At 42.8% G+C, this 144,179-nt stretch overlaps 1 protein-coding gene across 4 annotated transcripts; it reads right to left on the bottom strand.

The window, feature by feature from the left end:
* Nucleotides 1-66,034: 66,034 nt before the first annotated feature.
* On the bottom strand, nt 66,035-141,559 carry TTLL7 (tubulin tyrosine ligase like 7). Of its 4 annotated transcripts, none has more exons than XM_048496588.1 (21): nt 141,256-141,468; nt 125,545-125,716; nt 124,940-125,071; nt 122,770-122,891; nt 121,141-121,208; nt 116,066-116,224; nt 113,671-113,887; nt 110,487-110,651; nt 109,048-109,206; nt 105,032-105,126; nt 103,651-103,798; nt 103,481-103,554; nt 101,968-102,103; nt 101,033-101,119; nt 98,204-98,384; nt 89,320-89,591; nt 86,016-86,150; nt 79,205-79,285; nt 76,984-77,144; nt 74,174-74,347; nt 66,035-66,827 (listed from the first exon to the last, which is right to left on the bottom strand). In XM_048496588.1, the coding sequence occupies exons 2-21, from the start codon at nt 125,660-125,662 to the stop codon at nt 66,713-66,715; spliced, it is 2,799 nt and encodes a 932-aa protein (XP_048352545.1). In that variant the 5' UTR covers nt 125,663-125,716; nt 141,256-141,468; the 3' UTR covers nt 66,035-66,712. The 4 variants fall into 4 exon arrangements, with proteins under 4 accessions (XP_048352545.1, XP_048352546.1, XP_048352547.1 ...); XM_048496589.1 differs by having other exon boundaries at nt 89,407-89,591; XM_048496590.1 differs by having other exon boundaries at nt 122,770-122,950; nt 141,256-141,466.
* Between the last annotated feature and the right edge of the window lie 2,620 nt (nt 141,560-144,179).

Genomic DNA, 144,179 nt, shown 5'->3' with positions numbered 1-144,179 from the left:
AGTCAGCACTTTTGCTGCTGCAGCATTCTCTACCAATTGCAGTTCCCAGACATTTTTCAAGGGCAGCCCCACATTAAGCACACTGCAGTAATCTATTCTAGATGTGATCAGGGCATGCACCACACTGACTAGATCTTTCCTGCTCAAGAAAGGCCACAGTTGGCTCACTAGCCAAAGCTGGAAAAAGGTGCTCCTGGTCACTGCTGTCAGCTGCTTATCCAACCAGTGACCAAGGTCCAGCAGCCCCCCACATTACTAACCTTTTTTGGAGGGGGCAACACTATACAGAAGGGCACTTCTGTACCCAAGCCAGTCCTTCCAGTCACCAGGAGCACCTCCACCTTGTCAAGATTAAGTTTAGTCAGGATTAATCTTTAAGAAAAATAGTGTTGCTTACCTGTAACTGTTTGTTCACCTAGTGGCCCTCTGTGCAGGCATACATGAGGGACTGCATTCATGCAGGCCAGCCATGGAGTATTTTAATTAGCTTTACAAGAGCTTTAGCCATATAGCAAGTGCTCCCCTGCCCCAGTCATACTCCTGGGCTAGCTGCTCTTTCTGCACAGGGTCCAGGGGGAGGGGTTAGGGTTAGAGGCAGTTTTTTGCTCACTCAGCTGCCTCAGGGGAAAAAGCCTTGTCCCAGGACAAACCTTCCCCATCATCAGTTCCAGGCCAAAGTGCCTTTCCAAGGCAGGCAGCCAGATCCTGCTTTACCATCGGTGTTAAAGGGGGACAGGCCTGGCAGGAGGAAAACAGCATGTCTCTCATCTAGGTGAGGCAAAACAATCAGAATACTCAGTCAGATGAGACATGTCAGTGCTATAAGAGCAGCAGAACTTAAAGCGTACCATTTCATAAAGACGCAGCAACAGGTTTGCTGAACTAACCCCAAAATAAAAGAAAACAAGAAAATCAAGCCTAACTGGCTAAACTTGAAAGAAATAGCACTATCTAGTACTAGAATAAGACTAACCATAAATAAAGACAATAAGAGTATGAGGTAAAAAAAGAAACTCTGCTAACCAAGCTAACCAGACACATGCTTCAAGCGGCAGTGAACAAAGAACTGGAGGAACAGTGCCCCCCCTCCCTGGGTCATGTGAACCTGGCCAGGAGGAGCAGCTAGCCCAGGAGTGTGACTGGAGAGAGGGGAGCACTTGCTATAAAGCTCTTCAAAGCAAACTAAAACACTCCACTGCTGGCCTGCACAGAGCCCACAATGATTAACTATAGCTACCTCGTGTTTAGCACTTTTGTACCATACCTACAGATCAATCCTGTGCACACTTACTCAGAAGTAAAACTTGGGAAATTCGGGGTGACTGCTGCCTTCTCAAGCAAGTGTAGATAATATTGCAGCCTTACTGAGAATCTCTTTATGAGGATACGCTTTTCACATTTTTTCCTCAATCTATCAAACTGCTCAAAACATTTATAATACGTAAAGTCTCTCTTTTTCTCAAATATTCTTTCTCCAAAGTTCAGTGTGCTAAGTTTGAAGGAATTTTCTGTAACAGAAGATGAATGTGCATAAATGGTACATAAGCACAATCTGTTACATTTGTTAAAACATGGCAGGGAGAGGTGGGATGGGTCCATGAACCGTTTTCTGCATTGGTAGATAGCCAACTAAAGCCTGTATTGAGGATAAAGACAGACAAAATATACAAACATGCATCACAGTTGGACGAGCTCAGCTTTTCAACTCAATGCCAGATGTACATACCAGTGAATCAAATGCTGGATCAGCCATCAACTACCCCCCCACCTAATGCTTCAGAAATGCTTTGCTGAAAGAAAGAAAGAAAGAAAGAAAGAAAGAAAGAAAGAAAGAAAGAAAGAAAGAAAGAAAGAAAGAAAGAAAGAAAGAAAGAAAGAAAGAAAGAAAGAAAGAAAGAAAGAAAGAAAGAAAGAAAGAAAGAAAGAAAGAAAGAAAGAAAGAAAGAGGGAGGCAGGCAGGCAGGCAGGCAGGCAGGCAGGCAGGCAGGCAGGCAGGCAGGCAGGCAGGGAGGGAGGAGTAGCTTGGGATGGGGGAGGGTGGAAAGGTTAGGCATGGGTGGGGGAGGGTGAAAAAGAGTGGTTTGGAGTGGGGGAGAGTGGAAAGGTGAGAATTGGAGTGGGGGAGGAATGGGGAGACTTGAGTTGGGGGAACACCAACAGGAAAGAGCTGCTGGGGAGCAGGAGGGTTTTGGAGGGTCAGTTGAGCAGCATGTGTGAACACGCCACTGGTCCACTGCCCATGAAGGGTGGGCAGGAGGGATCTGGAGGGCTGGCGGAGCAGCAAGCACCAAAGCACCACTGCTCCACCATCTGAGAAGGGATTTGGGGGGTGGGAGCAGGAGGGTTTCAGAGGGCCAGCTGAGTAGCATGTGCCAAGGTGCCACTGGTCATGAAGGACTGTTGGTAGTGGTCAGGAGGATTTTGGAGAGCCGGCAGAGCAGCAAACACCAAGGCACCACTGTTCTACCAGCTGGGAAGAGGTGTTGGAGATGGGGGTCGGGAGGATTTGGAGGGCCCATGGAGCAGTGTACTCCAAGGCACCACTGCTCTGCCAGCTGCAATTGGCTGTTGGGGTGGAGAGGGACTGAGAGGGTTTTTGGCAGGCCAGGAGAGCAGCAGGCACCAAGACTTCACTGCCCTGTTGGCCGGTCTGGGCTGTTGGGGGTTGTGGAAGGGTGGGGGGAACCTGGAGGGCCCAGCAGATTCAGGCTTGCTCCTGGGTTGGTGGAAGGTAGGGGGAAGACTATTGAATGTCGTTCATCAATGTTGCTCATCGTTTGGGTCATGTAAGTCTACTTAGTCCCATAGAGGTTTCTCGGTGGCATGGAGACTGTTTTATTTTTGCAAACCTCCTCGTGCCACCAGGAAGCCTCCCTGGGAGCAACGGCGCACTCCAACTGCAGCTGCCCATCTCACTGCTTGGATGGGGCTGCCCAAGGATCATCTCCTCCCTGATGAACCTGCCAGTCCACTCTGGCCATCCTTAGAGTCCTTGGTTTGGATGTCCCCTCCAACTGAGACTAGATGAGTGGTAACCCAAGAAAGTGCCTTCTAAGTCTTGGTGCCAAAACTTTGGAACTCCCTCCCAAGGGAGATTCCTCTCTCTCCTTCTTTCATTGTCTTCTGGCACTAGGTAAACAAAAATGTTTTGTTTGGCATTCACAACTATTATTGGCTCTCCTCCCTTGTGGTGACATTATGTATGTTTATATGTTTTATTGAATTGTTTAAATGTTGACAGGCAGACAGACAGACAGACAGACAGACAGGCAGGCAGGCAGGCAGGCAGGCAGGCAGGCACACACACACACAGAGAGAGAGAGAGAGAGAGAGAGAGAGATTAAATGCTGTTTTGATGTCTCAATGTGAAATGTTTTTGTGTTTTCATTTTCTCCACCTTGGGGACCCTGGTTAAATGGGAAGGCAACATAGAAATACTTTAAATTAAAAAAAAACTTTTAAACATTCACTATGTCATGGCTTTTCCCTGGAGAGTGATGAGTCCTCTGGGGATGAGCAGAGTCCAGTAAGCCCAGACGAGGTTGGGAACCAACAAGGGCTGTACTTGGAGCAACCAGGGCCCCTGCAGGCTTTACAGGGTGGACAACAGCCAGGTCAAAACCTAGAGCCAGAAGTGCCTGCCGAAGCAGGCTATGCATCCAGCCTTGCTCCAGCTAGACTCAAGCACCTAGCTCACCTGAGTTCATTTGTCAGCTAAGGCAGAGACAGAAAGAGTTTTTGCTGGTTTGCCTGCTAGCTCAGAGATGGCGCCTTCTGCAGCAGGGAGAGACAGAGTCTTCACAGGATGAAGCCTGACACGCTGGAAGAGTCTTTGCTGCAGATGGTGAGACCTTTCTTCGCTCAATAATCACACAACAACGACAGGCTGGAAAAGGAATGGGCCGCAGCCCAGTTTATTAAATATATAATAACACAAACAAAACAGAACTATGTACATTAGAGCTGGGCGGCAAACGGGTCGCACATCACATCCCAAGACCCATGGGACTGACGGGAAGGGAAGCCCCAGAGATAGCACTCCGGCTTCACCCTTCCCGCCCATGCTGGAGTAGAGGCAAAACGGCTAAGCCCATGGCCGCCTGACAGCCCGGCCTCCTCCCGTGCTTGCTGGGGTGTCAGCAATCGCTAAGCTCCATGGCTACCTGATGGCCCGACTCCAACCCCACCTCCCTTGGGGTGTCGGGCAGCTGCCCGGCCTGCCGGCCTGCCAGCCTGCTCACGCATCTCCTCGCCCTACCACAGGGCTAAGCCTGGGAGAGACCCAGCCGGAAGGCTCGCTTTTTTCCCCAGATGTGCTGCAACCCGCTGCAAAACCCTGGCCAGGACTGCGACAGTAAAGGACCACAACCCCCAACCCCTAAACCACAGGGAGGGCGGGTGGGCCACGCCTTGCTGGGTCTCACCGCCGGGAAGGGCGGGACTGAGCGAGGCATCCTTATATACCCTGGCTCCTCCCGCCTTTACGGCTGGGAGCCAATCATTGCACCCGGTTCTGCAGCATGCCGCCAAAACCACGCATGCCCATATTTCGCTCCGTTGCTCACCCCGGCAGCAATGGCTGCCCCCGGTTATTCGGGTGCATCTAATATATCAAGCAGGTTCACAGAATATCCCGGCCTGGACGCAACATGGCACATCACTGCTGCTTGCTTTTTTTGGCTTGTTGATTTTGTGTATTTTGACTCTTGGAATGGACTTCTGACACTGAAACCTGATTCTCAGATTGGACTCAGCTCCCCGCTGTAACATGATATCTCTGCTCGGCAGCAAGCCGGGACACACTACAAATTAACAGCATCCCCAGTCAGATGTCTATGTGGAGGCTGTGGCAATGGGGTCACTGGGTTTGCCCCCAATTTCTGTGCATACAAGAGTCCTGTTTTCAGTCCTGCATACACCCAAGCATGTGTGGGTTCCAGTGCATATAATACAGTCAGATACTGCCAGATCAACACTGGGTTCTATGCAAATGCAAGATGAGAGGTAGGTCCAGTAGGTACAACCTTCATTAGGGCTGGTGATCCCTCCTCACACAGAACAAGGTAGAAGGTTGCATTAAAGCCACCCATCATTGTGTATCTAAATCATTTTTACGGCTTCATGACAAGCTATCACAAACCTGCACATTATTTCCACTTGATTAATAAAACATCCATACAGCAACCCTTGAAGTAATGACAAACAGTAATTTACCACTGTTTTGCCATGAAGGAATAGAAACACAAAATCTATTAGTTAAAAGATACAAATCAAAGAAGCCAGCTGTGCTCTTGCTTTCTCAACTAGAAATAAGAATAAAATATTGATTTAAATAAAAGATATACAATAAGAAGGGACAGGAGAAATCACTGGGTTTTTGTTCCAAAACAAAGGAAGCCAGGGAGTTCATATTTAGCAACTTATGACATGAAATAAGTATTTCTGGATATGCACCATCGCCCCCACATGCTGCAGTTTCAAACTTTGTAAGAAAAACCAAGACTATATAGCTGAAGAGACCCATGAAAAATTCATACGTTTTAATAATTTATATCATTGGACTTCTGACCTTAAAGTCTTGTGTTAAAAATTAAGAACCTCATGGAAATATTATTTCATATCTTTTGAATTTGACCTTAAATGCATAATGGGACTTACAAAAATGAAGCTTGACTTTTGTAATTAGGAAAGGACTGTTTACTGGCCGTAATCACATAAATACATATTATTATCTACATTGAATATGCTACCAAGAACACTAAAATCATGGAATGGGTACCCTTGTGGAAAACTTGGAAGACAAACAAAGTTTTAGTGTGAGATGGGGACTAACAGGTAAAACCAAAGACTAACTAAATAGCATAAAAATGGTTAACTTGCCTTATGATGGACATCAAGAGCTAGTACCAAGGGCCACTAGGACTTGGATCTATGTCTCAAAATTTTCTTTATCAATTTCCCAATTGAGCCCGAGACAAATATTGAGATGATGAACATAAATGGTTTGTTGAAAGGTAAGATAATGGCATGCATTTTTGCTCGAACTGAACAATAAACACCAATTTTCAAGAAAGCTATTTAAACATAGCTCTTGTTAATTAAATGACAAAGCGTAGATAACATGAATCATGCACAGATCCACTTCCTGCATGTTATTACTTTTATTAAGGTTGGGGCCAGGAGCAAATTCTTCAGAATGGTGAACCTTAGTTGAAACTAAATCAGGGTTCTACCATTTTGGATAATTTGCTACAAACCAATCTTTTTCTTTTCTTTCTTCTTTCCATCAGACTTCAGATTGTGAACTACTTATGGAACATTATAAGCAGTGTAAATTCATAATAAAAGCCTATTACTTGCAAACTTCATCAGCAACTACAATCATTGGCTACATTTAAAAAAATATTACTATGAATCACTGGGTATTTGGGGGGCAGAAATTGGGGGTATTAATGTTTAAATAAATTAAATAAATAATTGCTTCACAGCATCCCCTCCTCCAGTGTATGTGAGCTTCTGCCAAGAACTCATTGTAATAGAATTTGCCTTAAAATTGTTGGATTTAAAATCAGTCACAGCTTCCATCAAACACCAGGAATAAGTAGCCATTCCTGTAATATTTTTGTCTTATTTGAGCATTGGAATAGATGTGTCAACTTAACTGCTCTGCCAGATTCAAACATATTTGCTCTCACTGTACAATGACAAGGATGAAATAAAAAAATATTTCATACCTTATGCTAATAACTGTTAAGAAGTGCTTTGGGGAATTAATGCTGGTAATCACTGGCATTCTACATAGAAAATGCCTGTATGCATATTAATCAGGCAGGCAGAACCAGTGTGGTATAGTGGTAAAAGTGCTGGACTAGGACTTGGAAGACCCAAGTTCAAATAGCCCCTCAGTCATGAATCTCATGGGGTCATTATGCCAATCACTCTCTCCAAATCTAACCAATGTTACACCATATGTACCACTCCTAAGAGTAAAGAAAAATGACACAAGCACAAATTCCTACATTATAGATGGCCAACCTGTGGCATGGATGGTGGCTATAGACAGTGGTACTTTGTGGCCTAGCGACATAAAAATGATAAATGGCAACATCACGGTTAGATTTGAATTCCTGCCAGCTTCTCCTACTACTACAGGCAAATTTATACCATGATGAGGGAGGATGGAAGGGATCAAAATACTTCACTGTGCAGTATATGTCACATGCCCATAATTTTGACTTGAATTATAGCAAACATGCAAAAATAGACAGCCAGTGCTATCCTAAATTGGTGACGATGCACACAGGCTCAGGTCAAAACATAATGCAGAATCCTGGCTTTGATCTAGAGCATTTCTTACTGCCCCCTCCTTCTGCAGGTCCAGGCATCCAACCTGGCAGAAATCCTTCCTCTTGCAGAAACCTTCAGCTGTATCCAAGCCACAATTTATTTTTAGCTATTTTTACTGATTTTTTAAAGATCTGGATCCCAGATAATCATACAAATGCTACTTTGCCTCAACAAATTCTGGTTTTGTTACCTTTGTTCTTTCATTGGAGAGTCTGAGATCATTACCTAAACTGAATTACAGGCTGTCATTATTCATGCACCATGTTAAACCATAGTTAAGATCTACTATCCTACCATATTAAAGCCCAGAGTATTTTAGACAACTCACTTTTAAAAGCAGGAACTGATGGATATAGTCAATGAGCATTCAGGATGGCCAGACCTCTGCACTATTCAGGTGGTTATGGACTACACTACTCATCAACCTCTGCTTTGGGAGATGCGGCTGAGCATGTACGACTGAAACACTTCATTCTTCAAGTCATAGGGGCTGCTGGGAATCTTACTGCATTACCTTCTTGGAGGCTCAGAAGTCTGTCCCTTCCACATGGTGATGCACTACAATTCCCATCAGTCCCTGCTACTTGAAGAATTGAAGCTGCCAGTTCTGGAGGTTTGTTTACAAACAGGAGGGGGGTCACTTGCCAACAGATTTACAGTATTGCTGCCACAACATGACTGAACCATGTGCCTTTTCTCCCCCAAAGTGATGCTATTATTATAGACTACATTGCTCTGGAAATATCACTGAAGCCTCTAATTTTCCCCACTGTGAGGGAGTGGGACAGACATGGGGATAGACCTACACTGCAGTCTGCAGATAAAAACTAAATGGCTGAGCACTCAACACTATCTTTGGCCTTTTTATCTATCTTTACCCGTTCTTTTAAACAACCAAGGCTAATGCACATGAACTCAGCAGAAGGAAGGCCACTTTGCCAAGTACCACAAAAGCCTGTGACAACTGCCTCCTCTCCCCTTCCACCTGTTCCCTGCAAAACCTTCCAAGCAGGTTCAAAATCAACACTTCAAATCTTTAACTGCTGCTATCTAGAAATTCTGAATAAAACACATACATACTTTGGCATGTGCAACAGAACCAATGCCAAACCACAAAAGCCTGTGACAACTGCCTTCAAACCCACCCACCCATTCCCTGCAAAACTTTCCCAACAGGTTCAAAAACAACACTTCAGAACTTTAACTGCTGTTATCTGGAAATTCTGAATAAAACATATACATACTTTGGCAAGTGCAACATAACCAATGCCAAACCACAAAGTCTGTGACAACTACCTCCTACCCCCTCCCTCCTGTTCCCTGAAAAACTTTCCGATCACATTCAGAACCAACCCTTAACACCTTTAATGTGGTAGAGGCATTACTTTACTTCAGTACATAATGGCAAATCTAAAAAGGCAGTTAACACCAGCCAAACAAGCTGATGCTAAATGCTACAAAGCCAACTATGACAGAACTAGGCAGCAACAACATTGATGACTGATTTGGAGAGATCCTGGTTCCCTGCTGCACCAGCCACCAACAGTTTTCTAGAGCTGATTGTATTGTTTTGCACAATGGGCTTTGTTGCTAGTAATGAATAAACTAACTTCACAACATGGTTTCAGCCATGTACTTACAGCCTGTATTTAGCGGAGTGTAGGGTGGTGAGAACTGCAAAAGATTGCGAAGAGCTCCAAGCAGACCTTTATAAATAGGTGAGTGGGCTAAGAAATGGCAAATGCAGTTCAATGTAGCAAATTGTAAAGTGATGCGCATAGGGGCAAAAAATCCAAACTTCACATACACACTACAGGGGTCAGTGCTATCAGTCACAGACCAGGAAAGAGTTTTCGGCGTCATAGTTGATAGTTCCACGGGAATGTCAGCTCAATGCATGGAAGCTGTGAAAAAGGCAAACTCTATGCTGGGGATAATTAGGAATTGATAATAAAACTGCAAAGATTGTCATGCCCTTATATAAAGCAGTGGTGCAACCACACTTGGAGTACTGTGTTCAGTTCTGGTCACCACAACTCAAAAAGGATATTGAAGAGATAGAAAAAGTGCAGAGAAAGGCAACCAGGATGATTGAGGGATTGGAGCGCCTTCTTTATGAGGAGAGGCTGCAGCATTTGGGACTCTTGGAGATGTCTCAGGGGAGATATGACTGAAGTTTATAAAATTATGCATGAAGTAGAAAATGTAGACAGAGAGAAATTTTTCTCTCTTTCTCACAATACTAAAACCAGGGGGCATACCTTGAAAATGCTGGAGGGAAGAATTAGGACTAATAAAAGGAAACATTTCTTCATGCAACACGTGATTGGTGTTTGGAATATGCTGCCACAGGCGGTGGTGATGGCCACTAACCCGGATAGCTTTAAAAGGGGCTTGGACAGATTTATGGAGGAGAAGTCGATCTATGGCTACCAATCTTGATCCTCCTTGATCTGAGATTGCAAATGCCTTAGCAGACCAGGAGCTCGGGAGCAGCAGCAGCAGAAGGCCATTGCTTTCACATCCTGCATGTGAGCTCCCAAAGGCATCTAGTGGGCCATTGCAAGTAGCAGAGTGCTGGACTAGATGGACTCTGGTCTGATCCAGCAGGCTCATTCTTATGTTCTTATGGTCCATAATCACACTGTGATTGTTGGAGATGAGGTATCACACCAAAATTTGAAGCTGGTGCTTTAAAAGCTTCGTTATTTTACATTGACAGTTCCTAAAGTTGACCATTGCCCCATGGTTCAGCCACCTCACAGCTCCTCGCCAGTACTAGTTTATACCTTTTCACTATGGCTGTTTTCCCCACCTGGGTTGGTCTCCCAGATCCTCAAGTTTGTACTTTACCTTTTCTGTAGGGTTAAGCCATGAAATAGGGATATGGTTGGGTCAGTTGTGCAAAGATCTTTCTGGATGCTTTTGGGGCCAAAAATGCATATTTCTGAAGCTTCAGGGGGCATGGTACCTTCTTGTCTGCAAAGACTCCAAGGATTTCTGCCCAGAGCCTTTAGCACTTTCCCCTTATCATCTTCAGCTGAGCCTTTTCACCTGGCCACTTTTAGTTCCTATTTCCCTGATGGAGACTTATCTGGTGAATCAAATTAGCTTGTGCACTCCAACACATGCCAGCTGGGTGACCTTGGGCTAGTCACAGTTCTTCTGAGCTCTCTCAGTCCCACCCACCTTTGTTGTGAGGGGAAAAGGGAAAGGAGATTGTAATCCCACTCTGTGGCAGAGTGGGGAATCAAACCCGGTTCTCCAGATTAGAGTGCACCTGCTCTTAACCACTACACCACAAGGGCTCTACACCACTACACCAAGCAGTATAGCCAGTAGTATAGGTGTTGGAACGAGCGACTTCTGCATGCCTGGACACTGTGGGGTGCTGTGTGTCTCTAAGTATGTTGTTGCCTCTCTTGCCTGCCCTCCTTGTCTGGGACAGGATACCATCCACTAACTTCCTTTTTTTCTCCATGCTGCAGTCACACTTCTCTCCTGTCCTTTGTCCTGAGCACATGGACAATGGCTCTCTGCCTCTGTGGACCTTTTCCATAGAAGCAACTCTTACTTCCACTCACGTGATGGCATGTTAGAAAGCCCACTTGTCCTAGGGAAAGTAATTCCTCAGATTAGGGTTTCATTCTATCTATCTCTTACCTGAAACAAAGCTGTGAACTGAAGATACTTGAATAAATGTAATTTTTTTTCCTTTCTCATTTATTTCTTGGGAAGTTTCTATAATTGCACTCACACACAGGACTGGGCTGATCCATAATTAACTAAATCCAACAATAGGCCCTCAGTGAGATCGCAGTTTTTATTGTTATGGATTTCAATGGAAGAATGCAACAAATTATTCAAGAGTTCACATTTAACTGAATTCTACCAACTTTATTTGAGTTAGCTTTAAACTACTCTCTTTTCCCATCAGCTCCACCTTTGCACACAAACTAGATAAGGAAGTTTCCTTCCCTGATGTTCCTGAATAGCAATATCACAAAATTTTGGGTAAGGGAAAGTTCTTCCACATGTTGCTATAGAAAAAGGATGGTCCTTCCCATCAGTTTAAGGTCAGCTAATGATACAACTTAAGTTTGCTCATAGTTGTCTATGAGGAACCAAGACTAAGGAACATGTGTATTTGGAAAAGAAAACACATTTGCAATGGAATGAAGCATATGTACCACATTTAATGCAGCGCAGACTGCATTAGATCAAGCCAAAACTTTCTTTCACATTGAAATAATCATCACTTAAAAGAAAAACTGGAATAGTTATAAAGTTAAAATTGCACAGTCAAAAAGAAAGCTTAATTTCTTTCTATATACGTCTGCCTTCCTATTTTACATCTGCAATAAAAACTGAAATCTTGAAAACCTGGGAATAAGTGGACAATAATACTGGTATTGTTCTCAAACCCTGGACCCTATTTTTTCTAAATGAATTTGAAGCAAAAAGCTGTTTGAACTTGAAGCAAAAAGCTGTATAAGGAGATACAGCAAAATAACTAATGCTTTGGTGTTACCCGACATGGTGGGAAGACTCTCCCTTTTAGTGTAGGGAATAAGCAGGAGCAAACTCTTGGCTTTGCAAAAGGCCGGCAATGCACAACCTTGATTGTCTATGTATAAGAGAATCAGCTTTTCACAGAAGAAACTCACAGGAGAGCAGTGGGGAAGGGGGAAAACAGCACCTGGGGCAAAATGGCACCTGGGCCCTGCCCATGTGTGCCCCCATGGTGCTCCCCGCCCCCGCCCCCCCCCCACTTACCTTAGTTCAGCCAGCTACAAAGAGCAGCTGGCTGAAAAAGGAGACCTTCCCAGGAGACCTTACGAGCCCCAACTCCTGCAGAGGCCTCCCTGGGGGCTCGCAAGATCTCCTGGGAAGTGTAGTTCCCACCAGACTGCTTTTTCAGCTGACTGATCTTTGCGGCCAGCTGAACTGAGGTAAGTGGGGGGGACACGGGGGATGGGAACCACACTTCCCAGGAGACCTTGCAAGCCCAAACTCCTGCAGGGGCCTCCTGGGGGGGTGCTCCAAGCTGCCAGGGCTGGTTAGGTGGGGGAAGGGGGAGGGGTGTGTGGGGCAATTTTCCACCCCCCACATGACCCCAATGGCAGCCCTCCTGCTCTGTTGCAGCTATGAGACTGTAGGAGAGCAAATATAGTTGAACAGTTTTTATTTTAGGATAATAGGGGTACACCAGCACACAATAAAAACAGCAGAACACACAGAGTTCTAGAATATAGACAGTTGTGAAGGAATAGGTCTGGAATAGATAAGGAGTGTAAGGGGTAGGTCAATAAAAGTTATAGTCACCTGGTCTTGGAGCAGAATGGTCTGATGAACAGAACTGAGCCACCCACACTTAGCTCTGGAAGAAAACAGTGCTGTGGAGCAGACAAAGAGAGTTCCAGAGATACTGAACACTGTTTATTGGGAGAGTGGCCTTCTTATAGGGAAAAACGGACCCTCAGAGTTATGCAGAGTAATCCTCAATCTCCCTAGGCAAAGGACAGTTCCTGCCCTTCCTGGGAAGGACAAGGGACATACATCAACCTTAATGGTGGGTCATTGGTCTAATGGGTTGAGACATCAGCCTGATGTTTCCAGGCTCAGGAGTGTCTCTAAGCTAGCTGATGAAATTACAGCTGTGAAACAATGACAATGAAAATAAAGTGGTCATTAAAGGTATTAGAGGAGAAAACAGTACAACACTGGGCAGGTAATCACAATAACACATCCTTTGTCTTCATCGAAGCATATGGTCCAGGGCTGGAGATGGGAACTCTCTCCAGGGCAAGGTTCTTTGTGCTGACTTAATCTGTCAGGAACAGTGTGTGATTACATTATGCAAGTTTCTGTGGAAGGAGACAAGTCCAGACTAAGTTCTTTTTTCTTGTAGGTACATTGAACCAGTGCCCAAAACAGGTCTCCCTATTTTGGCACTGTGCTTCTAGGCACCCCAAGGTTTGGCTGAAGTGGTAGAGATGCCACTGTATTCCAAAACAGAATCCCTTTTGTCCATTATAAGTTGGTTTAGAAACATTAGTAGTTCAGCTCAGAGTATGTTTGCTTGGAAAATATTCCTATTGAGTCCAATGAGACTCTCTTAGATACTTCGATATTTTAGGTCTTGAACTGGAAATGAGAACCCCACAGTTTGAAGCTAGAAATCAACCAGTGCTTCATCTGACTACAGACATTTAGACATTAGATTGTCTTCTGGCACACACAAGAATAGCACAACGTTATTTTCTGTGACTGAAATATGAAACTTCTAGATTGGGCAGGCTTAGTCTAAACCCTAGATGCCTGGCCCTCTTCTCTTGCAAACACTCTTTGCATATCCCAGACATGGTGATTTGGTAGAAATTCTCATCTAAGGGGGTAAGTAGATTGAACTGTGATTACTCTCAATCCAATGTGTAGTTCTTTTGTTAACCACAAAACGCAGAAGTGTACCCACTGGAGTATGGAGTTAATAAGCTTGTTTTAATCATAAAGCCCTAAACAACCCTACATCTATTAAACAGCTTTGGCCTATTGAGGTTGCCTACCTGAGCTTCAAACAAAGGTAACACAAAAATAACAAAGAAATATGCTCCCAGATATTCACACTGAGATATGGAACCTATCTTTTTTTTTTTTGAAGCAGTGCAGATCCTTTCTGTGTGGACCAGTTGTTTGTGTAAGTGGATAAAGCTGTTAATTGGGAGTGAGCAGTTAGTTTTTAGTATACTTTTGCCTTAATTTGGTTTTTGGGACAGTTGGGACAGTTGCTTAACAACTTAACAGCCAAGTACCCATCACTATGACAGTATGTATTTAATTCTCCACAGAAACCCCCAGGGTACATTTAATTTTCCCCAGAAATTGACCTCTGTTTACCAGGGTGGAAAAGGATTATAGTGATAGACACAGTGGGGGTTAGATGAGAAGTTCAACTATGTCTTCCTCGAAATATTAAGAATTCTATATTGTAATTGTGAGAGCAGTTGTTGCCCACACATCAACAGTCTTTGCCAACTGTATTCCTCATGAAACAGAGAAATCAGTGGAAGCCTTTGAATTCTGAGAAAAACAGAAGGCTGATGAGAACTATAAGGGGTTCTGTGCAGGAGAGACTCCATACAGACTCATGTAGGGTTCAGGTGGTGAATGGAGATCTCCCACTATTACAACTGATCTCCAGGTGACTAAAATCAGTTCTCCTGGAGAAAATGGTCATTTAAAAGGTAGATTTTGGCCTTATGCCCCATTGAAGTTTCTTCCCTTCCCAAACCCTGTGCTCCTCAGGCTCCAGCCCCCAAATCATCAGGAATTCATCAACCCAGAGCTGGCAGCCTACTTCTTAGAACAGTGATCTCATAATGTTGAGTTTCCATTGTATGCAAACCCCCTAGAAAGCAGCACACAGCAGTGGAAAATCCAGGATGACAGTCTGAACTGGGAGCTACATGTGTACTTTTGAGCTACAGTACTTTCCCGGTACCTATCAAGCTTTTCAGAAAGTGGGCAGGGTCTTGTAAGGCAGGGCATATTGTTGATTGATTCCATTTGAATGAAATGATTTTTTTTCATGGAAGCATAGCAGCTGCAGCCACTAGAGCAGGGGTCGGGAACCTTTTCCCCACAAAGAGCCATTTGGCTCACCACCAAATTTGGCTCACCACCAAAGAGCCATTTGGCTCACCCCCCACTTCACCCACTTCGGCCCGCTTCCTCTCGGGCCGGGCCTGCCGCCGCCATTTCCTCCCCTCGGGCCACCCCCCCCCCCCCCCCGCGGGCTAGAGATGTGCAGGGCGGGTGAAGAGGGGCCGGTGGCTCGCCTGCCCTCGGGCTTCAGGAGAGCCTCAGCCTCATTGGGCAAGCAAGCAGCGGGCAGGCAGGAGCCAGAGCCTCAAGGGCGCAGCTCCAGCTGGCTAGAGATGCCCGCCCTGCTTCTACTGTTTCTTCTCCCCTCCTCTGTGGGTTGCTTGTTGTTTCCGCCTCTTTTCCTCGGGGCCGGTTTCTCTCTCACCGCCAGGGCGGCTTCTGTGACTTACTGCTCCCCTCCTGCCTCGCTTGGACTCTTTCAGCTTCTGTCTCGGCCGGGTTTCATTCCCACTGCCCGGGCTGCTGCGGCTATCATTGCCCTCCTCCCTCCCTCCCTCCTCCTCCCTCCTCCTCTGTGGGTTTCTGCTCGTTCCTGCCTCTCCTCCATTGTTTTTGCCTGATAAGCAACAGCTGGTGCTGACTTCCGCTTTTGGCAGCCGCAAAATCCCCTCAAGGGCTAGTTAACCCAGTTTTCGGCTGGGAATCCTGGACTGTTTTGGGATTTCTGGGCTGACGGATGGTGCTGGGGCCCCAAACTCGCGCTGCGGGCTGTTGGGCTGGGTCTCCCTCTCCCGGACGCTGGCCGCTGGTTAGAGATGTGCCCGCCTGCTTCCTGCAGGGTAAGAGGGGCCGGGCGCCCGGGCCATGGAGCCGCGAGAACAGCGGGCGGAGAGGCCGCAGATGCTGCCCGCGAGTCATGGGTTCTCACCCCCCTGCACTAGAGGATCAGGAGAACTGAAAAGTATCTAGGTCTATGGGTCCATTCATCCTTCAGGCTTTCCTTCCTTTTGTTCCCCTTTCTCTTTTTTCCTTCTCTCACCCTCCTGAATTTTCCTGCATTTTATTTTATTCCATTTCTACAATTCTTTTGCAAAGTATGGCAATCGTTCTAGGTTTGGTTCTGCCTCTTGCAGCAGCCATTTTGAGGTAACACTAGGTTTGCCAACCATCAGATGGCACTTAAAGATCTCCCGCTATTGCTACTGATCTCCAGGTGAGCAAAATCAGTTCCTCTGGAGGAAATAGCTTATTTGGAGGGTAGCCACTATGGCATTATATTTTGCTGAGGTCGCTCCCATCCCCAAACCCTGCCCTCCCAAATCTCCAGGTATTTCCCAACCCAGAGATAGCAAACCTAGGTGGCTGTTATGATCCCCTCATAAAATTCCAAAGGTGTACATAAACTCAGTAAGCTGAACTACAGGTTACATTTCTGCAACAAAGCAAATAGTACCCTGGAGCCATTTCAGGTCAGGAAAACTATATGGGTAAGGTGACCTAAAGTCTAAGCCTGCTCTTTCCACACACGGTGCCAATTCAAACTGATTGGGTCTGTGAGTTTGGAAAGTGCATAATTTCATAACACATTTCCCCATATGCCCCTGAGGAAAACATAACATGTAGTTAGTCCCACACTGGTGCTCATTCTAGTAACAATTGCGCATCGAATATACAGAAAGAGTCATTCAGAGTGGGACAAGATTGAAGTTCTCAGTTGCTACAGCACCACATTTAGTTTTGTTGGATGGAACGTTCTACCTTCCTTTATACATACTCTATAAATTCTTTTATAGAAGGGCAGTGCTACAAGCTGAAAGTGTTAAGTCTTAATCTTACTTGATTTCCCGTTTGCCCTACTTTGATTATTTTTATCTTATATTGCTGTGTAGGTGGCTGCTTACATAAAGATCATCAGTTCTTAGGAGAAGAAAGGATCATTATAAAATCCTGATGCAAAAGAAATCAGTATTACAGGATTAATGTGTTCAAAACTGTCAGTCATAAATATAAGGGAAATCACAGCAACCAGAGAGGCCAACTCCAGATAGGGAAATTTCTGGAGAGTTGAGGAAGAGGCTGCAGAAAACAGTGTTTGGGGAGAAGAGGGACTTCAATGGGATGTGAAATCGTAGAGTCCACCCTCCAAAAGCAATTTTCTCCAGAGGAACTGATCTCTAGTTTGGAGATCAGTCATAATCTTGTGAGAGCTCCTGTCCCACATGGAGGTTGGCAGCCCACAACTATCCATTTGTCCTGTCATCCCTGACAAAGGTGGAACATGAGATTTGTATCAAAGAAACAACTGTTGGTTTCTCTATGGTGGATTCCACTCAGAATAAATATAACATCTTTAGGACGTTATAAAAAGATCTGTTTGGGCATTTTGAGTTCCCACAGCCCAAAAGTACCGGATCATGCGGCTGATCCGGAGGCTACAACTGGTCCAAAATGCAGCGGCCCGTTTGCTCACAGGGGGCGCCTTCCGCGACCATATTCAACCAATACTGCGTCGTCTGCATTGGCTCCCGGTTGAATTCCGGATCATCTTCAAGGTATGGGTACTTACCTTTAAGGCCTTACGCGGCCTGGGACCCTCATACCTTCGGGACCGTATTACCCCATATGTCCCTACTAGGCCTCTGCGCTCAGCAGAGGCCAATTTGCTGGTAGTCCCTGGCCCCTCAATGATGCGGCTGGCCTCCACGCTGTAAGCCAGGGATCTCTTTACAGCTCCTGGTCTCCCTGCCTGGTGGAACACTCTTCCTCCAGCTGTCCGGGCCCTGTGGGATCTTGGTGAGTTCCGCAGGGCCTGCAAGACGGAGTTGTTCCGCCGGGCTTTTGGAGTGTCCAGCCGCTGATTGAGTGCCCCTTTACCCTCCTGTACTCTGGGCCATACCATCTATAGGCCCCATTCTTTTTCTCCCCTTCTGGGAGAGTCTAATAGGAATTGTTGCGGGCATTGTTGTTGTATTATTTGCTGCATTTTAATCTTAACATTTAAAATCTGTTATGTAATTATAATTTCCTGTTGTTCACCGCCCAGAGCCCTCCGGGGGTTGGGCAGTATATAAGATTAATAAATAAATAAAAATAAAATAAATAAATAAAAGAACACAAGTATTGTCAGCCAAAATAAATCTTTTTTGCTGCTTGCTGCACAGAGCTCTTGTCAGTTTCAAAGTGACAACCGCCATTTTGTGTGCTGCAGCAGATTCTCTGTGAAGATTCCCCATGGAGGTTTCCCCTGCCACACCCCATCCGCCCCCGCCCCGGAACACCCCTCTATGCCCTTGCCCTTGCCATGCCCCCACAGGAGTGCACACACGGTGCATCGTGCACCTCCCCAGTCCCCTTGGTGCTACATCACTGGTGGGAGCTGAAGCCACATTGGAAGTGGAAGTGCTGTGTAAATTAGCATAGATGTCAGCACTGAAGGACTTACCATGGTGGCTGGCCGACACAGCACCCAAACACGGAAGCTGTTTTGGTGGCACAAATGCCCACACCAGAATGGGGGAGGGTGTTGGGGTATTCCCAGGCACCAAGCTGACTTTAGTCAGCTGCCAAAGGACTTTTGGCCCAGGAACACTCCCCCTCACTATGGGCTTTCCCAGGGAAGAAAGGAGTTTTTCCTTCTCCCCCAGTGCCTGCGCTCCCAATTGGCTCTTTAGAGGCAGCACAGTGGTACCGTCACTGCTCTACTGCCTCTCCCCCCTCCTTCCCCCTGCTCACTGCTCTACTGCCTCTCCCCCCTACACCCCCCTGTTGGATTGGGCTCTTAAGGCTGTTGCAAGTTGAAATAGCTATTGTGAAGCACTTTGAACATCACCAAATGCAACAGAACTATGACACTGTTTCAGTGCCTCTGTATCAACTATTGATGGTATTGGAGTCCAATTCTCCTTTGCCCCTGAAGTTCTACACAACATGGTACCCTACTGTTGCACACAGAGGTTGCCCAGTGTTCCCCTTGTGATGCCACACAATGACAATATCCCAGCATCGTTAGGTTGAATTTAGTGCAAAAATTCCACTTGAGTTTGAGCTTTCACAATGCAGAAATGCAAGGAAAAAATCTGGTTTCAGGTCAGGCTATGGGTAGAAGCAGTATTAGCAACCTTAGATAAATCTCCAGCTAAATGTATTCAAGGGCTTTGCCTCTGAGCTGCTCCAACTAATCAGCAGCCTTTGATATGGTGGACCATTTCATCTTATTGAGATGGTTAGAGGTAGAAGTAGAAATTAAGGGATGTGCTTTGAATTGGTTTAAAGTATTCCTTATTGGCAGGATTCCAAGCCCCCAAACTTCTATCATTTTGCAAAATGTACAAAATAGAAATGTTCAGAAGGGCATTGTTATAAAGGTATTAGATTTATGTTATAGCAAATCAACTCAGCAGGTTGCTTCTGTAAGGGATTCTATTGTAGTATGTTGTATTGTTTACTACATGTATCATTTCCTTTCACTGCAATTCAGTGTCTTCTTACCTTCGTGACCCTTTCTTCACCCAGGCATTTGACTAGCCTACCTGGAAGCCCCTCTATAGCTGCTGGTGTGGGGAGTGGGGCTGAGGGTGAAAGACTGGGTTTGGGGTTAATTTTTATGCCATTTTATTGTTTATTGTTTTATTATTTGTGATGTTTTATTGTGATGTTTTTACTGTGATGTTTTAACCTTGGGTAAGTCACCTACACATGTTGGTATGAGGCAGAGTGTAAATATTTCTAAATAAAATGCCAGTACATCTAGGCCTGCTTCATAAACTTCAGCTGGTATGTAAACTCCAGCTGATGCAGTATGCAGCAGTATCCTTATTAGGACCCCATGGCAGATGCACATCCAGCCACCTGCACCAGTCCTAAATGGTCCAGGGCCATCATACCTATGGAATTCCCTCTCCTAGTATATCCCTCTACAGGTGCTGAATTCAGCAAATACAATCTGCTGGTGATCCCTGGCCCAAAATATATCCAGTTGACCTCCACCAGGGTGTTTTATTCCCTTGTCCCAATCTTTTGGAATGCTCTTGTCTAATAAGACCAGGATCCCGTAGAACTTGATGCAATTGTGTAGGCCCGCCAGGCCTGAAAGACAGAGCTGTTCCACCAGGCATATGATTGAGGCAGCAACAGCTCACTATTCAAACAACCTCCCTCTCTTTTTCCATCCCCTCCACCTCTCGCAGCATTATTAACTATAGGGATTATAGTTTTATTCCCTTGTCCCAATCTTTTGGAATGCTCTTGTCTAATAAGACCAGGATCCTGTAGAACTTGATGCAATTGTGTAGGCCCGCCAGGCCTGAAAGACAGAGCTGTTCCACCAGGCATATGATTGAGGCAGCAACAGCTCACTATTCAAACAACCTCCCTCTCTTTTTCCATCCCCTCCACCTCTCGCAGCATTATTAACTATAGGGATTAATTGTTTAATATTAGTCGCCATCTGGGATTCTGTTTCTGTTTTAATCTTTGAATGCTATTGTATTTATTATGTGATGGAAGCTGTCTTGAGGCTGCAAGGGAAAGGGGTGGTATACCAACTGAATAGAACAAAATAATAAATAAACCTTGTAATGTGGAGATGAGAGACTGAAGGGGAGAGCACTCAACATCTCACCTCCTTTACTCAGTAATGTAGGTCAAGGTGATAGCAGCATCTAGTCAACCAATTGCATTTCTGTAGCTATAATGGCATGGGTCCAAGAATCCAGGTGGCTCATGTTCACTAGTGGCAATCCATTGCTTCCAATAGGACTGTATCTCTTTAAGAGATTGCTAAATTACCGACAAAGTTTGTGGACACAAAATCCAAAGCTAAATAAAAGAGCAACATGACTTCCAGTGGCCTTTTAAGATGCCCCCTATCAAAGAGCTTTGGAGGCTTAACAGGGATTAAATATCACAGCCCATCTGTCAGAGTATTATGTAAGCAAACTCTGGGCCTTTTCAACATGTGTGGTCCCCCCAGCAGCATGGGCAGTTTTGAGAGCATTCTAAGTGAATTGCAGCAAGGTTTTTATGAGAGGCTTCCTGAGGTTGAGACCTTGTTGCCTCAGTAAACAGAACTGAGGAATTCTCCCAGCCAAGGAGAGGAACAAGGTGGTGACTTGGAAAGACTGGAGTCTGTGATTTGGAGAGTACTTGCTCATTGCGTAAAAAGCAGATAGTACAGCAGCCACAGAGCTTAGGGGGCGGGGGCTGGGCTAGAAGAGCTCTAACTTTAAAAAAACAGGAGGATCATGAGGGAGTATAAAGAGCTAAGATGCAACATGAAATGGTAATTCACGTTATATTGCAGTAATGTGCTTAAAAGGCTTTATGTCTCTGCTAATCCTCAGAAAGCTTTTGGAGAAAGCAAAAGGCTAAATGATGCTAGTGGATTCCACTACTTCCAGGGCATATATTTTAACTGTTCCCGGCAACAATTCTCGTTGTTTGCAGTAAAGGGCATTGGTGTCATTGGAGGGGCCGGGTGCACTCATTGTGTTATCCTGCTAAGGGCTTGCCAGAACAAAGACAGGTGGCAGCAATGACTTCAGGCACAGCTGACAAGCTGTGGCTTTATTTAAATACTCCTAAGGAAGCAAGCAAGCACCTGCCCTGATATATCACCTGAGACCTTGCAGATTTTGCTGCCTGACTACAGGCTACTTGTTCAGCACAGATAATCCAAGTTCTCAAGCTTCATCGTTTTCACAGAATCAGAGTTATTAAAGGTGAAAGGAACTTGGATGTCAGCCAAGCCCACTTCCTCTCCCCCTCCCCCTTTCCCCTCCTATTGAATTGGCCCCCATTATTCAGTTGATTGTGTGCCTCAAGCAGAGAACAGAACCAAATGGTGAGTGATTGGCACTATGTCACGGAGGTCACAGAATTCATTTAGTACAAATGTACTCTAGTGCACACTGCTCTTAAACAATGGGGAGCTTCATTTTTGTTCATTACCCAAACCAAGTGACACAGCATATTTTGCATAAGTTATTCTGCATCTAGTATTCATGGGGAGGGAATGAGAATATTGCAGGAATTGAAGACGAGCCCCAGGACCACTCAAAAACTTGCAACAATCTGCTGGGTTTTTCCCCCTACCTTCCTCTCAAGCATAACTACAAAGCCTAAATGGCCTGAAACCTGCATTTTTAAGAAATGAAGCTAGGATTCTCAGAAAGGTGAATTCAGTGGCCTGCTATCATGTTAAACACTGGTGTGCAATCACAGCTCACCAACTGCTGTGACAGCGACTGACTGAAGCAAAACAATCAGTGTGCAGGGCAGACTGACCATTAGGTTTAACAACCATAGCTGGCTATTCAGGACGAAAATTTTGAGGGTGGGGACAATCTCTTTAATGCCACACCATCATGCAACATCACTGCTGGTGAACAACAAAATATCATCGCATCTGGACAAAACTCTCAGATTCACTCAAAACTCTGTTATTAAACCATAGTGTTTGCAGTGAATCCTACGGCATCATGCTGACACAATTATGTTCTTATGGTTTTGTGTCTGAAGTGACATTGGTTGTAGGTGCACTGCCAAAGATTCCCTTCTCCCAGCATTTTTGCTCACCAGCCTGTCAAGTAGCAATAGAAAATGGGGTGGTGGGCCAGGATATCTTCCACTGTCGTGGGAGACCTGGCCTCATTAGTGGTCATTGGAAAAACCAGGGTTTCAAGCTAGGTTATATCGCTGGTTAGATTAACACAGTGCTAACTGTGGTTTGTTGTGACATGACTTTGCAAAGCCATGGTTTGAGCAGCATTCCCCTAGCCACAGAGATTTATGGGAGGCAGAGATGAGCCAAGAGGCAGACAACAAGAATAACCAGAAAATGTCAATGCTAGTACAGTCACCTGTCCAATTCATTGCTTATACATAATTTGTATTTGATTTTCAACTCAAACACCGTTCTGAGCGGATTTGAAACTATACATAGACCATAGCAGCCACTACCCAATGTGTTGGTGGAAGGATGAATTACAGATTTTATTTTGTTACTGTATTTATTTGGCTTGGTGAATGTGCTATTCTTTTTCTGCTTTGTTTTAAACTCAGTTGTTTTACATTGTTTTAAATTCTGTGGTAAGCTGCCCTACAGATCCTATGTAGGATGGAAGCATGGGACATAAAGTGCTTCTAGCAATGACAATAAAAGTTTGTTCCCTTGACGTTTTCATGTGTAATTCCCCCCACCCCACAAGTTCCTACAAGTCTGGATCTCCCCCCACCGTTGCCACCCAATGTCTCTGGGGTCAATTCTCCACGGTCAATTAATCACATGATACTCATGCAAAATGTCAAGGATCCTGGAAAAACTCCCCACTGGCTGAGCGACTAACAAGGTTTCATCCAGGTTCTGTCGTTCATTCTCCCCTTTATCCAGCATCTTTGCAGAACGTGGTTGCAAGTACAACTTTTCCAGGAAATGCGTCTTGGTCCCATTTGGAGGGGTGGATCGGGAATCTAATCCGTGTTCAGAATTCCCGCCGTTGAGCATGATGCAAATGTCTTCTAACCAATCAGTTTGCAGAAGGCTGGCACGATGCACGCACAGCCTCCTCTTGGTTTTGATTTTGCTTTTGGTCTCGGTGCGTGCGTGTGCGAGGAAACCAGTAAACTGTTAGAACAGGAGGATAGTAAAATGCTTAAACATTCACTCTTACAAACGAGCAAACTTCACTTTGTTTGCAAGTGACAGGGAGACCTTCATTCTATATCTATGAAGCAAAGTCTATGAAGCAGAGAGTAGCACCCTGTGCCAACCATGCGCTGAACAAGAGTTGCCCTCTGATCAAACTTCACACTACCTAGGCAGAGATAAGCAGTCTGTCCTGATCCCAACAGAATTTTTTTTAAATCTAGGCGCTAATGAGAACATACGGTGCCAATATCACGAGAACACGAGAACACGAGAAAACGTTAACCAACCAAAAACCAGGATGGGAAGTAGATGTTCTCACGTTCTCACGTTATGACGTGATCACATTTTTGCAGGGGGGAAACGGTCCTGCCCCAACACAACATGCCAGCCAATCAGGAGAGACCCGCCATGGCGATCGCTCGGTAGTGCGGATTGTTACATTTCCTGAATGCAAGATAGGCCTAGATGTCTTCAGTGGAAATATGCTGTGGTGGGGAGGTTGAAACCTTGATGAAAAGGTGCAGTTTCTTTTCAAACTTGGTTTGATCTAGATTGAATTTCCCCATGGGGAATTGACCTGGATTGCAAGTCAACCAGGCATGTCAAGGGAGAATGAGCTAGGCAAAGCAATTTGTGGCTGTATTCAGACATCACACCAAGCTGTACATAAACTAGGGCCAAATATCCCTGTTTGAGCAAGAGTTTGGTTTGGCCAAGAAGTTTGCACAGTTCCCAATCCTAAAGCGGGTTTGTCCCACGAGATTTCCCTCATCCCGGGTTTTTCAAAAACCACTAAAATGTTGATCTTTTTCCAAAATCACTTCTGTGCAAAGGCCATGGGAGCAAAAGCGGTTTATTTTTCCCACCTCACCACTTGATCTCCCTGCCTTACATCATGCTCACGCTGTTCCAGCTCTCTCTCGCCACGCACCCCTCACTAACCAAGCTGCAGCCAGCCCAGTCCTGCAGCTCCCGGCTCACGTTCCCAATGGGATCCTGGGAGGGGAGGGGTGGGGAAGCACCTGCCTGGCAGGATTCTCTCATTCTGTGACAGCCCCAAAGACCAGTCAAATGTTATTTGGTATATCGAGGGGGGTTTAGTGTTTCGTGCTGTGGTTTCCTGTACACCTTTAAATGTGGCTGGGGCATAGTGCTCTGCCCAGTATTGGTCAAAGGTTTCTATTTTGTATAGCACAACATGCTTGCTGTGTTGCTCACTGCACTGGCTCCTTTCCAAAGCTAGAGAAAAGGTTTGTGTGTGTCCTGCTTGGTTTTCCCGTGCATTGCCTTTGGGAAGGGTAAGAGCCAATCAGAATGCAGCATGCCGGGATGTTCAAATATGCATGCTGCATCTACGTTGTAAAAAAAAAAATTCCAGGCTCATGTGAAAGAAATTGGAGTATTTCCTCCTGGTCTTAATTTGACTCCTTCACAGAAATGGGCATCCATGCAAAAAGAAAAACCAGGATAAAATAGACTCAGATTTTTAAATACCAAATGTAACCTGGTAGAATTATCGACCTAGAATTGCACACAAACACACTTTATTGCTGTACCCAATGCACTTCCCTTTCTCTTTCTCTCTTTCTCTCTCTCACAGAACTTGATTGAAAACTTCTCAGTTAGATCAAGCTCCAATTTACTGTGAAGCCCAACTGCAGGCAACTTAACAAATAAGAGCTTGTTGGTTTAACCCTGTTAAATCCCTGCTTTGGGGGAGTAAATAAAGTCAGTTCACCCCAATATCTACATGTGGAAGGCACAGAGAACTGGAGTTTCATCAGACTTGGACTTTTTCAAACATGCTGTATGCATGAAGAGTAAGAAGACGGGTGTAGGGGGAGAGAGGGGAGCCTGCGAGCATGTTAATAAAAGGTTTTCGTGTTCATGTGTCTAATTTAATTATTGCTTATTGCAAAATCTGACTGCTACCTTAGTTTCTTCTGTATAATGATTTATAAAGCTGAAGCCACTGGAATTAAACTAGGTGTCCTTTGAGACAAAGCACCTAAATTGTAGGAGTGTCATGGCTGCAACTGCTCTTGAAACACTTGGGCACTGGTGTCCACAAAGTAAAGAATGATGACATGAGCCCCATGCAGAGATCATCTGAAAATACCCATGCAGAGAGGGGAATTAGTATCATGCAGCAAGCATCACCCCCAGTTCCCTTGTATTGATCATTCCCTGTATACAAATCCTATGTCTGTGCACACAAGAAACAATTAAGATGTGGAAATTAGACGCAAGATCAGGCAATGTAGACTCTTTTTTTACCTATGTCCCAGTGTGGTAAGCTGCAATACTGCAGTCAAAGCTCCACATGCCACCTGAGTTTGATTCCACTAGAAGCCAGTTTCAGGTAGACGATTCAAGGTTGACCCAGCCTTCCATCCTTTCAAGGTCAGTAAAATGAGTACTCAGCTTGCTTGAGGTAAGAACATAAGAACATAAGAACATAAGAACTAGCCTGCTGGATCAGACCAGAGTCCATCTAGTCCAGCATTCTGCTACTCGCAGTGGCCCACCAGGTGCCTTTGGGAGCTCACATGCAGGATGTGAAAGCAATGGCCTTCTGCTGCTGCTGCTCCTGAGCACCTGGTCTGCTAAGGCATTAGCAATCTGAGATCAAGGAGGATCAAGATTGGCAGCCATAGATTGACTTCTCCTCCATAAATCTGTCCAAGCCCTTTTTAAAGCTATCCAGGTTAGTGGCCATCACCACCTCCTGTGGCAGCATATTCCAAACACCAATCACACGCTATGAAGAAGTGTTTCCTTTTATTAGTCCCACTTCCCCCCCCCCCCAGCATTTTCAATGAATGCCCCCTGGTTCTAGTATTGTGAGAAAGAGAGAAAAATTTCTCTCTGTCAACATTTTCTACCCCATGCATAATTTTATAGACTTCAATCATATAGTAAAGTGTAGATGACTGGGGAACACAATGGCAAACCATCCCATAAACATAGTTTTCCTAGTAAATGCTGAGATGTGACTTCACCCAGTGGCATAGCACCACCAGGGCAGCGTGTGTGTGTGATGTCCTGGATGGAGCCGCAGTGGGGGCGTTGCCAGGCAATGAAGGGGGCATTCTGGGGGGTTCCGGGGCGGGGGTGGGCAGCACTACGGCAGGGGCGCAGGACGCATGCCTGCCCCGGGCGCAGTTTCCCCTCACTCCACCCCGTCTTCACCCCAAGGATCAGGGACCTTTACCTGTTTAGTCTATGCCCTGCCAATAAGCAAAGGGCAAAGTTAAGTATGCGACTCTGATCCATTTTTCTAGTTGATAAGTCTCTGATTTGCAGATGTCTGCATAGGACAATGATTATTTCTCATACTAACAGGAACTATTTGGTGGAGGAAGTGAGCACAATGTCAGTTTCTTCGTGGTGTGTTCCAGGGTTACACAATGTTGGTAGAGCTGGGTACAATTCAGCCAGAGAGAGCAGCAAGCAGCAATGTTGCTCCAAATTACGACAATTGTTCCTGAGACTCATGCCATTGGCTATCATAGGATTATCACTGCGATCCAAGTGAACAAAAATGTCACTGCAAAATAAGTTCAACACTTTAAAAAGTCTACTGTCCCACTTTATCTGGAAAAATCCATCAACAGATTTTCCTGTTGAAAGGTTGGGAGGGGTTGGGAGGGGCAATGGGGTTTTTTGTGTGGCAAGAACAGCAGCCAGGTTTCAAACATATACATAAACATGTGTCTTAAATGAAATCATAATGAATGAGAAAACATTGAACATTAAAAAATCTGAAAGACAAAAATATGATCCATAAAACATGCATCAGCAGCAGCTATAACCCTAACTAATAATTGCATCACATCCATCAAATTCAGAAGCAGGTAAAATAATAATCTCTAAAAACAGAGAACAGCATGTCCCTGCCTAGGATTGGAAATGGCTGCTAATGAGGACGACTGTAAAATGTGCTTAGATTGCTCTCTCTTGGTGAAAACAGTGTATTGATCCACTCCCTCAGTAGTGGAATGTTATAATGTTAGGTCTTTGTTTCTTTTATATTTCATTCTGCTAATCATACAGGGCATTTAAAAAACTAATAGGGCAATCAAAGTTGCAGTTCCAAAAGGTAAGCTTTCCTTCACCTAACTCTTTCCAATTCAACATTTTTAAAAGCTGGAAAGACTTTCTTTTCTGTGTATTGTCGACTTTCTTTTCTTTTTTAAAGAAGTCTCTAAGCCCATTTTGAGTTTAGGACAGCAGCCAGAAATATGTGCACACACAAATTGGCAGAAGATTCCAGACAAACTGATGCCTCATCTCTTGTGGATGCTAAAGTATTGTTTTATCTTTTATTACTTTTTCCCCCTCAGAAAATCTCCTCCATTATGAATGCCATTTTACAGAAAAGGAGAGAAGGGAATTAAGGATTTTAAATCAGGAGTAGAAAGAAAGAGCTGTGCTACTGCTGAGGCAACAACAAACAGCATGGTGAGTTCTGTAAACAAGAAAAAAATGTGGAAATACAGTGTGTCTAAGATGTGCCACTTAAAGTGTTCTAAACACACTACACACTAAATTGCAGGGTATTTCTCAGCACTAAAGCACTTCCTTCCAACAGACTGTCCTTTGTGCAGGCTTATACATTCAGCACACTTTCTCACTCCTTCACCCAAGACCTCTAGTTCCCTTCCCAGATCTACTGCTCCACATGAATCCTCCATTGGATAGACCTGTGTTCTTCTCAGTTGCTTGAGCTGTTTTGTGTTCTCTGCGTGAAACAGTTTGTGTCAACTTTTGCTGCTCTCTACAAACATTTAAACTATATACAACAGTCACCACAGAACTATACCAGAGTAGCATTGATGGTCTTAGTGAACTAGCTTCAACCAGGATAACTATTCATCATATTCACTATCTGAATTTTAAAAAAATGAAGATCATTTAAGGTACAAATAGGCTCCCAAGTTAATCAAGATAAAAAGTAATGGCCATCCCCTCAATTCACAACTGCTATGAAGTATCACACACCACCAAAAAAGCTCTTCATTCCACCCTCATACCACCATCTAACCCAAACAATGTATGAAAACAAATCGTATGATTTGCCTGGTGGTCCATGGTGTATAGAATCATAAATTTGGAAGAGATCTCAAGGGCCATCAAGTCCAACCTCCTGCAATGCAGGAACACAAAATCACGTGCAGATTGGAATATTTCACCTCCCCATCCCAGGATATTTGGTCCGTGCGGAAAACACCTAAGTGCTGCTGTTTTATGTTTATCATAGATGCAAATGGCCCAATCCAGATAGGGAGGTGACTCCACTTGCAGAGGCAGCACAAGATGTGCTGACACATTTGCCCCTTTGCCAGCGCAAGGGGGATCCATGCCAGCAGAGGGGACAAAGGCACCAGTGGCCAGTTGCCCCTCAGCTCCACAGTGCTGAAAGCTGGAAGTCTAGGCCACCATGGAGCTGTGCTGGCATCCTGATAAGACATTGATATAGGGCAGTGGAAGACCAGGGCGTTACTGGGGTGGAGCTGACGTTAGCTTCTACCCTGGGTTTGTGGATGGTTGTGTCATAGTCCAGGTCCCCCCCAAATCACCAGAAAGTATTCCAAAGGTCTTAATGGACTAAAAGTCCCAAGGCTATATCAATCTTACATTCTAGTAGTGAAGCTGGCACATCTTTGAAAACTTAAATCTAATGACTGGAGCTTTGAAGGAGAAAGTCAGACTTTTCTACAAATCTGTAATGTCCACAGATGTGCAGAAAAATCTGATCTTAAAAAAATACATTGAGGAATTTTAAAAAGCCGAAAATGATAAAAGGAGTGCCTGTAGCTTTAAGCAACAGATGCCCTGGGTAACCTCTGCTAGGCAACCATAGCATTCCAGGATTCACTTTCAGTCAGTAAAAGTCAGGGGGAGTGGGCAAGGCCTTTTCCAATCCTATTTTGAGTTTTGAAAGAGGATTCACTGGGGCCAGGTGATAAGATGGTCAGCTCCAGGCTGGGAAATTTCTGGAGATTTTATAGTGGCATCTGAGGAGGGCAGGGTTTAGTGAGACAAGAGGCCTCAACATAGTATAATGCTATATAGTCCATCCTCCAAAGTAGCCATTTTCTGAATGGTCTCCATGTCCCATATGGAGCTTGGCGACCTAGGCCTGGCATGATTCAACTGGGCTTGTCTGTTTGGTACAGTTCAACACCAGTTACGGTATTATGTGGCTTTGTTTGTCCACATCCTCTGCATCCACAGTGTTCTATGAAACTCAGATTTGTTTCTTGTTGATGATTGCCAAGTCAGTAGGTGTGAACACTCTCTTCCCCTCTTAAAAAAACACACATCAAATGCATGCTCACTAGTTTACTTCCTTTGGTTATTTCCCACTTTTATCCCTATTTGGTATCCAAAGGGCTTTATCACCTCAATCTCCCTTCTTCCTCCTTGTTATCTCAATAACAACCTTGTGAGATAGCTTAAGCTAAGATTATAGGACAGTCCCAAGGTTACCCAGCAAGCTTTGACGGCTGAGTGTGCATTCAGATCTGGCTGTCCTAAGTCTTACACTAACCATAATACCTTGCTTGTTTCTGAACCACAGTTCTGCATTAAGATATCTGGTATTCTCTGCCTGAGCATTTACCCTATGCCTATGGTTACAGCATCAACCCCTAATACAAGGCAGACTCTGTACTCTTATACAGTGGAGCCAAACTAAGTGTTTCTCTCATAGCTCCTTTCAATGAGTAATATTTCCCCAAAGAAGGCTCATGCAACATGAAACATGTTGGGATCTTGAATATATGTATGGTTCAATAAATCTTCTGCACATGTTTAATAATGTGCCCAGCAGTTGTTAGACTCATTCTCATTATGCTTGATTTTAAGCAGCTCTAGTTGACACTATCTACAACACCAGTATATGACTGTTCAGCTGTTTAGTATTCCAGAAGTACATCCTGCCCCAGGACTCACTTGAAGATATTATTCCTCAATGTGACGATGCTAGTGCTTGAAATTTTAAAATGAATTAATTATTACAAATAAATTATGGAGAGAGAGAGAGATTAATTGAGTCATATTTCAGTCAAATGATCTTGCTGAAGCCATGAACACTGACAGCATCATGGGATAATTTAAACAGCACCAAACCTGTGGGGCAGGATCACAGCCATTTTAATTAATTGCTCTGTGTATTTCTTTTTAGACAGACCGTGGAAAGAAATAAAAAAAATAGTGCATTTTGCACTGAAGGGTGTTTGGTACACTGTAATAACAGAAAGAGCTGGAGCAGTTCAAGCCAGAATGGGAGGGGGCGGGCATGAGATGGACCGATGATCTATGAAGATTAAGGTCATTATTTTATAAACAGAAAGAGAAATATGGCCATATCAGCAATACAGAGGGGAAATGATTACTGCACAAAGAATAATCAATGAGAATATAATCTTCTCCACGAGTCACTGGAAAAGAAGCATATGTGAAACATTTTCAAAATTCCAATGTAGGATCAAGCTATATTTTTTTTATTTTAAAATAAAATAAGTGTTAAAACAAAATAATATTGATAAAAATCAGTGAATAACCATTATACATTTCTAGCTAAATCCAGCCATAGGATGGGTTCTATGCACAAAGCCTAAATGGAGGGCAAACATTCCTAAAATAATCCTGATGACCATTAACATTTGTGGCATGATCTAAAGATATTTAGAGACAAAAGATAACAGCATAGGTGAAGACAGAAACACATTCATTTCAAATTGGGGACTCAAAGTGACTCACATAAAAAAGGCAAATATAGGCCTATTACACACCTGCCATTGGATTAAGTGTGCATTCCCTTGGGTTTCAGTCTCACTAACACACATGTTGGGCACTCACCCCACCTCAGATCCCACTGTTTCTAAAACAGTGATCTTTTCACTTCCTTCGCAGTCCTTGCGAATGAGATCTATATCCATTAAAGTAGCTTCTGGTTTTTTCTCCTTCCCATTGTTATGCCCTGTGTGACTATAGTCTGTAATGAAGAACTCAGAACTGTAACATGATATTCTTTATTGCTCTATAGCAGCTCTATTGGCAGATAGGAAACCATTCACAGGTCTGGCTTTACATCACAAGCTGTCCATTGATATACACCTAAGGGTCTCCCCTTTTTCAATGCCAAGTGGGACCCGTTTAAGCAGACTGTACAATGTAATTGGATGTTTACATAATGATGAAGCTTGGTTCCCAGGGCAGAGAGAACAGTGTTATCCTTACCCCAAGCGAATGGAATGCAAACAAGCAGTTTTCCCTTGAAGAGGCCCAGTGTGAGATAAGGAAGTAAGAACAGAGAAGGGCAGGCAGGCACACACACTCACACAGAGAGATACCAAGTTCAGTTCCCAAACTCCTGACAGGAACAGCAGTAAAACAAAGGCTCCCAGATCTCCTGGTAGATGAGAAAAGCAGCAATATGGCAGGACCATCAGGAGCATGACATCCACTTCCCCCACCACCACCACCACCACCACCACCACCAGCAGCAACAGCAGTTCTGCCCTCTGAACATTACCTCTCCCTTATTCTGCTTTGAGATTAAGTAAAAGGGCTTCCTTCCCAGGTCAGGCAACAAAACACCTGAAAAAGAGTGCAGGCTGCCAGGGGTGAGGGAGTGATGGCAGGCAACCTCACCAGAGAACAAGGAACATGAAAGTGGCAGGTGGCCATTTTGGCAGACTGGCTTAGCAGGGAACATTTAACAGCAGGAGAATCCCTTTAAAACAAAAAACTGCAGGAAAAACCCAGCCTGAAGTAAACAGCTGCAGGATAAGTCCTCCATGCATAAAGGGCCATACATCAGTTAGCTACACTTTTCCTAGGTTAATCGAAAATACCTCAATGACTGTGAGCTAAACACTCGGATTCAGCCCACTCAAACACCCAGTGATAGTCAGGGAAAAAATAAACAATGATGGCAATGTGTATATATAATTAGAATACTAGAGCCCCATTACTCTATTAATGCAGTTCCAACAGGATGGTAAGGGTTAATATACACATCCTGAGTCACATGGTTTTTTCATGACCAGTCAAAAGATGCTGGGGACCATTCATAAGTTTCCTGAACATTATTATTTTACCTTCCAGACTGTGGTGCTTTCCAGTCACTCCTCTCCAGATGTGACATCCACCTCACCCCTCAACCATTGGCACTCCTATTATCTTGGTGACACAGATTTTTTTTCTCTACAGATACACATAAGACGTATCCACCATAGTGCACCTGAACATTAGAAGGTCTGCATATTCCTGAGGGTTTCCATAATGTATTGTGAAAGTCCAATCACCTGAATAGTTTGAAGCCTCTGGGAAAACAGCTACAATGGAGTAACAGCCAGGTTTACCAAATAAATGTTTTCATTAGGATCCCTCTTTTTACCCCTTGATATGGAATTGGGAATTAGTCTTCTAGTGTACTGCATTGTCTCAATATGTTCTACTTGGAGAAAGGTAAGAAATTCAGAGAGCTATCATGGAGATCAGCGGCATCCCCATTTGTACTGATGAACCTGTTGCTGCTGCTCATTGTAGTCTGCACAAATTTCAAAGAGGGATGACTGGAGTTCTGTGATGAAGTGCAGGGATGCCTGTGTCACAACTGAAATGCTTTGTCTTGCTATCAAATCAAGTCTCTTCTTTTTAAAGTTTTTCCCTGCTGCACACAGTAGGGGAACTTCACTTCGTTAATGGAAGAAACAGATCTAACAAAAGCTTTTTGCCTTCTTGCTTACAGTTGTATGTCCATTACCACTTTACCACTGGCTAACTGGGAGAACTCACAATGCAAGTGTGCAACAACTGCAGGGGTCACACTTCCACAGCATTATTTAAAACTCATTTTAGTAATCCCTGGAACATCAAACAATTTTTCTAAGCAACCCAAGACAATCAGCCTTAAAAGTGGGACAGCAGGTACTCCGAGAAACTATGGTTGTTCCCTTCAAAGAGTTTTCTTATTAAACATCACTTTCATACTCCTAGTAGATGGTGGTAGAACAGTCCTGCCTAAATGAAGCTTGGGAAGACAGAAAACCTTTGCTTAGTTTTTAAGTCCTATGGACATCAATTCATTGTTATCATTTTGATATGGAGAGTAACTGCACAAGCAGTAACTTATACAGGAAAATATCACTGGATAAGAATTGGATGTATTTTCTCTGGGGAAACAGGGTAGGAATTAATACACCCAGAGCAATGGAACTGCTGCAAATCTTTAACTCACCTTTAATCTCACTGCTGTACAGAAACAACAGCCAAGTGATTATGCCCCAGAGTGATTACACCAGATATTACTGCTGTGATAACATCCATAATAAGTATTTGACATCTGTGTCATCTGCACACTGTAATGTAGCTTGACATAATTGCTTTTCATTTGCTCTGCTTTACCTCTGTCAAGTCACTTTCCCCCCATAAATTCTAAAAAAAAGATTAGCCAGAGATGTAAGCTAACAAGAAATTAAACTTTTGTTACATAGAAAGGCGAATAGCTACTATCTGCATCCTGTGTCAATAGCAAATGTAAATAGAGATGTAGAGCAATGACCCTATGTACAATTGCAGATGAACTGTGGATAGCCAAATGTGGATAGCATGCATACATCTATATTCCCCCATCCCCCCCCCCCCCCGGGGCAACATCACTTTGTAATAGGGTTTGACTCACGCCTAAGCTGTCAACCATTTTTTTGATACTGAAATTTCAGATGAAGAATCCAATTTCTTCAAAGATGGGAGAGAGATGAAATCTATACCTAAATTACAATTTATCCAGTTCCATCTAGTCTCGTACCTGTCTCTGCTTCTTCATCTTGGGTGAGCACCAAATATTGTAAGGCATACTTTTTCATTCAAAGATGCACTGCATCATGAGATTAGCAGTCTTAAAGTTATATAAGCCTGCATGAAAGTGACACATATAGAGAAACAGAAGGAACCAGGATGCTGCCTCTCCTCACACACAATTGTCAGGCCCTGGGAACCAAACTTCATCAGTGCATATAGATATTGCACCATGCAGGCCCTTTCTCCATAATCAAGAATTTGCTTTTTTGAACATTTTGAACAATAATATAAACAGAGTCCACACTCCAAAAGCATCCATTTTCTCCAGAGTAACTATTCTCTGTAGTCTGGGGTTGATTGAACATGAGGTAGCAAAGGAGTCTCAAATATTTTTAAAAAACACTTTCCTTGATTAATTTCCATCTCATTTAAGACCTGGTTATGGGACAAGCCTCAGCAGCCCTAGAGAATGAACTTTGTCTTCAGATAGACAAGAGAAACATTCTCAGGTCACTGGCTTTGATCCAGCTGCATAGCACCCATAGGGCGAAGGGCGCAATACCCTGGGTGCGCCCCAGTGTGGGGGCATGGCTGGGGCATGGAGTGAGCATTCTGGGGGTGATCCAGGGCGTTCCAAGGCGGGGCGGAGGCGGGCAGTGCCACAGCAGGAGCGCAGGGCGCAGGCATGTCCTGGGTGCAGTTCCTCCTCACTCTACCCCTGCTTTGATCTTACAACCATTTTCATCATGATTAACTATTCTATTCTATTAGATCAGCAAAGTGTCACCCTATGCAGAATTATGCAAGCATGTTGTAGAAATGTCAAGGTTAGCTCCTCCACTCTAAATGAAAGGTCTGAGAACATTGTCATTAGCTCAGCTCCCTGGGATGTGCTATATGGAATTTCACAAGGATTGTTACTGGTGTTACTTTGTAGTTAAAGTCTGGGACAGAGATTATATGCAACTACAGTGGTACCTCGGTTATCGTTGACTTCGGTTTTCGTCGGTTTAGGTTTTCGTCGACTTTTTCTGGGCAAAATTTGTCTCTGTGTTCGTCGATGCCTCAGTTTTCGTCCTCAAACACAGAAAAAAAATTGCCCAAAAAAGTCCACGAAAACCGAAACTGACAAAACGTCCATGAAAACCTAAACCGGCTGGGGGGAGTTTCAGCTCGAGGGTAGAGGGAGCTCTCACGGCAGTGACACCCCTGATGTCACTGCCCAAATAAGGAGCCCTCTGCTCTGGTTGGGTTTCCTCAGTCAGTTTGGAGAGGCAGAGGGAGTTTCCTCATTTTGGGCAGTGACTCCCCCTGATGTCACTGCCCAAATAAAGAGCTCCCTCTGCCTCCCAGCTGGGATTTGAGGAAGCCAATTAATCCCTTTGAGGCACTTTTTGGAATGCCTCGAATGGATTAATTGGATTTACATTGATTCGTATGGGAAATGGTGCCTCGGTTGTCGTCGGTTTCGGTTTTCGTCAATTCCTTTCGGACGAATTATCGACAAAAACTGAGGTACCACTGTATAATGGGTTAACCAGTTTAAGAAATTAGGATTACTCCTGGACCCAGGTCCACATTCTTAAAGTAGATGGATGCAGTGGCCAGGATTACTTTTTATGCCATTTGCCTCTTGTTCACAGTTTCCTAGACAATCTCATCTGACCAATTTAATCCATGGTACAGTAAATCTCCATGTTTGACCATTGCAATGTGCTTTTTGCTGAGTTGCTTTTGTGAAAGTCCCAGGAAATCAGTCTCCTACCAGCTATCCAGGATATGAACATATTCGACCAGATCTGAAACTGTTTCACCAGTTGCTGACTGCATTTTGGTCAAAGTTCTAGCAATAGCCTATAGAACCCTTCACATCCTGGGTCCCGCTTTTCTAATCTTCTCCATTTTTCCACTTCCTTGTTTGCCCAGTCAGCCAAAGTCCAGCCAACAGGGACTCCTAATAGTCCCTACTTTTTATCAGACCTGATCACAACATGCAAAGTTTTTTTTTTCTGTACTAGCTTCTATCCTCTTGGATTCATTTCTAGGAATATTTGCAAAACAGGTCTTTGTAGACTGGTTTTTAAATGACCCATGTTCTGCACCCTGCTGAGATGAGCTTTCCTTGAGTTGTTAATGGTCTGTTCCACACAGCTGAAATAAGACATCCTGAGGATGCAAAAAAGGCATCCAGGGAAGGCATTCCACACAGCCTTTTTCTCAAGATGTCCTTAGGATGCCTTTTTTTCTGCTCAAGACTTTTAAAAAGAAAATGCTTCAAAGTGCACCTTTTCCCCCTATGTTGTCTGCAAGGGATCTCCTGTCTGGCTGTGCAGAATGCAGAGCTCAAGAAATGTTTTATGTTTCCTGCAACTGGTCAGTTTCACCCTCTGCTTGCGCCCAACATTTTGTGTGCAGCTGAAGGGATTCTCCCTGCTGCTATTTGCTGAAAGTTGCCCCAGGACATTTGCTCTGCAGGGTCCGATCCTGGGCACCTTTTCAGCCCCAAAAGTACATAGTTGTACTCAGCTGGTCCTGCCAATTCTGGCAATGTATAATTTTTCTTTTTTTAATTTTCGAGGAGCTATCTTCATAGCTATGCAGACATGCATAAGAGAACCTTAGCTGCTTGGAAGACTGGTCTGCTGCCCACTGAAAAGCATTGCGCTGACCTGCCCTCCATTAACCAATTTAGTTTTTCTGTTCAGTAAGAAAAATTAAGACAGCCCACCACTGAATCAGGCCACTGGTCCTCTGAGTCCAGTATATCCACTTTGACTGTCAGCAGCTATCCTAGTCTGGTCCAGGGATGCTTTAACTGGAGATGCAAGACTGAACTTTCCCTATTGGAGAGCAGATTCAATTTGGGAGAAAGCTGTATTCAGTAAATATGTTTGTTGCAAACTAGAGTACATGAGCTTAAGTAGAGCCATTGAATAGATACAACTTAACCTTTTAATTAAAAGTAGGCATTAATATTCAATTTTTCTATTCAACTTTTGTTTCTGTTGATATGGAAACTCCACCATTACCATTGACCTTGACACTCCGATCTTGAGCACATTTGTATAGGAGCAACTTCCACAAAAGTCAGTGGAACTTTCTTTCAAGTATTATTGGAATATTAGTTTCTGTTCTTGATAAGAATTGCTGTTTACTGGTAATTAAAACTTGAAGGGTTTTTCCCCCTTATCTTACCTCTTTAACCCAAGCACATCTGAGCCAAGATTATGTTAAGAAAAACAAGAATTGGCTGAGCTTTACAATTCTTTTGAGGTTTTAATTGCAGTTTTTGTTTTAAATAAGGTACTGCTTATTTTAAGGAGTTCAGAAGAGGTACTCTCAACCCAAATGTTAATCACAAAGTTTTTATACGTGTCTAATAAAGTGCCTGCTGCTTGTTTCATACAATTAAAAATGGTTTACACAGATCTTTCAGGGCTGCTCATTTTTGTGATGAGAAACTCCAGGTTGCAACCCAAGGAATGAGTAAACATCTTGAAAATAACCATGACTGTTTCTCCTAATTTCTTTCCCCTGTCTGCTCCTCCTGACGCACCTTTAGTGGCATTTGCTCGACTGCAGGGGCAGACTGGAAAAGAAACAGGCGGGAGCCAATTCAAATACTTTGTCTCTCACATGGTTGATGTGTTTACAGTTACCGGTAAATACTTTTTTTTTCAGGCTACAAAGTGGCAGCCCTAATGTACTTCACTTGTGTTTATCCCTCTCTTGCTATGGGAACAAAACAAAAGAACAGTCAAAGATGTCCAGGTACCTCATAAAAAACTATTTAGGAAATCCAAGGCAAGACCTGGAATGGCACGATTAAGTGACCAAATGTCTTATTTGCAGTTGTCTTTGGGGCTAATTCACTCCCAAGCCCTTCAGATGATAATATTAACTGTATGGTACTTGCAAGGACTACATAGGCCCCTTTCGCACATGCAGAATAATGAACTTTCAATCTACTTTCAAAATTGTTTGCAAGTTGATTTTGCTATTTCACACAATAAAATCCAGCTGCAAAGTGGATTGGAAGTTCCTTATTCTGCATGTGCGAAAGGGGCCATACATTGCTTAATCATCATATTGCAAAACTGCTTAAAAAACCTGTTTGAAATGCTTAGTGTGAACACAAAAAGCATTCTGCCATAAAACACGCTGCTGAGGAAGGGGGGATGCATTCTCTTGTGATGTGGAGCATATCGGGGGAGCCCTTCGGGGGAGGGCGGTTTATAAACCCAATAAATCATCATCATCATCATCATCATCATCATCATCATCATCATCATCATCCAATCAGTCTCTCTCATACCTTGTTTAATATGGTAGTTTAACCTTTACAAGGAACAGAGAATCTTGTTGCCATTTCTATAAACCATTAATTACACAGGCAATATGCATAAGAGTAACAAATATTTATAATATAGCATAATTTAAAGTTTATATTTAATTTCTCTCACATACACCTCAGTATTAAATTACAATACATTAACATTGGCCATTTACACACTTGGGTTCTGCCCCGCAGCCAGCTTACTTCTCCTTCACCATAGACTTTCCTTCATGCATTGTTCTTTGCCGTTTCCAAAGTCACCATGGGGTAGAGCAGAGAAACTGTGCCATTTCTAAATGTCGGCAAAATGAAACCTTTCTCGTTGCTTCACTTTTCTCCGCAAAGCAAAACAACTAAACAGGAAGCGTAAAACTTTATCCCGGTTTTGTTTCACTTTCCTGCCTTCCCCAGCTCACCCAACAGCAATTTATCCCGCTCTTCTGACCACCATTTCCAAACAATCAGAAGGGCCCTTTTGTGTGTATGTGTGTTTTTAATGCTGCTGGTCTAATGTTGCAGTAAAGGACTGGTCTATTCAGCTATCAAATGCCAGGGGGGGAAAGGGGGGGGAGGCAGCCTTCTCAAATGGCTCTTCTCACCACTATGTCCAAACGATCAGAAGGGTTTTGTTTTTTGTGGATTTTTTAATGCTGCAGATTTAATGTTGGAGCAAAGGACTGGTCAAACAGCTGTAGGGTAAGTAGAGTTATTAGATGCCATGAAAAGGAGGGTGGAGTTTGCAGGAAAACAAGGCATGCAGGATTTAAACTTTTGTCCCTGTTGGGCTAGCAGAACTAGCAGGAGTATTTTAGATAAGAAGAAAGGGACCCCTTTAAAATGCAGTAGTGCAGGCAAAAGGACTATGCTCCTCCCCTATTATTAAGTTTGGTCCTACTGGAGGGAATTCTTGGTTCCATTATCTAGTTCTCCGTTAGCTAGTGCTGATGATTATAAGAGATGCCTTCCTTGCAAATAAAAGCTGTTGTTATGGACCAGTTTGTCTCTGATGAATGGATCTGAGAACTGTGTGAGTGCTCCAGCCCAAGCTCTTGTGTTAACAGAAAGCCACAGGAAAACCCCACCATGAAGCAAACAGGCAAGCAGTCAGTGCACAAAAGCCCATTCATTCACTATCTATCTGTAAGTCTTTCCGCACAGCATATTTATAACAAGTTGCAATAGTTATAAATGAATTCATTTTCCATTTAAAATGATCACAACTCATTATACATTTTTCTGTGCAGAATCTTCTTGTATTTTTAGTAGGGTTGCCATATTTGTTGCAGGAAAACATGAGAGAATCCCATTGCACTGTGAAGACTAACTGATTTATTCCGAAATAACCTTGTATGTACTCAAGTCCACTGTATCAGATGTACAACCAAATTTCATGTATCTTATGAAGTGGACTGTGTAGACCATAAGTGCCTTAACAAAATCTGTACCCTTTTAATCTCTTCATCTTATTTTCCCATTTCTATGCTATACATACCATCTCTCTCAGACTGGAAATTCCCTCTTCAGAAAAGTGTAGCCTTCTTCTCTCTGCAGTAGTCTATAGCATTCAAAACTAGATTTCAATCCCGTTACCCTTTCAGTATGCAAGAAATCTATGCCTAGTTATAAACCATGGAGTCAACAGAGTTTATTGTGCTGGAAACTTCCATGCAACCACAAAAAGCATCACAGAATGGAAAAACACAGAGGCCATTTACACACTTGTGGTCTCCTTTGCTTTGAGTATACATTCTCTTCAAGTTTGATTTTGATTATGCACACATTTTCCTCTCTTTGGAACTTACCATGCTGTCAGATCAGAGAATCGGCACAGTTTCCAAAACCTGTTAAAATGCAACCTTTTCACTCCCTTTGCAGGAAAAGAGAAGAATGTTACTGTGGGTTAAGGTTTCCTCAGGTTTGCTTGCTCCTCCCCATCTTCCCATGTCCACACAACATCAGCATGCAGCCTCCTACATGGAGACTGGACAGAAAGAACAAATGAGTGGCAGGCAAGCAGAATGGCAGATCATCTCAGTTAGGAACACTTTGCATAGAATAATACCTGTGTAAACAAAAAACTGCAGAAAAAAACGCACTGTGAAGCAAACAGCTGTAGGGTAAGTAGCGCATGTATAAATTATCTGAGAAAATAATGGAAATCCAGCTTTTGCAACCCACAACTTGCTAATCAAATTAGAAAAGTGTGAGGAAACAGTCTGCTCCTTTGGGAATACAGACCTTGCTCTAGGAACCCTAGACTTTTCTTGAGAACTACAATGTCAACATCACATTTTCTGTCTACCATTTGTTAGTAGTCTGATAACTTTGGAAGCTGCTTACTTTTCCAGGGTCCATAGACCTGGCCTGAAGCATCTTGCTCTTTTAAACATCCCCATCTTTATGCCCCATTTTACCCAATATCAAACCCAACATTTAGTACAATTTTGGCATTCCCTTTCCTCAGGGTCAAATCTAGGGGGGGGGGGGCAACTGGGGTCCTGATCCAGGTTAGCAAACAGAGGTGGGCAGTAACAGATTATATAAAGAAAACTATACGTATTTGTTCTTTACATAATACGTGGGGGCAGGGGTAGGGAACCTTTAACACTCAAAGAGCCATTTGGACCCGTTTTCCATGGGAAAAGAAAACACTTGGAGCCGCAAATAATTTTTGACATTTAAAATAAAGATAACACTGTATATATTGGGTTTTTTTACCTTTTACTCCGCTCATTCTGAGAAGCACATGGATGCGTCCGCCCTGCTGCCTGCAGGGTGGGCAAGAATCGGGCCAGCGGCTTGGCCTCGCCAGCCACCGGGAAAGCGCCCGCCCCGCTCCAATGGGGCAGGCAAGAGGGGAAGCCCGTGGCACAGCCCAGCCGGCCGCGGGCAGTTGGTGCGCCCGCCTTGCTATCTGCAGGGCGGGCAAGGATGGGGCCAGCGGCTCGGCTCGTGGAGCCGCAGTGCAAGGGCAGAAGAGCCGCATGAGGATCTCGAGCCGCAGGTTCCCTACCCCTGCGTGGGGGGGGGGCATCAATTTGTACTTTTGTCCCCCTTCAAAAAATAGATTGAGTCTGGTCTTCCCTTTTGTACATGGACATGTTTCATGGCCTCTATTAATGAAGACTATTATGAGAAAGTTTCCTGAAGTCACTTTTGGTGTTACATTCTGTGTTAGTTCTTTTACAAGTCAGAAACTGCACACTTCAGGAGCCAGTTTGCATGCATAGATCATGGGAAAGGCCTTTGACATCTGCTAAGTGCTTTTGCTCATTTTTCAGGTCACCTGCTTCAACAGCCTGTCATCCTTGGACTGCAGTCATAAGGAGGCAAGGGGATGGGCACTTGCCCACACTTTTTTTTAAAATGCCCTGTTACAGCAGCAGATGGGATCACTGTTCCTCTGCTTGGAGCTTGGTGTTGCTTCCAATGTCAAGAGAGACATTGTTAGCATTTCCAGTGCTACTAGAGTGCATACGAAATGCATTTTCTTTCCGCCTTTGACCCTTTTAAAGCCACTTTACCCTAGTGTTACCAACTGCTCAGGCTTAGCATTATTGCAGCTCAGCAGAGCCTGACTAGACTTGATTCAAGACATATGTTTCTCCGACATCCATCATGACAGCTTTCATCACAGCCTGCTTGCCTCAGACTGAAGTCTTAAACCCATTCACACCTCCTGCTAAAATGGGGTCTTTTTCAACAGCTTAGCTACCTATATTTGTCACAGCCTCACCAAAGCCATTCAGAGTGACATCACACAGTGACAGCTTTAGAAGGGATTGTGTAGCTTTGAGCTATAGGAGGTAGAGTGACACTCATCCCATAAAGGTATACTTTAGCAGAAGATACCTCTTCAGGAAATGGCAAGTTCTAAAACAGGAACCACTGAAGATTTGCCTACAAAGCTGTTAGACTTTCCCCAACTTGCCTTGTTGTATCCTGATTGTTTGTTCCTAACAGACATTTCTTAAGGCTAGTTTGTCTATAGTGAGTAGCTCCAATAAAAATGGAAAATAAAATTATCTTTGACTGGACCATGTGTACCCATAAGATTACCTTTCCACTGTTTAGCAAATTTTATTAGTAGGGATAGATGGGATTGTCTCTACATTCTACCAGTAATAATAGTTACTGAACAACATACATGTTCAGGACCACCATAGTTGTTTCTTCCCAGCCTCTTGACGAAAGCAGCCTAAGTTATTACTTGGCTCCTGGGACAGGAGATGAAGGGCACACATCTCAGTCTATTATTGCAACAATGCTGTTATCAGGCAAATGTGGAAACAACAGCTCTGCTTGGCTATAGCAGATAGTGTCTTCATTCTAGAAGTCTGCACCTTCCTGTTTGCCAGAGGGTTGAGATGCTACCAGACTAGGAAGGTTCAGAATGCTGAAATTCACGTGTAAGGTGTTGGAAGTAAAACCAGCCCAAAGCACATGGAACCACTGTCTGAAATAATTCAAAGGTCCATAACTCAGATAACATAATTCCACTGAAATGGGAATTAAAGCATCAGAATGGAACACATTCAAGCACATAAGTGGAACATGAAATTTTCTTTCAAAGAATTGAAGCAGTTACAAGAAGCTCAAAAATTCATGTGTATCACATTCTTGTTTTTCTCCAGGAGTTTGAGGCCAGACTACTCACCATGGATTGGAAGGAGACATTGGAACTAGATGCTGCAGAACTGAGCAGTTCCATATCTCATTTTCCCCTGGAAATTCAACTCAACATGTCATACAAGGTAATTCTACCCTGATTTTCCATAGCTATGTCAGCGATAGCATCAGGTACAAAACCTGGCAGTGGGATGATGGCACCAGGACACACAAGAAATATCACTAGCAACTACAGGGGGCATAGATATTGGGCTGCTGGTTTGGGTAGTAGCTCCACATTTGTCATGATGCCTCATTCAAGGAAATCTGAGTCTCCTTTTTTGAAAGATACTTATTGAATATTTAAATGCACATGTAGATTTCAAATATTAGATAAGTGAGTTCATAAGTGGGTTGTAAGACACGTATTGAATGTTTTAAAGTATTTGTAGATTTGAAATCTTTGATGGGTTGACCATCTCGAATGTAAGTACATCCTTCAACACATTCAGGTTGACTTTAACCTGCAAATGCTGCTCTTCTCATCGCACTGGCTGAACAAGCAAGGCTCTAACCAACTCCTAAGCTATAGATAGGGTAGTTTAGATACTAACAGATGAGGTGCATATTGTAAATGTCAATAGGAAAGTAAAATAATTTGACCCCTGGACAAAAGGCCTATGGTATCAATGTAAGTTAAAGCAACTGAATGCTGACAGAATGCAAAATGAGAAATATACCATTGACTAAAAGCAGACTATATTGTAGTCAACATTTTTTAAAAATCTATCCAATTTTGGTGCGTTGAACAATGTTCATAACTAACATCACCATGCTGTCTTAGGATCTTGCAGGCTGTGAAATATCTTGCATCTGCCTACATGTTTAATTAGTAGGCAAGTGGTTTCACTACTAAGAGCAACACAAAAGTTTGTAAAACATTAAGGCGGCTGTGGTACATTATTTTTCTCTAACTGTATTTTATTATTTCATGTATATCTGAATAATTGAAATAAGTTCTCTTTATAAATCTGTCACATGCAAGAGCCTGTCAGGAACTGTGTTAATTACATATGAGTCTGACATTTCAAGCATACTCATAACAACATTTGCATTCTGATTGGAAGCAGGAAGCCCATGGAAATAGAAAATAAATTGGCATTAACTATATCCTCAGCCTCTGACTCCACTATAGACCATTACCTATGAGGTATATAATAGTTGTTCTATAGACTGGTTTACTTCAGAGGATTTGTAACATTTACTTTCCAAGAAGAAAATTACATCTAGTAAGGGCCTCTGCTGATATGACTTCAATATGGGAGCCATTGAACATAAGAACATAAGAACATAAGAACAAGCGAGCTGGATCAGACCAGAGTCCATCTAGTCCAGCTCTCTGCTACTCGCAGTGGCCCACCACGTGCCTTTGGGAGCTCACATGCAGGAGGTGAAAGCAATGGCCTTCTGCAGCTGTTGCTCCCAAGCACCTGGTCTGTTAAGGCATTTGCAATCTCAGATCAAAGAGGATCAAGATTGGTAGCCATAAATCAACTTCTCCATAAATCTGTCCAAGCCCCTTTTAAAGCTATCCAGGTTACTGGCCATCACCACCTCCTGTGGCAGCATATTCCAAACACCAATCACACGTTGCATGAAGAAGTGTTTCCTTTTATTAGTCCTAATTCTTCCCCCCCAGCATTTTCAATGAATGCCCCCTGGTTCTAGTATTGTGAGAAAGAGAAAAATTTCTCTCTGTCAACATTTTCTACCCCATGCATAATTTTATAGACTTCAATCATATCCCCCCTCAGACATCTCCTCTCCAAACTAAAGAGTCCCAAACGCTGCAGCCTCTCCTCATAAGGAAGGTGCTCCAGTCCTCAATCATCCTTGTTGCCCTTTCTCTGCACTTTTTTCTATCTCCTCAATATCCTTTTTTGAGATGCGGCGACCAGAACTGGACACAGTACTCCAAGTGCAGTCGCACCACTGCTTTATATAAGGGCATGACAATCTTTGCAGTTTTATTCTCAATTCCTTTCCTAATGCTCCCCAGCATAGAGTTTGCCTTTTTCACAGCTGCCATGCATTGAGTTGACATCCCCATGGAACTATCAACTAAGACGCCTAAATCCCTTTCCTGGTCTGTGACTGATAGCACTGACCCTTGTAGCTTGTATGTGAAGTTTGGATTTTTTGCCCCTATGTGCATCACTTTGCATTTTGCTACATAGAACTGCATTTGCCATTTCTTAGCCCACTCACCTAATTTATCAAGGTCCGCTTGGAGCTCTTCGCAATCCTTTGTGGTTCTCACCACCCTACATAATTTGGTATCATCTGCAAACTTGGCCACCATGCTACCCACCCCTACTTCCATGTCATTTATGAGTAGGTTAAAGAGCACTGGTCCCAAAACGGATCCTTGGGGGACACCACTCCCGACATCTCTCCATTGTGAGAACTTCCCATTTACACCCACTCTTTGCTTCCTGTTTCTCAACCAGTTTTTAATCCATAGGAGGACTTCCCCTCTTATTCCTTGATTGCTGAGTTTTCTCAATAGTCTCTGGTGAGGAACTTTGTCAAAAGCCTTTTGGAAATCCAAGTAGACAATGTCCACTGATTCCCCCTTATCCACATGCCCGTTTACACCCTCAAAGAACTCTAGTAAGTTTGTAAGACAGGACTTGCCTCTGCAAAAGCCATGCTGACTCTTTCTCAGCAGGTCTTGCTTTTCTACATGTTTTATAATTTTATCTTTAATGATAGATTCTACTAATTTACCAGGAACGGATGTCAAACTGACTGGCCTGTAATTTCTCGGGTCCCCCCTAGATTCTTTCTTAAAAATTGGTGTGACATTGGCCATCTTCCAGTCTTCATGGATAGAGCCTGATTTCAGGGATAAGTTCCATATTAAAGTGAGAAGATCCGCAATTTCATGCTTGAGCTCTTTAAGAACTCTTGGATGAATGCAATCCGGGCCAGGGGATTTGGTAGCATTTAGTTTATCAAAGGCTGCCAGAACTTCTTCCTTGTCTACCACTATCTTCGCTAGTTCCTCGGATTCGCCTCCCAAGAAGCATGGTTCAGGTGCAGGAATGTTCCTCACCTCCTCTTGGGTGAAGACAGATGCAAAGAATTCATTCAGCTTCTCTGCAATCTCCCTGCCATCTTTTAGCACACCCTTTGTTCCTTTGTCATCTAACGGGCCTACCGCTTCCCTAGCTGGCTTCCTACTTTTGATGTACTTGAAGAACTGTTTGCTGTAGATGGTGAGACTCCCTCGCTCAATAAGTACACCACAACGACAGGCTGGAAAGGAATGGGCCGCAGCCCGTTTATTAAACAACAAACATATAAACAAGAACTATTTACATCAGAGCTGGGCGGCAAACGGGTCGCACATCACATCCCAATGAATGGGAAACTGGCGGGAAGGGAAGCCCAGAGATCATACTCCTGAATGCTTCCACACTTCCCGCCCCTGCTGAGGAGACGGGCACCGGCTGAGCCCCAAGGCCGCCCCCAGCCCGTCTTCCTCCCGTGCTTGCTGGGGTGTCGGGCACCGGCTAAGCCCATGGCCGCCTAACGGCCCAACCCAACCCCACTCCCTGGGGTGTCGGGCAGCGGCCCGGCCTGCCGGCCTGCCGGACTGCCCGCCCCACCCCCCGGCCCTCATAGGGCGCAAGCCTGGGAGCCCCAGCCGGAAGGCTCGTTCTCTCCCCAGATGTGCGACACCGTTGCAAACCCGCCACGAGCTGCCCACCCTTGCAGCTCACCAAGCTCCTCAAGCCTGAGCCTGTCTCTATCTTAACCACCGACGAAGGGTAAGCTGAACTGACTGAAGCCACAAGTCCATGCCCCATTGGGACAGGCGGACGCCATCCGGCTGAAAAAGGTCCATGACGTCCCGGGTGATTTCGGAGTGTTCCGCCACCGCTCCCCCGAGGGAGAGCACCACCTTGGCGGCCGCCTTATTGACTTTTCTGCAGGCCCTGTCCACTGCAGAGGGATCCAACGCTCCGCTCCAATGGGCCCGCTGCACCATCTCGGACCAAACCAAGGTCATATTAGGCCGGTGCCTGGCAAAGCTTCTGAGCGTGGCGGCCACCGCAAAACGCAGGTCAAGGCCCGACCTGGCGGGGAGATCTTCCGCCCAAGGTGGATGACCAGGAGGTCCGTGTAGCCAGCTGAAAAATGTATTCAATGACCTTGGGCTCTAGCTCATGCCAAAGCATGTGCCCCTGCCCCATCCAGGAAATTCTTACGTGCGCCCCGAGTCCGAGATGCCGGCCCCATTCGGAATTGCAGGCGTAGTCCCCGACTCTGTCGACGAGGCTGTGCCCCACGACCCACACCTGCCGATAGACAGTCTGCAGCGTCCCTGGAGGCACTGAGGAGGGAAATCAACAAGTCAGGTGTGGGCGAATGTACGCCCGAAAGGCCCCCGACCGCCACCTGCCCAAACTGCGGATATCCTCCAGGGCCCTGCCTTCTGCTGCCGCGGCCGTGGCGGCCCCTATTCTGAACGAGTGCAGGCCGAACTCCGCAGCCGGTAGCCCAGCTTGAGCCAAGCATGCCCTGAACACCGCCAGCATTTGGAACCTGGTGAGGGGGGACCCATCCTCGTGCACCAAAAGCATGCTGCCCACCCGAGGCCTGTGCCGTAGCCACTCAATAAGGGGAGGGAGGGGGCAGGTGGCGTCGCCCGGTAGGGCTGGCATGGTGACCCAGGCCCCGCGGCCCTCTTGGTCGGTTTTTGAATGGGCCAGCCAAGCGTAGACCATGTCCCCCGACAGGACGAGGTGTTCCCTTTGCAGCGCGGTGCTGGAAGGTCGATCCCTGGTAGGGGCGACCAGTTCCCCAGGCCTAAAAGCCCCGTGGTGTGCCAGATGGAAGGCGGCAGCGCAGCAAGCGCCATAGCCTAAGCGACACCTGCCTTAGCACCCCAGTGACCGCCCTCAACACTTCCTTGGTGACTGGGTCCTCTGTCTGGTGCCCACCGCGCCGCCACCCAGCCACTAGGCGGCGGACTACAAACGCCTCTTTGGTGACGTCAGGAAAACCGGAAACCTTGCAGTAGAAAGCGATGCCCGCCACGTGCACCCCCCTGGTGCGCGGGTGCATCCCCTGCCCATGGAGCCGGACCAAATACTCGAGGAGGAGGCCAGCGTCCACCCCACCGCAGACCGCGCGCCCGGAGGACGCAGCGAAGCTTCAGGAAATGCAGCGCACGGCTCCGTCGTATTGCCTGCACGTGGCGGTGCCAACGAAGTTCAAAACACCTGTGATGACGTCACCGTTGCCAGGCTCCAGAGGGACGCCGTGGCACAGTCGCCGGGAACAGCTCGCCCGGGGCCAGGGCTGCCGGAAGCGATCCACCTGCTGGCGAGATAAGGCATCAGCAATCTCATTCTGCAAACCTGGAACAAAAGCAGCTTTGAAAGAGATGTTATGAGTGAGGCAGGTGAGAACCAAATTGCGAACCAGGCGCATGACCCGTGCCGATTTGCTCGACTGTCTGTTTACCACACGCACCACTGCCTGGTTGTCGCACCAGAAAGCACCCGTTTGTTAAGCCAGAGGTCGTGCCAAATGTGCACCGCCACCAGGATGGGAAACAGCTCCAGAAAAGTGAGATCCCTGGTGATGCCCTGCGCGTGCCACTCTGGGGGCCAAAGGCCCTGCGCCCACTGACCCCGGAAGAACACACCGAAACCAAAAGCCCCAGAGGCATCAGAGTGCACCTGCAACTCCAGGCCAGGTTCCAAAGCTGATTGCCACAGAGAGATCCCGTTGAAGTTTCGGATGAAGGACAACCAGACCTGTAGGTCTTCTTTCATGCCCCGGGAGACCCTGATGTGATGGTCGGGGGACTTGCAGCCCGACAAGGACCTCGCCAGCCGGGAGCAGAAAGCCCTGCCCGGGGCCACCACCCTGCAAGCGAAATTGAGGTGGCCGAGTAAGGACTGGACCAGGCCCACCCTGCATTTTCGGAGGAGGAGAATGGACTGGAGCAGGGCTGAAAGGGCTGAAAGCTTATCAGCCGGGAGAGACGACGTGCCTAGGACCGTGTCCAGGTGAATGCCCAGGTAGCTGAGGGCAGTGGCGGGCCCCTCCGTCTTGTTGGGAGCCAAGGGGACCCCCAGCTCGGCGGCCAGGACCTGAAATGCCTGAAGGGCCAGCTCACACTCCCGGGTGCCCTGCCTGCCGATAAACAAGAAATCATCAAGGTAATGGGTCACCAAACCGGAGGGCACCCGCTGCCTGAAAGCCCATACAAGGAAAGTGCTGAAAGTCTCAAAGGCGGCGCAGGCAAAGGAGCAGCCCATGGGCATGGCCTTGTCCACATACCAATTTCCTTGGAAGTGGATGCCCAGCAGCTCGAAGTCCACGGGGGGAAATGGGCAGGAGCCGGAAGGCGGACTGAATGTCACACTTTGCAAGGGATGCCCCCGGACCCGCCTGCCTGATGCAGAGGATGGCTTCGTCCAGGGTGGCGTAACGGACCGAACAAACCTCTGGGTCAATGAAATGATTCACGGAATCGCCCCGGGGGTGAGAGAGGTGTTGAATTAAGCGAAACTCCCCCGGGGCTTTCTTAGGCACGACGCCAATTGGGGAGACCCTGAGGTTGGGGAGAGGAGGGTGACTGGAAGGGCCAGCAATGCGGCCGGCCTGGATTTCCTTGTTGAGCTTATCAGCCACCACCCCAGGGAGATCGCGGACAGATTTTAGATTGCTGACTTGGTAAGCCCTCCTTGGGCCTTGGTATGGGATGCGGAAGCCAGAAGAGAAACCATCCCCCAGCAGGCGCGCAGCCCCCCTGTCTGGATAACGCTGCAGCCACTCCAGCAGCACCCCCACTTGAACGGGTGTAGGAGCCAGAGACTGCAGCTGGGCGGGCATCTCAGTGTTTTGCGGGGGCGGGAGCACCGCCCTGGCCACCGGCATCTTTTGGGAGGGCCCGGCGCCGGGCGACCGGGCCTGCCGAAAGGGAGGGCGTCCCACCGGCTTGGGACAGCTGATCCTGCTGTGGCTGCCGGAACAAAGGGAGCAAGAGTGCTCATATCTACATTTCGGCCGCTGGCAAGCACCTTTGTTGAATTCCCAACACAACCCCTTAGCCCCCACCCGCCCCGGGTAGGCTCTGCCGGGTTTTGAGAGAACAGGAGGATCCGCCGCCCCTCCCATGGCGGGCTGGACCACGACCATCCAGGTTTGGTCGTGGATGAGGTCCCAACGGAAAAGGCACTTGTGCGAGGCGTTCTTGCGGATGGCCTCGTCGTAAGCGATGGCCGCAGTTTCCCCAGCCAGCGCCCGAGCCTGCAGCACATGAGCCATGTGAGCTGCCAGGTGCCAGGCCCGCAGGGGATACGCAGCCCCGATGAGGGCCAGGAATTCAGTGAAGCCCTGCGGCCAGTTGTTAAAATTCCGCTCGGCTGCTGCCGGGTCCTTCCGTTTTTTGTCGGCCTTCCCGCCCGACAAACCCAACTCCCCCTCCCGCCGCGGGAACTTAAAAATGTCCACGTAATACCCATCCAGCGCCCGCTCCCGGAGCTTCCTGGGGAGGTGGGACCCGGGCAGGTTGCCGCGGTCGTCTAGAGCCGGGCCGGGGGATGGCACTTCGCCGCCCCCGAAACCCCTGCGCTTTGCAAGCCACGGTGGGAGAGCAGGGACTCTCTCCCCCCGCACCCAAAATTCCCCTGTAGCCTGCACGTCATCATCCTCAGTAGACTCACCCGACGACGAAGAGCTGGGGGATCGCCTGGAGGAACGGGAATGCCCTGACGACCGCTTCCTCCTCCTGCCCTCTCGCCCCGAGGGGCCGACGGACGCATCCACCGATGTGGACGCGCTAACCGGTGGCGAAAGGTGCAGCTCCTCCACTGCTCCGCTCGAGGCCCCCGCCGGCGCCGCACCGGCCGCCGCCGGCGCGGTGGGCTCAGGGCCCCCGACACCCGAGGTGGGGCCCGACTCGCCAGCCGCTCCGCCGAGGACTTGTGAAAGATGCAACAGGGTGTCCGCCAGGTTGCGGACCAAGGCAGGATCGGTGCCTATATGGCCGACATGTTCGGGCCGGGAAGATGCCGGGCCGGCACCCCCCGGGACCACGGGGAGGGCCGCTCCTGGGGGAGACTGCCCCGCCATGCCGACCGGCCGTCCCCTGCCGATGGGAGACAAGCCCGAGCCCGCGGCCGCCCTCGCCGCTGCTCCGATTCACCCAACAACCGGGCCGTCGACCGACGTCCCCGGGCCAGTCTGGGCCCTGACCCTGTTCAGCAGAGCACGCACTCTGCCCGATGGCACCGCCGCGGCAGCAGCAGGCTCCCTGCTCTTGGCCCTTTTCGGCCCCATGGCGGCTGCGAGACCGGCCCAAAAGAGGTGAAAAGAAAAGAAAAGGTTGAAACGAGAGAAGCGATGAGGGCAGAGGAAGAAGGAAAATCAGCTAAGAAAGGAAAGGAAAGAAAAGGCCAGTCTCCTTCCAGGCCTTACGTGAGACGCCAAACACACGACCACGCCTTGTTGGTTCTCGCCGCCGGGAAGGGCGCGGACCGGGGAAGGCGTCTAGATATACCCAGGCTCCTCCCGCCTTTTGCGGTGGGAGGCAATCATTGCACCCGTTTCTGCAGCTTGCCGCCAGGCCATGCATGCCCCTTATCTTGCTGCGTTGCTCACCACGGCAGCAATGGCTGCCCCTGGTTATTCAGGTGCATCTTATTTGTTGCTGGTCTTGATGTTCGCAGCCATGCGTTCCTCATAATCCTTTTTTGCCTTCCTTACAGCTAACTTGCTTCTCTTTTGCCACCATTTGTGTTCCCTCTCATATTCTTCATCAGTCAAACTGGACTTCCATTTTCTAAAAGACATTTTCTTTTTTCTGATAATTTCCTCAACCTCTCTTGTTAACCATGGTGGCTTTCTTTTGGACTGGGTGCTGCCTTTCCTAACCTGCGGAACACATTCCAGCTGAGCTTTTAAGACTGTGTTTTTAAATAACCTCCAAGCATCTTGGACAGTTTTGACTCTCTTGATTTTCCCTTTCAGCTTCCTGCACACTATCCCCCTCATCTTTGAGAAATTTCCCTTTCTGAAGGCGAATGTAACTACATTAGTAGTTGTCACTTGTTCGCATGCAGAGATACTGAATCTGACAGCATTGTGGTCGCTGTTCCCTATCGGCTCAACAACACTGACTTCCTGCACCAGATCCTGGGTCCCACATAGAATTAGATCTAGGATCACCTCTCCTCTGGTTGGTTCCACAACCATCTGTTCTAAGCCACAGTCATTTAGCATATCCAGGAATGCTCTCTCTCTTGTGCACTTTGGTCAGGGGGACGATAATATATTCCTAATATTAAACTGTCCTTCACACCTGGTATTGATATCCACAGTGATTCTGTGGGGGAACCAGCTCCCCTTTCATTGTCTATTTTATGTGACACTATGCTCTCTTTTATGTAAAGGGCAACTCCACCCCCAATGTGCCCTGTCCTATCCTTCCTATAGAGCCTGTAGCCTGGTATAACAGCATCCCACTGGTTCTCCTCATTCCACCATGTCTCTGTAATGCCCACTATATCAAAGTCCTCCTTCAAAACTCTGTACTCCAGCTCCCCCATTTTAGGTCGAAGGCTTCTACTATTAGCATAGAGACACCTGTATACCCTGCCTCTGTCCTTAACCTGGGATTTATGTGCTTTACCCTCAAGTCTTTTGTAGGCACATTGTATGTTCCTTTTATAGGCACTTTTGTAGGCACTTTTGTAGGCACATTGCTACATTCCTTGCTTGTATGTGGTTGATTTAGAAAAACCTCCCTCTCTGTCTGCATCCCCATAGATACTGTATTCCGAACCGAAGTCACCTCTGCTCCTGTCAGCTTTCCCCCAGGGATCAGTTTAAAAGCTGTTCTGCCACCTTTTTAATGTTGAGCGCCAGCAGCCTGGTTCCTCTTTGGTTCAGATGAAGCCCGTCCTTTTTGTACAGGCCTTCCTTGTCCCAAAAGGTTCCCCAGTTCCTGACAAATCTGAAACCCTCTGCCTTACACCACCTTCTCATCCACGCATTGAGACCCTCATCCATGCATTGAGACCCTCATCCACGCATTGAGACCCTTGCCTAGCTCGCCCTGCACGTGGAACGGGTAGCATTTCTGAGAATGCCACCTTGGGGGTCCTGGACTTCAACCTGTTTCCTAGCAGCCTAAATTTAGCTTCCAGAACCTCCCGGCTACATTTCCCAATGTTGTTGGTGCCAATGTGGACCACAACTGCTGACTCCACCCCAGAACTGTCTAAAAGCCTATCTAGATGAAGCGTGACATCCGCAACCTTCGCACCAGGCAGGCAAGTCACCATGTGGTCATCACGCCTCTCACAAACCCAACTCTCTACATTTCTAATGATCGAATCACCCACTATGAGGAGCCCCCCACCTCCCTGAGGGGTATCCTCAGTGCGAGAGGATAGCTGATCACCAGCTAAGGAAGGGATCTCATCTAAGGGAGCATCTTCCCCCACCTCAGACTGGCCTGTATTACAGGTTGCATTACAGGTTGGAGCCAAAGGTTTTGTTCCACTAACAGTGGCACTTTCCACTAGTGCAAAGAGTGTTCTACAACTGCAAGGAGGCTTCCACTGGTGGCACACACCATTTTGACAACAGTGTTTTCTGCTTCAGTAGAAGTATCTTTGCCCCATATGAGTGAAAAAGAAAACATGGGCACCCTAACCTGTAACTGTCATTCATTGTGTGGCCAGCTATTCCATCCCACATGGGTTTTTAAAATGCACAGGCCAGCCACAACAGTTTTAGAAAATTCCTAGAGAACAGAAGGCACTCCTCTTCCCCTTCCTCATATACCTATTTCCTGTCTTCTTCTTCTTTTGGGGGGGGGATTTGCAAGGGAGGGGGAAGGAATGCCCTTTCCATAGGTCCTTGAGGTTGCTACTGGAGAGAGTGTAAGCATAAAAGCAGGATGTGTAAGCATTAAAAAGTTCATAGTGGGGCTGGGGGGAATATGTGACTAGACAGGTGACCACGTGATGGACAAGAGTTACAGGTAAGTACAACCATGTTTTCATCAGTGTGGTACCTGTGCCATCTCACATTGAAGAATAGCAAACTGGCTTGCCAAGTAAAGGAAGTTGGGTGTCAGCTCCAGTTGAAAATCAGAGCACTGCTGTTCCAATGGCAGCATCTTGCAAATCATCAAGATCAATTAAATAAAGTTCTGCAAAAACACAACCCCATTTTGTAGCTTTACAGACCATATCAATAGGGAAGCCATGGCAGACAGCAGTAGAAGTTGAATGCGCTCAAACAGTCAACTCCAATCAGTTGGTAGCAGAGATGAATACAAGAGATAATTTACCTGGAAATGGATTTGGAGGAAAGTTTGTGCAGGTTTGTGCAGGATACAGAAAGGGTCAGATTTTTTTCCCTCAGAGATTTTTATTAGTATTTTATTATTTTTGTTTACTACATAAACTACAAGAATGGTGGATCTGCCATTCTACAAAGGAAAAAGAAAAAGCTTGAAAATATAGTTAGGCACTATAACCCATACAGTGACATTTAGTATGTAAAAGAACAGAATAAAGTATTTTTAAAAACCTTACTGGGTCCCATCTTGCCTTCACCTGATACATTTATATACCATGAAGCCGTACAGTGATGTTTAAAAGAATAAGTAAACATCAGAATAAAAGAATAAAGGATAAGCAAAAAAACTAATTGACTTCCAATCTTGCTTCTACCTTGTGTATAATATTACTTTCAAAAGTACCTTTTACTTTTAAAGCAGCTATTCTTAATTTTTTTGCTCATCTTTATAAAAATTAGCCCCATTTCAATTACACAGAGCCAGATTTAGGCATCGTATCAACATGCATGTTAACAAATTTTACTCAGATCTTTTCTTTTCTCCTTTCTAAGGCCCATTCCACACAGCACATGTAGAGGGGTTGCAGTCAAGATAAAGTAACTCACTCTCCTGTTGTCACATTCGCATATCTGTGCAGGTTGCCAGTTTGGTGAGTCAAGTTATGAAAAGTTCAGAAGGCAAGCGTTAACCAAAGTATAAGACCAGCTGAGAGAAGGACTGAGAAAAGCTCTTCTCGAGAGTAAAGAAAATCAAGTAATTCCATGGCCTGAAAAGCACAGTGTATTTGTGTGATGATCATTTCATGCTTTTTTCTCTTTGTGTAATGCAAGTCTATTGTTGCTAAATGTATACTGTAAATTGAAAGTTCTGAATGTAATCGTTCTTGTTTTTTGTGCTATAAATTTTGGAGCATTAAGCCCCAAAATTTTAGCTTAAGGGGGACGTGTAGAGAAATTGCCTTTATCGCTTTCATTCTATTCTGTTTGAGCTAAAAGTCACACCCCAGCTGAAAGTATTTTCTTCTTATTAGGACTTTAACGCCCTTCCTTAAACATTAAACCTGGTGGTAACAATGTTTTTACACTATGCTGTCTTTGCAAATTGGTGTGAGAGTTTGATTGGTTCGTTTATGCTAACTCAGCAATAATTTTGTATAATTGCTTTCAATGCTCTCACTCTAGATCTACCTTTCTTTTCATTCTGTTTCTATTGCCTGTTACTCTGTACTGCCTGAGCGTATCTTTGGTTTTTTGTACGTTATCATAGTTGTTTTGAATAACTTAAACTCTGCCAGACCAGCTTGGTTCACAATATTTTCTGTTTTGATCTTTGCTTACAGTTTCATGCCATGTTACCATTGTTTTACTGTGTTATTTTAACCTTTGATTATTCCTTCCAATTATTTTGTTTATTGAGAAGGTGCGGCTCTCAATAAACCCAAAAATATTTTATTTTAAAGTTTCAGCCTCTGAGTTTTTGTTGAGCATTTCAAAATCCTGACCCACATTATGAGAAGTGGCAGTCAGCCATTTTCTCTACATGGTTGGCAGCGGGTGGATTTTGATAAATACTCAGTGGTTGGAAATTTTGAAGCAGAGAATTGATTTTTCTGTGCTGACATGGAGAGTTAGGATATTATTTGGAAAACGCAGACAGATGAACTAGTGGTCAGAACTTGGCCCAGGCATGTAACAGAGTTACAGGTTGTGCTGGAGAATCCAGGAGAAGCATGGCAGTTGCAGCTATCAACCTTGAAGTAAGCAGTGGACTGGCAGCCCAGGAAAACGGGAGTCAGAGGACAGCTGTTGGAGGTGTGGAGCTGATAAATTCTCGGTGATGACCAGGAGTTGCCAACAATGCATTCCAGAGGGGTTATCAGGAGCCAGAGAAGCCAAGCGAGATAGTCTGGAGACAGAGGATTTGTTGGTGCCAACCAATGCTGAGGCATGGACACAGACTGAGCAATTGGTCCTGTAAATGCCAAATAAAGGTTACTGAACTAAACTCCAACAGGTTCACGCAAACATTCTCATCTAACTGAACTGTTGACATTGATTTTGCATCTTCTTTTTACAGTGCATGCAAAGAATATCCTCTTTTAGTGATCATAGTGTCAGTTACACCACACAGTCTTGAAGAAGATTCTTATTTTTGACTGATGTTTGAGTGCTGACCTCACAATGTAGCTTTTATCCACTGTAGGTTCCATTTCTCCAACAGAAAGAAACATGAACTTTGCCAATTCTGGAATTAAAATCTTTTTGAAGATCTTCTCCATTCTTTTCCAGCCTGTCTGGTATCCTTAAGACATATTCCCTCCGCCTCAAATCCAATCAAAGCACTTTCTCCACTTGGCAGTGAATTTCTTTCTAATTCACTTCCACCTTTGTCTCTAACGTTTTTAAATCTTCCATAACTCTTTTTAGATCAATAGCTAATCCTTTAATCATTTTCCTAATTTCTGCCATCTTCCCCATGAGTTTTTCTATATGCTCCACCTTCTGCTTCATCTCAGACATATATTTTTGCATGGAAATTAACAATAGTTCCACTCTTTGCAAGAGGCCCAGGCTCAGTGAGCTTGAGAGGACCCAGCCTTTCCTCTTTGATTCAGTCATACAAGCTTTACTGCAATTCTACAAATTTGCCACTAGGTGTCCTTCGCAGTTCACTCAGTTCTATTCAGATAGGCCATTTCCGCACGAAGGCGGTCAGACCCGACGACGCTGGGACCGTCCGCATGGATGGTCCTGGAAACAGCCGGGCAGCCAGCGCCGCAGAGCACCGGAGCCCGGCCAACCCGGCATGTCCCTGGGCCTCCGGTGCGTCGCCAAGGCCTGGCGGGTGGCCACTGCCGTTCGCTCGGCAGCGGCTTTGAGGCGGCGTTTCCCCAAAAAGAGTGCTTCCAAGCGCTCTGGGGAAACGCCGGCCTCGTGAAGGGCGGGCGGCGCGAGGGCGGCGCGGCTGCAATGCAGCTGCGCCCCCTGTGAGAATGGTGGCCTCGAGACGGCGTTTTTACCGTCTCCAGGCTGCCATTAATTGCCCGTGCTATAGACTTTTCCATGCACCTCCCTCCCCTCCTGCTCTACTCCACTGAATTTCAACATTCACCAAGATAAACTTCCTTTTGTAGAATGAGTTAGAAGTCATTTGCCACACTTCTAAGCATATACATGCTATCCATTTTAGGGCAGCTTTACAGCTCCAATTAAAATATTTCATTTCAAAATGGTGATTTTTGCAGAAGTTGTGATGCAGTTCATTTACTAGGCATACACACAACGAATACTAATATTTTTGGTCAATTGCTCTAGCTGGCTGGAGCATAAGATGTCTGGCAAGATGTCCTCTTTCTTTTCTTCATGTTTCAAAAGAAGTACATCATCACTTAACTTTGACACTAATGTTGCCTTTTCACCTGCTGTCAAGTTGGTGGTGAGCACGCTCCAATGGGAAACATGAATAGGACTACTGGCATGTTTCCAGCATCCCTCACCCCTCCTATACACCTTAGTAGAGCACAGTGCTTTTGCAACTCTGTTTAACCTACAGAACTGGTCTCAGACCAGAGTTATATTCCTGGTAGAAAAAAAACAGTGGGTCAGCTCTCCTCACAGCCAAGTAAACCACCATCAGTGATGACTGAAATCAGAACCCTGATTTTTTTCCCCTCAGATATTTTATCTTGTTTAGATAGAACACAGAGGATATGGAGGACGTATTCTTTTTCTCCCTCTTGATATGGAAAAAAATACTGGTAATGCAATGTCCTGATTGATGTAAAGGAGATACAATCTTAGGACAATTACAGAGAGGGTCCAAGAAATAGGCCAAAAAAACCCTCTGGAAAAAAAATGGTCATGATGGTGCGCTTGAAACTCACTAACTTGATGGGCAGAAGTTATCACCACTAAGAATATTGTTTTCATGGTGAGCAAAAATTGAAAGAATAGGTGGCCAAAATTTCAAAGGTTTACCCAATACTATAGAAAAGGTCCACTGAGGAACTGATTAAGGAGACCTTTCAGAAAATATTTGGATTCTCTTTGGGCAAAAACTGTTTTACGGTGGTTGGGTCATTATGTTGTTCCTAGGGACACTTCTACTCATTCAGATTTCTAGTGTTAACTGGAGTGGTGAGTAAGATGACATATTACTGAGGTAACTTTGGAAAGGCCCTAACAGGATTTAATTTTTCTCTTGGCAAGCAATTATTGGAACTATAGGTACAAATTGACATTACATGGGCACCTGCATGACAATATTTTGTGGTATGGCTACAGAGAGTTGGTCAGTCATAGGATGCACCCTTCTGGGGAATTTAGCATCATCTTAATTCTATTTCCATTTGATTAGTGGAAGGTAGAAAACACTTGCCTCATCACATACCTGGAGACTACGAATTTGACCTCTAATGCAGCTAAATCCACTACAAAAACTATTTTACAGTAGTCCCTGCACTGTAAAAGATGGATCAGCATGTTGCTGCTAGCAAGTATTTACATTTATACACATAAAAATTGCCAGTGAAATAAACTAGATACTTTTGCACCTAGACCAGGCTCCCATTTATCAACTTGGAAAATGGCAATCAATTTAAGAATAGTTGCAGAACCTGAAGGTTACCCATACTGGGTCCCTAATTTCATGCTACTCTTGCTTGAAGCAAGAAAAAAAAATCTGTTCATTACTCCTATCCATTGTCAACTGTCTACCCATACTTGAAAGTTGAATATGCTTTATTGTTTGGCCACAGCCAAGTGAACAATGCTGAACACTTGTAATCTTGGGTTGGGTCCTGTGGAACCATCTCGCTAACAGTGACATTTTTGCCTGGACAAAGTCCCACCACTTGTGGAGCAGTTTTTGTCTTCACCTTTATGGGAATACTTTGACACTGTTTAAAGTGGAAATTCTATTTCTGTATAAGGGCCCAGGACAAAAGTGCAGCAACTAAACTCAAAGTGTATTTGAAGGTAAACGTGAAGCTCTTTGAGAGTCTATGGGGAATATTTTCCAAAAGTATCAACCTTTGCATTTTGTACAATATGTCAGCACCTCAGTTCTGGCATGAGTACAATTCCTAAAAAAAGACATGTCACTCAAAATCTAAGTTATGAAATAATAATTCAAGCAGAAATAATATCTTAGCAGCAAGATAAATGCCAATATTTTTCTTGACAAATTACAAATTAGTATTGCTTATTGAGATTGAGAAAATAAACTTGAAAGGGCAGGTAAGTCCAACTGTACCAAAGCAATCCTTTAAAAAAGCAACTGCTAAGGAACACTACAGTATTGTCTGTTTAGTATCTAAACTAAAAGACTTAAGGCTATTGTGGAAGTCCATTTGGGATAGACATATGTGGCACATTTAAAACTTCTAGCAAAGACGATACTGTGATCTGGATTCAGGCTAGGCTGATTTCTTCAGATCTCAGAAACTAAGCAGGGTTGACCCTGATTCGTACTAGGATGGGAGATTACCAGATTCATCCAGAGTAGTACGCAGAGTCAGGAAATGACAAACCACCTCTGTTCATTTCATTCCTTGAAAGTCCTACAGGTTTGCTGTACATTGGCTGCACTTGATGATACCTTCTATCAACAACAAAAATGCACACAGGTTCATCAAATGTTAAGTGAAACTTCATGTGATATGTGTGACTAAAGTACCAACAGATCATGTGATAGAGGGTCGCACAAGTGAGGAAACAATAAAAGAGGTGCATGTGCAGTTCAACTTTCATATTCATCTTTTAAGCTTTCAAATTATTTTAAAAGCACCAGTACTCTGATCAGTGCATAGCGCCAAGGGGGTGGGGTGGGTGTGATGCACTGGGCACGCACCGGTGTGGGGGCGAGGCAGGGACATGACCCAGTGCATCGCGCACACCCCCACCTCCTTGGCGCTAGCTCTGAGTATCCTGAAATTCTTTTTCCCAGTTCACAGTGTTTACCTAGCAAATTAAGCCTAATAATAGAAACATGAGGAGTTTTTCCATGGAGGAAAGTATCACCCACTTTGCTCACACCACTAAAGGAAATTCTGATCAGCTCTGAGTGCAGTAGGCCTTTAGCATCTGTGAAAGTAAGAGCAAGTAGGTTAAAGTTTCCAATTATCTTTGGTGGAAGGTTGAATAGTCACTTGCCACAACAAACCAAGTGTGAAAACATGTTTTAATGGTGATACCGATAAATCTTGGCATAGAAAATTCATTTTCAGCCTTTTAGCATATTATTGTCATCTAGCCATCCAGCCATCCTAATATCCAGCATGAGAGGCCACAGATGTTGTTTCTATTGTGTGCAGGTGATTCAATAAATTTAAAAAAGCATGATAATTCATACAGGCTGGAAACTGAATGGCTTTACCTGCCAGAAAGGAGTTAGCCACTCTCTTTTTAAAGAGTGCCAGGAAACTGAAAATAAAAGTTAAGATAAGCATAGCTTGAAATGGTACTCAGAAATCACTGGATCTTTAGACTCGCCTTGTGCTATATCTATGTTCCGTATCAGTCCAGCACATGGTTGACAGAAGGGGGGGGGGGGCGGACTGGAGCGGCAAGCAGGATAGAAGACTGCTCTTGCATTGCAAAAAATAGCCTGGGAATGAGACTAATCCCTCTCCCTTCCCAGATCATGGGTAACTGGACTATTCAGCAGGCACAAGAATCAAGCGATGCTGCAAACCCTGGTGCTGTTTCTTACCCACCCCTCATCTACAGTCATTAGCGCAACAATGTATTACAGTTAATGTATTACCGCAACAATGTATTACAGGAGCAGCAGTGGCGTAGGAGGTTAAGAGCTCTTGTATCTAATCTGGAGGAACCGGGTTTGATTCTCCACTCTGCCGCTTGAGCTGTGGAGGCTTATCTGGGGAATTCAGATTAGCCTGAACACTCCCACACACACCAGCTGGGTGACCTTGGGCTAGTCACAGCTTCTCGGAGCTCTCTCAGCCCCACCTACCTCACAGGGTGTTTGTTGTGAGGGGGGAAGGGCAAGGAGATTGTAAGCCCCTTTGAGTCTCCTGCAGGAGAGAAAGCGGGGATATAAATCCAAACTCTTCTTCTTCTTCCTCTTCTTCTTCTTCTTCTTAATAATTCAGATACCAGAACATCACCTAATGCAGTACAATAATAGCTTACTAACATTGCCCACATGTGAGATAAACAAGAATGTCTAAACATAGAAGAATGAGTACAAATTGAGCATTAAAATGGCAACAGAGAGAAATGAGTGCTTAACATTCCATTCTTCTAATCTAGGACATTATTCTTGAATTCAAGGTCTTTACATTCAAGTATTTAAAAAGACTAAGCACATAGGTGAAGTGAATTAATAGTTTTGACACAATTTCTTCAAGCCTGTAGCTCTCTCATGGTGTGTTCGCACTGACCCATAATGTCTGGGTTGGCCCCAAGTCTTCAGTGCACCTGTTAGTATTGCAATCCCCTGACCCCTTCTGCATATGCAGAATAATGCACTTTCAATCTACTTTCAATGCACTTTGCAGCTGGGTGGAATAGCAAAATCCACTTGCAAGCAATTGTGAAAGTGGACTGAAAGTGCATTATTCTGCATGTGCGGAAGGGGCCCTTGTGATTCAATCTTGTCTCTATCAATTGGTTAGCAAGGTGAAATCAAACAGTTATTACATACCAAAAGCAGAAATGAAATACAGAAGGAAAACCAAATAGCAAACACTGAGGCTCTGTTTACATTATCATGAATGCAGGTACAACTTGCATTTGTTCATAAGAAACCATCAAAGTGTGTTTATTTATGAAACCAGAGACCAGTACCTAGTTATATGCAGTGTTTAAAAATCAAATGTTCAGCTGTACATGTATTGACTGTAACATGAAAAATAAACTAATGTATAAAGAAAAATCAGGCGCATAATCTACACCAGTGTATGTATCTTCACTGTAATTTGAAACAGGGCTTCAGTGAACACATGTAGATACAAAGCTGCAATTGGTACAACATGCTACTGCAAGAGTGTTGACTGGAGTAGGTTGTAAATACCATGACATCCCAATCTTATTGCATCTATGCTGGCTTCTAGTGTGGTGTTGGACTAATATCTGGGAGACCCTGGTTCGAATTCCCATTCCTGGAATGATCTTGGGCCAGTCACACATTCTCAGCCTAACCACAAGGATGTTGTGAGAATAAAATGTAGGAGCAAATGATGTAAGCCATTTTGGAGGATAATTGGGAAGAAAGGTGGGATCTAATTAATTAAATAAATAAAATTTGATTCCAGGGTCAATTCAAGGTGTTGATTGACTTAGCAACTAATATACCTTAGCAAACACCTTCTACCATTTGAACACCCAGCTCACTCCACTAATTTTTGGAGGCCTTGCTTCAGTTTTCTATTCCATCTGAGCTAGAAGGGTGGTCACCTTCTAAAACAGGGGTAGGGAACCTGCGGCTCTCCAGATGTTCAGGAACTGCAATTCCCATCAGCCTCTGTCAGCATGGCCAATTGGCCATGCTGGTAGGGGCTGATGGGAATTGTAGTTCCTGAACATCTGGAGAGCCGCAGGTTCCCTATCCCTGTTCTAAAACATAGAAGTTTTAGAACTTCTTCCACAGGGAAATTTGTCTTTCTCCTTCCCACAGTGGTTTCTGCCAGCAGGTGAAGACTTTTGTTTTGTTTGGCATACACCAAATAACAATTATTGGCCCTCCTCTCTGGTTCTGGTAGAGTTTTTAATGTATTTTTATTGTTTTATTCTAATTGTAATGTTTTGTGTGTACAGCCTTGGGGACGTGATTGGGTGGAAAAACACACAAAATGTTTTCAAAAATCTAACTGTTGACCTGGTTGTGCACCTGATGATATTGTTTATAAATGCTCATGAGGCCACAATACAATATTACTTTAAAATATTCTTTTTGTTACAATACATTAGTGACTGATTTACACAAGCAGTAGAATTAGTCATAACTAGCAGGCCCGGCCATGTGTTGCTGTGGCTCAGACTGGTGAAGTGGAAAAGAAAGAAAAGGGGAAGTGAACGGTCGAACATGTGTCATTGCACAATGCTTGCAAGGGAGGGGAGGGGCAAGGGGCCCCTTGCTCCTCTCCCTCTCTCCCGTTCCTTTGCATGGCACCCCACCCCTAACGTTCCCCTTCCTCTGCTCAGGTTGGTGGGCCATGTCCAGGTGGCTGTCCCTGTCCCTTTCACTCCCTTCCCTTGCACGCGAATTACCTAGCTGAAAACACGCTGAGAGGCATGAGCTAAGTTGTGTTCAAATTTCAGAGTGTTTGGTCCAGCAAACCCCCGGACCCTCCCTCACCTTCCCCTTCCTCCGCTAGGGTGCGTGGGTCATGTCCAGATGGCAGCCCCATCCCTTTCACTCCAGATGGCAGCAGTTTTCAAGGAAGGCATGGTTGTTTCCCTTGTATCAGAGGGTGTTGCTTTGATGGCCAGCAGATGGCAGTGTTGCAGAACAGAACTGTGGTTCCAACTGTCACAAGTGTGGCATGTACACAATAACTGGCACAGTTGTGACATGTACACAACAGGAGGTGTGGAAACAGTATGGAAATCTGGCTGCACGCGATGTTGTGTGAAAATTCAAAGCAATCGGTCCAGTAGTTTGGGAGATTACCTGTCAGCAGAAAAATGAACTGATAGATTTATATATATATAGATGAGGTAGCTACCATTTATCAAAGTTCTCTTGTGTAAGATTCCCCTGAAACTTAACACATCAAAGATAAAGAAAGCCTATGTCTTGCTATGCTCCTTTTCAAATTTATAGGGAGGGTTTTTTTAATGGAGAGCATTAAAAGTTGCACCAGCAGTCTGTAGTATATACTGTTTTGCATATTTTAACTTTCATTTCCTTCTGTTCCAAAAGCTTCCTCCTCTACCCTGTCCTCCTATATGTGAAACTTTCTAAACAAACACACACAAAATAATACCCCTGTTAGTGGTAATTAAACACCGGTGATACCTTCTCTTTGTCTTGGGACTTACATTTCCTCCCTATTGCCCAATTTTCTTGCACAATACTGCCTCTTCAATACCTGCAATATGTCATAGGTGTAATATTCTTCAGTCAGTTTTACACAGTCTGAGTGAAGTTTTAATTCTTCCAGAATCCATGCTATCAGCAAACTGATGGCAACTTCCTGTGCACATGTAATGGACGTTTGGGAGGAACCTCCCATCTAGGTTTCTTTGGACTTTCACCCGTTGGGGATCTGTGTGAAATGTTCCTTTGAAAATGTAATGTTTTGTAACTCACCATTTGGGAAATGATGTATTCAGTCACTGCACTAACTTGATAGTGAACAAACACAGTAGGAGAGTCAGTATTGCAGTAACATTGGCTCCACAGTAGAAGCGCATTGCTTTAGCCAAGGGGTGGCCAACCTATGGTGCTCCAGATGTTCATGGACTACAATTCCCATCAGCCCCTACTCACATGGTCAATTGGCAGAGCTGATGGGAATTGTAGTCCATGAACATCTGAAGCACCATAGGTTGGCCACCCCTGCTCTAGCCATAAGAAAGCCCCTGAAAGAGACATCCATATAAGGCAGGTTCTCAAACCACACACCTTGCTGCAACATTTGAAAGGTTTGCTGTCATACTGTACATTCTTGTATACCAAATGCATGTTTTTCTTAGGCCTGGTTCCAGAAATTTTCTGCATGGCCATCTCTGCATAATAAACTATTCTAAACATGAACAGAAGACAACTTTGTACAGTGATCCCATTTTTAGTGACATTGCCAATGTAACATGTGCCCTGATTCTATTCTAAAACAAGCTGTCTTAAATAGCTGAAGCTAATATTTGACTTTGCAGGCAGAAGCAAAAAATGGAAGAGGTTTGATAGAACTACCACAGATGATATCCATGCTATTTCCTTTGTGCTATCACAGACACCTTATAGCTATGTCACATTCTTGCCAGATTCCCGGTCTGGAAAACCAATTCTTCTTAATGAAAAAAAAAGCCACTAGATAATTACATTTCTGAACTCATTTTTCATGTTTCTTGAACAAAAATCCTTCATATCAGAGGATTCCCTTTGCAATACAATGAAACTTGCCTTACTGCACGAAAACTGTTTCATAAGATCTGGAGAGGATATCATCGCATCTGAAAGAGACCTGCTTTGTCCATTAAGTAGCAGAAAACATGCACAGCTCCTACAAAGTTGTAAATAACTGAGTAGTCCCAGAAGGAACCCCCAGTCTCAAGACAGAAGGAGGACAGAGGAAGAACCAACATTAACCATTACCATCTGTTTTTATTACAAGGCTCCAACTAGAAACTGTACGTCAGAACTAATAGTTTTGATTAATTTACCCAGTGGATTGTCTTCACTTAAACCAAGAGATACTTCAGCATGCCCTTACTGAAAAATAAAAATTACACATTTCTCATAATTTTCTTAATATCAAAAAAGATGCCTGAAGGTACATTAGATTTTGGTTTTTACAGGTATTTCTTTAGATGTGCTATATAAATCATTATACTTGGTAGTTAATAATTACTTTATTCAGTTTTTATCATCCATTCTGATGACACATCAGTACCTATGACAGAATAACAATAGGTTTTGCATAAATATTTCAAGTCCAAAGATATTGTGCCTATAAAATAAATTAGCACTGTAATAGAATCCCCAAGATTAATTCTACTTTAGTGATTCTGCAGCAAAAATAATATTTTTAGTAGGAAGGAATTACATAAAAACCTAGCAAGATTTGGACATTCACATTTCTCTGTAAACATTTTAATAAGATTTATTACATTTCCAGGGAGGTTAGAAGTTTACAGCAGGTTTTTGAGCTACATTTTACATACCGTAATAAATATATAACAGTTTCTATCTTCAGTTCCATCACACATTGAGGGAAAAAAGTTAAAGAAATTGCCCATTAAATATAATACTTCCACTTGCTTCAAGAATGGTCGTATCTAGGTGTAAACAAAATGGAATGGGTCATTCCAGAAGAGCTACACCCGAAACTGATGGAAGGTTTCATGATGAACTGGAAAGGTCCTGGCAGTGAATATCTAAAAATATTAAGAAAGGGGAGAAAAAGGAAGGCACAATTTTAAACATAAGGCAAATATTTATTCAAAACTAACATTATTAAGTTGCCATCTGTGGACAAAATAACTCATCAAGGGAGGTTGGAGACCACGTAGCCCTGTTGATTCACTAGAGAGCCAGTGTGGTAGAGTGGTTAAGAGCAGTGAACTATAGTCTGGAGAAGTGGGCTTGATTCCTCACTCCTCCACATGAAGTCTGCTGGGTGACCTTGGACTAGTCACAGTTCTCTAAGAACTCCCTCAGGTGTCTGTTGTGAGGAGGGGAAGGGAAGGCACTTTGAGACCCCTTAAAAGGAAAGAAAAATGGGGTACAAAACCAACTCTTGTTCTTCTAGAACAAATGTCTACTTTATTCACTAGTCCTCCTAATAAATATATATATTAATTGCATTTTTAATTCAGAGAAAGTTAGGTGTGTGTCTCAGTAGCCAACTGCAGCTTCCAAATGCATGTAAAATAGATGTCTGCATGATCATCACATAAGCATGGGCACATTTTGGGTTGCACCCACATTTTTGAGACTGAACTGGTTTCTCTCATCTCCATGAAGATCCCTTCTTCACAGAACCTGTGACAAGTATCTCATTCTTTTGACACATTCAGCTCACATTCTCTATCCACATCAGCAGGTTAAAGGTGGGGAAGGTTTTTGTCCCTCTCTGAATTATCACAAGATGCATATACTTCCATTATTTTCTTATTACCAATTTAGAATAATAATCTAGAGTACTAATGAATAATTGAGAATACCTAACAAATCTTACTCAACACAAAAGGAGATTGATAGCTACACAAATGCATACACTGCTTATACAAAGTAACAAATCATAGTGATATATAAAGGCTACCTAATTCCCTGGACCATTCCTTGTATGCGCACAATCTTTTGCATGGGAGACTGGCAAAGGAATATGTGCCATTCACCATTGCTCTGAGATTAATGGATCATGATTAGATGGGATGTTTCTGATACTGGCCACCTTCTTGTTCCTACATCATAGATGTACTGTAATAGGCAACAAGTTCTAGAATCTTAGGCTTAGGCCGCTCGGGCATCGCCCATTTATGACGCGTCTGGGGTACAAAAAAAAGGTTTCAGGCCGTCAAGCCAGACAGGCGCTACGTCTGAAGCGCTGCAACGCAGCAAAGCCGCGACCTGACTCTTCTTCTTCCTCCTGGTGGCGGCTGTCGTCAAACAAATAAACCTACTTCAAAGCGGGTTGTTGTTGGGAGGGGAGCGTTTTCCTGCAGCCGGTGCGCGAACCGCGCCCGGGGAAGCAGACGCTCCATCTTCGATTCTCTACCGGTGTCATTCTGCATTGGTAGCTGTCAGCGAGCGTCGTAGGATTCTTCGCCTTCGACACTGTCCTCCTCACCTCCAGGGCCGGAGGGCAGCGCATGAAGCTGTGACTGCTCGCAGGCTAATGCAGGAGGACACCGCGAGAGGGGCTGGAGGCTTTTGCAGAGGGCGTTCAAGTGGCGGAGTCAGCCGTCAGCGGCCTCGTCGGCCTCTTTTCGGCCTTCGTGCTGAGCAAATCCGCGACGCTATACTACTTCACGCCGGCAGAGGTTCACTTCCTGTCGGCGTGGTGAACCCACGCGAGCACCTCTCTACCGATGCAGAAACGGCCTTAGCTTGTTTCCATATGACCACACACGTCTGACAATAGAGTCCATTCTCCCACCATCCCATTCAGCAGGTTAGGTAGATGAGACCTCAGTCTTCCTTTGGAGGAGAAGGAAGGAAATATGACATATAGCCATGATGGGATATGGGAAGGATTTTTTTAAAGACACAATAAACATATTTGTTGAATACGTACAACATAAGACTAGCTCCATCATTTGAACATCATTTTGATATTTATTTACTTCATTTATACCCCACCTGTTTCTCCAAAAGGGATCTAGAGTGACTTAAATCTTTCTCTTTTCTTCCATTCTTTCTTCACAACAACTTGGTGAGGTAGGTCAGGTAGAAAGTGCCAAGGAAACTTGCTGGAGCCAGCCATATAGAATGGGGATTTGAACCTAGTTCTGCCATGTCCTTGTCTGACACTTAATCACCACCCCACACTGGCTATTTATATTATTATTAGTTTTATAGTGATTGATGAGTACATGCAAGCAGAAATAACGGTAGCCATTCCTTATTAGGAGAAGAATTTGGATTTATATCCCCTTTTCTCTTCTGCAAGGAGACTCAAAAGGGGCTTACAAATTCCTTTCCATTCCTCTCCCCACAATAGACACTTTGTGAGGAAGGTGAGGCTGAGAGAGTTCTGAGAGAACTGTGACTAGCCCAAGATCATCCAGCAGAAATGTAAAAGTGGAGAAACAAATCTGATTCACCAGATAATTCTGCTGCTCATGTGGAGGAGTGAGGAATCAAACCTGGTTCTCCTGCTCTTAATCACTACACCATACTGGCTGTCAGTCCACACTGAGAGTCCATATATACTGACTAGTTTTTGGGAAGATCAATGTCAATAGGCACACAAAGACAAATTCCTTCAGATATGTGACTATTCAGGCTATACAGTAAAACCTGCCTATCTGAAACAGTTTTATTTACATGCTTCTCTATTCTAGAAATGCTTGTAAAATGCTTCAGGGTTTTTTTCCCCCTTTTCAAACTAAAGGCCGATAATGATGCCTTTGGGAGTTCACCACGTACTACTAACCTTTTTATTGTTGATGCTGCAATGAATACAGCAGCATTTTCTCCAGGTGACACCAGTATTGTGGGGAAATCATCTTATCCCCAGCACTCAAGCAACAAGCCCTGGGTTTGTTAAAGAAAATACCAGTTTTCTCCTTCTGGACACGTACACCCAATGTTATTCTGACTGAGGGGCACAATGTGGCTATGAAACTTTCATAATCTCTAGGCCATCACTATAAGCAACACACCTGCCTCCATTCCCCCTATACTCTGTCTCAGAAAAAGATGTTAGTATGGTCAGTTAAGGTGCAGCAGTTGAGAAAATTGTATGCTTCCACATTAAAATATAGTCTCTAGTGAATCTGAGAATTAGAATTCATTTTTACGCACTGTCTTTGTCAGAACCATTATTTTGTGCATTATTGAATATTATTAAACTAAATGAGAAAAATGTATTTTTACTTTCAAACTTTCAAATTGATGGCGGGGAGCAGACCCAAGTAGGCACTTGGATCCAGGTGGAGAATTCTACAATAAAGACGGTCTGGCATGTTGAGGTCTGTGTAAGAGGAATATACAACCCTACTAATATCTTTTTCTGAGACAGACTATACATACCTGCATCATTAGGCTGCTGCTACACAAGGGAGAGTAAATTTTTTAAATCCATGACATGAGTCATTAAGAAGAAAAGGGGAAGAGATATGCCTTTTAAAGCAACAATACCTTCTAATTAAAAAACCCCACCCTCTCCCCAATTCCCAAATGCACATCTCCCTTATTATTTTTAAAGGGCAAACAGGCTTCTAGCCTCTTACTTCTGCATGGTAATATCCTTACACCTACAGAATCAGGACCAATGGAAAGGTGCAGTTCTGTAGGCCTAGCTGTTCCCATTGATCAAAAAAATTGCCTTGACACAAGCTAAGATCTTAACAAAATACTGCTAGATTAGACTACCCTCGACTGTTGTTTAATGAATCTGTGACATCACCACCGCCTCATTATCATGATTTTAGCAAACTGCTCATTCACCATTTATCAATGACTCCTTGATTTATTTGCTTAAAAAGCAGGCAATGAGCAGAAGCAGAACTTGAATAAAATCCCACAAACAATAATTTATCACGAATCATTTAATAATCACCTTTTAATGTATTCCCCATTACTGATGTACTATAATTACTTGCAGTTATTAGATAAATGCTCTAAAAAGTGTATAAAAACAACACCTACACTAAATAGAAATGGTGAAACAGCAGTGCATAATGCTGGAATTGATTATAGCTACTGCACATAATAGAGTGTACTGTTTGAAAAGAATTACATCATTGTACGGAACTCCATTGATTAATGAAGATGGAACACACCCTGAAACAGCCATTATGATTAATCCTACAAAATTGCTAGGCTATGCCTTGACATCATACAATAAAGTCAGGCTGTTGCCTTTAAAGCCTTCCCATTAATTTACAGCAAACAGATCTGTTCCAGTGTACTATGATCCTGTGAGGAATTAGAGTTTCCTTCCTACCAGACCAAGTCTGCACAATGGCAGTACCAGTGCCTATGGGTGAATTCAAATGTCATTAAATACTAAAACAGTCAATAGAAAGACCCTGTTTATTTCAGCATTGTTGGTCACAGGTAAAAATCTGAGTTGTACCAAAAGGGTGTTTAAAAAATCTAGGCTAGAGGTGGGGTGAGGGTGGAAAGGCTAGGCTTGGGGTGGAGGAAGGTATAAAGTGGCTGGGGGGTGGTATGAGGGTGGGGAGGGTTGTCAAATTAGTATTGGTGTGGGGGGGTAGCAAAGTAAGGCTTGGGTGGGTGAGGGTTAGAAGATGAGGCTTGGGTGGCGGGAGGGTGGAAAGCTCAAGGTTAGGGGAGGGGAGGATAGAATTTGGATGTTTGGAGGGTAGGAGAGGTGAAAGGGGCTGCCAGGCTGCTTACTGGGGGAGAGGCAGGGAATAGCCCACAGAGCAGCTCCACAGGCCCAAGCTTGGTTGAGGGGCTGGGAGGCTTTGCAGACCTGGCGCTGCTCTTGGTGTGGGGGAGGAGGGAACAGCAAGCTGAAGGACTTTGCTGGGCTGTGGATCAGCTGTTATGTGACCCAGACTGCCTGTTGGGGGTGGGGGAGAGGCAGGCTTCTGGGGTTTGCAGAGTGCCACTGCTCTGCAAGCTGGGAAGAAATCAAATGTACCCACCAGTAGCCCTCCAGCAATAGAGGAGGATCTTTCATTGGTGGAGGGTTCATCGTTGGGACATACAATTCCTTAGAGTTTTATTGTTTAGGATAGTTCACAAGGTTCATTTTTTAGTCACCTTCCACCAATTAATTTTTTTCCTGGTTTTAGTTTGTGTTGGTGAAATTCATTTGCTATTTATCATGTAAACTCTTTATATACAAGGAACCGGTCCACCACCAATTGTCTGCATTTTTTAAATATTTGGTTTAGTTAAAACATTTTTGGACTCCAATTTGCATTCCTGTTTAGCCAATAGATATAATCTGTAGGAGGTGAAGGAATTGTAATGGTTACGTACGGGAATTGAAATTTCAGTCTGTTGGAGCCTTTGAGACAAACATTCAGGGCAGGAGAAAGGCAAGATAAGATTTAATTCTTCATTTCAGTCCAGGCCACTGTTCCTCTGTACTTTCGGATGCCATAGGCTATGCTGCCCTTTATACCAGTAGCACTTCCATAACTTTATTTTACTTCCTTCCACAGCCCCAACTTCAGATGTAATAGCTGAAAAGCTCTGCTGAAGTTCAAACTCATTGTCAACTGGATGGGAATACTTGGGGAGGTGGGAGAGAAACTCTGCATATACTCAAAAGAAAGTTGCCATTGTATTCAATTCACATCATTATTCTTCAGCAAAAGAGCTACACAGGAAGGCCCCTACATGAGACCTGCAGCCTTAGAATTTATGAATGTTTGAGTCTCTCTAGCCTCAGTCAAGTTTTTCTCAAAGCTACTGGTTTTAAACCACCATAGTAAGCTTTAAAAGCCTCTTGTTGAATTTAGAGGAGTTATCAATGGAGAAGCATTACTGTTTTCTCCTTCTCCCTTCTCACTGAATCCCCTTCAACCAATATGTCTGTTGGTGTCATGAACCTGGTAATTAGCAAGGGAGGGGAATCCAACAAAAGTCCACATCTGCAAACTGATCACTGGATCCCACTGGAAATGTCAAAAGCTGTACCTCTTGCTTTTCATGGCCATTTGGCCTCATGACTAACAAACTTTTTTTCTTGTGTGTGTACACAAACTTCCCATAGAACAGGGGTAGGGAACCTGCGGCTCTCCAGATGTTCAGGAACCAATTGGCCATGCTGGTAGGGGCTGATGGGAATTGTAGTTCCTGAACATCTGGAGAGCCGCAGGTTCCCTACCCCTGCCATAGAACATACATGGTTAAAAAACCAGTATTGCCTCTGTTAAGTGTGTAACACGGCCTTCAAATAAACTGAGATTTTGTAGGGAGGGAATTTTCTAGAAAGTGAACAGTCATAGAGAGAGCACCTCAAGAATAAGTCCAGATCATATTAATTTTTTCATTAGACCTAGAAGCAAGAATATTCATATGCTCCATAACTGGCACCAAGTTAGGAAATGGTTTAAAGGAAAACAAATAGAAATGCATTATGAGTTAATAAGTTAGAAGACACGTTATTTCTATTCAGTGAAGGAGAGCAGTTGCCTGAATTTTATTTTGACTTAGTCATAATACTAGTGAACTTAAGTGAATGTTTTTACAATGACTCAGCCTCCTGTTGACACTGTCTCATAACAAGTCAAAATAGCAAACACTACAGCTATAGAGATTTTGTCCTGCTTGTCATGCAGCCTATGAAAACATTGTATATTGTATTGTATATTTAATGTATACACCGCCCTCCCCGGAGAGGCTCAGGGCGGTGCACAACAACATAATAACAACAGCAATAATCATGACATCATACAACAACCATCAATAAACAGGATATCAATAAACGTTGAATCAAACATAACATAATATCATGGATATTTCTCCTCCAAGACTCACAAAGTTACACTTAGCATTGATACATCACATTTTGAGTGTCCAGAGTTCTCCACATGTGTTATTTCAATAATCCTTAAAACCACCCCATAAGGTAGACAAGCATTGTCTCCTTATGAGGTGGCCTCATATGACATTGTAGAGGAGGTGATTTGTGAACCATGGGCTTTTCTGCTCACGCTATCAAAAGTACAGAATCGTTGTCCTGAAATAGCATCTAGTCTGTAGCAGAGTAGATTGAACAACGGCAGGCCCATTGTCATTGAATTCCCATCCATTTTCAGAGGTGTTCAGATGCACAAACTGATGGTTGTGGACACACAGCTTTCCATTTGTACATGATCCACATGTACTTTTTTTTGAGGATGCAGACTGTGTGCTCTTACTAACATGATGGGACAATTTACATCTCCCTTTGCCTGTAAAGAACTGCTGGACTGGAACAAAACTGTTGTTCTTTAATTTAAAAAATATTTTGGTGTGTTCTGCAACTTGACCCCTCAAAAACAAAATACCCAAGTAAAATAGTATAACCAAATCCTTGCAATTCTTTTAATGACAGAAAAAGGGAAGTCAGAATGGATGCAATATATACCTGGTATCATCCCAGTCAGGATTAATTCCAGTGAGGGACCCTCTAGAATCGGTGGAGTATTTGTAAACCACTAGCAGGCACTGTTTACAAAGCTCTACTATTCGTTGGCAGCACTGGAGTTGATCGGCAGTCACTGCTTCTGTGCTTTTACTGAATATTGTCTCCCAGGAGGTCCTGTTGGCATGGAAACAGACATGACCTCATGTTTTCTGTCGTAATGGCAATCAGAAAGCTTTACTGCTGCTTTACATGAGAGACTTTGTCATGGAGAAGTAAGAGAAATAATGTACAGCCCTGACTATTTACAGAAAAATGCCTACCATATTTCACTGACTGCTGGTGGGAAATATAAAAACACAAATTAAGAAGTTTATCTTCATATTTCAAGAGGCCTGTAGACAGTTATTCACTAAGTGCCTAAGTGCCACTATGGCATAATTGTTCAGGTTTAGCACCAAAAAAACCTCATAATGACATCCTTCCAAAGGGAGTGTAATACAAAATGGGCAGACACTGACCAAGGTTCAAGCAACTCACAGAAACTATAGTGTCAAAACAACAAATAAATGAAGACATTCCCAGAATATAGGTTTACATATTGAATAACTTATGTCAATCATGAAATGAAGGAAATAAAATATGTCATCAGAATATAAAAGCCACGAAGTTGTATGACACATACAACTGCTATAAGTTTGGTTCCCAATAATCAGTCTCTAAAACACTATAGATAGATAGATATAAATATCTCTCACTTGGAAAACATCAGATAGCAAAAGAAAATGCTAAGTAATAAAGACAACTGTAGTGAACTCATCTGTTTTTTGCTTTTTTTAAGTTTAAATTCAGTTTTTATTAACAGAATTCCAACATGTTGATCCAGTAAATGGTGTGACTGTGTCTGCTTCTTCGATAGGATAATGCAATACCCTCTTTCCCAGTATTTCAAATCTGCCATGTTGCACAACTGAGTTAAACAATACTTTCTAAACTCAGTGAGAGGGTTGCTGGGTGGCCACGAAACTGTATTGGAGAGGCTCAATGGACGAGTTTTAGTCATGCTCATGATTTGGCTGATCATCCTATCTGGAGTCAAAAGTAGGATTTCTTCCCATATTTCAGGGTCTTGTTAATCTTTTCTTATGGTGTGCATATTCTCAACAGAATTGCTTGCTTTGTTCTGATCTGTACATTGTGGTGTGTTACAACAAACTTGGAAAGGACAGGGGATTGACCTGGAAGGGATGGGAAAGATTATAGCTATTGGCTTGTTCTGCCAAACTGATTTGAATGTTGTTTTATTTAACTTGCGACAACGAAGCCAAAACTCTAACAGAATCACAAACAATAGAATGGGATACTCTCTGGTATAATGCTCTCTGCTGTATTAAACAACAACTCAAACACTGAGGGAGGTGCAGTGGCGTACCTGCTTAGGGACAGGGGGTACCCTATGTCCCTGGGCACCCCCGTTTGGTCACGAGGGGGGCGCCACCATTTTAGGGTCGTTTGTGTGTTTTAAAATTTTTTTTAGTGTTTTTTACGTTTTGGCCTGCAGGGGGCGCATTTTTAAGGCTAGCGGCACCACAATTTCAGGGGACCATCCAGAGCCTGTCCTGATGATACGACCCAAGTTTGGTGATGTTTGGTTCAGGGGAAGCAAAGTTATGGACCCCCAAAGGGGGTGCCCCATCACCATTGTTTTCAATGTGAGCTAACAGGAGATGCGGGCTACCCATTTGAGGCACCATAACTTTGGTCCCCCTGAACCTAACTTCACCAAACTTGGGTGGCATCATAAGAATAGTTACCAGATGATACCCTGAAATTTTGGTATCACTAGCTTTAAAAATACACCCTAACAGGCACCCCAAGAAATTTGCCCAAGATTCTTTGTTTTGCAGTGACTTTACTCCATTGTAGCCAATGGGGAATATCTGAGTGTGAAGGCAGGCTGCACATTTTTGAAGATAGAGACACCAGACTTTCAGGATGGCTCCAGGAAGCCCTCCCGGTATTAGCATCCAGGTTTGGAGACCTTTGCTTCTGGGGGTTCAATTTTATGGCCCCCCAAAAGACTTATTTTGTTTCCCCGCTCCTGCACATGAAAGCCTGCAGGTTGAGTTCTCTCAGAACTCTCTCAACTTGTCCCCCCTGCCCACTCCAGAAGCAAAGCTCACCAAGCTTGGATGCTATTACCCAAGACTTCTTGGAGCCAGCTTGAAAGTCTGGTGCCTCTATCTTCAAAAATGTGCAGCCAGTGCTTACACACTCAGAAATTCCCCAGAATCTGCCAGGCTCTTCAGCAAGTTCTGTGGTGGGAAAAATTACTTTTCCCACCATAGACTTCAATGGGGCTTTCTGTTATGCCCAGATGGCTCTGTGGTAGAGGTTTCAATGGGAGGCACTGTGGTAGGGGTCTTGATCTGGGTGGGGGCATTTCCTGTAGGGCTGCTGGTGTGAGTCTCCTGAAAGGAACCAACCAAATTTGCTAAAATGTGTGTGGAAGAGAAAAATGCTGTGGGCACCAAGTTGAAGGTGAATCTGATGCCCACAGCATTCAGCCATCCCAGGCAAACTTTAAAATGTTACTGGATACTAAGCTAGCTGTTCCATTGCAGATCAATATAGCTACCCTCTGAAACCATCAGTATCCCAATATTGAGGAGATAAATAATCTTAGAAGTCATTAATTTGTACGTGGAATTACCAATACTAAGTATGAGGAAAAAATAACTCACAGCAGTGACAAAAACATGGGTTTTCAGTCAAGGTAAAACCACATGAGTTATTATAAATGTGTGCCTTACCCTGAATTACAGAAACAATTCCACAGGCCCTGTCCATGGCTCCACAGAAGGCGATTAAACACACGGTTAAAAAGTCTGTATAAATGTAAACATTCAACATCTGAAACTCTCCAGATTCGCTGCAGAATGGAACGAACGCTTGCCCTCACAATGTCTAAAACCTAGGAAAGTATTTTATAAGGTGAAAAGGGGGAAATAAAGGAAAAGTTGACAAAGTCATCAAGGTGAGCACATTGCATAGTTTTATTAAGATTATCCTAGGAATCAATACTTTAAGCAGGTTTTAGAATTTGGCACTTTGCCACATGTTACATACAGTATGTCTTTGATATGATGTTTCTTTTGTATAAAACAATGAGGGCAAAGCAGAAATTTTATTCTGAATATGAGATTTTCTCTGGAAGCTTCTCAGTTATTACGCTTAGGGTGGTTTGAGACAGGATGGATGGATGGATGGATGGATGGATGGATGGATGGATGGATGGATGGATGGATGGATGGATGGATGGATGGATGGATGGATGGATGGATGGATGGATGGATGGATGGATGGATGGATGGATGGATGGATGGAGGGAGGGAGGGAGGGAGGGAGGGAGGGAGGGAGGGAGGGAGGGAGGGAGGGAGGGCATTATTGTGGTGATTTTTCAAAGAAGGAAATAAATTGGATTAATGCAAATGTTACACTCAGAGGAACAAAACAGCCTGCCTGAAACATAAAAGAGAAAGTAGAATAATGGAGTCCAGCAGTGTTTAATTTGCTGGTCGATACATCTGTCACTGACATTCCAATCACAAGTGGAAGTCAGATTCTCCCTGTTGATACAGATATATACCATCTACATGCACATTTACTCAAAAGTATTTAATGACGCTTACTTGCATGATATCGTTGATACTTCTGCAGATTTAATTAGCTTTTAAACAACTGCTACCTACAGTACTTATTTTCAAATCTCCTGAACTGCCTTGCCATCAAAAACAGTACCCACAATAGATTAACAGGTCAGAATCATTGACTAATGCTGACAAACATTAACTGTCCACAGTTCATAGACTTCCCGACCCTTTGCAAATGCAGAGTCTCTGATGAGAGTCTGATTTCAAGAGAGACTTGTTCAGTTTGATTACACAGGAAGGAAAGTAGGACTTAACAGCTGTCCAATCCTTATCTTTTTTAATGCCTCCACTGGGCTTCTATTTGAAACTATATAGGTCTCATGAAGAGATAGTACAATGCATAAAATCACTGCACTGGGTCTCAATGAAGATCTCATTTGATTTCACAAGTGGCTTTTTTAACTGAATTTTGTAATTTGTTCAAACAAAAGATGTACCTTGCAAAATGTTTCGGGGGGTTGGAGTTTGAAATACAATATAATGTTTGTAGTTTCTAAGTAGTGGCTAATTTAAAGGGCCACGTGGTGATTTGGTCATAAACTTCTACACATTCTGTCTGTTTTAGGACAGTAGCTGCTTTATTTCAATTAGTTTCAGGGTTGACTACAAGTCACTGGTGCACTTTCTTGCTGCAATTAACTTATCAATTCCAATCTTCTGTAAGAGGTTCACAGGCTAAATGGTGGACCAACAGCTTCCACTCAACATAAAAATGTGAAAGTGTATGCATAAGATGATCGCTGAGACCATTTTGTGGCGTCAAGGCTAATTGAGTACAAATTAAGCCATGGGCTGATTTCCAGAGGAACATATTTAGGAAGACATACAGCAACATGGGGCATTACACAATTTTTCTTATATACATCAGTGAAAATGAATGTGTATACCGTAATGCATAATAATTTACACCCAAAAGACATTTCATGATTTTTACAATAATGTTTTCAATTGCAATTCCTGAATTTTCTCATAAGCTACACTATAAAAATTGCCCCCTCAGGTGGAAGAACAACCAAAACAGTCTGAAGAATTATGATGCAGCAACATTGCTGAACCTAAGCAGGTCTGGGAGATCTCTTGGAAAACCCACGGGCACTGCGCCTTGAATTCCACGGAAGAAAGCTGGGATAGTCATGAAATAAAGGCAACACACACATGTACTTCATCAGTCTAAGCTGTCAGGAGCCATTTAAAAACCACACTGAAGATGTACTAAAAGGCTCAAAATAGGAAGAAGTTAATGGCTAACACACCCAAGGGTTCAGTAAAAATATTGTTTCCAACCATTGACACACAGTAAAAAGGGGAAAAAAACACTCACCTTTCGCTGTTTTACAGAATCTAGTTTTATCAACCAGTATGAGGCCACTTTTGATTTGTGGTACTTCCAATTATCCAAAATCTATATAGTAGCACAAAAACAAAAAATAAAAACACTGGAACGGTCAAAGAAAAGTATATTACTGACAAATTATTCAAAACAATGGTTGCAGAGGTTAAAAACTAAAAAATTTTGAAAAACAATGAGCCTGACTGTTAACTGAGTTTATATACTACTCCCTCCCCTCTTGCATACTGCAGCAATTGAAAACTTCTTCTAGGGGAAAAAAATACAGTTTTTGAGACTTCAAAAAAAATTGTGGTTTTTTCTTGCCCACCAACCATAATTATAAACCAGAACTAAACTGTCCAGTCTGTAGCCAAGAATTATAATTTGTTAAAATATTCCAACATGGATGCAATAATAGTTAGAATGCCTAAACCTGGACATTTCCAATCTTGGCTTCAAAATGGAAGGTGAAGTAGGAGTTGAAAATAAAGTATGAAAATAAAGTTATGCTTGTTCTCATCACAAATGAAGAGTTTATGGTATGTAACATACTCAGTTGGGCCTGTCTCCATTAGTCGATCCCCTATAATAAGAATTAAACCAACCCCCTTTTCAGGAGCAATGAACCCTTGACTCCAACACAACGCTTGTCACAGATGGGTGTAGATTTCATTGTCAGCTCCTCACACCAATCCTTCAATAGCAATGTAAGAAGTTTCCCTTATTTAAAAAGTCTGAGATAATACCTCTATACTCAGGGAAGAAATTCTAAGGGATTTAGTCTCAAGTCTAATTTGACAACCACGGGTAAGTCATGGATCATTGTGGAATCAAAGTTCAACGCCAAGAAACCAGTCCTACTGCTGTTTAGTGTCTACTTTATCTCATGGTGAAACAAGTTGCTCTTATCATCACTTTCAGCTCAGTACCATCTTGGGATCTCCCAGACTGCATAAACAGGGCCAGAGTTCAAGCCTGTAACCACACCTTACATGGCGAAAACTGTGGATACTTAAATCTGGAGACTGGAGAGATGAACGGACAAGATAGATCTTTTTTCAAGCCTGAAAAAGCCTCAGGTGTGCAGAAAAATCTTTTTTAAAAAAAATGAGGGAGGGGGTAAAACAACTTAAATGATAAAGTAATGCCTAAAGCTTTAGGAAACATGCTGTGACCAATGCTAGGCTACTACAACAGTATGCAAGCCTAGCCTTGGTTTCTGTCAGAAACTGTGACAAGAAAGGGCCTTTTCCAAGGTTGTTTTGTACTTTGAGGGACCACTCAATGGAGCAAGGACCAATGGCAAACATCAGGCAACTTACTACCATGCAACTTGCATGACTCTCTCAGGCCTGACTACTTACTACTGACAGCAGCTGCCCCACAAAAAGAAGTAGTGGCATAGTTTTAAACTAGGATCTGAGAGACCCACGTTCCATCTTGCTGTGCAAGCTCACTTTAGGACAATTAAACAAGTTGGTTTGTGGGGGGGAGGAGAGAAGAAAGCAAAAAAAGGGAGAGGCTATAGGAGGTTTCAGAGAAGGGAAAGAGGAACTTCCCTCAGAAGTTCCCCTGCTTTTAGCCATTATTCAAACAAACCTTGCTGCTATGCTCTACCAACGGCAAATTTTGATCAAACTATGCAAACACATAGTGTGCAGAGGGGCAACAGCTATTTAGCATTTTTGTGCCAAACCGACAACTTGTTAATCATGCCCCAAATTCTATTATGGTCATATAAAGCTGTGATTTACAATGCTGGACCATAGATTTACCTAACTAGTTTGACTTTTGACAATCAGCAGCTTTTGAGGTTTCACACAGAAGACTCTTTCAGAGCTGCTATCTGCGATCCCTTAAAGGGAGGTGCTGGGTCTGAACCAGAGGACTTGCGCTTTACCACTTGCTAGCGGACACTGTGGAGTCCTCCAGGCAAAACATTCTCATCAGCTGCTTACTTCCTGTTGCTTTTCATTTTAAAATATTTATGTCTACTAGTGCACATTTGTTTATTCTAGGGCTTTAGTTTACATAGAACCGAATTTGGCAGCACAAAAGCGCAATAAAAATTGCCAATTCTGTTATATGCTCTTTCCTGCTGTGCCACCAGATGGCGCAGGAAAATGGTACAGCAGCATGAAGCCTAGCTAGGTAGATGATGGAAAGTAAAAAGGTATTTTTAAAATCTTCTAGTTTGCAGGAAAAGTACAGGGAGTTTCATATTACTTCCCTCTCATAAGGATTGCTATCTTCTAAAAAACTCAGACAAGACTCAGACAGTTGTCATGCAACACCAAAATACCTTTGTGAGCAATAAGGGAATATATAATGTACAACTGCTCCAGCATTAAATAATTCAACACTGACATGAATGTCTGTCGGCACTACCCCTCAGCAGCAGCAAAAGAAATTAATAGCCACTGTGTTTGACTGAGAATAGGCCAGTAAGGAGAGGTTCAAATCCCTAATAACATCTGAAAAATGACCCCAAAGTACAGCAGCATTAGCACACCAGACCAACTAGAGCACTTGAAAGGTTAGCAAATATTACCATAGCTGAAGGATATTGTAGTCTAGAGTCTGCTTTCCTGTATGGCAATTGCATACCTTAACCCTGGAATATCATTTTGTACTTCAAGGTTTACACATGTGGCAATTGATCCAACATGTGAACAGCCACAAATCCTCTGTGTGCATGTGCATACACCCACAATATTATGGGAAAGTGACAAAAAAGAGGCAGTGCATAATCATAGGAGTGGAAGATAAATGTTCAGAAAACGTTTGGGAGCATGGAAAAACCATTGCCAGGTAGATCAGTCAGCTGTTACAAATGATTCATCATCTGACTGTGGGCATCCAAATGACCACGGAAGAATACTGGGGCTGTTTCTGCGTGGTGGCCAAAGACCTTGATCCTCCGGGCATAGTTAATCATATATACACATTGCAATTTTATATCACAACACTAGGTGGAGAAATATTCTTAGAAAGATAAAAGTTTATTATTGATAACGGGAATTCCAAATACAGAAGTGAGCTATTTTAGGTTCAGTTCAGAAAGGGTCCAGTAATTTATGAAGAACTCCAGAGAACCCTCAGGGAGGAAAAGCCTTTTTTCAGACATTTCTCCAACAGTTCATAATTCCAAACTCCCATCAGAAGTTCTCTCCAACTGCCTCCCAAACCACCACACTAGCCTCCTCCCCAGATTCCCCTTAACCTTCTGGCAGCCATCAGAGGAGAAAGCCCTTCCCTCTGCCTGCCTGTTCTTCCCTCTCTCACTTCCATCCCTGGAGGTGAGATGCCATTTGGGCTTTGTCCATTGCAACAAGGCGTGCTCTGAAATTGCAGTCCCCTAAAGTGCCACAGCTGCAGTAGGCACATACATGGTGGGTGAGACTGGGAGGGGGAGAAGGTAAGGAAAATACAATATGAGCTGGAGAGGATCTCAGGGAAGTAATGGTTGCATATTTTGAACAAATGAAGTCTGAACTGCTGCTACTGTTATTCAGAGCCCATGGAATACAAACTTTTATAGCATCCCTCAGCAGAGGCAAACTCTACAAGGGTACTGTGAATAATTTGCTTGTATGCAGTGGTCCAACACACTGATTATCATTACCGTTCCTCAAAGCAAACTGATCACAGTACAAACTATGGGCATAAGCTAAGTTGTCTAAGCCATGTGTTCACCATAATGCAAACAGATGAGAATTATCTTTGTGTGCACAACTGTGAGTTCCAAAATAGTGTGAAGAGAACACAGTGGAGAAATCACTATGTTTTAGGTTTCTCTGTTCCTGGGTCACTTGGTTGGCAGGGGCGATGCAGAGAGGCGATGGATCGTTTTGCCGCAGTTCCCGCAGAGGAAGGAAGGACGGAGATGCCTGACTGCCACATTTGGCAGTAGCCAGGGATTAACCGTTAAGAGTTATCATGAGATGTTATTACTGAGAACTGTACATTAAAATTTTGTTCATACATTCTCTCATGGCAGAGTGACTAGACACAGTGGAATCTGAGGCGTGCAAAGGGGCCCGGGCAGCTTCCCTCCTGATCATCTGTAGAACTGCTATTCAACCAATAGCAAAGTACCAGGGGAAAAATCATTGTTACATGGGTCTCTTTTCCTAATTTTTTAAAATTTCACCCATGTCAGTAAGCTCTCATATGTGATAATATAGATAGGGCATTAAAGCCTTTCTCTGTCCCATGACATGTCAATACTATGAATGCAGGATAAAATGCAAGAAAGAACAATTGGATGTGCAGGACAACCACTGCCAGTTTTATAATCACATAATGAAAAACACAAACTAATTATAACTTTGTATAGGAAGGTGGTTCTTCACAACCACACATACTCCTCTCAATGGGAATAACATATCTTTAAGGATGAGCATTACCATTTATGCAGTAAATGAGCAGCCATTTTAGAAGGCCCCAGTGAAGGGAAAGTTAAAGAGGTTTTCCATCTCTCTCAGCCAAAGAGTTTTAACTTTGAGAAAATTTAATTTATTTCCATTTTAACACTGTGTTCTAAATTCAAATTTTTGCATGCTCAAAACTTGAACATTTTTCTGCGTTTAGCAAAAAGAAAGTTATCATTCCCCAATACAATTCAGTACTTTTTTTAGTCAAGACACTGGCTGAAAGTACAATAAAAGTTTATAAAAATATGCCTAATTGTGCAGAAAAGGGAAACAGGGGTGGTTTCTTATCATTAGAACTTCAGGTTACCCAATGAAACTGACTGATAGTGACTTCAGAAAACAAAAGCAGTTTTTCACATAATTTTTTTCGAATCTGGTGCTACAAAAATGCTGTGATAGCTACCATAGAGTTAAAGGAGTTTTCAAGAAATTGAGGATAGAAATTGGACAATGATTGTTAGGTTAAAAGACCAAATAGACAACCACATTCAGAGGTGATATTTTAGTGAACACCATTTGCTCAAGGGAAAGAGCAGTAGTGGGCTATTGCCTTCTGGCCCAACTTTCACCATGGAAGACAGGATACTGGATTAGATAGCAGGATCAGATCTAGGGGGTTGAGGAGGGCAGGTGGCCCAGGGGGCAGGAGGTGGGAAAGGCTCAATTGCCTGTGAGAAATGACTTGTTCTGCAGCTTACTGGTCCCGTTCCCAAATTAAACTGCTGCTAGGAGGTGGGGGAGGCTCAGTTGTCCAGCACAAATGATTTGCTCTGCAGCATGTGCACCCCATTCCCTCAGTTAGGCTACTGCTAGAACAGTAGTTCTCAACCTTCCTAATGCCGCGACCCTTTAATACAGGTCCTCACATTGTGGTGACCCCCAACCATAAAATTGGTATATATAAAATATAAAATGACCGTTTTCTGATGGTCTTAGGCAACCCCTGTGAAAGGGTTGTTCGACCCCCAGGTTGAGAACCACTGTGCTAGAAGGTGGAGGAAACTCAACCACATGAAAGAGATGGCTTGTTCTGCAGAGCATGAAACCATTTCGCCCAATTAGGCTGCCGCTAGGAGGTGAGAGAAGGTCAATTAGCCAGCAGAGATGGCTTGTTCTGCAGCACGCACTCCGTTCCCCCAATTAGGCTGTTATTTGCAGGTGGGGGAGACTCAACTTCATGGAAGAGATGGCTCATCCTGCAATGTGCACACCCTGTTTCCCCAATTAGGCTATTGCTAGGGTGTGGGGGATGCGCAATTTCATGGAAGGAATAGCTCATTCTGCAGTGCATGCACCCTGATCTCATGATTAGGCTGCTGCTAGGAGGATAGGGGAAAGGGAGAGAGAGACTCCAGGTCTCAGAGGGGAGTTCACAACCTTTGGCAAGAAGTTGAGATTGTTAATCGGGTAAGATCTTGGTGAGCAGAAAGGAGGGGAACTAAAGGTTCCTGAGAATATTTCCAAGATGTTGAGTTCTATGCAACAGAAGACATAGACCTGCAGGTAACTTTCCTTGGTCTCACTAATCTCCCTCCCTCCCTCCCCCAGCCATTTTAAAACTGGGAGCTGTGTTGTGCTTGGCTTTGCCAAAGGCCACAAGTGGATCTGCCCCCTCATCTGATAGACTTGGCTTTCCCCAAAAAGCCTGATTTTATACCTTGGGGAAGGGGCAGGAAGAGAACAAGAATGGAGAACCTGTGCACATAAGTTCTGTGCCATCAAGTTGCTTCTGATTTATGAATTGATTACCTCTAAAATGTCCTCTTGTTAACAGCCTTGTTCAGTTTATACAAACTAAGGGCCACAGCGCCCTTTATTGAGTCAATCCATCTAATTGTGGGTGGTCTTCTTTTCCTATTGTCTTCAACATTTCCTGGCATCATATTATTTTCCAGTGAGTCTTTTCCAGTGATTAAAGTATAGCAGCTTCAGATTAGTCATTTTAGCCTCTAGCAGCATAATTACCGAATAAAGTTTTAATTGGGTTGTACTTTATCAGGCTGTGAAGGAGCATGAGGTGCATTTGGTGTTTCCCATATCAAAGTTATGTGTGCTGTATTTTAAAAAATGTTCAGGAAAAGGTTGAAAACTTTATCCTTGGGTTGGGTTTTTACATTTGCAGGGGATGAGGGAATATTCCAACACTATAGATAGACAAAATAATGAATAATTACACTTTTACATTAACATTTCCTAGAGATCAACATAATTTATTCTATCATTAAAAAGAGTTGTTGATTATATATGTACCTATTTTTAAAATGCATATAATATATGAGGCGTTTCATTTTGCACTTTTGCCCCCCTTAAAAATGTAACCCTGGTAGATGGACCCAGTCGGGTCTTCTCGTGGCCTTAATACTTACATCTTCAAGTATTAATTCAGCTTCTGCAGTTGTTTTCCCAGGAAACCTGATCTTCATTTCATTAAAAATGACCAGAGTCTCCCTGGTTAATGCCTCCTCTTGCTCTTTTGTCTTCTGGTACAACAGAGTTTCACCCTGGGGGGCACAAAATGGGACAAGATCTATCTTAGTGAACAGAGGCCCATTACAACATTTCAGACACTGAAACTCAGAAGCAAATCATAGACATTCCTTACAAACACTTTTATTAATATAAACAAAGCAGAGTGGTATGTTTATTCAAGAACAACATTCATGGCCAAACCCTGATGTTAGGAGTTTGGTACTGAATTCAAAAGATCCAGAATTTTAGTGTGTGTCCATAATCCAGAGCAGGGATGTATAAGCCTGGTTGTTCATTTCTTGCCTAGAGCTATATAAAGAATATCAGAGGGTCACATTAAAAAAATTCACTAGAATTAACTAATACAAGCATTCTGTGAGAAAAGGCAAGCTTCAAACAAGGGCAAATGCATACTGATCAAAGCTTTCTACCGTATTAGCACATTAATAATAAAATCAATAATATCCTGATGCAGTTAAAGGTTTTTTTTTAATATAATCCATAAAATGGCTAAGAAAGAACTTTAAAATGACTAATGCAGAAGCATGCTGAAACAGGGAACTGCTATGAAACAACAGATCACCTTGGACTTAACATATTCACGACACTACATGTTAATTTTGTTTTGAAATTATGTGAATTTATTACCTAGACAACTGCATCTGGTTTCTTATACTGTTCTATCTCTAACTTAATGCCTCTGGTGCACTGATTATGCCATCTATATTTACACCACTGCCCTAACTCCTTCTGCTGCGAGGTAAATCCAATTGATCTCACTGAAACTTACTTCTGAGCCAGCATGTTTAAAATTACAGCCTTGATTTCTGCTGATTTGTGGAACTAATTCTCAATCCAAAAACGACTCACTAAATCTATTATCTCACAATTCAATAACACAAGCACCTCATCTTTTCCCAAATAATTACTTTTTCAGCATACTAAGTAATTATTGATTTCCTTGTGGGGGGGGGGGGGGCAGATGCAATGCATTATTTGTGGTTACATAAGCAATAACGCAGTGCTACGCACCTGAAACATAGCCCATACAATTGCCATTAGTTTCTAGTCCTTCTCCTCTGCAGATAATTCTATGTACCTTATTTAAAGAAATAGAACTCCAACTCTAACGAACACACATAGCCTGAAGCATGAGCTCTCTTGAAAAAGACAAAGCATTCCCAACAGAAAAGTCACACTGCATGCCAAACATTTTTTATGTGGGACACTCCATTTCTAAAAAAAGTTCAATAGTGGCAGACTGACTTCACATATATAAGAAATACTTTTAAAATCTTGTTCTAGCTTCACCGAGAAATCCTAAGAGTGCTGTATTTTCAAAGTCAGCAGGATTGAGGACAGGGGTGAATGACTTAACATTTAAACTGGAGTGTAATATCATTTTACTGTTGCTACAACAGTTATTATATAGGGGCTCTTATCTAATTTTTGCTTTTAGTCATTTGCAGTTTTATAAGGCTGGATCCTATTGTTTTTATCCTGACTTGAAAGCCACTCATGGCTTGACAGCCATTTTGGTAGGATAAAAATCTCAAGACATGAATCAATACACACATATGCCTAGCTCATGAACCCTGCCAAGGAACTGCATCCAACAAAGTCAAATGATGATTTGAAGTGTATGTCGAGATGGGTGGAATGTTAACCAGTCAATATACTTCAGTCATGATGCAGTAATAATTTTCCTATGGTTTCTTTTCAGGCCGCTTCTGTAATAATATATGACTGAAGGAAGTGCCTGGACAGGGACAATGGCAGAACTCCAAAGAGAGTACAAGTGTTGGCCCACCTGGACACCGACAACATTTATATAAGAAGAAGCCATGCCCATACATTATTTTAGGAACATAGGAAAAAGTCAAAGCCATTTGCCTCACTTGCTGCCAAAATAAGGTAAATTAACCTAACCATACCACCACAATATTTCTTATGCTTCAGTCTATGAAGTAGTAATGGAACACAAGTAGCTGCCAGTTTAAAGAAACCAGAAAAGACAGCTACCAGATCAATTTAAACATACTCGAGAATATCTCACTCTAAGAAGCCCTAGATCATTAAGAAGTTGGTCAAATTGCTCCACATGCAATGCTTGTATAAGTCCAGCCTCTCCTTTTCTCAGAAACTTGTTTGCTGTCTTAAGAACTGGAAACTTTCCTTCGCTTATCACCTGGTAGAACTTGCTAACTCCTTTCTCTAATATACAAATAGAACTTAAGTGTTAAGGTTTGCTGTGGGAATTTCCCTCTCTGAAAATCTCTTCTTGTTCAAAGATTTTGCTAGTTGTACTTTCAGTCCATCCACAGGAGTTGTACTTTCAGTCCATCCACAGGTTTAACCATCCTGGACAGATTTTTCCATTAGGTTCCAGAACACGATAAGAAGTAACCTGGATATTGGCTGTCTTGATATCTTAGTTCCCTTAGTAGATATTACATATACCCCACAGAAAACAAATCATTTCTAAAGTATCTATTGCTCAGAACTTCTAAGGAAATGTACGCTCATTTTCCTTTTTTACTTCATCTTCTTTAAAACTGTGGTGTATAAGGCTCTGCTTAGCATACTTATAAAACTGTTACCCCTAATAATACTCAAGACTCAACACTTCAGACTCAACAACATTTAAAAAAAAAACAATCCTCTTCCCGTGTTCACTCACCTACCTGCTTTTTGGCTCCACTGTCCCAGCCTCAGAATCCCATATGGAGCTCAGAGGCTGGAGCAGGCACAGGCTGTGTGTCTGGCTCTGCCAAGCTAAGATTGCAGCTCTGTGAAGAACTCCACTGCTGTGACCTCCAGCTTCCACATGGGACTCAAGAAGCAACCATCCTTGCCTCCCCACTGGAACACAAGTAAGTGAGGGGGAGTTGGAAGGGAAGAGATAGGGGAAATTTGATTTCAGGTCTAATGGACCTGAATTTTTTCAGGAATCCTGAATTTTCCAATATCCGGGATTCCCAAAAAAATTCCAAGTCTATTAGATCTCAATGTTACTGATCTTTTTAAACTGCACTGCCTTATGCAGTAGTTGCAGAACTGTTAATGTAAGGCTTGGATAATTAGGGGATAACACAGTGGAGCCCAAGTATTCATCTCAAATCTATTTTTAGCTTTGTTCTGTTTTACAGTCAGAACACATTGTTGTAAAAATTGACACCATTGTATTATTCACTAACTTACCACAGAAGAATGTACAGTACCCAGGTTGGCAGTGTGTGACATTTTGACTGCAGATGAACCTCTGTTTAAAGAGTGTGACCTACTCACAGAAGAAGGACGAGAGGTCTGTCCCATCAGCTTGGCAGAGAATGGACGGTTTTCAGCAGCTTGAATTTGCATAGACAATGTTGAAATAGATCGAGGGCAGCTTACAGAACGCCTTATAGGAGCTGATGATGTAGTAGATAAGCAAGAAGGAACTTTTTTTAAGGGCCGTTTCCAGTGCATTCTGCCTGCAAACAAATACAGTGTGGTTAACAATCAGTTCCCATACTTTCACAACACTGTTCCTAGAAATTCCCAAGTACTAACTAATTGTCGAAGGCTTTCACAGCCGGATTCAACTGGTTCTGGTGGGTTTTCCGGGCTGTGTTGCTGTGGTCTGGTGGATTTTGTTCCTAACATTTCACCTGCATCTGTGGCTGGCATCTTCAGAGGTGTATCACTTTTCTCTGTGATACACCTCTGAAGATGCCAGCCACAGATGCAGGCGAAACATTAGGAACAAAATCCACCAGATCACGGCCACACAGCCCGGAAAACCCACCAGAACTACCAACTTATTGTTTTTCCTCAAATATAAGCAATTCTCTTAAAAGATACTTCTCCAAACTTCCATGCATGTTCACTTGGATCCGTCTTGCTTATAAAGTAGGTCTATTCAAGGAGTATTCTGACTACTTTGGCCACTGTGGTGTAGTCGTTAATTTCACACTAGAATCTAGGGTTGCCAACTTGCAGGTGTTGGCTAGAGATCTCCTGAGATTACATTATCTCCAGGTGACTGAGATCGGTTCACCTGAGAAAATGACTGCTCTGAAAAACAGACTTTATGGCAGTGGTGGCGAACTTTTGGCACTCCAGAAGTTATGGGCTACAATTGGCCCTGCTGGCAGGGGCTGATGGGAATTGTAGTCCATAACATCTGGAGTGCCAAAGGTTCGCCACCACGGCTTTATGGCATTGTACCCCAATGATGTTCTTTCCCCCGCAAACCCCACCCTCTTCAGGTTCCACCCCTAAAATCTCTAGCTTTTCGCAAACCCAGAAATGGCAACCCTACTAGGACTGAGGAGACCCAAGTTTGAATTGGCATTCAGACCCGAGGTTACCCAATACGATTCCATGCCAGTCACACACACTCAGCTAAACCTACCTCTCAGGGTTGTTGTGAAGATAAAATAAAGAGAATTATACAAACTGCACTGCATCCATTGGAGAGAAAGATGAGGTATAAATGAAGTAAGTAAATAAAACAGTTATGGGAAGAAGTCTTGCTCACGCAGCAGAACATTAATCCTCAATTTCCTTCTAAAACCTAAATCCCACATCAATATCTCAGTAGCAATTAGTTGTTCAAAAATTGAAAGAAATCATTGAGGAATTTATGGTAGCAATAACCACACCAGCCTCTTAACAAATCAAAGCAACATTTCTGTGCTAAATATCCTATCGGCTTGCCTGATCCCATATGCACACATGCACAATAAGCTTAAATGGGAAGACCTGGAGTTTGCTCAGAATCTGAAAGAGTTGCTGAACAAGGTTTCTAGTAATTAAGAGCTGGGCTTTCAATGTTCTGAATACTTCCTTACTCAGAGACATGAGGCAGAACATTTTCTGAAGCTTTATTTTTCATTATTTCATTAAATCACAGCAATGAATGGATGCCACTGCTGGCACAAGTATTAAGCAAGCCTGTCAATTTCAGAGTTGTAATTACATGTTTTTTGGATTATTATCCCTAGAATTTGTATGAGAGCATATAGGTAAATTTAATTTGCTGAACTAATAATGGTTGCAGAACTACAAATTCCACAGCTAAGTTATTGTTTTGTTTCTTATAAAGTAGATAGTGAACAAAAAACACCATGAACACATGATACCAGCACTCCTGTATCCAGTACTGCTGAATAAATTGTCAGGATATTGAAAATTGCAAGGTGGTCATATGCTGGTCTAGAATGACTGGAATGTAACAGTCAGCAGAATTGTAAAGGTCGGAGCCTCTCTGTCTGGGTCTGCAGTGATTGGCATGTAACAGTCAGCAGAATTGTAAAGGTCGGAGCCTCTCTGTCTGGGTCTGCAGTGATTGGAATGTAACAGTTAGCAGAAGTGAAAAGGTCACAGGCCAGGATGATTAGATCATCTAGCTAATGATTTGCTGGACAAAACTATATAAGAAGACTGCATACCCAATTCAGTACCTCTCCTTCACCTTCAGGTTCGGGCTCAGATTGTTGTCAGAGTAGAGAGTGGATAGTTATTGTTATTTTTGTTCCTTTGAGAAACAAGAGATAAGTATTCCTGTTGGAACTAAATCTACTGTCTGAGTGTTTCTTTTTCTTATACTGCAATGAAGTTACCTCCTGTTCTAGCAAGGGTTTGAGTTGGCACCTAAGTCCTTCAGCTGTGTGCACTAGGCCAACAATTTAGGATTTATCAGGGCCCAGTATCCTAAATCCACTGAAGCTAGAGAGTGTCGATAGGGGCAGTGTGACCACGATGACATCCACCATGTGCAGTTTGCCTTTTGAACGGCTGACTGCAGGGAACTACTCAGCATGGAGTGTGAAAATGCAGAGCTTTTCTCATAATGTGAAGATTTATATGGGCTGTAGTCGGAGGACCCCGCAGACGGTAACCCAGGCACAGCAGCAGAGCAGAGGGAAAAAGATGCCAGAGCCAAGGCGTCCATAATGTTGGCTGATGGAAAACTCCCAGCTCATCTATCTACGGGCTGCTGAGAAGGCTTCTGACTGCTGGAAGGTGTGTTGAAGGACCTGTACCGAGACGACCAGACTGCTGGTTCCAAGAGTAATCTTGACCGAAGACGTTTATACAATTTGAAGGCTGAAAGGAGGTGAAAAATGTGGCCGAACCATGTCCAACAGCTACGCGTACACTATTCACCGGTAGAGGCTGGAAGACAGAGGCATGACTTTCACTGAACAGCATACGGGGCCCACTATATTGTACTATCTCCCATACATGACAGCTGGCACAATTTTGTCTATAGTATGCAGAGCATAAAGGAAGATGATTTGACTCTCCTAGACTATGTGACTGCACTGGCTTCTGGAGCTCCAGAAACAAAGAGAGTTTTGCTGCAGAAGCCACAGCCAGAGAGAAGCCTGCTGCTTTCCAGAGGAACCCCAAAAGTGGAAACTCCAGCTTTCCCTGAACTGCTCCAAGGTCATATGCAGTTCGCTGTTGTTTCCGTTGTGGAAACTGCTACTAATCATCTTCTTCTCCACGGAGAATGCCCACAGAAGGGGGAGAAGAAGGGGCCAGCTAAAGGACAACGAGGGAAGAGGAAAGAAGGAGCACTACTTGACGGCATTGTTGAGAACTGAATGTCCAGAGAAACCAAACCCACATCTGGCTCTTGGACTCTGCCTGCTCAGAGCATGTAATAAGTGAAATGCTCATCACCTTATTGACTGAGGAGTCCAAGGCAAATGTGAAGCTTATGTCAGCTTGGCCGATGGATCACCAGAAGCTGCTGTTACGCTTGCAAGGAACTGCCTACATTACCATGCCTAGGTAAAAAAGTTGCAAAATGTGTTGTGTGTTTCCTGGACTGGATTTTTTGTTTTGTTGCGCGTCTCAAGTTTAGCTGAACAAGGGGTACAAAACTATATTTGATAGACATAGGGTTGTACAGTATGAGCAGAATGACATAGAGTGTGCAAAAGGTACACTCTCGACAAAATGTATGTTATGACTGACTAAAGGGCAAAATGAAAATGTAATGAATGTTTCAGAGTCTAGCTAATAAGCCTGTATGCATGATGATGATTGTGTGCACTATCTTCACAGAGTCCTAGGACATGCAAGTTTTGCCACCATCAAATAGCAGTTGGCAAAAGTATGTGATTTGAGTGTAAAGCACCTTGCCAAAGCATTCCTATGCGAAGACTGTTGTTCAGTCTAGCTGGTAGTGGGGTTAAGGTGAAATCCTATCCAATCCCCAAAAGAGCTACAGACAAATGGAAGAGACCATTTTGAGAACTAGTCCATGCAGACTTAACGCTAACCTTTTCCAAATCAAGCTGTAGGGGGAGTTAATGATATATATTTCTACGCTGATTGATGATTATAGCGAGATATTCTTACTGTTTGCTGTTGAAATCTAAGGATGAAGCCTTTACAAGGTTTACCCATGAATGGGTCTCAATGATTGAAGCGGAGGTTCCCTCACAAGGTGTGCTTGCACTGCAATCTGAAGCAGAAGGCGTGTGAGTTCATGGGGAACAAATTCCAAAACATGGCTGACACAGAAAGTTGTATTAGCCACAGGAGGAACAAATCCGTTCCAGCCCGGCTACGAAAATGGCGTGGCCTGGAGAGGAGACTAGGCATTCTTCAAACAATGTCGCGGGGATTGCATGATAAATGATGCCAAGGTTTCCATTCTCCCATTCTCTGGGGAGGAGGCTGTCTTAGCCGCCACACATGTGAAATAAACAGGTTGTGGAGTTCAAGAGACATCAATGAAACACCATTTTTCAGAATGTTTGGCAAAAGGCCTTCCCTGAAACACCTTAGAATCATTTGGGAGGTTTTGCTAACGTCCTTATTCCCCAGACAGCAACGGAAAAAAAAAGGACAAAGAAATGGCAGAGACTGCGCTTTGTAGACCAATAATGCGCAGAATACCAAAGGCTATATATAATTTTCATTGGTCATGGAAGAAATTGCTATCTGTATGCAGATGCCAACTTTGAAAAGCTTGTACAAGGTTGGGAACATGTGCATCAAAACTCTGGAAGTGTTCTTTACCACTCAGTAAAGGCTCGCCACATGACACAAGCACCTAGTGACAGGCATTGACAACCCACCACTCCCCTGTTCAAAAGGTCACACATCTGCTCCGAAAGTCTTAAGCAACAACAGAACAGTGATAGTGATCAGGAAGGAAGCCAGGGAGAGGAGGGGCTTGGAGCAAACTGGAGAAATAGCTATACCGCACTTCCAGATCAGAAAGAGCAAAATAAAGGCATACCACCAAAAGGTTTATGGTACACAGAAGTGAGAGTGTGCCAATTAGGGGACAGGAACCACAAGGTTTCCACTTATGATATGTTGAAATGTCCACCTGAGGAACAGGAAAAATGGAATCAGGCTATGGACAATGAGTTTGAATCCTTGGTGAACTTAAAAGTGTTTAACATTGACTGGATAAACCTACTGATAAGCCGATCATAGGTGCAAGATGGGTATACAGGCGTAAACCTATGCCCGATGGGATTCTTATGTAAATATAAAGCAAGATTAGTCGCGACTAAGGCTTCTCTCAAACAAAGGTTTGACGGTTATGAGTCAGACTCTATAACTCACTGCAAAGAGGCAGAATCGATGAGATTAGTGATTGCTCTGGCTGAGCAAAGAGACTTTAAAATGAGAGCACTTTGATTTTAAGAAACAGCTTATTGTAAAAATGCTAGATTTGCAAGAGACCCATATACATGAAGCTACAAGCACCAGGTTATGAGCATGAACAAGTTGATAAAGTTTATAAAATTTCAATACAAAGCTTTGTACCGGGCTGAAACAGTCAGCCAGATGTTGGAACAGGTGCATACACAAAGCATTATGTGAAATGAAATTTGACCAAGGAGTATTGGTCCGATGCCTGTATATATACCAGAGGTACTGGTGATGATGATGTATCATTTTGATGGATTTATGTTGATGATCTCTGTGTGGTTGCAAAACAGACAGACAACCAACTCAAACAACTTTACACTGAGTTAAGTAAACACTTTAAGCTGAAAGACCTGGGGTATCTAAAGCAATACCTGGGTATTCAAAGGTCCAGTGGTAAATCTGAAGAAGGGGATGTGTTTCTGACAACAAAAAACAAAAGATAGAGGAGTGTCATACCATAAAAAGCTGGTCTGCAAGATGCCAAAAGTGGCACAAAACTCCCAAAATGAGTAGGCTGATTTTTGTAAGCAAGATAACAGCAAAGCATTTGAAAGGCAAGACCTATGGATCGTTCTCTTTAATTTGGCAGCCTGCTGCACATTGCTAACCCTTTCAGACAAGAGATTCAGACATGAAAGCTTTTTGCTGTAGGTTTGTTATTAAGTACAGAACAGTTGCAAACCCTACTACAAGGAGAAAGACTGGCAGGGGCTAAAAAAGAGTAGTGGATTCGCTACTTGAAGGGAACTGCTAACTATGGTTTACATACTTCTTCTAACCAAAACAATAAGGACTTAAGTGGTGTGTCAAAGGACGAGCTCATTTGCAACGAGGACTCAGGATGTAGGATGTCAGTGAGTGGATTATTAGCTATATGCCAATATGGCAGCCATCCGATTTGTTGGAGATCTCGAAGCTCACAAACAACGGTTGCCACTCTCAACTGCTGAGGCAGAGTATCGCGGCTCTTAATGAGGGGCATGCAATGAGCTACAGGTAATGGGTCATGCAGTTGCTAAAAGACCTGGGTGGGAGAAATGTGAACAACCTATAACAGCTTTTGAAGACTCACAGACATCGTATATAGCCACCATGGCGAAGAGAAACTTAAAACAACTTAAAAAGTCAGGTACTAAACATGTAGCTGTGAAATTCCAAAAATGTAAAACAACTGACTTTACAGTCAAATATGATTAAAGTTGCAGTACTGTGGGAATCATCCTGCAAACATAAATGCCGATTTTAACAAAAGCCATTACCAATACAGAAAAACATAAATGAACTTCTGGTGTTCTGGTTTTGGGTTTACAGTAGATCGTACAATTTGGCAAGGACTCTGTACAAAGATGCAGTTTCGAGGAATAAGGCAACTCTGTGTACTGGACTATGTACTCAAGCCTATGTAAAATGAGTGTAAGGAATGTGAATGACTTTTGTTTGTAGATTATTTTGTTTTGTAAATATTATGTAATGAGGGCAACCCATTCCAACCAGATATGAGAAGGGGTGTCAGGATATTGAAAATTGCAAGGTGGTCATATGCTGGTCTAGAATGACTGGAATGGAACAGTCAGCAGGATTGTAAAGGTCGGAGCCTCTCTGTCTGGGTCTGCAGGGATTGGCATGTAACAGTCAGCAGAATTGTAAAGGTCGGAGCCTCTCTGTCTGGGTCTGCAGTGATTGGCATGTAACAGTCAGCAGAAGTGAAAAGGTCACAGGCCAGGATGATTAGATCATCTAGCTAATGATTTGCTGGACAAAACTATATAAGAAGACTGCATACCCAATTCAGTACCTCTCCTTCACCTTCAGGTTCGGGCTCAGATTGTTGTCAGAGTAGAGAGTGGATAGTTATTGTTATTTTTGTTCCTTTGAGAAACAAGAGATAAAGTATTCCTGTTGGAACTAAATCTACTGTCTGAGTGTTTCTTTTTCTTATACTGCAAGCAGTTACCTCCTGTTCTAGCAAGGGTGAGTTGGCACCTAGTCCTTCAGCTGTGCACTAGGCCAACATAAATCTGGCCAGTGTGAAAAGTCATCCAATTCAAACCACTAAATCACAAATCACTACAGTAAAATCAACAGAGAAAGAGAGTTCAGTCATGGGGATGCTAATATGTTGGGACTGTATTTTATCAAATGGAATGATCATTCTAAATTTAAGTTCCTGTCCTTCAGCTCAAATACAATGCTGAAATACAATATAGTTTCACCAGAGGTATTCCTCAGCGAGTAGACATTATTACTTCAGCAGTTTGGGACAGAATCGAGCTCCTGCTACTACTTATATAATTATTCTATTCAGATCTTCCAAGTCTTCCAAACACTGCTTTGCCAGCTCAAATACCTTCAGCAACACTCAAGACGGCAACCCCGATGATGAAGAACCAGGCAGCTCAAGCATCATTCTCTGATATCCATCCCAGCTTACCTGTCTCAGACTGCATCTAATTCTAATTTACAAAGCTTCTAAGACCGTGTCTTAAAAATCAGCAAAGTTCTCGAGGAACAGAAAAAAAATTCTAAGAAACTGAGGACTACAGAAAGCACAAGATGATTTATCCCAAGCCAAATATTTTCTAGAACTTGGTTTCAAACTAAGTTGTTCAGAATAGCTGCAGCTCACTCTTACAGGAAATAATAAAGTGCAACACTGGGGGACAACCAGATTATTCTGATAGAACCAGATTATTCATCTTCTTTACATGGGATGCCTTAGCCTGTAGAGACTGAGAAGGCTGGATATCTGTATTCACAGACAAATGTGGTGTACCCTTCAATTAGCAAGAATGCTGTAATGAACAGGATGACTTCCCACTGGCAATTTTCCATCTTAACAATGGGCATTTTACTAGTTCTAAGTAAACAGCAGAAACACATTCCTCAGTGGGCTCCCTGATTCAAATGTTTAAGAAATGAGGGATGGTACCATCTAAGAATGTATGGGGAAGATTCTATGTTGAAACTTGTTTCCAAAATATAATCTCCCTACAAAATGAGAATATATGTTAAACTCTTCCACATCCAGGTGATGTGGGACAGAGAAAAAGTGAGAGGAAGAAACCATAAATGGTACCTTTCCACAAGAGGAAAAAGTGTATATGTTGAACTCTTTGGGTACCCCACCCATTCAGTTACCATATTACCATGGATTATGTGTAAAGAATATCCTATGGCTATTTTGAGATTTATTACATGATTTGGAGTACATTTCAGTTACAGAAGAGGAGAACTGGAAGAGTATCCCAAAAACTGAAGGGCAAATCAGAACATCTTTTTGTATACCTCAGTTCCACTTCTGAATAGAAAACAATCAATAGTTGAGAGCAGCTTTTTAGAATTCAGCAGTCAGAGGCACAGCTGTAAAATATTTTCATTTGAATTTCATTAACATGGTTTTTACTTAACTTACTGGATCGTTCTATTAATTTCCTGTCATCGAGATCATATGTTACTTTTTTCTCTCTCTTCTCATTCTGATCTTTTTCACCTTCCTCTTCCCATTCAGAAACATCACTACTGCTTTCACAGCTACTGCCACTGCTGTCATTCTTCTTTAAGAACTGTGCACTCTCCGGCATTGAATAGAGGGGCTAGGGCAAAAAGAAAAAAGTATTAAGAATCTTCTGCTCCCCCTTTTATTGTAATCAATTTCATTTTGATTATTCTAGCACAGAATATTCTGCTGATGTCTGTGTGATAAACTGATTTGCTAGCGCAAGAGGGTTTTAGGTGTATCTGGCTACCCTCTATATTAATGTTATTGGGTTGGATCCAGAATTTCTGTCCTGCCAGTGGTGGAGCCTGTCTCCAACATAAGGTGGGTTCTGCTGGTGAAAGCTTTGGGAGGGCATGGTTCCTTGTGCTGACAGAACCCTCCACTAACCTGTGTAACAGAAGTGTTTGATCCAGCACAATGGGTTTATATGAATATGGCCAATACTGAAGATGCTGCTCGTATTAACCATCTTAAATTCTGGAGAATTAGATTGTACTCATTGAATAGTAACTATGAAGAATTGGTAGGAACCAAAAGATGTGGTCACATGAGCTTGGATGAAAGTATATGAAAATCAACTTACTCATTCCTTTTCTCTCTCCCACCTCTAAAATATGGATGGATATACCCATGGTGGGGAAGACATAGTGAATGTCCTTCTCAACTATCTTGAAATAAACTCATTGTTTAACATGCGTATACTTGTTTTATATTAATATCCCACTTTCCTCCCTGACTGGGGACTCATATACTCCCCCCCTCCTCTATTTAATGTTCACAACAACCACCTTGTGAGGCGGTGGTGGGATTCAGCAGGTTCGCACCACTTCGGCAGAACTGGCTGTTGAAATGGTGCTTGTATACAACCAGTTGTTAAATTAATTGAATCCCACCACCGGAACCGGTTGTTAAATTATTTGAATTCCACCAGTGTTGTGAGGGTAGATTATGCTGAGAGATTGTAGACGTCCCAGGGTCACCTGGCAGACTTCCACAATTGTGAGAGAGATTCTTGGTCCTAGTCCAGATTCTAGTTCAACATTATAACCACTATACCAGATTATATACTATTAAAAAAAAATCACCATACATCTTTTAATGGTTTCATCAATATTCTGTTCATTAAACATTTATTCTAAAATAACATAAAATGTTATAATACAGGTTTAGAATGATCTAAAACATACACACATAAGGATTATTAAGCCCTACACAACAAAAACAGGACTTGGCCTGCTCTGTTTCATTCTAATCCCATATGGGGACATTATATAGAGTAAGGACTCATTTATCTTTCACAATACAAGAGAAGGAAAAGCAAGAGACTGAGACAAAAAACAGCCACAGGAACAATAGACAAGGTCAGATAATTGTCCCTCCTCTCTCCATAAAGCAGACACAAAACAGAACATCAGTGCGAGCAATTCTCATGAAACATATCATGTTTTGAAAGACTATAGCCACCCCTGCCCTCCCCTAACAAAGACTACTAAATGTTTTGCCAGCAATTAAGTTAGGTTTTAATATGGCACTTGCACTCCAATGATTCTAAGTAAGCTGCTCAGCATGTAATGGCCAGTTTGTCTACGAATACTAAGGATATAATGCAACAATGGAAAGGGCAGAAAAACTTCATGAATTGCTGGTGAAACATATGCTCCAAGTGGTACTTGGCAAGTGCTTGGGAAGCATAAAGAGTTGATTGATGTCTGAATAAATTATGACTTTCACAAAGAGCCCAGAATGACTCAGGATTTCTTCATCACACAGAGTCATTCCTAGCAAGCAAAAGATCAACGATGCCCTTACATTTCAGCCCCTGTGGCTCCAATTTGAGTGGGGCCTAAAAAGGAAAGGAAGACTAATCCCATGCCAGCAAGTTCACTAGTCTATACTACTCTCTTCCGCTTCACACTATTAGACCTAGTAGGAAATAAGATAGGCACTTCGTCTTGCTCTTTAAAGAGCTAATAGGAGTGCATCTACCTGAGCCACTTACGGTAATACCTTTGCAGTTTGAGAGCAATTTTTGCATTAATGCAAGAGCATCAGCCATGTCCCTGTGCTGGACTCCTAATTGTCCAGTCATTTGAACATTTGAACTTTGATCTACAATCACATCCTCAGAATTGGGGAAGAAGATTAAAGTATTCAGTAAACAAAAAAAAAGGCAAACCTACCCTTTCGAAACTTTGACAACGTTATTTCCCAGCTTGTCCCGTGTTTTTACATATACACCATGAATGATAAATATGTTCTTAACTGCTTGACCCAATTATTTGCTTTCTAACCCCAAAAGTATTTTCATATTTTTGTCTTTAAGACATCAGCACTTGGGCAGGGTGTGTATGTGTATACACACACACACACACACACACACACACACACACAAATGTGCACTTATGCACTTTATTTTCTGTGGAAAACCAGTACCTAGAAGCACAATATAGTGAGCATAGTTTAACTATGTTGAGCACAACATGCCACCTAGAGGTCATAACTGGCCAGTTCAGGACTTCCCAAAAATTCAAAGTGCAGTATCTTTAAGTTTAGGGAAGGACAGGTGAAATAACACTGTACCATTGTCTTCCCAGGGCAATGTATTCTCCTCCCAGTCCAATCAAAACCACACCATATCATCTTCAGCTCTTCACAGCAGTCCTGTTGTATACCTAAATTGTACTTGTACTCAGCTGTAACATTTTTAAGAGCAAAGAAGTACTAAATCAGTCTATGACATACCTTTGGTCCACGAGGTCTAGCAGATTTTCCCATTAGCTTTTCATCATCCAGTTCACACTGCTCCAGAAGATCCAAGATGTCTTCTTCCTGAAAAGATAAGTCAGAAGGATCTGCATGAAGGCAGAATGCAGAGGGAAACTATAGTAACAAACACATTTTGCTTCTCAGCAGGGACTAAGTGTCTCTGCCAATCTTGAAGAGTCTAATTAAAGTAAACCTAAACCTTACTAGAAGTAAATGCTTTCTCTGTTGTGCCTTTCATTCCCTACCAACTACCTGTAATCCTAAACTTTGCTGGCAATGTTATACTAATTAAAGGACCATTACTACACCAGACTTCCATGCAAATGAGATAGAAAAGAAAAATGTTTAATAAGTATTTATGCCAAAGGCCATTTACAAAAATACTAGTTTTATCCTAACATTAACCCTGTAGCTCAGCCTACCAGAATTTATTGAATCTGTATTACACAGAGACACAAGACTCATTTGCAAATTTGATAGGGATGCAACCAGATGAGATGTAAGAAGAGCATCGTCACAGCCAACTTATAGTGACCCCACAGATTTTTCCAGAAAAGAAAGGTTCAGAGATAGTTTTCCACTGCCTGCTACTGTGGAGCAATCCCAGTCTTCCTTGGTGGTCTCACATCCAGGACTCACCCTGCTTAGGTTCTGACAAAATCAAGCTAGCCTGGGTTATCCAGATCAGAACAAGATAGTCCCTGTCAACAGAATTCCCAGTTTAGGTACATAAGGGTCACACTGGAGCAAGGCAGACTGAACACAAGCAAACTTGAATGCATCTTCACTCACACTCTAGCCTTTTTAACAATGCAAATTTCTTCAGTTATTTTAGTAAAGGATGTTTATTAAATGACTCCATGATGTCATAGAGCATCTAACTTGATATCAATAGTTGATTCCGCTTGTACCTTCATCTTTTTCAGAGGGTTGTTCATTTCCCGCTGAAGTGAGGCTGCTCTTCCAGCAAGGAATGTCTGAAAGGCAGTAGCTAACAAACCTTCATATTTTTCAAGTAGCATCTTGTCATCAGGAGGATAAATTCGTCTACAAAAAGGGAGATGAAAGTCATGAAATATAAGCATGGGTTACAATCCAAAGGGCATCACCTGAGCACATTACAACATTGAAACAAATTGGAGTCACACAAGAGCAAAGCTGACCACTATTACTGTTTCTCTTCATTTTAATAGGATGATCAAATGAGATTTTCCCAGTAGTCTATGCTCATGATCAAATGCAACTCTGTATTAACTTGCCAAGTTACAAATGTAGCTGAAAAATACCATCAACAAATCTTTTAGGAAGAAGAAATTTTTAATCTTCATCACATATGTAACATATACTGCAAACACTCGTTCTAGTTAAAAGAAATATATGTTTGTGTGTATGAATGTGTGCTTTTTAACTGGGGCAAGTGTGAGGGAGTGCCAACTATAAAAACAAAATTGGGACTCTGCTACTCCTCCTAAAAAGGATTTAATCTTTGAAACCTCACTGAAATGTCAACTTCAGGAGTACGTGAGGCATGAAACATTAACAAAATACTATATTCATAATGTAGAAGTATAAAAATTGGTTATAAGAAATGGAGAACATACATCCCCTAGCTGCCCCACTGCCTTCTTCATAAAACCGCTGTCAGTCCAGAAGCTTCTTTATACCCATTCAACTGAGGTGAAACAACCTGTGATAGATCACTAATATTTGTATCTCATTGTATTTTGAAGCCTCCAGTCCAAATGATTGGAACAGTACAGTCTGCGTACAATGTATAATGATATTGTGTATGTGTGTATGTATATACATATATACATATACATATACTATATGTATACACATAATATGTATAATGATGATTATATATCAGAACATAAATAACTATTAATACTCATCTTCTAAGGAACTCCTATGAATCTATCACAAAACACTTTGTACTGCAGAGGTTTCTGAACATGACGGAAGGTACATAGCTGACTCACTCGGAGTACTGGTTTTGCTAGCTGGGAATTTCAATACCTTGTTGGAACTGGTAAGGTACCTCAGACACACTCAGCACTCCATTGTAGCTGTGTATCATAGGGGATGATCAACAGTGACAGGCAAGTTATCTTTTAAGAAAGGCTGTCTGCCATTACTTATCATCTGACTGAGGAATTACCAACAAACCATCAAGCAAACCCAAGGTTCCCTGAAACAATGTCAGAAACCAGGTCTGACAAAGCTGCCTTGTACCATTCAAGCTAAAATGTGTGCAAACTGATTCCTAAATTAGCTGGTACCATTTCTGTTATACTGATCGAAAAAAATCATCCATCACCAATCTTTGCATAAACAGGATTAAAGTACAGTCAGTGTCATTATTGCTATGGTGAAGGGGCATCAGTGGCTTATTTTGGACAGAAAAGGCAGAATCATAGTTACCTGTAATTTCCCATATGTCTATTTTCATGCTGTTCTTTGGATATCTGCCTGCGCACTTGTGCAAGTCTCTCTTTCTAAAAATAAAAAAAACATTTAAGAAGCAATAGAACACATTTCTTGTGCAATGGCAGAAATTGAGCTTTGCCTAGTTTTTTGTTTGTTTTAAATACCAGTTCCTCTTTCTTCCTTTCCAATGAGCGGCGCTGCTTCTCCCAATCTGATGACACTGGTGATAGCCTTTTCATAGAGCCTTGCCCGTAAAGTCTTTTCTGAGCTTCTGCTTTTTGCTGAGCTAAATTTTTTCTTTTGTCACTTGTCCTAAAGTGAATATTATAGGTAAGCAGACATAAATTAAAGTACAGAAGGCAGTAATGCATCCATACTTCACATATTCACTTATATCATGTCAATGTTCTGTTAAATAATCCCATGATAACATTTCTAGAGATACTAAACAGAAGAAGTGGCAATCACTTACGGGCCCTGTAACCAAATAATATATATCTTCTTCAAGTACATAAGAACATAAGAACTAGCCTGCTGGATCAGACCAGAGTCCATCTAGTCCAGCATTCTGCTACTCGCAGTGGCCCACCAGGTGCCTTTGGGAGCTCACATGCAGGATGTGAAAGCAATGGCCTTCTGCTGCTGCTGCTCCTGAGCACCTGGTCTGCTAAGGCATTTGCAATCTCAAATCAAGGAGGATCAAGATTGGTAGCCATAGATTGACTTCTCCTCCATAAATCTGTCCAAGCCCTTTTTAAAGCTATCCAGGTTAAGTGTTGCCGTAAAGGCTATGTTTGGTTCATCCTGCTCTTCCCCTTCCCTTTTAGTGTGGCACAGGTCTCTTTCTACTAGCCCTAGGGATGCCAAGTAAAAAAGTTTCTGGCTATTACCCAACAAAATGATCAAGAGCAAGCAGAAAGAGTTAGAGCGTACCTAATTATTACATTAAGAATTCACACACCACAGAAAAACCAGGTTGGGTCTGGGTCTCCACCCTTTCTGAAGTCAGATGTGAGTTGTGAGTTTCCTTCAACTGACACATGTGTGGTCCCCACAGCAAGCATAGAGATGGGGTTTTGCAGCCTTCCTACCATTCCATCTTCCTAAAACTGTCCTAAAGGGTGCTACTATATATGGGATATATGGAGGTTTCCCTAATAGGGAAAAAGGAAAAAAAGCCTTGTAAAACAACCACAAAATGAAACTGCACTGGGTAATTTTACCCTAACAATCAGAGATTAGCAGCAAGACTGACAGGACTGGAATCTGCCACTTGAAGAGACTGTTCTATAGCAAGGCTGACCTTGGGCCTTCTAGAGTTCCAAAGATTTAACCAAATGAGGACTTATTCTGCTCTCTAATGTATTCTCTGACAGGGTAATGACATTAGATTCAACTCATATCTTTACACTGCAAAGCTGTTAAACAATTAAAAGAGTTTAATGTAAACGTTGTTTTCCACAAAGCATTTCTATTACTTTTAAATATTAAAACATACTTTTCCTCTCATAACTAAAGAAACAAAAATAAATTGTCTAAATTTACCTTATATTGAGCAGCTTTAATGCATTCAGCAGAACACCTTTTTTCACATCATAGTCAATTTTTTGGTCTGTACCAAAGCTTGGGGCTCGATTAATCTGAAGAAATCCAGAAGACAGCACAGCTTCAGAATATATAGTCCACAGGTTAAAAAGCTGGGAAACAATCTGTTTCTGTCTCTCTCACACACACACAGTATTTGGGCCAGATTTCAGAAAAAAAGTGGCAACTGTATCGCTCCATAAGGGAAAACACAGTCTTGAGTTAATTCTAACCATTTATGCTTTGCCTACTGATCTGTAAAATGCCTCAAAATTAGGGCATTATCAAATACATTCACTTTGCAATTATTTCTTCTAAAATTAGAATATTAACACAGTATCTCAGCAAAAGAACTTATGGGGTAATCAAGTAAGAGTGGATTCTCTTATCTAAATGCATATTACAACAATCCAAAACATGATTACACACTGAACTTTCTAAAGCATGAACCAAATAAGAACATTAATGTAAAATATTATTATGCTATTGTGCTTTTGATGTACATAAAGAAATTGTCTTGCTAACTGCCAGAAAAAAGAATGGTTTGGATTTATATCCCACTTTTCTCAACCGTAAAAAATCTCAAAGGAGCTCACAAGTGCCTTCCCTTCCTCTCTCCACAACAGACATCTTGTGAACTAGGTGGGATTGAGAGAGTTCTGAGAGCTGTTGCTAGCCCAAGGACACCCAGCAGGCTTCATATGCAGGACTGGGGAAACAAACCTTGTTCACAAGGCTAGAGTCTGCTGCTCATGTGGAGGAGTCGGGAATCAAACCTGGTTCTCTAGATTAGCATCCATCACTCTTAACCACTACACCATGCTGGCTCTCATTGTAAGTTGTTATAACTGAAAATTTTGGTTCAAGGGTCTTTTCTTTCTCCACAGAGTAAAATGTATTATAAAACAGAGTTAAAAGGAAGACTATGTGTTATTCATGCACTCTGCAAAAGCCATCCTTTTACTTTCCAGAATCCACATTTAAGAACTACAAAATATAAAAACAACTGCAAATAAAATTGTGCATTAGGTGCAAACTGAGTTCAACAACTTCTGTGGACTTCACAACTAACTGAACCCACTGAGTATGATTCAGATCCCCAGAGGATATTCACTATTCGTGGGCTATGAAATTGTGAAGTACTTCTGTGGCCAAAGGAGCTGGTTTCCACTGGATTCTAGCTCAGGCTTGAAATGCCAGTTTATTAGTGCAAGTGAAGTGTCACTCAGTCACACTAAGAAATAGAGGTACAAAAAATAGTTCTGATGTTGCTTCAATAACAGGATCATATATTCTTAGGATTCTATGTTCATGTTATCTCAATTCCCTGAGCCCAAGTTCAAACTAGAAATGAAACAAGAGTTCCATGACTGGATCCCCTGAACTTTTCAAAAATTGATGACACTGGTCTGATGGTAAATGATACAGCAATTGTGCTGAAGCTAAGCAGGCACAGGTCCAGATGGTACCCTGATGGAAGATCAACCAGGAAACCTAGGGACACTGCCTTGAATTCCATTACAGGCAGGGTATAATAAATACAGTAATAAATAAGAAGGGAGAAAAGATGGATCAGCGCCAAGGCATTGGGGAAGGAAATAATTTAGCATTTTCTGCTGCCCCATTTTTTCAGTGCAAAGGAAAAAACTGTCCACTACGATCAGATTTCCTAATATTCAATTGTTAAAAAGCAGAAGAGATTGGATCACAGATTGCTTCCATTATACATAGTTTGGCCCTCTGTCAGAAACTGATAGATCACTTTTGTACACTCTAATCTGCCATCTAACCGACAGGGACCAGGGTATGAATTCCGAGTACCCGACCTTCTGGCACCTTCTCTTTCCTGGGAACTATCTTGAAACAAGGGATAAGCCACTCCATTTCCAAATTGGCTAATATTCATTGACATCCATATCTCTTGCTGTCTTTGCAAGACAAGTTGCACTGCTCCTTAAATTGCTCATGTTTCCTCAAGCCAAGACACTGACTATGGTAACTTATACTTCTTCTTCTCACATTTCCAGTCTGATATTTTTCACTTTCACTAAGCTTCATCTGAACTTTCTTTAGTGTTTTTCCCCCTCTGGGCCTCCTCTCCGAACATCCCATGGACTCTTGCTCTTTACTTATAATATCCTGTCCAGACTCATCCTTAGTTCTTGATTTCCCCATTTCTTCACCTATACTTGGATTCCGAATCAACTCACTTTCCAACCCCATCTGAGTGCCATGCAGATATGTGTTCAGATCTATTCAACAGACAGAAATTGTACATCTCTATGGACCAATTTACCTATTAATGTACTCAACACAAAGTGTTGATTTTTTCTCATCTGAAAACTACATAGGAGAAACTAGTTTGACCAGAACTGATTTCTCAGTTGGAAAAAGAAACTTTTGACTTCCTCCACTAGATGGTGCAAGATGGGCTACTTTAAAGTCCAATGACCGCCTATTAGAAATTTGAAGGCTCTCGTGTGTCTAGTTTCAGAAACAAACCATCACACAAGCACAAGTCAGGAGGTAGGGTGCCATTTATGCTTTAAGTTACAGAACACTAAAATGTCAGCTAACTATGATTCTGCACCATTTTTCATACATTGTAAGAGAAAATTTCCAACTATTTGCTATTTTCCTGCAAGCAAAGGATGGCACACACAGAGCACTACAGCCCCAACACTTAATTCCAAGCTACTTGACCTGGAGCTCAAGACTAATGTGAAAGCATCTACTCATTAATGTGCCAAAGTTATTGCAGTGCAAGACTTGGAGATGGGTTTAAATCCCTCATGTACCAAGGAGCTGATGAGATGTTTTTGAGGATGCCACTATCTCTTGGGCCCTTTCTGCACGGATAAAACCCGTTGGGGGAGGGGAACTTTGCATGGATCCTGCTCCTAAGGCGAATCCACTCCTAACATGTGTTTCCTCCATACCCATTTTTTCATAAACAGGTAAATTCTAATCGCATAAATAGTACATAAATAGGTAAATTCTAATCGCACTATTTGCAATTCTTTAGTTGTAATGTGGACTGCAGCTGCTCGCGAGCGAACGGCTGCCCCTGGAAGGTTTTCCCTGCACAGCTACACAGCATGGGAGGTGAGCTTTTTTTAAAAGACGCACCTCCATGCAAAGGCACGATGGCAGCCTGCATTGCTTCCATGGGCTCTGTTCGCTGCCTGCACAGAGGCATGCGAACAGGACAGCAAGAGAGTGGGTTACTTTATCCCGCCTGCAACCTGCTCTCCCGGTGCTGTGCGGAAGGGGCCTTGATTCATCCTGCCTCAAAGGTCAAACTACTTTTATCTCTTCTGAGAAAGAAGAGATCATCGATTTCATAAATAAAATAGAAATATGCCAAGTTGGGACGTTGCTTGTAGGAAAGCATCAGAGAATGACAAAATTCAAAATCCCCTTTACTGTGATATGTGCTGAAAATCAAGCATCGTAAGGAAGAGAACCTTGTTGGTGGATGGCACGGGCTACTAATGCCAGTAGGGCAGGGTCCTTTCACAGGTTGATTTGTTAAACATTGTAGTTATTTAAGTTTGGCTGTTTTATGAGTTATAAAAGGTGAGCATGAAGCTCCTAGTTCAAAATCAACTCACAAGAAAAACTCATGGCAAGCCCATCTTTCAGGGTAAAATTGTGTTACCTTGACAAATATGTGCTGCTGAGATTACAAGTGTATACTGATTCTAGGAAACCCCTAACAAAGCAAGAGTGCAACATGACCTGCCCCCCATGGCTGCTAGGACACAAAAAGACTTTCAGAAGTACGTGGCCTCTGAAAATTGAGGTCTATCAAGCATTCTTTCAGCTTTTGTTTAACATACGTACCAGCTGTCAGTTCCAAATATCAAGTTTTGAACAACAGCTGACCTTTTTCCCTTCATTGTATTGGACAGACTGGATATTATTGAAGAAATGTTTCTTTCACGTTTTTCAAACTCATTTTTCAAACAACTTACCTCTAAGAGCCATGGCTTGAGTTTTCTGTCTAACAAAATATCAAACCCCAGAACTTCAAAGCAAACACTGTCACTTCCTGGAGACTGTCCTGGTCTGCACATTCGGTAAGCATGAAGGACATGCGGCTCTGCTACTATGAGTGTCTTCACCACTAATTCCTGGGGGTTGCACAAAACAACAAGGATAACAGAATTACACTTTTTTTTAGATCACAGACAGTTAACATTCAAATGTAGAAACCAGATGGATCCAACTGAATTTAGAAAATCTAACCAATAGCTGATTCCATTCTAAATCACAACACCCTTGGGGACAAATTAATGTAAGGATTTAATGGGGACTGCCAATGTGTTATTTTGTGCAGTTCATTTATGATTCACCTGGAACAGGAGTCAGCAACCTTTAAAACTCAAAGAGCCATTTGGACCCTTTTTCCACGGAAAAGAAAACACGGAGCCGCAAATGCTTTTTTACATTTAAAATTAAGATAACACTGTATATATTGGGTTTTTTTACCTTTTTACTCCGCTCATTCTCAGAAGCGCCTGGATGTGCCCGCCCTGCTGCCTGCAGGGCGGGCAAGGATGGGGCCAGCGGCTCGACCTGGCCAGCCACCAGGTAAGCACCTGCCCCAAACCAATGGGGCAGGTGAGAGGTGATGGATGCACCCGCCCTGCTGCCTGCAGGGCGGGTGAGGATGGGGCTGGCGGCTCGGCTTGTGGAGCCACAGTGCAAGGGCAGAAGAGCCGCATGCGGCTCTCGAGCCGCAGGTTCCCGACCCCTGACCTGTAACAATCTAATTCTTGGCCATTTTTATTTATTTAGATTTTAGATTTTTAAACCACCCTCCCCTAAAGGGCTCAGGATGGTGAGCAAATACAATAATATATTAAAAGTAAGTCATTAAAACCTATATACAATTAAAACGATAAATATTATCAATAGGAACTATATAGCAACAGTAACAGACAGCAATAAAACCCCCACACTCCCTCCCTCAAGACATGAAATAATTATTTCTCTGCCCTGCAAACACGATAGAACTTTCTATGCTCATGATCAAAGATCAGTGTATTGGTTCAAGTTTCAGATTAGGATCTGGGAGACCCAGGGTTGAATCCCCACTCTGCTATGGAAGTTAGTTGGGTGACCACGGGCCAGGCACACACATTCTGCCTAAGCTATCTCACAAGTTGTCATGAGGAAGGGAAGATATAAGCTGCTTTGGTTCCCTATTGGGGATAAAGTCAGGATATAAATGAATGAAAATATAAATCAACATGAGATTTGCCCTGTATTAGGTCTGGCAAATTTATAAACGCACATGCTTATACATCAAAAACTGGATTAGATTCCAGACCAAATTGAGAAGGGAAGGGAACGCATAATATGCTAACATGCAAATAAACACAGCAATTGCATATTAGTTGTCTCTTACTGAAATATCATTCCAGAATTTGGAAACATCAAGGTGATTTGTTTGTAGAAACTCAGTAAACCACTTTATAGAGCGCTTACTGCCTTTGTCTTCAGTTTCATCCCGATCAAAACGTTCATTATGCTTATTTACAGAATAATTCGTCAAGTGCATATATAGCTGGCTCTAAATGTGAAAGACAGAAGAGAGACCCTGATCAATAGAAAATGGAGAGAAAGTTTGTAGATGACATTATAAAACAGGAGATGGGTACATGATTGAGCATAGCCAAGAAAATGGATTAGACTTTTACAATTTATCATTTATACTTAATGGCTACAAAATAGTGATTTAACAATCCATTACCATGGATATCTATAGCAAAAAACCTATGTGTAAAATGGACATCATATTCCAAAGTTTCAGAGTTATGCATGCAGTATTTTTTTCTTAGTCCAGCAAAAAGATGAACATATTGGAAGTCAGAACTCACAGGAATTAAGCCCACTTATCTCCTTAAAGTAAAATAAATATTTTGTCAGATTAGATTATATACATTCACTGGACCACAGACTGCAGAAAAGTTGTGTGCACACAGCAAACAAAACAGCGTGGTTAAATTCCATGATACAGGAAGTTGTTATGCCTGAATTCTGTCTCTTCCTTCTTTTTCCCCCCAAAATAAAAATCTGGCAAATTTAAGCAACATGTATTTGTTGCTAACTTGCAGCAGAAATGAAAATCTCAATTCCATATTACATGGGAAAGCCAATACTTATCTGCCTAAATTATTTGTTTATTTAAAAAATTGGATTATAATAATCTATATGCTGATTTTGCAGGTGCATGAGCCATGCATGATAATTATTACCATGCAAGTTATTGTTGTCAAAATTAAGAAAACATTCCCTTTATGTATTCCACAACTAAAAAATTGCCTGTCCTGTTCAGCCTAGTCTAGCACTGATTCTATCCAACACTGTCTTATCCACATGATCTCCTAATCAGAGCAAGGTACACACAGTTATCCCTTGGAGTTTGATGCCAACCTCAAACAATCAAGAAGTATGTAGACCCATATGTTTTATTCATGCTGTCTCTGGCCAAAAGGGTCAGGATTATTCTCCCCATATCTACTATTCTAGTTTACAATATCTGAGGGACGGGGGATTATAATTAGAAACCATAACAAACAGAGAAATATTGGCTAGCAATCAATTCACACACTATAAAATTCACATAACCCCCTCCCCCTTGAAGACTTTTGACAGATATGTTCTGGGAGTTACCAATAGGCAATTTCATTCCCAAACATGCACAGCCTGATTCAGATCAGGTGTTCAGAGTATAAATGAGGGGCTTAAATGTCCCCCCTGCACTGCTTCTCCAATACGGAAAAACCCCAGGGAGCTGCTATTGGCCATGAGGAGAAACATACATTTATACTGAAGGCTACCATGTACAATTTTTCAATAAGGCAAACTGCAGCTCCTTGTAGCCATTTCTGATTCAGGAAATTGTGCAGAGGGAGCTGCTTAAGCCATTTCTCCTCACATACCATGGTCCTGATCCCAACTGGGTTTGTTTGGGTGCATGGAAATTAAGTTCCTAGTATGGACCTCCCAGCACAGGCCTGATCAGAAGTCTACATAACAGTCACAAGGACTTTAACATGTCAGTCAACATTTTTGGGATTAAACATCTGATATGGAAAAGTTTGATGACACAAGTATAAGCTTACTCATTAAAATAACTGGTTGGAGCAACTTTGTTTTGTTCATTTATTTATCTGACATGGTTCCACATATTAAGCTTTCAAAACCGAACTAGACCTATATGCCATACTCTGTTTTGATGGGATGCTGGGAAGCAGCTGACTCGCACATTTAGGGGCATCATCATTATCATTATTAATTGAGTTTACATACCGCCCTCCCCCAGAGGGCTCAGGGCAGTGTACAACATAAAAATAACAGATAGAGCAATTCAACATAACCAATTTACAACCAGAAATAAATAGGCTCTATTCACATTAAGCTCCTAAAAGCCCCATTAAAATGCAGCGTTCTAAATTATAACATATACAACAGATAGTGTCCAACAACTAAGACCCTCCTAAGAGGGTCATGCCCTCTTATGTAGGCTATCTTTATGAATGTGTTAATTATTAATCTGAACCACATCAAGGGAAGGATATAGTTGTTGATATGCAGCAAAGGTTCCAATACAAAGCCAAGGGAAAACTGGAATACCACTAGACTGGAAGAAAGCTCGAACTACAATTGCATACAATGATTTTTTACACTGCCATTTATGTACTTCAGGCCATTTATGTACTTGTGGTCTACTCCGCATTGAGCGTACATTCCCTTCGGGTCTGATTCTTGGTTGTGCACATGTTTCTCCCCACCTGAACTCACCCCACCACAGATCAGAGAAGTCCTGCAGTCTGTAAAAGCAGGCAAAGAGTGAATGTTTCCCTGCCTGTGCAAGGAAAGTGAAGTAGAGTAGTATTTCCTCACTTTGCCAACATTTCCGGCAGATTGATGAGCTTTTGTAGTTTTGTAGTGGCCTTTCATCTGGAAAACCAGGTTTGATTCTCTACTCCTCTATATGAGCAGTGGACTCTTATCTGGTGAACTGGGTGACCTTGATCTAGTCACAATTCTTTGAGCTCTCTCTCAGCCCCACCTACCTCACAAAGTGTCTGGTGTGGGGAGAGGAAGGGAAGGAGTTTGTAAGCCGCTTTGAAACTCCTTACAGGAGAGAAAAGTGAGGTAAAAATCCAAACTCTTTTTAATGTTGATGCTTTCAATCTATCACAGAAGCAACAGATCATTAAAACAACTCAAAAAAGAAAAGAAAGAAAAAAGCCCCATACAACCTCCAGACCTGGAAGCAGGGGAAGGCAAAATGGCTGCTGGGCTCGGAGGAACCAGGAGGCACTTCCTTGCATGTAAACTGAGAAATGTGGAGAGATCCCACTATGGACCAAACAGCCTCAGAGTAAGTACTGCATGCATGAAGGGACTCATATATTTTTAATCCAATTTGGTAGGAATCAAATGTAAAGGCAGGTGGCAGCAACACAACTTACCTTTAGACAGAAAGGATCACTTTACTTTCCAACTAATAGAAAGACTCATTAGTTGCTAAGAAATTTAGTGCTATTCTATGAAGGTTTTTTAACCCAACATTCACTTACCAGATTTGAGTCACTGGGAGCATGATACTTCTCTGTACCCATTCTCACTAGTCCATCATGATATAAAAATATTTTTAATGGATCACAGGAAGTTACCAGAATGTACACTCTTAAATCAAACTTGTAACCTTCGATAAGAAAGGGCTTCTCAAGGTACTCCTGGACTATGAGGTGCTCTTGAGAATGCAGCTTTTCTCCATTTCTTATAAGGGAGATCCTGGTTTGAAAGGGGATGGGGAAAAAGACACACCACCACAAAAAGTGAATTAAAACTTGAGCTATCCCTTTGAAAACATATTTTCTGTTACAACTAACCATTTCACCAGAATCATGACTTTCTCAGTACAGATATTTACATGTGCAATTTGTTTCAAGACCAAACTGTGTATTTCTTCCTGCGTGAGTTCTCTATGGGGATTTGCAACCATACTATTTTACTTTATTAACAAAGCTCCTTCAGCCAGAAATCTTGAGCCATACAATAAGGTTAAAACTAATTAATTTTAAAATACAAAGCCATACTACAGCTGCAAGTTCCTGGTGGCAGCTCTATTTAGAAGCAGAACAGGAGCCTGATTCTGATAGGGACCATGGTATGGGGTGAGGAGGTCCTGTTCCCCCACACTGTTTTCGCAAATAGACCGGGAGACTGTTATTTACCCTGTTGAGGATTGCCTACAGGGCTGCATATAATATATTAAAGCTGTGTCTGGTAAATGTCCCTGTTTTCAATAGTTGAATTCACACCAGTTTGGGGTAAAATTACTTCTAGTATATTTCAAACAAAAAGCCCTATCACAACCTTCAGGGTTGCCAGCTCCAGGCTGAGAAATACCTGGGGAAGGGAGACATTTAAGGGGTATGATGTCTACCTTCCAAAGCAGCCATTTTCTCCAGGGAAAATGATCTCAGTTGCCTGGAGACCAGTTACGATCCCATGGGATCTCCAGACACCCCTCCCCCAGAGGTGGGCGACCCTAGTTTTCACTGAACTAGGCCCTCAAAATGCTTTTTAGCTCACACATTTTCTTTAACAAAGACCATTAACTGAGGCTGATTCCGCATGGGCCAAAAACAGCAGTGTGAAAACAGTTTAAACCCTTTTACACCATTTTAAACCCGCTTACACCATTTTCACACCGTTTTCACATTGCTGTTTTTGACCCATGCGGAATCAGCCTATGTTTTATATTACCTAAAACAATACCGCCTAAGCAAACTAGCTAAACTTTCCTTAATTAAGATGGACAATGATTTCATCTACCATTGCATTGCAGAAAAATTAATAATTTTTGTTGGTAAATCTTTTATAAAGTATATTAATGATATTATAGCTTATTATGTAATTGAGCAGTGTATTCCTAATGATGAGCCAGAAAAATTAGGGTGGCTGGGAAATGTAGCCCTCACCCAGCTGGGAGGGCCCAGATTCCTACTCCTGGAGGGGCAAGGACTGCACTTCCCAGCAGCCCTTCCTGTAGCACGTCCCAGCAGTCCTACTCTTCTCCTCCACTCCACGGTGTGCTTCTCCCTACCAGGACTAGGCCCTATGGTGAACTCTGAAGAACATCCTGGCCGGGAACACAGGACGAACTGTGTCAAGCTGCAACGTAGCTGGAAGAGCCCATTTGCAAAGTCAGGGGGCCTGTCTATGTGTGTTGGGGGGAGGGAGAATCTGACAAGGGAGAGCCTGTTTGCAGAGTTAGGGGAGCCTGTCCATGTGTGGGGTGAAGGGGGAATCTATAAGTAAGCTTTTTTCCCCATTGAATAGTTATACTTCATTTTCATTGTCTGTGGTAAACTGCAGGGCCAAGTGAAAAGGAAAGGCAGGACAGGTTGGTCCCCTCAGTAGGGGCCATTAACCCATCAATAGCTTTCTAAAGCCCACTGTTTTTTTTGTACAATGAGCTTTACTGCTAGTACTGAAATAAGAGTGCTGGCCAATATGGTCACATTTGGATGCGGGAGACCAAGGTTCAAATTCCCACTCTGCCATAGAAGCCTGCTGAGTGACCTTGGGCCAGTCATTTACTCTTACTCTGACCTAAGCTACAGGGTCATTATGAGGATAAAGTGCAGAAGAGGAGAATGTTCTGAGCCATTCCGGGTCCCCACTAGGGAGATGAGTCAGAAATAAATAACATAAATAGCACAAAACTTTAACCAATAAACAGGATCCCAGGTATAACACTATTAGCTAGAGATAAAAATCAGACCACTATGTGCAAGTGAACTTTTGCTAAGCATTTTACAATTATATGAACAGTACATGGTACTTTGTTGGTTTCTTTCAATAGGAAAATACTGTTATAAAATGAAAGTTATAAGAAGAAAATAAAAACATAAACTCAAGATTAATTACCACATAAGCAGTATTATTTAATATTGCACATACCCATGTCCCATGGCACCATTTGCTGGCTTGACTATGAAGGTTTTCTGTCTGCGCTTTCTCTTGAGTTCTTTTACATAGTTTTGGAATTGCGTATATTCTGCTGGGATGATCCATGTCCGGGGAATAAAGCTATATTCCAGAGGCTGAGATCGGATCATTCTGAAAAACAAGAGAATCATAAGAATAATATTTTAATTATTTGAGATTAAACCATGCTCTATTTCAATGTTGGACCATATCAGACTGATCCCCTCAATGCTCCATAGGTGCCAGTGAAATCACCTTGAACATCAAAGTCATTAGAAGGTACACCTCTATTATATCTATTGTCACAAACAGTTAATGGACACCAGACAGAACACATTTCAAACGATAACAGAACTTACCACAAAGCGAGAGAAAAATTTGGATAAACATTTTGCATTAATACCAGCATGCACAGATACACCCCAATACATTACATTTAATTTAAATATATCCTTTGCATGTAGGGTTGCCAACATCCCACTACTATAGGTGATCTCCAGATGACCAAGATCAGTTCCCTTGGACAAAATGGCAGCTTTGGGGTGATGGGAAATATGGCATTATACCCTGAGGTCCTTCCCCTTCCCTCCCCAAATTCCACCCTCCCCCAAATCTCCAGGTAACTCCAATACCACATCTGGAAACCCTATTTGTATGAGAATCTTGAGGGACAGAATTTTCACACGTGCTATTATGTTGTTTACCAATGTCCACTGGTTTTTTATCCTTTAATGGGGGGTGGGGAATATATCCTACACATATAGTTATCATACATTCCATTCACTTAAACTGCCAGATGTAATCCAGTTTCCTAGTGTGCCCAATGTTTGGGGCATTAAAAGAAATGTTCACATAAAGGCACATTAAATACAGCACTTTGTTCAGGAGTGCTTTGATTATGTATTCCTGCATGGCAGGGGGTTGGACTCGCTAGCCCTTGTGGTCTCTTCCAAATCTATGATTCTAGAGACATGTAGAACTCCCATTGCTTCCATATGTTCATTTTGGTTACAGAAGCTTCATATGTGAAGTAAGGACTGGTGTCAAGAACATCATGATCTTGGTACAATAGATAAGTCTGTTACAAAACCCGCTGGTTTACTATTTAACAAAAACTTCAGAAAGTACAATAATTATAGTTTATTACTATGTTCAAGATTCCTGTAACCCAAAAATATCAACACTGCATTCAGTATATTGGAAAGGAACTACACATACCCACAGTTCATACACACACAGAATTCGTAACATGAAAAGCCCTGAGACACTCTTAAGCTCATGTACATAAGTCATCAACATGCATACAAGGTCAAAGACTCAACTTTGTATGCTTCAAAGTATTCTAAGAGATCATACCATATTCATATTTGTTTCACATTTCAGAGAAGCTCACAGACAATTGTTGACAGTGTTTCTGTAAAGCAAATAGTGCTGTAGTTTTGTCTGTGCATAAACTATTTATTTCACAGTTCTTAATCTGTAATCTAGCATGGTCTAGTGTTGGACTAGGACCTGGGAGACCCATCCTGCCATGGAAGCTTGCTGGGTAACCTTAAATCAGTCACACGCTCTCAGACTAACCTACCTTTTAGGATTATTTTGAGTCTCAAGTGGAGAAGGGGAGAAAAAGACGGGTGTAAATGAAGAACAAAAGCAAGTCTTTATTGCGTTGTTAATTCTGTAACCCAGAATTCAGTCAAAAGGCATACAGCTGATTGCTGGAGATCTCCTGGGATTACAAATGATCTTTAGGTGACAGAAATCAGTTCCCCTAGACAACATGGCCACTTTGGCAAGTGGACTTTATGACATCACAGCCCATTGAAGTCCCTCCCCTACCCAAACCCTGCCCTCCTGAGACCCTCCCCCCTCAAAATCACCAGGTATTTTCCAATCTGGAGCTGGCAACCCTATTACATCAGGTTCTACATCACCCCAGGGTTGAGTGCCTGCTTACATATTACTATAAAATTCCTTTTAGAGGGGCAACACAATTTTAGAACAACGTTAAGTACATTACAAGCGCATATAAATAACTGAAAACCTAGAAACCACTATTTTATTCCTCATTTGGCTTAACAGAATTACATGTTATAACAATGGCCAGACCAGGTTTTCTGGTTTTGCTCAAGTATATTATAAAGGAACCATTCAGGTCTCCTCTATTCACTTCAAGACCTATTCTAATACACTGCTGTTTTAGCAGGCAGCATCAGTTTGAGAGGCTTTAGTAAAATGATTCACAAGCACATTGCTGGGTAAAAGAAAGCAACTGACCCTTTTCGGAGAGCTATTATAACAAACCTCAGTTAGTTTACACTGCATGCCTGTAAGGAACAGAAGACTCTCTGTTTGAAATGAGCAAAATCAAACTAGGCACCTGGGACATAAACACAGACTGAAAGAGGGAGTAACAGTCTGGGAATCTCTGTCTCCTTGTTCTGGTATAGCTTTGATTTGCATGAATGAACATATTAACTGTATAAGGTAACAGTGGGATGGAAAAGTAGTCACAAAATACAGGGCAAGACAGCTTGTAGCTGAACTCCATTCTGTGAACCGATGCTCCCAGCCACATTGTCAGAATGTCACTGACTTTCAAGGTGGCTCCAGGAGGCCCTCTGGTGATAGCATCCAGGCTTGGTGAACTTTGCTTCTGGGGGTTCAATTTTATGGGCCCCCAGAAGGCTTATTTTGTTTCCCCACTCCTGCAAGTGAAGCCTGCTGGCTGAGTTCTCTCAGAACACTCTCAACACACCCCCTCCCACTGCCCCCAGAAGCAAAGTTCACCAAGACTGCATGCTATTACCAGGAGGGCCTCCTGGAGCCACCTTGAAAGTTTGGTGCCTATGTCTTAAAAAATGTGCAGCCTACTTACACACTCAGAAATCCCCCATTGGTTACAATGAAGGATCTTGGGCAATTTCCTGAGGTGCCTGTCAGGGGTGCATTTTTAAAGCCAGTGACACCAAAATTTCAGGGTATCATCCGGAGACTGTCCTGATAATACCACCCCAGTTTGGTGAAGTTAGGTTCAGAGGGACCAAAGTTATGGACCCTCAAAGGGGTAGCCCCATCTGTTAGCTCCCATTGGAAACAATGGGGATGGGGCACCCCCTTTGGGTGTCCATAACTTTGGCCCCCCCGACCCAAACTTCACCAAACTTGGGTGGTATCATCAGGACAGTCTTCTGATACCCTGAAATTTTGGTGCCGCTAACTTTAAAAATGTGCCCCTAGCAGGCCCAAATGTGAAAAAAAACCCCAAAAACCCCCCAAAAAATCAGACAGATCCAAACTTTGCTATGTTCCACGCTTGTATGTGGTTGATTTAGAAAAACCTCCCTCTCTGTCTGCATACCCATAGATACTATATTCCAAATCGAAGTCACCTCAGCTGCTGTTGGGTTTTCCCCAGGGATCAGTTTAAAAGCTGTTCTTCTACCTTTTTAATGTTGAGCGCCAGGAGCCTGGTTCCTTTTTGGTTAAGATAAAGCATGTCCCTTTTGTACAGACCTGCCTTGTCCCAAAAGGTTACCCAGTTCCTAATAAATCTGAAACCCTCTGCCTTACACCACCTTCTCATCCACACATTGAGACACTGTATCTCCACTTGCCTAGCTGGCCCTGCGCTCTTATCCCATATTTTGACTTGTGCCAATTGCATATTTTCACCTGTTCCTTTAGTCTCAACAGGATGCAAAAGATACATTTCCCAAAATGAATTCACAAATTAGGCATTGGACATGCATAAAAGAGAATGAGAAGAGAATGGATTCTAACATTTGAGATTGCAGGTGGTGACACTTCAGATGTTTCTTTGCATAAAAAGCTCTATGCAAATTTTTAAAAAATTGCCACAGCAGAAGGAAATGGTCTACCCCAATCATTTGATTGCTAAGCTGGTTTTGTTTTTGTAGGGTTTTTTAAACAAAGAAAGAAGCATTCCATCACCTGCAGTATGAACAGTATTCTATCACCACACTCGTCTGTATATGCAAACTATGCCTTAAAGTGCTATACAACAAGGGAATGAAAACAAGTGAAGAAATAACTCATTTAGCGATCTAGGTCACTGATAAAACAAACAACCATTGTGTGGAGCAAGAACACAAAATAAAGACACTTTATTCTGTGGAAGTGTAGAAAAGGAAACAAGAAACTAAATACAGTTAAAACTCAGCACGAATTAATGTTGTATATACACATATTAGAAAGGGAAAAATCAGAAAAATACCTGAGCATTCTATTTGTCAATGAATATTTCCATGACAATTTATACTGTTTGTAACAAAGCAATTTCAGTCTGAGAAAAGCCTCTCAGGGGACTTGGGCACAGGAGAGGCTGAGAGTCATGGCTGAGAAAGCAAGGAGGATAGCGGAGGCTAGATACTGAAGAGGCAGGGAGTTAAAGGCTTGGAGGTGAACAGAAGGGTAGGGTAGTGTAATAGAAGGGTAGGGTAGAGTAAGGCAGGCACAGGGTTTTCAGCTCTAGGTGAGGAAATACTTGGAGGTTTTGGGGGTGGAGCTTGGGGAAAGCAGGGTTTGGGCACGGGAGGGATCTCAGAAGGGAATAATGCCATAGAGGTCACCCTCCAAAGCAGCTATTTTGTTAGGGGAACTGATCTCGGTCATCTGGCGATCAATTGTAATAGTGAGAGATGCTGGAGGATGGCATTCCTAGGTAGGCACCAAACTGAAAATTGGCAGATTGGGAAAAATATGAGTAGAGCAGAAGAACAACAGAAAAGACAGAAGCTGAAGAAAAGGGAACAACAAGAAAGGAACAGTTAAAAATGTCACACAAAGCTGAAGAAACATAGTCTTATTCTTATTGGTAGGGGACTCAATGCAGATAGATAGGCAGAAGAGAAATCGGAATGAAAAGGAGAATCTAGGCAGCAAAGCACAGGGAAACTGAAGAGGCAGTGAGCTTGAAAATAGGCTGATTTGGAGACTTGATGGGAAGAGAGGCAGAAGATGCATGGAACTGAAGGAATAATATAAAATATGAAAATGAGGCTAGGGACATGGAAGAAATTAATTACTTGGTCATGTTTCTTGCTAAGAAATCCTTCCTACAGATCTCTCCCATTCCTGGGAAATGGTTGATCCTCTGGAGGAAAAAAAGAATAAACATGTAAGATAGGAGGTCACATTTTTGACACAAAATAAATCACTAGTTACAATAGCAAAAGCATACCATGATTAAATGTTCTATATTTTATTTCTGCATCACTTTAATTTTACACAAGTCACCTTGGAGACCACTGGTATGGGTATGAAATCTGTTGTTAAAAATAAATCAAATTTCCCTAAGAAGCTATCTCATACAAATGGGTCTGTTTCAGCCTTCATTCTACTACAATAATTGATAAACTGACCCATTTTAAAACAAATCTCACAAGGAAATTAAACAACATTCTCCTTTTGCAGAGAACTATCTAAAATTGTGAGGAGGACTTGGGGCTACTGCACATGGACAACTTACTTCTGATTTTCTTAGCATTGGATACAAGCATTTTAATAAGCTTGAAGAAAGAATTCCGCACAAATGTCCTTCTCTCTAAATCCCCTGTGTTGTGGAGCCGGCATATTCATTCCACACATGACCAAACAAACAGAAATATCCAGCAAGGGTGATAGGCATCACTAATGGCATCACCAGTAGCATCACAGCATCAATCCTTTTTGCACCTGCAGCCTAGCAATAATGCGCAGAAATCCTAGAGACATTTTCTCTTCTGGCAAATCTGTTGTCACTGACGATTCTCCCTTTACTTATTGGACAATTGGTGCACTTGTGGAAGGGTCAGAAAAGATCAACAAAATGGCTCCCAACTGCATTAACTTGACCCTTTCTAAATAGTATGTGAAACAAAGTTCATTCAACAAGTATTATCAATTAACAGAAGCAGCCTCCCTACAGAGCAGCCAGCACAAACAGCTCCCACCCACCATTTTTAACATTTGTTTTTAAAGGACAAGTTTAACAACAGAACACTGAAGGAAGCCGATGCACAGGTGAAGAGTTAGGGAACAGAACACTAAAGAAAATGGCTCCTGAGTCAGTGTTAACTGGTGCCATTTTAAACATAGTACGTAAAGGATCAGAGTCTCCTCCCCACCCCTGCAGATAAGTGATTTTTTTAAAAGCAGCAATAAAATATAACTAGGTAAATAAAGCAATAGTCTTAGCATGTTCTCTGAACTCTTAGCTTCCATTTTTTAAAAAAGTTAATCGCCCCTCCTCTTGCAAAGATATCCTTTTTTCCTTTTACCTCCATGAGGGAAGGAGCTAGAGGCTTTCTTTTTTTAAATGAAAGCTGAGAATTCAAAGAATCCGCTAAGTCTATTGCTTTAATGCTCCAGAAAGAAATTTTATTGCCATTTAAAAAAAACTGACCAGAAAGTGATGCAACTATAAAACTGACCAGATCATAGGGCATCTGTGTTATCTACTTCTACAAAGATCAAACCAAATGTGCACCTGGGCTTGTGGGAATACAATCTAAATTATTCATCAATGGTGGACAGAAGACCCTAGAACAGAACATATTTCTCACGCAATGAATACAAAGAAGCTGCATTTTATCACATAAGGTGCCAGAGAATCCTCATTTAATTTATCCCTTTGAAGAATTAGGGTAAGCGAAAGGCAACCTAAGTTTCCTTACCTGATAATTTCGTAGTTCTGCAATCTTTTCCTGCTGCACAGCAGAATCACTCCAGATGAGGTTTGCAGACTCATCATCGTCACGAGTCTTCACATACCCCATCTCTTCTATTGCTACACGAACTAGAAATATACATATATATGTATGTAGATATCACAAGAACTATAGAGTTCAGGACTCTCTAAAGAAAAAAATGTTAATGTTTTGTCATATAGCAATATTCACATACAGAGCATTAAATATTATGAACTTAATACACTGAATTATTTAAACTTGCATATCTAAATCTGCCTATTGCATAGCTATAATTTTATAAATTATGTTGAAAGCAAAATGGAACTTTGATGTTTTATGGGAATTTCTAATGGGAATTAAAAAGAGATTCTTATTTGATCAAAATGCTTCCAAAACAATATCTTTAGATCTAAACTGAATCTCTGAGACAAGTCAGCTACTTAAATCCATCATGAATTACAAGGTTTACTACAAGCAAGAAGTGGTTCCTTGGGTGTTTTGGGAATTACACATTCCAAGTAGCGAGTATTACCAGGTTGAAAGTTTAGTTTGCAGGGCTGGCAAAAAACAGTGTCAGTTTTCTGGAGGAGGGGGGGACCAACTGATTGGATAGTGTGGGGAGAGAAATCAGACTTTTTGAAGGGTTTGAAAAATTAGCTGGGGAAAGATTAGGCAGAGCAAGAGGAGAGGAAGTGGAGACTACCATAGGATTCCTGTGGATTCCCTGCTTCTACCCTTTAGTGAAGAGCCTGGCATTTGTGCCAATCATCAAAGTAGGACAAAGAGGACAGCCACAAATGGAAGGAAAGGGAAGCTGTAAATATGCAGAAAAAAATGCATTTTCCCTTCATCTATTGCTATGGGAGACAACACACTCGCCCCTTGCAGAATGCAGGAGAATGGGACTATGCATGTGAGCTGCCTTAACTGCCACAAAACCCTGGAAAAAGGAAGCACAGTCCAGGGGCAAGGCCAGGCTGTTAACTTGAAAGAAAGCCAACACTTTGCTACTGGTTCCCTCTCTGTGAAGTATCCAGAACGTTCCTTGGCATTTCTGCCCAAGGACAAGTTCTGAGCAATCTCCCTCACAGCATGAGCCTCACAGAAGCTGGCAGAGAAAGAAGGGCTCCCTTCTCTTTCACCCTCTCTAAAAATCCTCATTTTCTCCCCTCAACAAAATTACTATGGGAAAATTGACACTGTCAAGGTCAGGACTGAGGGTTTCGGAGACTCCATGCCACAACCACAAAATCTGAAAAGCATACACAAAATTCTCATAAGGAAAGCAAAATACTGACCTCTCAACCCCACCCCCCACCCCCAACCGTCCACTCCAACTGAACAGTCAAGCTCAGCATCAACAAACAAATGTTCCTTAATATTACTGAGTTTCACATGGGACTTTGTCAGGCATTCAGGGAATTTAAAAACATTTTGTTGCAAGTCCCCGCTTGTGATGAAACTAAGGGAAGCGGTTAATCTCTGTGTCATTTCTCTTCGTGTTAAGAACCTGCACAGTAAAGCCTACTAGAGGTTTCAACAGAGAATGGAGCTCGCACTTTGAATTGTAATCATGGGAGGAATATTCTGGTGGCAATCCAGGCTATAGCTCCCTTATATTATGTTCCTGAATGCCAGAACACATTTCCTGCGATTAACTCTGAAGGCAAAATGGGATTCTGCTGCCTGGCAGGACTTATACTCATTGTTTTTTATAAGTCATGTTTCAAACCAATGTGAAATGAATGGATTTTAACAATACACTTAGTTTTATGCACTGTGAGTAGTCTTGTTAAACATTAGGTGCTATAATGATTTAATAGAGGCCGCTTAAAAACACGCATTTCAAAAAGTATGAAAACAGGGCTGCAAAAGATTTTTAAGTGGCTAGTCTCTCTCATGTGTCTTTTCATTCCAGTCTAAGCATTTAGGGTTCTAAGGACTGGCTTCCAAGACTGTAACACTCAAATCACTTGGAAGCACTATAGCAATACTGAAGATAAAGGGGCACGGACCTTGTGACTGTTCCGAAAGGTACAAGTACTAATATCCTGTTCTATAATAGTTTGACCTGATGGCTTTTGCAGCTAAACAATTTTACTGTCTTTGTTTCTATGTCATAATATTAACAGAAGTAGAACATGCAGCTTGCTACCGATCTCGTATTTTGTGCCATAGACGTTTGCACTGATGACTCCATGTTTTTTCTTCTCTCTGACTTTTCTCTTTATTGTGCTTTCAAAAGACAGTTCCGAATTCAAAGTCAGAGAAGAGGTTCCTTGATTATCTGTAAAAGAAATGTGTGTTTCTATGAAACAACCACTACAATGAACTCACAAGTAAAATATACAAGTGAACACAGTACTCCAGATTAAAAAACAAACAATTCTAGTCTTTCTATAGACTGGTCACACAACTTTGATAGTCGTTTTAGTTTTGGATCAGAACATGTTACTAACAACAAACCCACAATTTCAGGTTGGATAGCACATCATCAACTATTGGGCAGAGGGGAATATACTACTCTCCCATTGTACATACCCCCAAAAATGATATTATATTATGTGTTTCAGCATGCAAATAAGCTCAGTTCTTGTCCTTATCTTACTCCTCCTCGCCTCCTTTTTGGGGTGCTAACATTGCATCAGTAAGAGGATGGCTTCAGTTTGCATGAGGTTTGCCCAGTGCCTAGCTAGGATTTAAAGCAAAATTATTACTGAATCAAAGACAGACACAAGTTTCTGTAATAAGTCAGCCTACCTCCCTCATTGGGCAAGGATGGCATTGTCACTGGAAAGCTGCAGTTCACTGAGTCCAAATGCTGTTGCACACAGTCTGGAAATTCAAGTGGCCTTCCAAGCCAATCTTCTCTTTTCATACCATGTCAGCTCAAGACTGTGGTGATACTCATGAAAATGTAAAGGGTATATATCTAAAGAGAAATAGGTATAAATTACAAGAATTATTAGCAATGTAAAAACAGAGACTAGAAAAAGTTATTGTACTTTCTTTTGAATGGGGAACAAAACAACATGACGTTAAAAGAAGATATGTCAATTTGAAACTGGAAATAAGTTGCAAATTCCTAAAGCATTGGTGCTTAATACCATATTACATTTTTACTAGTTGCATTCTTTTTTTAAAAGACAATTTGAATCATTACTTGGATATAGATTCTCCAATAAGATTAGCCTGGAATCCTATTTTCCCACCCCAAGTAATTTAAGAGGACAAATGCATTATAAGTTGTGCTTTCAGGTCTCACAAACAGAGATGTCACTGATTCCCTCATTAACTATCAGCTACAAGGCCACAAAGACCACAGAAAAATAAAAAATATTAAATTGCAGTTCTCCAATGAGCTCCTAAACTTTCCACTAAAAGAAGATAGCCAACCAATGTATGCCTTTTGACTGAATCTGATTTAGGTTACTTTCCACCATATTTAATAACCTCTCACAAATCACTTCCATGGTCACATTGACCTGATCCTATATTCTCAAAACAGAAGAAAGTATTTCCACAGGAGCAGCTGCCTGTAGGGTTGCTGATTGTGGGCTGTGAAATTCCTGGAGATTTGGGAGAAGAGCCTGAAGAGGGCTGGGCGGCAGGGGAAATGGCAGCGAGAGTATAATGCCATACACTTCACCCTCCAAAGTACCATGGGAACTGACCTTTGCAGGATGGAGATCAATTGTAATTCTGGGGGATCTCCAGGCCCCCCTTGGAGGCTGGCAACTCTAACATTTGGGGGAGTTACTCCCAATGAGCACAGTATAGTTTTATAGTAATCTCCTTTCAAAAGTTTTGAGGAGAATCACTGTATGGTAATGCTGGTTTTTTTGAGGGAGGTGGGTGGGGCGATCTTTAGATCTTATGATTACAGAGCCCCACTGGTCAGGGTACTTAAAACTACTTGGAAAAGGCTGGGGATCCACAGTGCATGAGTGGAAGTGAAAAGAGAAAAATGTCTGCAAAGTCAAACCAACACCCCCCCCCCCTCTTACAGAACTAAAAACAGCATCCTGAGCAGGCTAATGCAGCCCCTCCCCTGGCAACTGACTTATAACTGTAACTGACTTATAACTGCTCTCTGGCAACTGACTTATAAATGCTCTCAATAATCTAAAGGTCATGTTTGCTTATTTATCAATAGACCATTTGGAGAGGTCTCTTTTTAAAAAATTAACAAAACACTACTTTTTTCTTCATGCTTGGGAGGTTTCCCTCTCCCTCAGCATGTTGAAACATCGACCTTATCAACTGACGGGCCCAAATATCAATGAATCAATGTGGAACCTTTATTGGCATATAAGTTTAAACCAGGTTATTTAAAAAAAAAGACTTGGGCACAACAGGTGTAAAACAGTTGACATTAAAATAACCATAGTGCTGATAATATAAAATTAAGACCGTTTAAGAATTACAGAGCGAAGAAATTTAGCTGTCTATTCAAGAACATCTGTGACTTCATTATTTAAAAGAAATACAGTCCTTTGGCCACAAATAATGGTCTTACTTACAGGCAGATGATCATCAAGTTTGTTCAGTTGCTAATAGACAAGAAGCTGCAGCCTTCAAGGCACTGGGGGAGGTGATCAAACGTTTTTAAATTTCCATACGCACAGATCCCACCCTCCAGAATTCTATAAATTCTCACACCACTTCTGAATGGAGACATTACAGGCCATAGCAGTCTCCCTTCAACCAAACGAGTTTCTAAACATTGATCAACTTGTCAGAAGCATTCCTGCATATTCCCATATTCGAAGGACATCGACGTGTCCTTTGGTTTGGTGTAGGACAAGACCATTTTCAATTCTGAGAGTTTCCATTCAGACTTTGAACAGCTCCAAGGGAATTCTCCAAAGTTCTCAAAACCTGGTTGTGATTCTCAGAGAGGGGACTTCGACTGCATCCTTACTGAGATGATATCCTATCAGATCAGATCTAGAGGAGCTTGCTCAACAACTGGAGCAACACAGTTTTATGATCAATCGCAAGAAAAGTCCCCAACTCCATCCTGGCGCCTAGAACACCTCGGCTTCTGGATAGACATGTCTGAATGCAAACTGTTCATCCCTATGGAGAAACAAAGGGCCTTAAGGGCCAAAATACAGTCCATCATGAAGAAATAAAAGAGCTCTCTCCTTTCCTTGACCAGCCTGTTGAGTTTTCTAGTAGCCTGCTCCAAGGCAATTCAGAGGGGGCAGTTTCACTCCAGACCTCTCCAGAACTTCCTCCGCTCCTTTCAGCCTCAAATAACCAGCAAGATCTCCCTGTCACTGATTGTTCCTCACCCGGTCAAGTTAAGTCTTCTGGGGTGGACCAGTCCCCTCAACCTGAATGAAGGGAAATAATTCTGGATCAGGTCCACTGGATTCAGGTCTTTACAGACACAAGCATCTCGGGTTGGGGGGTAGTGATGGAGGATCGTCCTGTACAAGGGGTGTGGTCTCCTTTCCAAAAACCTTCTAGAGTTGAGAGCTATCTAGTTAATAGTGCACCAATTCCAGTACCAGATAGAGGGCAAACACATACTGGTCAGGACCAGCAATGTAGCGGGACAGACATATTTAAACAGACAGCGAGATTCCAGGTCCTCCAGACTCCAGAAGGAGATGGTATCCATCCTCAGGTGGGTGGAACTCCACCTCCTATCTCTCCAAGCAGAACATGTTCAGGGGATCCAGAACTGTCAGGCAGATTGGCTGAGTTGGCAATTAATACATCCGGGAGAGTGGTTCCTAAAGAAAGAGATTTTCCTACTGATCTCCCAACACCTAGGTGTCCTGGTTCTTGACCTCTTTGCCTCCAAGTTCAACTTCACAGGTTTTTCTCCCGGTTCTACCATCCTCTAGCCAAGGCAACGGATGCCTTATCCTCAAGGTGGCCTCCAGGTCTACTATATGTGTTTCCTCCCATTCTACTCATCCCCAGGCTGTTACAGAAACTGCGGGAGAAGAAAGCAGAGATCATCTTGTGGCCCCCTGGTGGCCATGGAGACCCTGGTTTGTCAACATTTTACATCTGTCGGTATGCAAACCATTTTCTCTTCCTCAGTCCGGGGACCTGCTCCACCAGGGACTGGTTCTTCACCCAGAGCCAGAGCATTTGAACTTGACCACATGGATATTGAGAGGTGGAAACTAACAGCCAAAGGTTATAGTTTGGCAGTCTCCACTACTATCCTCTCTTCTAGGTAACCATTGACCAAACAAATCTACAATACCACTTGGAAGGTGTTTGTCAGATGGTGTTGGAGAAAGGTCGACCCCACTTCATCAGAGGTCGGTGACGTCTTGGGTTTTTTACAGGATGATCTTGATTCAGGGCTATGCTCCTCAATGCTTCTGAAACAGGTGGTAGCAATTGCTTCAGTAGTTCTGTCCCTAGGTGGCCACAGCCTTCCGGTCGACCCTCATGTTAGACAATTCCTCAAGGGAGCCAGTTTTCAGGATCAGCCTACCAGACATCATTTACCCACCTGGAAGCTACATACCATCTTACATGCACTAACTAGCCATCTGTTTGAGCCAGTTATGAATATATATCTCAAGCACCTCAGAATGAAAACAGTTTTCCTCATGGCGATCACCTCAGCCCGTCAAGTCTCTGGATGCCTTGTCATTTAAAACATCACTTTGTGTGCTCCTCGGCACCCTAAGGAGGTCTATTGGCACAAGCTGGACGTAAGGTAAATTTCCTTTACCTTGATTCTCACAGTGAAAACAATTTATATTTAAAGTATTTTATACATCCACTGCACTTCAGATGCATTGTTTTAGTAATCCTAAAGTGGCTCTTCCATCAAAGAAAGGCTCTTTAGACTGGAGAAAGGTTTGAAACCTTTGAAATCCGTGGACTGGCAGGGTACTGGCCATCATGTACAAATGCTGTAATCTTAAAGCAAGCTACAAAACATTGCTTTTATCAACAGCATAGTTAAGTAAAGTGCTCTCCTTTAATACAAACGATGATCCTGTGCACTGAGACATTAGCAAGTATCTACCCAACAAAGACGAAATGTGTTAGCTATGGAAACCCACCAACAATTAAATGAAATGCATCAGAGTGCTACATTCTAGGCCTTCAGGGGATAAACACAAGAAAGGCACAGGCAGAGTGCAACTAATCAAACATTCAATATTTTCCTGAAAGCAGAGAATGAATGTGCCTTCTCAACCATAACTCAGTCACCACAAGCGAAGTCCTGCAAACATCCAGTTCAATTTGCAGTCCAACTATATGCTGCCTCTAAGCTACAAGCATGACTACATTGTCAAGGTTCACTGGCTCTCTAATTTCAAGTCACTGCTAATGGTGACTTCAGCTTGCCCATTCTTCTTCTTACCCTGAAAGTCCAATGCCAGAACTCAGTCTCACTGAGAAAGAGCAAACATCTCTAAAAATTTACTAAAAATCAACTTTGTGTCAACTTCAATACAAAGATAGACTTGCCAAAATACATTTTCACTCAATTTTCAGTGAAACTTACAAGTCAAACAAAGAACATGAGATTGTTTGCACAGCACAGCAGCCTGAGGCATCCATTTATCTGACAGCCCCAACACATCCCACATTCATAATACAGCAACACAAATACCCGCATCTTACATGATTGTAATAAGGGTTTGCAGAATATTTTTTTTTCGGCATCAAGCCACAGCCAACTTGTGGCTACCCCATAAGTTTTCCATGACAACACACACACAGGGGGGGGTTGCCATTGCCTGCCTCTGTGCTGTGCAGTAATCCTACACTTCATTGGTAATCTCCCATCCAAGTTCTAACCAGGGCTGCCCCTGTTTAGCATCCAGGATCTGATGAGATCAGGCTAACCTGGGCTATCCAGATCAGGGCTTTGAAAACAACTCTACAAAGTACTCTGAATGCTAAAGAGTACTTCAGATACTTTTAAGTCAAACAATAATTTCCAAATCTTAATAGGTCTAAAACAGGGATCTGTAACCTGCAGCTCTCCAGATGCTCATGGACTACAAATCCCATCAGCCCCTGCAATCATGGCCTATTGAGCCGCAGGTTGCAGACCCCTGGTCTAAAAGCTACATTAAAAGACAATGAAAACACACTCTCAAATGTTCCAATTCTGCTGCAATATTGTAAAAGGTCAGAGTCTTGTTTGGTGAAATGACCGAATTTCAACAAATTCTTTTCTATCCATATATTAAGATCTTTGTGAAGAACTCTGTGTTTTAAAGAGTCACATGAGGTACACCTGAGCTTAAACAAAAGCAAAGGTTGTTAGCACACTTTTTAACCAGAGGAAGTAGTAACTGACATTAAAAGGCTTCCAATGCCTCTTCTGGATAGTCTGTTCTTTGAATATGTACTGGGATGGGTTCAGAGTACAATCGGCAAACATTGCTCATGTTTTTAATTTAAAATTACGTTAAAGAGATCAAAGCATACAGTCTCTCCCTTCCTGTGACACCTAGGACTGCTTCATACGCACCCTTCCACACACAAGAGCTTCTTCATAAATCCCACATACACAGTGGTTGTTTCCGCACGGGCAGAGCAGCGGGGCTGCATCAGCATGGTTCATGCCGATGCAAGCCCCGGAGCCATTCGCACGAACGACCCAGCTGACTGCGCAGCTGGTGAAGCATGCTCCGCACAGCCCCTCAAATGCCTCCTTACCTCCTCCTGGCTTCCGTCGCTCTGTGGAGGCCAGGGGACACACCCCCATGGCCAGAGTGACGACTGCAGGGACGGAGGTCAGGAGGCGTGTCCCCTGGCCTCCACAGAGTGATGGGAACCAGGAGGAGGTAAGGAGGTGTTTCGGGCAGGCACAGGGAAAACACCACCTTCCACCCACTGCCATTCACACAGCAGCAGGTGGAAGATGCTGCTTTTAAAAAACCTCGCTCCCCGAGCAAGGTTCAAAAGCGGCATTTTCACACCACTTGGGCAGCATGAGCATGGCTCTGCTGCCTGCTGTGTGAACAGCACCCCAGGGACAGTGTTTTTACCATCCCTGTTATTGGGCTGTGCGGAAACAGCCAGTGCCTCAAGTAACAATTCTGTTTTGTATATCATTCATTATATGCTCACTATAAACTTTGAAGATGCTATCATAGAAACCAGTTTTAATTTCGAAGGGGCTACAAACAGTAAGATACTAGAATTGCGGAGGCATATCATAAGGCCAATCTCATCCTATTTTTAACTCACATTTCCTCAGTCATTCTCCCTTTCTAGTATGAAAGGTGAGTTCTTTGGGGACAAGGATACATTTGTATATGAACAATTGCCCATCTATTGTCGAAGCCTTTCACAGCCAGATTCAACTGGTTGTGGTGGGTTTTCCGGGCTGTGTCGCCGTGGTTTGGTGGATCTTGTTTCTAATGTTTCGGGTGCATCTGTGGCTGGCATCTTCAGAGGTTTATCACAGAGGGAAGTGTGTAACACAGTGTGTAACACTGGATACAGTGTGTTCCCTCTGTGATACACCTCTGAAGATGCCAGCCACAGATGCAGGCGAAACCTTAGGAACAAGATCCACCAGACCACAGCGACACAGCCCGGAAAACCCACCACAACCAATTGCCCATCTCATTCTTAGTCCTTCAGACAAATGGAGCATATACATACTGACCTATCTACTTGCACACCTCACCAAGAGGGGAAGGAAGCATTAAACCAGTATAGTCACAATTATTCAAACCCAAGAACTCTTTGAGTGACAGGATCCCTCAAATCAGTTGCAAAGCTGGAACAGAGGAGGGGATCTGTGTGCCTGGGGCCCAGTCCTGCTCTTTCCCTACATCTGTACCTCATGGCAAACCAATGGAGCAAAGTAGAATCCATGAGGTCCTTTTGATGAAACAGAAATATTCAAGATATTTCTTCCCAGAAATCTAAGCCTTCAAAAAATAACTAAAATTAGTCTTGAGATGACTCCTGCACAAAATGACAAGAAACAGTCATTAAAGCAACCCAAGGAGAAATTCTGGAAAAATCTAAATATTCAAACACAGATTGTAGATGTGACAATTTAAAAAATAGTGAAAGAGCCTGAGCTCCACATTAAAAGCCCCTATATACATAAAGCACTTCACTGAAGAATTTAGCTGACAGGCACTAATGAAGTGTACTGGAGTATAATGTAGCAGGATGGTCGCTGTTTTATTTTCATAGTGTTCTGATCGATATTAATTGGATGACTGCTCTCAGCATTTATTTCCAAATTCTAGCAACTAACACTTCCAAGAACAACTTTTCTTTCCACTGACTAAATTATACAACTTATAGCATCAGGGAGAACATCAGGAGGTCCTTTTTTCCTTCTTAAACACCAGTTCATTTTAAGCCAGCGTCTTCACTTTTCTCATGTTTTTATTCAATTTGTTTTCATCACTGCCTGCTCTGTAAACACAGTGTTTAATTTATCAAAGAAGCAGTAAAACAAAAAACCTTTTATGAAAACTAAACAATGTTCACAAGGCAGTATGTGAGCTTTCATGTTACAATGGAGATGTCCTCAGACTGGACATTCAAAAATAGAAGCTGAACTTTATAGATTTGCCTTTTTCACTATCCTAGAGAGAGATGTTTGGTTCACTTGAGCTACTACTTTTGACTGCTCCTAGGCAAGATGCAGTGGCATTCTACTCAGCTTCATAATTGCGGCTAGAACTTTGGAATTCTGCTTGAATATTTTTTAAAAATAAGATAAATAACCCCTTTTATTAGTGACGTAAGTATGGCCCATTCCATTTTCATGCTCCATGTAATACAGTTTAGGGAAGAGCTTGGTGCTATAAAACAATTGTGAAGACAAGTGAAAAAACTTGAAGCAAGTTCAACATAAACTCAAGGAAGAGTCACTCACAACTACTCTGTGGTGAAGGAAGTTAAGCAAGTTAATTTCACCACCACACCTGCACTATGCCATTCAGCTCAGACCTTCAGCAAACAAGGGAATTTGTGTTTCTGGCCCTTAAGTATCTGGACCCCCAAAATATACAAAATAGCAGAGATTCTTTGCTAAGCATTTTTCACATAAAATCACTTCCACTTATCATAACATGGAAATGGTCCACTGGTCACTTACCGTGAAGGAGCCTTCTCCTGGCAGGCGACAAGGGCATATTGGATGGATGATTTTCGAATCCTCCCTTTCTCATGGAGGCAGTAAACAAGAACTCTTCCAACAAGGTAAGAAAACAGGAAGTAACAAGGACATAAATAACGGCAACAACAACAATTACTGTAACATCGAGATGATAACCTCTGGTGGTTTGTGTAAGAACTAGGTTGCAGACTGGAATTGGAGACTGAAGAAGAATCAGGGAGGGCCAAGATGCCCTCGTTGCCCGCCAGGAGAAGGTCTTTTCATGGTAAGTGACCAATGGACCATTCTCCTGGAGGTGACTGAGGGCATCTTGGATGGGACCTCTCCAAGGAGTGTCCCTGAAGAATAGGTGGGATCTGATCAGTCTCCAAAAATGTGTTCTAACACCCTCTTACCAAAAGCGGCCTCTGTAGCTGCAAGAGAGTGTATTTTATAATGTCTGATGAATGTTGAGATGGACGACCAAGTGGCCACCTGATATATGTCCTCTACAGGAATTAGTCTCCTAAAGGCTGCGCTTGTGGCTCCTCTACGTGTTTAGTGTGAGGTGATTCCCGAATGAATCAGTAGGTGGGATGCTTTGTAAGCCTCAATGATGGTGCTACTGATGGTTGCCTTAGACCTTTGGGCTCCCAGATTTGGCATGGAGATGTTGATGAACAGACTCTCGGTTTGCCTGATGGACTCAGTCCGAAGGATAAAGGCTTTTAACGCCTTACAAACACCCAGGTTATGCCACAGGAGTTTCTTGGGATGAACAGGAGATGGACAAAATGTAGGATGTCTGTATGACAATCACAGAAGATTGTGTGAGCCCAAGACTTGCTGTCTCACCCTACCAAATGCACAACCCAGAGATGTGTCTAAACAAGCCTTTGAGCTTGGGCACATACTTGTTAGAAAGATAATACAGACCAAACAGAAAGGATGAACAGCTACAAGGAGGGACTGGGGATCAATCATCTGCTTTGCTGCTGCAGCCAAGAAGGGCCTAGACTGTGACGGACAAGCCAGAGTCACAGCAGGCAGTGTGTGAGGTGTAGTCAACCAGTGCAGAGTCAGAGCAGGCAGCAGGTAAATGCATAGTCAAAACCAAATCAGAGTCAAGGCAGGCAGCAGGAACAGGCCTGGTCAAGGCAGTCCGATGTCAAGGCAGAGGCAGGAGATCAGGAAGGCTCGCTGGCTGAGAGCCAGAGGTCAGATGGAGACCAAACACATGGAGCTTACCAGGAAGTACACTCTTCACACACAGAGCCAAGCCTAAGGCAGGGCTTATATAGGGAGTTCTGCTTACTGAGGCTGGGATCCTGCAAGGACTCAGTCCTCCTCTGATGCCTCCATTTCACAGAACCTTCTGTCATATCTAGCAGCAATGCGAGCACTTTTCCTTTTACCCTGTAACTGTAGCCTCTGTCTCCTTTGCGCAGCTGGCTTATGACTCCTCTGAGGACCAGGACCAAGGTGATATAAAAGACATCCACCTGAAATCCTGGGGAGCCACTGCCAACTGGAGTAGACAGTAGTGAACTTAATCAACTGATAGCCTTATTCAGTAGAAGGCATCTTCAAGCATGTACATGTGTGTACAACATCACATAAGAAAGCTCCCAGCAAATCAGCCAGCTTGAGGAAAAACAGGGGGAAAGAAAGACAACTCAACAACATTTCAAAACCAGGCAACACTTCTGGGCAGGCAAACAGCTGCCAAAATAACACTGATTAGAAAGACAAAGATGAATAAACAGTAGAGCCAGGAAGAAACAAAGAACTGAAAGGTTAGAAAGAAAATTTCACATCTGCTTAGATCTGAAGTAATCCCTAAGGGAGGTTTATTTTACATACTGGAAGCCAGACAGTGGCACAACTACACTTCTTGCTGAAACTAAGCGAGCATACCCTAAAGATATACTACCAGTGGGTTACCGCAGAGAACTAGGTAACATCATATTATTGTTAGGATGGCACAAAAATATTGAGGAAGCAAAAAATGGCAGAGTAGGTGGATCAGGAATGCAGAAAGGCAATTTGCTTGTTCACTCCTGTGCCATCAATGGAATTCTGCAAGTGACAAAAGAAAAATAAAGATTCAGAGGAGCTGCTTACCCACCCTTGCTCCTTGTAACAGTAAGGACTACACTGAGGAAGGATGGCCAGATAACTCAATGCTGTAGCACTCTCCCAAGCATTTCTGTTCAGAATAGCCATACATGTATAGAAAGGCAGCTAAATGCATGATCCCCCAGGAGAACAGTCAATGTTCACTTGAGATACTATTTTAGTATATGGCTCTAAGATATAGACATCAAATTAGCATTTTTAACATTACAAAGACATAACACAAATTTTCAACAGTTGAAGCATGCACAATAATTAGATCTGCATAAAAAGTTTTTGCAATTTTGGCAGCAGAAATCCAGAACAAGACAAACAAAAGATAAGGGAGGAAAACCTACTGATTTCCATTCTGCATTTCTACAGCTTATCCACACGGCCGGGAGGCTTCTCCCCCACTGGGGGAATCACGCTGGCACCCAAGGCCGGGTCCAGCCACGCAGAGGGGAGGCCTCTCCTCCGCCGGTGGATCGCGCTGGCTTTGTCCGGTTGCTCCCATGGTGCCCGGCATCCAACTGGTGCCAATGCCAGGCCCCACCGCACAGCAGGGAGCCCTCCTGCAAAGGGGACGCTCTGGACTCCTGCCCTCCGCAGCCTCCCTACTGACAAGGAGGGCAGGAGCTGGCCTGTCCCCATGGTGCCTGCCTGAGCCACCGGCATAAGTGGGGCGCAAGGGGACACGGGTCTATGTGTGGGGAGGGAGTGGGGGGGGCGCCTGACCAGGTGTTGCCCCAGGCACCATTTTTCCCCAATACACCTCTGGTGACGGCAGCAACACAACCAGCATGTAATGGGTCAAACCACGTGCTGAGAGACTCTCAAATGGAGGAATAACTGAAGTGCATGAAGACACTTACATTTCTTTCATTGCAGTGAAGCAAATCTCTACATGTGCTGTAGTTAACATGTGGTAAAATGAATGTATGAGTTGATTTCAAATATTTTGAAAGTAGTTTAATACTGAAGTCGAATCCTATGAACAGCTGTTTGGAAGTAACAGAACAGTACCCAAACAGAATTTATTTTTTTTTAATTGAATGTATATCCTGCCCTATCCCCGCAGGGCTCAGGGCGGGTCATAACATAAAATCAATCATACGCTCATAAAAAATATTAAAATATAAATATCAGTACAATATTAAAACAATTAAAACAATAAAATAACACATTCTACACCAAACTATTAATAGATGATTATTATTATTATTATTATTAAAATTTGATAAACCGCCCAATCCCCAAGGGGCTCTGTCAACAATCAATGGCAATGACTAATAAATAATAATTAATAACTGCTGCCACCTCTTCCCCTCCCTCCCCCTAGCCAGTGGGATATACTTTCAAGTAAACGTGTAGCCCTGACCTGGACAGCATAAGGGAGCCAGATCTCTTGGTAGCTAAGCATCTGGATCTTGTTAGCATGTGGCTATGAGACCCCCAACAAAGTTTAGGTCTTGACCAGGGGTCAACAACCTTTACCACCCAAAGAGCCATTTGGACCCATTTTCCACGGCCCCGAAGATCTACCAAGCCGGAGAGGCGGCTCCACATGGAGTCACTTCCAGTTTGGCCCCTCCACTCACCTTTCCTGGAGGGACACACCCATGCTGCCCTCTGACCTCCAGGCCATGTGGAGCCGCAGTATAAGGCTGAAAGAGCCGCATGCAGCTCTGGAGCCTCAGGTTGCAGGCCCCTGGTCTTGACAAAGAGGCAGGAAATGGCAAGCCACCTCTGAATGCTCTTGCCTTGAAAACATATGGAGTTGCCATAATTTGGCTGCAAGTTGATAACACTTTCCACCACCAACATGAGCAAGATTAAGTTGTACCTAAAACAATTAGCACTGCAAAAAATTTTGAGCCAATATTTAACCAGCCTTACAGAAGGGCTTTTAACTTCCATTTCTTTCTGCCAAAAACATTTACTATTTATAGGAAGAAACTAGAAAGTTGCACTGCTGACTGCAAGCATCACATGCAGAGTTGTTAACCTTACTATTTTCACAGTTCTAGGTGTTTATTAAAGTAAAAACTCCTGTTCTCATGTTAAAAATAGTTTAAAAAAATTAAATGACAATTATAATACTCACAAAATATGTGTTTCACTTATGAAGTCTGTGAAGATTAGGTATGGATGGAAATGTACAGGATATGGGCGGCTAGGGATGCCAAGATTGCCAACTCAGAAAAGTTAGGACCTTCTCCCCCTCCCCCACTCCAATCCCTACCATCGAATGATGCTTCCAGATATTTTTGTGGGGAATGGATGAACACTACGAGGCAAACATGAGCGTATATTTACATGGGTATCTGTGCAAGTAATGTCCATTGACTGGTTCCACAAATAGGTGGCCCTTGTGAAAGTAGGGCAAATATTTACATGATAGAAATTAGAACTAGAAGGACAACAAGAATTACTGTTCAGAGACATTTAAACACAATTAGGGAAACAAATAGTAATTGAGAAAGAAGGAAAACAGCCATATTCTCCTTCTACCAGCAACTTCTGTACAAAAACTGTTTTTTGACAGTTTGGTAACCCTAAGATGGAAAAAATGAAACTGGAGAATAATTTTCCTCAACAGGTGTAGCATGGCAGGAAAGAGGATGAGCCCGTGCAACACAAGCTCCACAGCCTATAACAGAGATAATAAAATGACCAATTAAAATAACTTTTCCCTCGTATTTGCACAAAGCACTGTAATGCAAATACAAAGTCTTAAGAGATGCAATGTAAAAAAGTATTTTACAAGAAAAGGGCTATGAACAAGCCAAAAAGTTAGAGACAAGGGGAACATTATTCATATACTTGGAAAACTTGGGTTCGAGTTCCACCTCTACTGTGGGTTCAACATAATTAACAATGCCATTCTAAACAGACTTATACCCTTCTCTATTCACTGAAGTCAAAGGGGGAATGTACCTTTTCTTTGTGCTGAACAGGAAATCTACATTTTAGTTCTTTGGCCTAATAGCAACCTATTTGACACAGATGTTATAGGACTTGAAAACTATGAAAAACATTTAACAAATGAACATGTCAAATATAAAAACAGTAATTGTGGACTGCATTGTGATTGTGCAAAACAAATATGGAGGGTATTCCCTCCCTTCATTTTACAGGCAAGAAGTTCTTCTCACACCACACCAGCACTTGAGTTCAGCATTTTACAAGAATGAATACAAGAAACCAATACCCATACACCTTTCTTGCCTACGTGGCTCAGCACTAGCTCCAAAGCTCTGATCAGAGCCCTTTTCAAACAACCACAGTTCCTCAGCAAATGATACAAATGCATCCTTTCTTTTGAAAACACATTTCCCCCTGACAGAAATTGCCTTGCCAAGCATTCTGGATAAAATGTTATTTCTCTAGTATTCTAAAACAATGAATCTGTGTCCTAAAATGTTCACCTCTTAAAATAATCCCATCACACACTAATATGTAATCCGTGTGACAGGATGCTTGTTCACGAAACAGAAGTCATTTGCTGAGTAACAAAGTCATTTGTCCTCTGAAGGGTTATTGTACTTCTGCACACTAAACAGGGACACAGAGATGGAGGTCACTTTAACCCCTTTTTCCCCTGAACCACAATATTTCTAGTAACGTTATTCCACCAGGCTATTCATATGTTTTAGAAATCTCTAAACAACAAAGAACCTTCACCTTGGCCACTTTAATGTTTTACCATCAGCTCTTTCAAAAGGGAGATATGCAAATATTCCTTACTCTCAACATACACAGCTGAAACAACAGACCATGTGTTATTATCCAGCCCTCTGTATAGGGGATTTGATCTCTACACATAATTCCAATCTTATCAAATTTTCCAGGTGGATCTAGGGAATTTTATATTTTCTTCCTCTTTAACTGTTCTAAAGAGACCACCTTTAAGGTGACCTAATTTTGCCCCTCCGCATGTTTAATAAAAAGCTGCTTCCTTTTTAATTATACATCTACTACTGAAATTAGCCTATTATATTTTGTTTTGCCTTGAGGATAGCCTTTTCTGTAGAATGTTTTTCTTTATCACTAGAGCAATGGTACAAACAATCCCTGCCTTAGCAGATATGGATTTGCTTCTCAATCAGATGAGGAAAGTGAAGACAGAGAAAGCAATTGATCTGTCATCAATTTTCATTGTTCTTCTAAGGATTTCATTTGGGACTGAAGTTAATAATTGTCCTTTTGTAGACTAACCCATTTTTACTGGCAGACATACACCAAGCACTCAAGATTTAGTTTCCATCACACAGGTGCTTCACAGAAGAAGCAAGTCAGCATTGTTCAACCAGAAATTTAATTTTTCATGCAAATATTTCCCTGAAGTTAAACACCATTTCCCTGAAGTCAGGCATTCGTTATCATTCACATGCCTTTTGACTTGAAAGAAAGAAAGAGAGAAAGAAAGAAAGAAAGAAAGAAAAAGAGAGAAAGAGAGAAAGAAAGAGAGAGGGGGGAAGAGGGAAAGAAAGAAAGAAAGAAAGAAAGAAAGAAAGAAAGAAAGAAAGAAAGAAAGAAAGAAAGAAAGAAAGAAAGAGAGAGAGAGAGAGAGAGAGAGAGAGAAAGAACACAAATCCAGCAAGATCTCACTATTATTTTATATGTAATCAAAAGCACTGCTTAAAGGCAGCAGTTTACAGTCCAGGCCTAAGGTAATTGTTTTAAATGTCCTTGATTTTCTCTCCCAACTCCTTTACAGTGGAAGTGAAGATATGGTATTCCTCAAGTGAGACCCTTTCTCTTCAGCCCTACCACTGAACCAGCTGTGCCACAAAAGCCCTTGAGGATGCTGAACAATGCCATCTGAGAGTTCACTTGCAGCAAATGGAGACCAAATGGGGGAGCAGGATGACAGGAGACAAGGGTTCATAATGACAAAGCAAGGTTATCAATACAGGTTTTGAAGTGTAAAAAAAAATTTTTTTAATCAAGCCCTTCAGAAAGGCAGAGATACAATGCTCCTGAAATACAGCAGCTCTGGCCCTCCGGGATTCCCATTCTGAACCCCACCCCCCCTTTCTGCGGGAATGATGCTGAATCATTATCAGTACCAGCCTCTGCTTTTCAACTGGTCCCTCTCTTTGGATATCACCACCTCCAGCAACCACTGCATCAGTGCCACCCTTCAGCTCTTTTGCGGGACACAGGTAAAAAGAGAGGGCTGTCGAGGAAGGGACCTAATGCATTTGAATACCCACATTGGAAAGGTAAGCTCCGAGGGTAGAAGAGGACGATGGCTCGCTCCCACTTACCTGCAGTCCAAGACGGTGTCGCGTCCTCCGGGGCTGAGATTCAGGAGCTTCAGGATGCCGCCACCTTCTCTAGGCTAAAAAAAAAACTGCAGCAACCAAACAAGGCGAATTAGCCTCGTCTCCAGCGCCCGTTCCCGAGCTCTCCTCCCCCAACCCTCCCAGCAGCTGCAGCAGCTGCTTCGGAGCTCGCCAAGATTGCACACACTGGCAGAGGGAGTGTTGCAGCAGAGAAGGGAGGCCGGAACGAACCACTGTTCAACGGGGTTAGGGGAAGTGGCCGCAACGTGAGGTGAGCTTCAGGTAGACGCTCCCTTTCTCGTGCACTGTGAAATAGGGGTCAGGATGAGAGTGGGCGGAAGACAGCATTTGGCAACAGGCTGGAAGGCCTGAGGAGGAGGGGAAAGCCCCTCTTGTGGCGTTGCTCATAGCACACACCCGCTCCAGGCAAAATGGGCAGTCCCGCCTCAAAAGCCTCTGCCGGCCCTCTGCCGTAGAAGGCAAACTGCTCGGGCTGAGCAGCGGGTCGAGGGTGTGTTGTTCTGCGCTATTCTCCTGCGTTGAATAGTTTCATTCAATCATTGCTATGGATTCCTTAGCGCGGCCGCATTCGTTCCTGGTGCGTCATCCTTAATGGGTTTTTAAAAGTCCACTGATTGCGTTTCAAAGTTGGTGAGCCTTAAGGTTACTTTCAGGCACTTTCGCACATGCTGAAAAATGCAATTTCAATCGGGTCTAGATTCACCTTTTACCTTTTTCCATTTCAATGCACTGTAACAATTGTTTGCAAGTGGATTTTGCTATTTCACACAATAAAATCCAGCTGCAAAGTGGATTGATAGTGCTTTATTCTGCATGTGCAAAAGTGCCCTCAGTTTTTCATGGTTACTCTCTCGGTTACTCATACATGTTACCGTAGGTATGCTTCTACATTTTATTAGCCATTCTCCAGATAATCCTCCCCTTTCCTCCCTCACACGGTGATGATAATTGGGACTCTCCTCATCTGACATAACCTCATTTTCTTCCCATATCACCTTCCTCCCTCTCAGCCAAATCAAAACTCCTTCTAATACCACCACAGCAATGTACTAATGGCTAAAGGGACCTGCTCTCCATCCTTTACAGTTTCAGATTACCCAAGGCGCCAATGACAGAACTGTCAATCATCAGACTGAGGCACTAAAATGACAGGAAAGCCTCAGGAGAGAAACAAGTATATGCCTTCTGCTCTCTCCTTGGTTGACTTTCAATTCTGAACAATGGATGGTGCAAACAAGAAACTGAAAACCAGAAAATTTAGCATAAACGTAATCTGATGAGAAGGGACTCGGGGAGCGGTTGGGAAAGGTCACTTTGCCCTTATGTATCAGTACCTGCAAGTTACGAGTGATGAGGGGGAACTACCTTGCTGGACTTCCAGTTCTTTTGTTGCTAGTAGTTAGCCTGGTGAAAGCAGAGGGGAGTTTCTGGAAAAATCATCATTATCTGCAAGAGGAAAAAAGTGCAAGAGGAAAAACAGTTCCGCAAGATCCAAGAAATTAAAAGGAAATGTAAAGCAAAATTAGGCATGTTGAAACACAGGAATACATTAACTGAACAGGACAAAATTAGAAAACACAAGTGATGAAAGGCTGACAAATTTCTCCAAAGCCGATCTTTTGAAGAATTTATAGTTTTTGAAAGTGAAGCTGCACTAAGAGCAATTGAAAGGAACAAATCCCCTGGAGTAGATGTGATATCAATAGAGCTGCAGCTACTCTGCCATGGTAAAAGAGTTCATCAAAATCTAAACAAGAATATGCCAACAAATATGGCAAACAAAACAATGTTCCAAAGACTAGCAACACTCAATTTACATTCCTATTAAAATCTCCCTGCCAGAAGAGTTGAAGGTAAGGCATTAGGCAGGCCAAGGTGAAGGCTTTTCAATATTAAAGAGTTTTAAGGCATAACTAAAATTCTGCCAGGACGAAGTTTTTGCTGAGGTTTTTTGCTGCCAGATAAGTTTGAGTCTGTGCTTTGTCAGCTTAGAGAACTCTATTCAAATATATTTGTTTGTTTGCTCCCAAACCCAATATGCTATAGGGCTGTGAGGGTCAACCCACAAAACTGTAACTTATCAACAACTCTTATCCATCCTGAATGGGAACTGGCTGTAAAAACTAGTGAAGCTAATGCAAGTGGGTTGAAATTTAGATTAAGCCAAAAGCTTATCACTTGGAAGCAGACATGTTTTTTAAGTGACCCATCCCTACTCTACCTTGAGAAGAGCATTGAGAAGGCAAATGGAACACTAAATGTGGATCTGAGAAATTTAGAGTGTATGGCTTCCAGGAAACAAAAATCTTTATAAAGACATATCAGCTATACATGAGTTGAGGAATCATTTTGCCCTGAGATATTTTAATCATGTATGGTATTATGAAAGCCCCCTTTCGAAAAAAATCTCTAGCTGATACCACTCTTTGGGTTTTTCAGTGACATAAGCCAACTGAATAACTGCCCTAAATATTTAGAAACCTTCAGCTAGTTAATATCATGGCTATTGGTTTGGTATCAGCGCTTAACAATTTTTTTTTTGTCAATACAAGAATTTTGTTTCGTTTTTAAAGTTTTCTTTAAACATAGAGATAAGGCCCTCAGAGTAGCAAATGTGCCTCTGCTGCTGTCCCGAAGTTTTTTTAACCTTCAATAGTGGCAGATTCATCCTGGTGACCCTGAAGGTATTTACCGTGCAAGTGGTTCAACATCTAATGTATGGGGTTACTATATGGATCCACAAATGGAATTCCAAGCTTGAACAGCTGCAGTCCAGCTTTCTATGTAAAATCTTTGGATTCCCACACTGTGTCCCCTATGCAGTCCTTTGCCTTGAGGCAGGACATCACCTTCTGGAAACCAGGACATGGGTCACCACTTTCAAA

Source organism: Sphaerodactylus townsendi, linkage group LG05 (genome assembly GCF_021028975.2).
Source record: "Sphaerodactylus townsendi isolate TG3544 linkage group LG05, MPM_Stown_v2.3, whole genome shotgun sequence".
Classification (NCBI taxonomy): Eukaryota; Metazoa; Chordata; class Lepidosauria; order Squamata; family Sphaerodactylidae; genus Sphaerodactylus; species Sphaerodactylus townsendi.
Note: the sequence above shows the minus strand (reverse complement) of the source record. Positions and strands in the feature narration are given on the sequence as shown.

Bases quoted from the DNA above. Each gene is read 5' to 3' on its own strand.
- TTLL7 (XM_048496588.1), bottom strand. From the start codon at position 125,662: ATGAAAAGAGAAGATTGGCTTGGAAGGCCACTTGAATTTCCAGACTGT. The intron at 116,225-121,140 runs GTAATTAATTTC...CTTGTTTTTCAG, and splicing joins TTAGCAAGAAACATGACCAA to AATGATCCGATCTCAGCCTC. The intron at 89,592-98,203 runs GTAAGTTAAGTA...ATTTGTTTGCAG, and splicing joins GAAATTAATAGAACGATCCA to GCAGAATGCACTGGAAACGG.